This window comes from Saccoglossus kowalevskii, chromosome 2 (genome assembly GCF_978046115.1).
Source record: "Saccoglossus kowalevskii chromosome 2, keSacKowa6.1, whole genome shotgun sequence".
Taxonomy (NCBI): domain Eukaryota; kingdom Metazoa; phylum Hemichordata; class Enteropneusta; family Harrimaniidae; genus Saccoglossus; species Saccoglossus kowalevskii.
In genome coordinates, this window is record NC_140642.1 from 343,942 (window position 1) to 488,120 (window position 144,179).

General features: G+C 36.2%; 1 protein-coding gene across 3 annotated transcripts; it reads right to left on the bottom strand.

Annotated features, from left to right (window-relative positions):
• Positions 1 to 21,969: 21,969 nt before the first annotated feature.
• On the bottom strand, positions 21,970 to 80,593 carry LOC102805817 (uncharacterized). 3 transcript variants are annotated; one of them, XM_085507683.1, is made up of 13 exons: positions 80,382 to 80,593; positions 57,383 to 57,620; positions 57,144 to 57,251; positions 55,300 to 55,398; positions 51,896 to 52,110; positions 47,149 to 47,278; positions 46,449 to 46,625; positions 39,272 to 39,468; positions 38,907 to 39,033; positions 38,331 to 38,619; positions 37,979 to 38,100; positions 33,645 to 33,776; positions 21,970 to 23,262 (listed from the first exon to the last, which is right to left on the bottom strand). In XM_085507683.1, exons 1-13 carry the CDS (start codon positions 80,450 to 80,452, stop codon positions 23,239 to 23,241), a joined length of 1,929 nt encoding a protein of 642 aa, XP_085363809.1. In that variant the 5' UTR covers positions 80,453 to 80,593; the 3' UTR covers positions 21,970 to 23,238. The 3 variants fall into 3 exon arrangements, with proteins under 3 accessions (XP_085363809.1, XP_085363806.1, XP_085363812.1); XM_085507680.1 differs by having other exon boundaries at positions 33,619 to 33,776; XM_085507686.1 differs by lacking the exon at positions 33,645 to 33,776.
• Between the last annotated feature and the right edge of the window lie 63,586 nt (positions 80,594 to 144,179).

Sequence of the window (144,179 nt, forward strand, 5' to 3'; positions counted from 1 at the left end):
AGACAGGCTTGTAGAGAATGGTACTCTCACACCAGTACAGAATTCTGAGTGGGCAACACCTATTGTGGTAGTGTCAAAACCATCTGGGGGTGTTCGCATTTGTGGGGATTATAAAGTTACTATTAATCCTGTAGCTGAATCTGACACATTCCCATTACCCAAGATTGATAGCTTACTTGCAAATTTGGCTGGTGGTAAAACCTTTACAAAATTGGATTTGAGTAATGCATATCAGCAAATGCTGCTGGAAGATGACTCCAAGAAATATTGTGTCATCAACACTCATCGTGGTTTGTTCATGTATAATAGAGTTCCTTATGGAGTGAAAATGGCTCCCGGAATTTTTCAACGACATATGTATAATTTGTTAAGAGATATACCACATGTTACTGTATATATAGATGATATACTCATTACAGGTGTCTCTGATCAAGAGCACAAAGAAAACCTTGAGAAAGTTTTGAAAAGATTGCATGATAAGGGTCTTAAGATTAAGTTTGATAAATGTTATTTTTTTAAACCAAGTGTAACCTATTTGGGTCATGAGATAGACTCAACGGGTCTCCATCCTTCTAAGGATAAGGTTAGGGCTTTTGTGGATGCACCAAGACCAACTGACGTCCACACATTGAAGTCTTTCTTAGGTGGAATCAATTTTTATGGGAAATTCCTCAAGAATTTGTCCTCAGTGTTGGCGCCCTTATATAAATTACTACGTAAGGGTGTGTCATGGCATTGGTCGCAGCCACAAGAGCAATCATTTAAAAACGCTAAGAAATTACTGATTTCAAGTGGTGTTCTTGTACACTATGACCCATATAAACATATTGTATTGTCATGTGATGCTTCGGCTTATGGCATTGGTGCGGTTTTAGCACATAGAAATGATGATGGTTCTGAGCATCCTATTGCTTTTGCCTCTAGAACCTTGAATGATGCTGAGAAAAACTATGCACAGATTGATAGAGAGAGTTTAGCTATCATGTTTGGAGTTAAACATTTTCATAATTATGTTTTTGGATTACATTTTACATTGGTCACTGACCATAAGCCGCTAGAGTGCAGCGTTGGGCAATAGCTCTTGCAGCGTACGATTATAATTTGGAATTACATAGAGGCCTAGATAATGGTAATGCTGATGCATTGAGTAGGTTACCATTGCCTAATAAACCAAAATCTTTACCAGTACCTACAGATACAATTTTATTGCTAGAGCACTTGTCAGGCCAACCCATTAGCGCTGATCATATTAGAAAATGGACAGCTAGTGATCCACTTCATTCCAGAGTGCTGTCATTTGTTAAAAGGGGTTGGTCAAATGAATTTAAATCACAAGAGTTGAAACCATTTTATGTACGTAGACATGAGCTCAGTGTACAGGAAGGTTGCATATTGTGGGGTAATAGAGTGATTATTCCACCTGCTGGACAGCAGGGAATTTTAACAGAATTGCATGAGGCACACCCAGGCATCTCTGTAATGAAAGCTATAGCTAGATCATACGTTTGGTGGCCTCACATGGATCGTGATATTGAGAAAGCAGTTGAGAATTGTGAAATTTGTCAAATTCATAGAAGTAAACCTAGTAAGGCTCCATTACATTCCTGGCCTTATCCAGAAAAACCTTGGGAAAGGGTGCACATCGACTATGCAGGACCATTTTTAGGCAAAATGTTTTTGATTGTAATTGATGCATACTCAAAATGGTTGGAAGTGAAAGTCATGAATATTTCTACGTCTACAGCAACTATTGCTGAATTGAAAGAGATATTTTGCACTCACGGCCTACCAGATATATTAGTTAGCGATAATGGTAGCCAATTCACAAGTGATGAATTCCAAAAATTCATGCTGTATAATGGTATTAAGCATGTGACCTGTGCACCATTTCATCCAAGTTCTAACGGTTTAGCCGAACGAGCAGTTCAGACTTTCAAAAATGGAGTGAAAAAAATGAAACAGGGAGACATTAAAACTAGAGTATTAAGATTTTTATTTAGATATCGTAGTTCTCCACATTGTGTAACTGGTGCTACACCAGCTAAGTTGTCTATGAATAGGGAACTGCGCACCCATTTGTCACTTGTTCACCCTGATTTTAGATCAAAGGTAATATCAAAACAGGCAACACAGAAATTGTATCATGACAAACATGTAAAATCACGAGTTTTTGATATTCATGATAATGTGCTAGTACTAAACTATAGTGGTAGAGGGAATAGATGGTTGCCAGGTGTTATTGTCGAAATTACTGGTCCTGTATTATACAAAATTCAATTGGGCGATGATAGAATTGTTAGAAGACATGTAGACCGGATTAGAATTAGGAAATTTGATAGTACTGTTAGTGAGACTAGGGTAAATGAGGAGTTACCAGAGATTCCAATTGTTAGTAAACAAGTTACTCCTTCATTAAGTATTCCAGTTTCTAACGAGGACTTAAATCCCAGTGTTGTTCTTGATACAAGTCCTAGTAACATTACTGATTGTAATCCTTGCCCAGATCACTCAATTATTCAGACTCCTCCAGATACCACTCCTAAAGATACAGTTAAACCAAAGATTTCTAGCCCAGGTGTTATTACTACTAGGTCTGGACGCATTGTCCACAAACCAGATAAGTTGAACTTGTAATTTTGAGTTTATTAGTGTTTTGACTTTCCTCATTGTAAGCCATTTTAGGGGGAAGGGATGTGATAACTTTGTATCTATATTTTAGTACGCTAGATGTTCTTTTGTTAGTGGTCACATGACCACCTTTGAGTTTGTAATGGCGGCAAAGCTTGCCAAGTTGTAGTCTGCAGTTCCACAGAATAAAACTGAGTTAACGTGTTAATTGCCGTTTTTCCTGTGTGGATCTTTGCGGTGGTGGATAGGCAAACACTCGGTTACTACAGTGAGTGAGTGAGTGTTGTGTGTCGACAGAAACGTACATGATGAAAGTGTTATGTTGTCTCTTGCCCGACTACTATATACCATTGCGTTTCCCGGCAAACATCAATAATGACGTAACGAGTTCTGTGGCGCAGTACTAGTAAAAGCTAGTAAACAAACAACAAAAAGAAAGGCCGATCGGTCTTGTGTACAGCATTCATTTCATACGTCGTTCGTTCTGACTGACACACGGTTAAGAGTCACGATTATAGTAAATAAAGGTATAAACACATAGTGCGATGACAGTGAGAGAAGGTATAAACACACGGTACGCTGTATAGCAATCTGAATTCTACAGCGGTGCTACAGGAAATTGAGAGTCACATTCGAACGTAACAAGTTCTGTGGCGCTGTACTAGTAAAAGCTAATAATCAAAACAAAAAAAACGAAAGGCCGATCGGTCTTGTGTACAGCATTCATTTCATACGTCGTGCGTTCTGACTGACGCACGATCGTAGTAAGAGAAAGGTATAAACACACCGTATTTAACACTATAATATTACATCGAGCAGTAACACCGCTGTTGTTGAATCTCTGGCTGGTACGTTGTATGGCAATCTGATTTCTCCAGTGGTGCTATCAGAACTTGTATCTTGAGAATGTCATTTGGGAAATTCATTCTCCATATATGGTCGACGTAGTTCTTGTTGAGTTTCAATTGTATGGGTAGTTCATTTATATTTTGGTTATAGTACCATACACCGACGAATAACGACAATTGATTCCCGTACAGGTCACAGGCGAATTTATGTATCGTCGCATCTTCGAGTTCCTATTGACAATAAAACAAACGAAACTAATGTCTCAGTCCTGGACCACGGAAAATAATAATAATACTAATAATAATAACCAAGTAGTTGCTAACCGTGAGCAATTGTTTCAGATTGCCTTTCTCTTTTATATCCAGTTCCACCACACACTGTTCATTCGTCAATGTCTTCATGATTAATGATGAGTTCACTCACTGCCTTATTTATTTATATGTACACAGTGTAAATCTTGGAAACACTTTCATTCATTAAAAAAACTCACCGATTTAATTGAAAACGTACTGTTGTAAATAAAAACACGTGTATATAATAAAACACTTATATTTTCTTTTCAAAAAATAAATAAAACAGTTGTGTTTAATAGTATTTTTTTCTTACTATGAAAAAACAAAAAAACATCATGCATTCACTCCAAATCAGTTGGAGATTGGTGAATGGGCAAACTACTTTAAAAATCTGTACAAAAGTTTAGCGATACCAACGATGATTTGCAACCACATGATAATGATAATCTAAATTTATTACTGAATGCTCCAATTTCACAAAGTGAAATCTTAAATGCTGTTTATAATCTTAAGAAAAACAAATCCGCTGGCCCTAATATGATTATTTCAGAATTTTTGAAATATTCATGTGACTTAAACGTCCCTCTAATGCATATTCTCTTCAATAATATATTTAACACTGGGCATTTTCCACAGGGGTGATCCAATTTACAAAAAGAACAACACTCGTGACCCAAACAATTACAGAGCAATCAGCCTCCTATGTGTATTTAGTAAAATATTCACTGGTATTCTAAATCAACGTCTAAAAGCTCGGGCAAATGAATATATCAAAATTCCCGAGGTACAGGCGGGTTTCAGGGAGGGGTACATCACTATTGATCACGTGTTCACACTATCAGCAATTATTGAAAGGTACCCATCACGAAGAGATGGGAGATTGTATTGCTTACATGTCGACTTTCAAAAAGCCTTTGACTCCGTTGAAAGAAATTCCCTTATGTATAGGCTGAGTTTAGACGTCATCAATGGGAAAATGTACAATATTTTGCAAAGTATATATAGCGATATTGAATCTTGTGTTAGGATTGGAGGGTCTACATCGGATTACTTTCAACTTGAGAGGGGTGTCCGACAAGGGTGTTTAATTAGTCCCATTTTATTTTCGTTTTTTTATAAATGGCTCAGGGGTATACAGTTGTTGCCAAATGACATGTTTAAACTATTTAATCTTTTGTACGCTGACGATATTGTTATAAATTTAAAACGTATTATCCAAGTTCTGCATGAATTTACCATTAAGTGGAAAATGGCCGTGAACCAGTCGAAGACAAAAATGAAATGTGATATTTCTTAAACCAACTTATTCAGACCGTGGAATCATATGAGTATTTGGGATTAATTATGTGCTGCAAGTGCTCTTGGTAAGTCACAACAAAACAATTGGCGCTAAAAGCCAAGAAAAAAATTATCTGCGTCCGAAAATGCTTCAAACATGTCGAAGCTCTGCCAGTAGATATTTATTTCAAATTATTTGATGTTATGATCTTTCCGTTAATTACATATGGGAGCGAAATTTGGGGTTTCAAGACATATGATCACCTAGAAAGTATCCACACAGAATATTGTAAAAGATATTTAGGATTAGCAAGGACCACATCTTCAAGTATGGTTTTGAGAGACTGCGGACGACTTCCATTATTTTGCTATTACTCAACACGCTGCATTAAATACTGGCTTAGGGTTACGAGATTAGGGAACGAGCGTCTGCCAAATAAAGCTTATAAAATGCTTTTAAATATGCACAATCAAGGCAAACGCAAAGGCAAATTTAACTTTGGCGGAGAAATGTACTTAAAGTTTTCAGGCAACACAAAACTTCGTAGAGCATATGCCCGTTTAAGGTGTTCAGATCACCCCCTAGCTATAGAAGTCGGTAGACACAGAGGAGTCGCCAGTGAGTATAGAATTTGCGATCTATGTTTTCTGAAATTGAAGACGAGTTCCATTTTCTTCTAAAATGCCCAAAACTCAACACATTCAGGCAAACATTTCCCCCCCCCCAGTCTCTCTAGGACCATGCAGCAAACACCTTGCAAGATGTTCACAAGATAATGGCATCAGACAACCTGAAAGTGTTGCTTTATTTTGTTTTCATGTATTTAAAATTAAAGAGAAATTGTAATTTAAGTCTTTTATACTTTATTTTCAAACCTATGTCAGAAATGTAATAATTTATTATTATTTGCGTACATGGGCCAGAAACCTAAATACGAATAAAGTTATATATATAAACAAAAACATAACATTGCTCTCTCACTATATCTAAAAAAAATACCATATACAAAACACCGCCTGTGTAAACCCCTAGGTAGAGAGAACCTTTACTTAGATTTACTTTGATTTATTTACTGTATTTTTATTACTTTTTGATTTTTTTTAGTTAGTAGACCTTTTAAATTTGTAGTTATTTTTAGTTGCATTTAGTTGCACTTAAATTTAATTTTACAGTATTTTTTACCTTACTGTATCCCCAGAAAATTACAGTAGCGTAATAAACTATTATTATTATTATTTAAAAGAGCGAGGCTGACATTAAGATAAAAGTGATTAATTCACCGATATATATATATATATATATATATATATATATATATATATATATATATATATATATATATATATATATATATATACTGTATCACATTCAAACGATCCGTTGGAGTAACACTAAACCAAACGCTAATAAAATTAGACCACATTCGTTTTAGTAAAGTTATAGTACACACATTAACAATTATTAACGACGACATTCATGTTTCTCTTAATATTTTTTTCTTTCATCTTTGATGATACGGACAAAATAAAAATGTAAAAGTTACAAAAAACCTAAGGCGCCTAAAATGCCAAACGTGCAAGCCGTTCTCAACCCAAAGTCATGTTTCAAAACTGCCAAACATGCATTTCAAACATGGAACAGTTTTAAAAATGCCCAACGTGCCACGAATTCACACCACCCCAACCCTTAACCTCAGCCCCAATTGAATTGTACATGCCCCATCTAGATAACTATAGGCGTGATATTTCAAATGAATCACAGGTAAAATAGCATTACTTCATGATTTTGTTTATAAAAAGCTGCCACTACAACCTTGCTATCATACCCATAAACTGCAATTCTTTGGTAGAACTTACAAACACAAGGTGGCAGTGATCAGCAACAAAGTGGTACTCCTGCCAATCAGCCTGTTCATTCTAAGATTGATTAGTTTTTGGTCGTACATGGTGTTAATCATTTCAATGTTGTTGTTCAATAATTTGCAATTCCGCAAATTTAATCAAGTATTTTTTATATTTGTAAACTGCAGAGAAATGTTTTTATTGTAAATTAGATACTAGTTTTTGGCTCGTTTACTGGCAAAGTAGGCTTTTTTGTTCCAAACGGTACCCGTTCACTATGGGAGGACTGCTTTTCTAAAGTAGATTATTCTCGCGTAACGCACAATGTTTTCAAATACGAGCGATGGGAATGCATGGTCACTCTACTGGCATAATTTATGTAACAAGATGTTATGTTGAACTATGACCCGTGCTCATGAATATTAAGAAACTAGACTACTGCACATGTGTATGCTCTTGTGAGTCAGTAGGTCTTCTGGACACAACATGGTCGTTATTTGTTTACACACTATACACGTACTATACAGCTCTTTACTAATTGTGGTTTCAGATTTACAGGTTTTTGAACTGAGTCAAGTGTGAAATGGAGCCAGTTAAGTGTCGGACAGTCATCCGATGTTGAAAGGTCGCACACCAAAAGAGACTTTTGATGAAATGAAAGAAATTTATGGTGATGATTCCCCATCATATGACCTTGTAAAATGCTGGCATCGTGAATTCAAACATGGACGGAGTCTGTGGAAACAGCTCCCAGACCTGGTCGTCCCTCTTCTTTCATTTATAGGGGGATCTGTCCATCAAGTTGAGGCAGCCATTTTGGAAGATCGATGCATTACTGTTCGCCAAATAGCCCAAGAGGTCAAGATTAGTACAGGATCTGGGGAAACTATCATTCATGATCATTTGCATATGCATAAGGTGTCTTCCAGATTGATTCCCATGTTGCTCACACCTTTCCAGAAGTAAGAACGCGTTGAGTGCTCTAGGATGAATTTGGAGATGTGCCAAGAAGTTTTTCAAAAGACTGATTACACAGGATGAAACTTGCGTCCATCACTGTGATCCAAAGACCAAAGCCCAGTCAATGCAGTGGAAGCACTTGGACTCACCCCCTCCAAAAAAGGCAAGGGCACAGCCCTCCGCTGGCAAGGTCATGCTCACTGTCTTCTGGGACCAAGGACAGAGTAGTGATGACAGATTTCCTGGCAAAGTGTACCACAATTACAGCAGCCTATTACGCTTCACTTTTTTATGAAAGCACAGGCATGTGGCTATAAAATCTCCCCCATTCCTTTAACCCTCCTGACCTTGCACCCGCTGACTTTTATCTTTTCCCAGCCATGAAAGGAAAGCGTTTCCCAGATGATGCAGCCTTGATTTCTGAAGTTACGACGTGGTTGGAGGACCAATCTGGGGTGTTCTTCAAAAACGGTGTCCAGAGCTGCATCAAACGATGGGAGAAATGCATAACTCTGGGTGGTTCCTATGTAGAGAAAGACTAATAACTGTGCCAAGTTTCATTAATCTCCTGCTATGGGAAATGGGTCAGGGGCATTACTTATTGAACGCCCCTCGTAGCAACGTCTTTGAAAAAGATCGTGTTTGAAAGAAGTACGATGGCCCAAGAGAGCAAGATACAGATTCAAATTTTGCAAATTTCTACTACATTGTTATTATGATACACAACATAAAGAACATCAAAGTATTGGCGTGGAAGAAGTGGAAAGAAGTGTTAACAGAAACACACACAAACAAAAACAGAAATGCAAATTCTTTCTATATCTCATCAGGAAGGAAGAGAGATATACGAAACAATGACATTTGAGAAAAAAGAGAAAGATCTCAAGTTGGAAGACTTAATCTAATCTTTTGCTGATCACTGCAACCCGAAGAAAAGTGAAACAGGAGAGAGGGAAAACATTTTTCACTAGAAATCAAGAACCACATGAAGCACTTGACAAGTACATAACAAACTTAAAGGTTCTTGCAGGAACATGTAATTCAGTATATTACATGATAAAAACAAGTGTCCTGCATACAGAAAGCAGTGCCATAACTGCAAAAGAATGAATCACTTTGCCTCAAAGTGCATGCAGAATAGGCACAAACAGGGAGCAGCGTATAATATAGCAGAAAGCAGGGACAATGAGTGTGAAGTCCTGGTGATGTACAACAAGGCAACGATGAAGCCTAAGGGACAGACCAAAGACAAAATGGTCAACATAGACAAGACAAAGTTATTGGAGAATTGCCAGTCGATGACATACTAATATTTGGTGAAGGAGAATCTGTGAGTGAAGCCACAATAGACATAGAGACATAAAGATGTGTGCACTGATGAATTGATGCAGAGAGCGCAATCTGAAACTGAACAAAGACAATATCAAATTGAGGTTAAGTAAAGTTCCATTCATTGGACACCTCACAACTGATGAAAGTGTAAAGCCAGATCCAGCAAAAGTGAGAGCTGTGAGTGAGATGCCAAAGCCAAAGGATGAAGCTGGAATTAAGATAATCCTCGGATTTGTCAACTACCAAAACTTAGTGAAATCTGTGAGCACACACAAAGATAGTGAGTGGTGTTAGTTGAACAATAGATTAAGTGTAATGGCTAGGCACTTCCTATCCAGTACTGCAATACTATGACATGGATAAAGAATTAACCTTGCAGACAGACCATCACAAACCGATTTAGATGCTGCTCTAACCCAGAATGGTCAGCCAATAACTTTCACAAGAAGAGGGTTAACTGAAGCTTGGACGAAATATGGTCAAAGATATATGGAGATATGCAGAAAGAGTCAGTCATCTTTGGATTAGAAAGATTTCACCAGTATACCTACGACAGAAAGGTCAATGTACAGTCTGATCATAAACCGTTGGAGATGATCCTGAAGAAGCCTCTTCATAGTACTCCAAAGAGACTGCAGAGAATGCTGCTAAGATTACAACAGTATGAGGCAAACCTGCTATATCATCCAGGAAAGCAAATGTACTTACCATATACAACAGTATGAGGCAAACCTGCTATATCATCCAGGAAAGCAAATGTACTTACCATATACAACAGTATGAGGTAAACCTGCTATATCATCCAGGAAAGCAAATGTACTTACCATATACAACAGTATGAGGTAAACCTGCTATATCATCCAGGAAAGCAAATGTACTTACCATATACAACAGTATGGGGTAAACCTGCTATATCATCCAGGAAAGCAAATGTACTTACCATATACAACAGTATGAGGTAAACCTGCTATATCATCTGGGAAAGCAACTGTACTTACCATATACAACAGTATGAGGTAAACCTGCTATATCATCCAGGAAAGCAAATGTACTTACCATATACAACAGTATGAGGTAAACCTGCTATATCATCCAGGAAAGCAAATGTACTTACCATATACAACAGTATGAGGTAAACCTGCTATATCATCCAGGAAAGCAAATGTACTTACCATATACAACAGTATGAGGTAAACCTGCTATATCATCCAGGAAAGCAAATGTACTTACCATATACAACAGTATGAGGTAAACCTGCTATATCATCCAGGAAAGCAAATGTACTTACCATATACAACAGTATGAGGTAAACCTGCTATATCATCCAGGAAAGCAAATGCACTTACCATATACAACAGTATGAGGTAAACCTGCTATATCATCTGGGAAAGCAAATGTACTTACCATATACAACAGTATGAGGTAAACCTGCTATATCATCCAGGAAAGCAAATGTACTTACCATATACAACAGTATGAGGTAAACCTGCTATATCATCCAGGAAAGCAAATGTACTTACCATATACAACAGTATGAGGTAAACCTGCTATATCATCCAGGAAAGCAAATGTACTTACCATATACAACAGTATGAGGTAAACCTGCTATATCATCCAGGAAAGCAAATGTACTTACCATATACAACAGCGAAAACAGTAATAGGTAAGCTCAAAGCCCAATCTGCTCGACTTGGGATACCAGACACATGTATCTCAGGTAACGGCCCACAGGAAGCGTCAGATGCATTTAAGAAATTCAGCAATGATTGGGGATTTGAACATATTACTTCTTCTACACGATACCCCCAGAGCAATGGTAAAGTTGAGAACGCAGTGAAGACAGCAATGGACATCATGAGAAAAGCACGACTAGCTGGCTTAGACCCTTACTTTGCTATTCAAGACTTCAGAAACATTCCAACTCAAAAAATTAACAGCAGCCCAGTGAAGAGACTCATGAATAGAGAACAAAAACTACCCTACCTACAACCGTGAAACTTTTCTAACAATCAGTAGTGAGGAATGTAGAAAAGCAGATAAAGAAAAACAAGGCTAAGCAAGCAAGGAGGTAGTAAGAAATATGCCAACTGCAATATCAGACGAAGAGCGGAAAAAGGCTGAAGTCAACAAACAAGTGAACATTAGGTCATATGAAGTAACAACTGAGGATGGACGAACTCTATATAGTAACACCTGGGGAAAGCCTGTGAGAAATACATTCCACATGAAACAGCTTACACAGTTGGAACTCCTGTAAATCTAGCAGCAAGAACAGAAACCAAGGAGCAGGAACACTAGATCATATCTCCAGATGTCTCCATAGCAAAGCAAGATGACAAGACATACAAGAGTACACAACACACTGTAGACAATTCGGTAAGAATGACTAGATCAGGAAGCTGCAATATTTAACAGAACTGTTAGGTTAGATATGTTAGAAACTATTTAGTTAGAAATCTGTTAGTTATAGACTGATAGATGATGAACTGTTAACCGAGAACTTTTGAAATATGTTTTACGCGATAGAATCATTGATTTAAATTTTGTCTTTTTTAAAAATAAAGCATGTAACAAGATGTTATGTTGAACTATGACCCACCCTCATGAATATTAAGTAGCTAGACTACTGGGCATGTGTATTCTTTTGCGAATTCAGTGATGGATGCAGCATGGCCAAGATGGCCACCGTAATTAGTATGCTAATCCGAACCAAGTCGCTCAATCAATCTTTGAAAATAGGAAATTTATAGTGACCCTTAAGATGATGTGTGATATTCTACCGCACCTTGCTGCATTGTAAAGAGTCTTTCAGGTAAAATGTGTGTTTTTTTTATTATTATAGGTTTTTACAGTTCTTACTCGTAATGTTTGTTTTTATAACATTTATACTTAATTTATTCTTTGCAGAAATCTTCCATAGACTTCTCAGGCATTAGTGACAACATCACAACACTTGCAATATTGGATGCCAGATTGATGGGACCTGGAACTAATTTCAGAAGTACAATAGACTACATAGAAACTCTGAATAGTAATGGTGCTGAAATCAAATGATCCACTGCTAGTGACAATGACATGGCTGTTATATCTTATTGCTTTGTATTTACATTAACAGATGAAACTGGCTGTTTAATCAAATACTTTATTTTTTAATAGCAGTTTGTGAGAATATCAAAAACAAATTTCTCCATGTGGACATATTGGAGGCATTCACACTATTTGACCCCCAAAAAATTCCAACTATGGATCTATGCGAGGTGTTTGACACTCATGAATAATATGAACTAGAGGTGAGAAATTACTTTTTTATTCTAAGTTCTAGGATATCCTTGTAAGGCAGTTATTTATTGGAATATCACACAACATTGCTGATATTTTGTTTGAAAAATTACATTATCCAGATAAAACTGGATATAACCTACAAATACAGTTGTAAACAAAATACATGTATACGAGAATAAAAAAATGAAATGTATATATGTGTTATTTGTAAGTTAATTGTGGCAAGCAGAATGGTATATATTGCATGTAAAAAAGGTTATTTCCTCTCCAGCCACTAAACATGCACAGAGCATATACCTGAATATGTTCATTTTATGCAAATTAATGTACATTTTATGCAAATTAGGCCGCCCAGTAGCGATTTTGAATTGTGGAGAACACTGTCAGTGGTGATGAATAAGCTGTTAACACACTTCTCAAGATAAACTTATACAAGTAGATGTAAACCCACAAAAAAGAGATATGCATGTGGAGAAGAAGATGAACATGATAAAATTATTGTCAATCCAGAATGACAAACATGCAACCTCCCTAAGCCTTTAAATGTAGCAGTCAACAGAAATGTCAATATTGAGATATGTTCAGCAGCAACACTTCCCGAGTGAAATTGAAGTGCTATAGAGTTATCATTCTGATAAAAGAAAATAACAAGCAGCCTGTCGGCTGAGATAGCTCTGCTGTTAGCAATGCAATTTCAATTAAAGAACAGAAGATATCATTAGAAAATGAACAATATGTAGACTTGCTGTTTTCAACAAGAATTCAAAAATATCACTTTTCACCAAAAATGACAAAAATATTTATCAAAATTAGATAATTGAAGATATCACCACGAAATTAACAAATCTGAGAGAGGTCCACATGTAGTACCTATATATGTAATATAAAAGTAATCGGACTTGTGTTTTTTAACAAGAAGTCGAAAATATCACTTTTACCAAAAATGACAAAAATATTTATCAAAATTAGAGAATTAAAGATATCATCACGAAATGAACAAATCTGAGAGAGGTCCACATGACAAGTACATAACAAACTTAAAGGTTCTTGCAGGAACATGTAATTCAGTATATTACATGATAAAAACAAGTGTCCTGCATACAGAAAGCAGTGCCATAACTGCAAAAGAATGAATCACTTTGCCTCAAAGTGCATGCAGAATAGGCACAAACAGGGAGCAGCGTATAATATAGCAGAAAGCAGGGACAATGAGTGTGAAGTCCTGGTGATGTACAACAAGGCAACGATGAAGCCTAAGGGACAGACCAAAGACAAAATGGTCAACATAGACAAGACAAAGTTATTGGAGAATTGCCAGTCGATGACATACTAATATTTGGTGAAGGAGAATCTGTGAGTGAAGCCACAATAGACATAAAGATGTGTGCACTGATGAATTGATGCAGAGAGCGCAATCTGAAACTGAACAAAGACAATATCAAATTGAGGTTAAGTAAAGTTCCATTCATTGGACACCTCACAACTGATGAAAGTGTAAAGCCAGATCCAGCAAAAGTGAGAGCTGTGAGTGAGATGCCAAAGCCAAAGGATGAAGCTGGAATTAAGATAATCCTCGGATTTGTCAACTACCAAAACTTAGTGAAATCTGTGAGCACACACAAAGATAGTGAGTGGTGTTAGTTGAACAATAGATTAAGTGTAATGGCTAGGCACTTCCTATCCAGTACTGCAATACTATGACATGGATAAAGAATTAACCTTGCAGACAGACCATCACAAACCGATTTAGATGCTGCTCTAACCCAGAATGGTCAGCCAATAACTTTCACAAGAAGAGGGTTAACTGAAGCTTGGACGAAATATGGTCAAAGATATATGGAGATATGCAGAAAGAGTCAGTCATCTTTGGATTAGAAAGATTTCACCAGTATACCTACGACAGAAAGGTCAATGTACAGTCTGATCATAAACCGTTGGAGATGATCCTGAAGAAGCCTCTTCATAGTACTCCAAAGAGACTGCAGAGAATGCTGCTAAGATTACAACAGTATGAGGCAAACCTGCTATATCATCCAGGAAAGCAAATGTACTTACCATATACAACAGTATGAGGCAAACCTGCTATATCATCCAGGAAAGCAAATGTACTTACCATATACAACAGTATGAGGTAAACCTGCTATATCATCCAGGAAAGCAAATGTACTTACCATATACAACAGTATGAGGTAAACCTGCTATATCATCCAGGAAAGCAAATGTACTTACCATATACAACAGTATGGGGTAAACCTGCTATATCATCCAGGAAAGCAAATGTACTTACCATATACAACAGTATGAGGTAAACCTGCTATATCATCTGGGAAAGCAACTGTACTTACCATATACAACAGTATGAGGTAAACCTGCTATATCATCCAGGAAAGCAAATGTACTTACCATATACAACAGTATGAGGTAAACCTGCTATATCATCCAGGAAAGCAAATGTACTTACCATATACAACAGTATGAGGTAAACCTGCTATATCATCCAGGAAAGCAAATGTACTTACCATATACAACAGTATGAGGTAAACCTGCTATATCATCCAGGAAAGCAAATGTACTTACCATATACAACAGTATGAGGTAAACCTGCTATATCATCCAGGAAAGCAAATGTACTTACCATATACAACAGTATGAGGTAAACCTGCTATATCATCCAGGAAAGCAAATGCACTTACCATATACAACAGTATGAGGTAAACCTGCTATATCATCTGGGAAAGCAAATGTACTTACCATATACAACAGTATGAGGTAAACCTGCTATATCATCCAGGAAAGCAAATGTACTTACCATATACAACAGTATGAGGTAAACCTGCTATATCATCCAGGAAAGCAAATGTACTTACCATATACAACAGTATGAGGTAAACCTGCTATATCATCCAGGAAAGCAAATGTACTTACCATATACAACAGTATGAGGTAAACCTGCTATATCATCCAGGAAAGCAAATGTACTTACCATATACAACAGCGAAAACAGTAATAGGTAAGCTCAAAGCCCAATCTGCTCGACTTGGGATACCAGACACATGTATCTCAGGTAACGGCCCACAGGAAGCGTCAGATGCATTTAAGAAATTCAGCAATGATTGGGGATTTGAACATATTACTTCTTCTACACGATACCCCCAGAGCAATGGTAAAGTTGAGAACGCAGTGAAGACAGCAATGGACATCATGAGAAAAGCACGACTAGCTGGCTTAGACCCTTACTTTGCTATTCAAGACTTCAGAAACATTCCAACTCAAAAAATTAACAGCAGCCCAGTGAAGAGACTCATGAATAGAGAACAAAAACTACCCTACCTACAACCGTGAAACTTTTCTAACAATCAGTAGTGAGGAATGTAGAAAAGCAGATAAAGAAAAACAAGGCTAAGCAAGCAAGGAGGTAGTAAGAAATATGCCAACTGCAATATCAGACGAAGAGCGGAAAAAGGCTGAAGTCAACAAACAAGTGAACATTAGGTCATATGAAGTAACAACTGAGGATGGACGAACTCTATATAGTAACACCTGGGGAAAGCCTGTGAGAAATACATTCCACATGAAACAGCTTACACAGTTGGAACTCCTGTAAATCTAGCAGCAAGAACAGAAACCAAGGAGCAGGAACACTAGATCATATCTCCAGATGTCTCCATAGCAAAGCAAGATGACAAGACATACAAGAGTACACAACACACTGTAGACAATTCGGTAAGAATGACTAGATCAGGAAGCTGCAATATTTAACAGAACTGTTAGGTTAGATATGTTAGAAACTATTTAGTTAGAAATCTGTTAGTTATAGACTGATAGATGATGAACTGTTAACCGAGAACTTTTGAAATATGTTTTACGCGATAGAATCATTGATTTAAATTTTGTCTTTTTTAAAAATAAAGCATGTAACAAGATGTTATGTTGAACTATGACCCACCCTCATGAATATTAAGTAGCTAGACTACTGGGCATGTGTATTCTTTTGCGAATTCAGTGATGGATGCAGCATGGCCAAGATGGCCACCGTAATTAGTATGCTAATCCGAACCAAGTCGCTCAATCAATCTTTGAAAATAGGAAATTTATAGTGACCCTTAAGATGATGTGTGATATTCTACCGCACCTTGCTGCATTGTAAAGAGTCTTTCAGGTAAAATGTGTGGTTTTTTTTATTATTATAGGTTTTTACAGTTCTTACTCGTAATGTTTGTTTTTATAACATTTATACTTAATTTATTCTTTGCAGAAATCTTCCATAGACTTCTCAGGCATTAGTGACAACATCACAACACTTGCAATATTGGATGCCAGATTGATGGGACCTGGAACTAATTTCAGAAGTACAATAGACTACATAGAAACTCTGAATAGTAATGGTGCTGAAATCAAATGATCCACTGCTAGTGACAATGACATGGCTGTTATATCTTATTGCTTTGTATTTACATTAACAGATGAAACTGGCTGTTTAATCAAATACTTTATTTTTTAATAGCAGTTTGTGAGAATATCAAAAACAAATTTCTCCATGTGGACATATTGGAGGCATTCACACTATTTGACCCCCAAAAAATTCCAACTATGGATCTATGCGAGGTGTTTGACACTCATGAATAATATGAACTAGAGGTGAGAAATTACTTTTTTATTCTAAGTTCTAGGATATCCTTGTAAGGCAGTTATTTATTGGAATATCACACAACATTGCTGATATTTTGTTTGAAAAATTACATTATCCAGATAAAACTGGATATAACCTACAAATACAGTTGTAAACAAAATACATGTATACGAGAATAAAAAAATGAAATGTATATATGTGTTATTTGTAAGTTAATTGTGGCAAGCAGAATGGTATATATTGCATGTAAAAAAGGTTATTTCCTCTCCAGCCACTAAACATGCACAGAGCATATACCTGAATATGTTCATTTTATGCAAATTAATGTACATTTTATGCAAATTAGGCCGCCCAGTAGCGATTTTGAATTGTGGAGAACACTGTCAGTGGTGATGAATAAGCTGTTAACACACTTCTCAAGATAAACTTATACAAGTAGATGTAAACCCACAAAAAAGAGATATGCATGTGGAGAAGAAGATGAACATGATAAAATTATTGTCAATCCAGAATGACAAACATGCAACCTCCCTAAGCCTTTAAATGTAGCAGTCAACAGAAATGTCAATATTGAGATATGTTCAGCAGCAACACTTCCCGAGTGAAATTGAAGTGCTATAGAGTTATCATTCTGATAAAAGAAAATAACAAGCAGCCTGTCGGCTGAGATAGCTCTGCTGTTAGCAATGCAATTTCAATTAAAGAACAGAAGATATCATTAGAAAATGAACAATATGTAGACTTGCTGTTTTCAACAAGAATTCAAAAATATCACTTTTCACCAAAAATGACAAAAATATTTATCAAAATTAGATAATTGAAGATATCACCACGAAATTAACAAATCTGAGAGAGGTCCACATGTAGTACCTATATATGTAATATAAAAGTAATCGGACTTGTGTTTTTTAACAAGAAGTCGAAAATATCACTTTTACCAAAAATGACAAAAATATTTATCAAAATTAGAGAATTAAAGATATCATCACGAAATGAACAAATCTGAGAGAGGTCCACATGTAGTACCTATATATGTAATATCAAAGTAATCGGACTTGTGTTTTTTAACAAGAAGTCGAAAATATCACTTTTACCAAAAATGACAAAAATATTTATCAAAATTAGAGAATTAAAGATATCATCACGAAATGAACAAATCTGAGAGAGGTCCACATGTAGTACCTATATATGTAATATCAAAGTAATCGGACTTGTGTTTTTTAACAAGAAGTCGAAAATATCACTTTTTACCAAAAATGACAAAAATATTCATCAAAATTAGAGAATTAAAGATATCATCACGAAATGAACAAATCTGAGAGAGGTCCATATGTAGTACCTATATATGTGATATCAAAGCAATCGAACTTGAGGTTTTTAACAAGAAGTCGAAAATATCACTTTTTACCAAAAATGACAAAAATATTCATCAAAATTAGAGAATTGAAGATATTATTACGAAATAAACAAATCTGAGAGAGGTCCACATATAGTACCTATATATGTAATATCAAAGTAATCGAACTTTCGTTTTTTTTACAAGAAGTCGAAAACATCACTTTTCACCAAAAATATTCATCAAAGTTAGATAATTGAAGATCATGACGAAATGAATGACAAAATGAACAAATCTGAGGTCCACATATAGTACATATATATGTAATATCAAAGTAATCGAACTTGCGTTTTTTTTTACAAGAAGTAGAAAATATCACTGTTTACCAAAAATATTCACCAAAAATAGAGAATTTGAGATTTTGACATGAAATGAACAAATCTGAGAAAGAACCATCCAAGGTACTTGCATATCAAATTTGAAAACATTCTGACCTGCGGCGATGACAGACAATCAGTAATATGACAGCAGAGCTATAAAGAGAACCAACTTACTGTATAAATTAGATCCAATCCTGGAAGATGGTCTACTACGAATTGGTGGGTGCCTTGAGCGTTCATCACTGTCAATCTCAATGAAGCACCCAATAGTCCTGCCCAAGGACTCATTTGTATCTAAATTAATCTCAGAAGATGTTCACAGGGCCGTTGGACATTTAGGTAGGGGTACAATGCTGTCCAAAGTAAAGAGTAAATACTGGATACTACGAGTGAATGCAGCCATAAGACACATTATAAATAATTGTGTAACATGTCGTCATTATCACTCACAAGTTGGAGAACAGAAGATGGCTAGTCTTACACCAGAGAAACCACCCTTCACTAATACCGGCATAGACTATTTTGGCCCCTTAGGAGTTAAACATGGACGTACTACAGTTGAGTTATGGTGTAATCTTCACGTGCCTTGCTACCCGTGCCATACATTTAGAGATGTCAAATTCACTTGACACTGATTCTTTCATTAACAGTTGTAGATTCATAGCAAGGCGAGGTCAGGTAAAAGTAATCAGATTTGATAATGGCACAAATTTCATAGAAGCTCAACGAGAACTACGTCAAGAATTAGAAAGATGGAATCAGAACAATAAAAAATAATCTGGAAGTTAAACTCACCAGCAGCAGAGTGTGGGAGCGACAAATCCGTACAAGAGTCTGATGATGTAAACGATTCAGGAGCTCTCACTCCTAATCACTTGTTGTTGCTGCAGCTGAGACACAATTGCCACCTGGCCTTTTTAGGAAGAGTGATGTCTATGCTGGCAAATGTTAGCGTCAAGTACAGTACTTAGCTGACATATTGTGAAGCGTTGGACAAAAAAAATATCGACTTACTTTACAGGAAAGACACAGGTGGATTCAACCAAGAAGAAACCTGACTATTGGAGACATAGTACTCATAATTGATAGTTCTGCAACAAGAGGATCTTGGCCCATGGGAAAGGTCATCGAGATTATGAAAGACAGCAGAGGATTTGTTTGTTTTGTTAAAGTAAATGCAAAAGTGAACATTTTAACATGCCCAGTGGACAAGCTGTGCCTGATACTCACAACCAATTTAGATAGCAGAGCACAGTGAACTCTTATTACCATCTTTGGTTAATCAGATATCTGTAGGTTGTTTGACCTTCACATGTATAATTTATTTGTAATAGTTCAAAAGAAGTTTACTCTCCATTAGAGGGCCGAAATGGCCAAAAACAAACATTACAGCTTGTTGGCTATAGCGCCAACTATTGACAGGTTTTGGGTAGTTTTTTTTTTGGTCTTGCAGACAAAAAATGGCGGCTGCTGCAGAGTTTTAGGGACCCGAAGCTAACTAAAAAGTGAATCATAAAATTATCAGACAGACTGATACGAATTCAGAGTGATCCATTTCGAAAAGAATTAAAAAGTGTATAGCCAACAGTTGGAATAAATGTATTGTGATGGAAGTTGCTACTAAAACTATTTTTATTTGTATCTTTTGTGGAGATAATTAAAGTTTGATGTCTTTGAAATGTGTTTTAAATTACTATTATAGAAGCTCTATAATTGTGTTATCATAGCTGAGTCAAATTCCTGTGAATTTTGATTTTCGAAAGGTATTATCTTATAAAAAACCATTCGATTGTCGCACAAACTGTATGTCAAATACAGCATATGTTTTTTGAGTGCCCATTTTCTGCCAATATGTAGATGAAACATTTTGCCTGTTATGTATTTTTGTTGTGATAACTTTGGACTAAACAGATATAATTTTCTACGGGCTTCAGAAGGTACTCAAAGGGTTATTCATAGGAGTGCTCATTGCCAGAAATAGACAATAGAATCTGGTCAAGAAGAGATTTCCTGTCTATCCCATTGCAGTGACTATAATCACATGCAAATTTATTTGAGACAATGGATGATGTCATAGACTTTAAAGGTCTATTGTTTAGTCTAATTGAGAGTATATTGTTATGTTAAGTAGTTCACAGCTTGGGGTTGGAAACAATAGTAAGTGAGGTAATCTTTTGTTTCATTTGTTCTGTGCCCACTTGTATTTGTCAGCTGATCATATGAAGCCATGTAATAAATGGTTGTGGTTACCAGAAGACAATATACCCTTATATACTTAATACAAAAATATGTGGACAGACTAATCTTGTAAATATCATTGTGGTCGTCAATTCAACGGCGATTGGTATGCAAATTACGTTTGTCTGAAGCATTACAAAACAAAAGTCTAGACTGTCGTGGAATAATGCACAACTCACAGACAGACAGTATGATGAAACCCCTTCTTTATAAAGAGGAAAAACGGCCGATACAATATATTGATCTTGTGGTCTGACCTGCAGCATCAAAAGCAGTATGGCGATAGTGGTTCGCGTTCGAAAAATGGGATAATTTTTAACATGGAATAACGGACATAAAATAAATCTTGATTCAGGTTACTTCCTGTTGTTAATTGGATTAAAACAGTTATATTTGCTAACAACTGGATCGTACATCTGTGTAAAAAATGCATGAATTTTAACTCTAATTTGGGCAGCGAATACTGCGTCTACAACTGCGTCAGCTGCGTCGGCGTGTTCATTGAACCAGAGAGTATCCAGAACGAAGCAAACAAACTTGAACAGTCAGCTGCATTACTGCATTTTATTATTTTTAAAAATAGAGTCTGGCACACAAATACACATCGCCCATTGGTAATACACTGGGCTAGTATAGGATTTATCATCAGGTTTTGCGGCAAGTTGGGCATTTAATGGTGGAGTTTTAATGAAAACATCTGTAACATATCGAAAGCTTGGAACATCACCTGTCTATTACAAAGCACACAAAAGTGAAAAAATGAAAAATATAAACTCAAAATTAAATTTTGTTTTCATATATGTTTATGCAATGCATTCTCTATGGCACATCCTGTGATGTTCATTTGACTGGGGAACACTGGCCAGGGCGGAAGTCGCGGCCATCTTGTCCACTCATTTCTCATATTGATTAACATACATGTTTTTGTTAAGATAGTTTATGTACTTTATTGGTATGTTGGCAAATGTTTATTAGAAATTACTTCTTAAAGGGCGGTGGTCATCGCACCGAGCATGTGCGACAATTGTGTTGCTATACATTGATCTACATCTAGTGCATGCATGGTGCAACAACAGTTCATCCACAAGTTGACATTGAAACCTAGTCTAGTATTTCCATGGGATTTGGAAGGCACATTACCAATGATATTGATTACAAGATAAATTATTTGCAACACAGAACACATACAACAATGCATATTCCCTGTGGGACCAACAATGTGATCAGTCAAGTAAAAACAATTGATCAGTCAAGTATCCAATTTAGACTACGACTTTCAAAATTTTTAAAGTTTGATCTTTTAGAGATGATAATTAGTTGCTATGTACACATTAACAACAACAACAACGATGAAAAAACATTTTCCCCAAATATTCCTTTTCCCTTTCATCTTCAATGATACAGGTAATAAAAATGGAGCACATACTACATTGTATGTCAAAATCCCTGATTTTAGTGTTTTTTTACAAGTAAAATGACCCCCTATGGCAGTCTTTGCGAACCTGTGCATGATAGTCTTAGGAAAAGCTACATTTGACTTCAGTTAAATTCAATGATTTGATTGGGTGTGCCAAGAAGCTGGATCTATCAATCAGCATTACTGTTACAAAAAGATGCATTAACTTCAAATATAAACCAATAGCTTTTGTTGTCTTATATAACATTACAGCTCAATTAACTGACAAAAATATGCAACCTTATGTGCAAGCGCTCAATTTCCCATGGACACACATCACAACATATGATTTGTGTTAAATTTCCCATGGACACACATCACAACATATGATTTGTGTTCAATTTCCCATGGCACCAAAGTATGCAACCAAAATATATCATGGGAAATGACAACATTTCATTTTATCTTTGAATTGTGTTCTTTAGAGAGATGTTATTACCATTTTTTCATGAGTAATAAAAACTGTCTCAGTCTCATTTAATTACCAATGTAATAATATGTTTTTATCAGTCAGTGGCAATTTCTTTCCCATAATGCATTGTCATGATTTCAGAAAAAGGGTCAGCAGTGCAAAACTTCATTCAGCTCAAACTCCCTTCTGTTGCAAGTGATCAACAATTTATTTTTTCTTGGTTTGCTGTGACATCGGCAACAAATGAACTGTAGGATAGCCATGTAGCAATAATAAGAGACAAGTCATGGTCACAAATGGGAAGAGTAGCAACCACTGGACATCATTTTGAATTTCCATGTTTAAACTAGAAATAAAAGTGAATAAAAAAAAGACAAATGTTTAATAATTAACAACACAATATTTCAAAAGTGATTTTAAAATATATGTATTTACAATCACAAAGCAGATGATCATTTGGACACTTCTTTCACTATAACTACATTGTACAAGTTGAAAAATATGAACAAGAACATGTATAAAAATTCATCTTTATTGTGTAATAAAAATCTTATTCAAATGTGAGTTTTCCCATACTTCTAAGTCATAAGTGATATGTGGTTGGATTAATGAATTGTACAGTAGTTAGTTAGGAGAATATTTAGGGGTAACATTTTTTTTGTTTACTTGATTAAACCATGTAAGATTCAAAAATGTCAACTTTCTATATAAATTATAGAATACTTATAGTCTTATAACCCTACATGTCAACTAAAAAAACAAGCCATGCATGGAACAGTCCTTATTCGTCCCCGTTTCAGGTGCAGTATAGTTTCTTATTTCAGACTGTGACGTTTATAACATTTTCTCAGAAATTCTGCAGCAGGTATCGATGAAACTTGGCAGGTTGGTGAATAAGTCTCTGTTGAATATGCACATATAGATCTGAAAACTCTAAGTGGGTCTTTTTCATGATTTTCATCCAAAATTACCTCTCCCAACACCACTGAGAGAATAACTGGGCATGCTCAGAATAAATAATTAGCTTAGATTGTAATGCTAGGGTTTTTAGTGATGTCATGACCTGGTCATGACCTTGATTTGAATCAGTGACAGATGGGTCGTACCATTACTAATCTGTGAAAACAGTAGAGGGGTATCAGGGCTACATTTTGATGGGAATTATAGTGGTGATACTGAAACAAACCCAGTTCCTGATAATATACAAAGACCTGAATTAACAAAGAAGTCAAGTTGTTATTAAAGGTACATCAAGGTTTACTCAGATTTGTGAATGCAATTTCTTGAGCATGTATGAGACATAGTTTTGTTGCACTTGTGTACTCTGAGATTTTGGACTCAGGTCAATGGAAGTTTTCTGTTATCAATACAATACTAGATTAAGGGAAATCACTCCATGATGAGTTGTACCCACATAGAGAACATATTAATTCAACTGTTTGCAGATGTTCCATGTATTATTTTAACATGAGTATTTTATAATTAAATGACTGTGACATTTATGTCTTGTTAGTTATCATATTTAAGAAATATAGTTTTGTTTATAGTAATATACAGTGTAGTTTGAACATAAACATGTCAGAGATATGAATCCAGAGGCTGATGCTTGATTATAATGATTTTTTAACATTAAAATGACTGACATTCAGTCATCTTGTATTTGATCATCAAAAAAATACATGTCCATAGTGAGAGATATTGCTCTGGAACAAAATTAATTAAAGCAAAATGGCCATCAGTCAGACATTTTGAATACATCTGTATGATGTACAATGAATATATAATCGGCTATTTGAAATCCTATCTGGAAAAATGAATGAAATCCATCTGTAAACAGTCGAGATCTTCAATTATCTTAATTATCTCAGGTCATGAAACAAATTGATGTTCATATGTATGATAGTATGTATGCATAAAGTTTGAATGTAATCGGTCCAGGCATGTCAAATATATAGGTCCTAATAGAGCACGGACACAAGAACGCATACACAATCCATAATTGCCCATTGAGAATTATAATCAGCAGCCTGTTTGTTGATATAGTCCTGCTGTTTGTGAGGTGCATAATTAGAAAATAAAATAAAATTTTATATAGCCACAAAACTGACCAATAGGGGAGTATGCACAACACCATGCCCACACAGTCATCAACATATCTCATCCTGCATCATTCCACCAACCAATAAACACACACAAGCAGCCATTTCTCGCAAAACCAAACAGCAGGGCCTTGCAGTCCTTTCTGCCAAATGATAATATAAACCAATGCGATACATACCATGTTTCCAACAACACTGCTTAACCTCAAACACTTTAATTTGCTAAGGAACTGCATCACCACACAGACAAACACTTTGCCTCAGCAATTCTACTTGACATCTCTCAAAGCACAACCTTTGGCTTCACTGGTCCCATCTTCAACAATATACTCGCAGTGCAAAAAAAATGCAACATCCAGCCCATCAACTATAACCAAAGCAATCATTAAGGAAGTCAAGTTAGGACAAGCCATCGGCCCCTTTGAAGAACCACCATTCACAAATCTGGTGGTCAACTGTCAAATTCCCTAGGCATCAACACAAAAAATAATGGGGAAACACCTCTTATCATTGACTAGTCACAACGAACTGGCAATAGTGTAAACACTTTCATCAACAAAGAACATTACTCATTGTCATATATTCCACGGTAGATGACATAGTAGCACTCATCATGAAGCATGATCCCGGTTCACAAATGGGTAAGACTGACATCAAGCATGCATTTCGCTTGTACCCAGTTAGAAAAGAAGACTGGCATCTCTTCTGTTACAAGTAGCTTCTTTTTTGATGGAGTCCTGCCTTATGACCTACGATCAGCACCATACCTGTTCAACAGAAGTACAATCATCGTTAACATTAAGGCAGCCAAAAACAACCCATTTCAACATGGCCACACACTGACCATAGCCCCATCTGGCTCCTCAATTTGTGCAGTGCGAGCATACAACAATTACACTAAGTACACATACCACATTCTCCCAGCATGCATCAGCGTTACAGTTTACCAATGGCTCATATTTCACACGTCATACCATCATCGACTAAATCAGAACCCTACTTATGCAAGCAGTTTTCGCTCTGGAGCAGCCACAACAGCTGCAGAGGCCAACCTTCCTGCCTGACTAACTCATTGAGACCTTGCATGATGGCACAGTGACTCGTACAAGCTCTACATTAAGATACCAGCCACCATCCTTCATGCAGTACCAAAGATCTTCCTCGCCAACCACACTTAACTTCCGAAATAAGCCAACCAACTCACAATGATTTTTGAACTATTAAGACATTCATTTCAATGCTAGTCAGTTATTCACATTTACTTATTGCATCTAGATCTTTCGCTTCAATCCTTATTCACTCGCAACTTTCATTTGTAATTTTTTTGAATTGGAATTCTTGCATTTTAAACATTTTAACCTATTTTTTTAACATTCCACACCATGCAATGTCTTGCCACGTTATCATACCAACACCTCTTTTAATGTCTCCTGTCATGGGGTCTGCCACGATGATGCCCTATGTAGAGCAATTGTGTCAGCAGGTATTACTTGGGTATCATGCAACGCCACCTCATGTGTCTTTTCTTGGATCAACTGTCAATTAAGCAACTGGATCTATCAATCAGCATTACTATAACAAGTCACATCAAATTTAAACTAAGATTTTGCAGTTTTATATTGCATCATTACCTTAACTGACAAAAACACATGACTTAACGTGTAACAACACGTCACAATATGCGACTTCATGTTCCATGTAAATGCGCCATTGTGTTTGATTTGTTCAACATTGAAAAAAGGCTTATAGTGCCAGAGAGTTCTGTTATGGTATAATAAATGAACCTTGGTTGGTGAAGATGACAAATTGAGATCATTGGTAATCTGAAATCCATTGTAAATCCAAGCAACAATACCCAACTATAATCCAAACAATCAATGTCAAAAGGCAATATTTCCAAATCCGAGAACACACAGGGAACACACAAACAAAACAAACAACACTCTGTCAAATCGGTGAGAGAGATACATGGATAAATAGTTTAAAACAGAGAAGACGATGTTGTTGTAAAAAATCAGAATACATACTACATGTACATGCTCTGCCATAACGAATAAGCCTAGATATATAAACGCCATAAGCGGGGGAAACAGGTATATTGCTGTTAAGGTTTGGAAAATTGATGATAGTGAAATTGAAATCATTTCTTTTGTCATAAAGTCTGGTAGAAGGATGACCATTGTTCTCAAATTCGAGGTAAATGTCAAGGTTTGAGGCCGAGGAAGCTGATTCTGTAGTTTCTTTAATGTCTAGTTCTGTTGGATATATCAATGGGAGCGAATCACAAAAGTTAGGATTGTTGATAGAAAGGACATCATCAATATATCTAAATGTACAATTAAAAGATTTAGCTTTTTTAAATTTTTTGTTCCTAACAAGTTTCTGAAGAAACTCGGTCTCATACGAGAATAAAAACAAGTTGGCCAGCAAGGGAGCACAGTTGGTTCCCATTGGAATACTGATAATTTGTTGAAATATATGTCCTCCAAACTTAACAAATATATTATCTATCAAAAATTCAAGTATGAGGACAATGTCTTCTTCACTGTAAAAATTGGTGGCATTAGTTTCATTCTTGACGAAATAAGTGGAATTGTAGTTTAGAACAATATAATTATATCGCCGAGAACCATTCTTATGAAAAAAATGCTTGATGAACAATATCTATCAATCGTGATTTCAATTTACAGTGTGGTATTGTAGTATATAACGTGGAAAAGTCGAATGTTTTAATAGACTTTATTTCAGATAAAGATCTAGATCTGAGTTTTTTTCCAAAATTCTTTAAAATTGTGCAATATCCACATGTGATTTACGCCACTCCTGGAGAAGACAGTGTCACAGTACTTTTGAATTCCTTCTTTAATGGCAGACAGTATTGTAGCTAATGTTTTAGACGATTCTTTAGTTAAACAATTAGAAGAACAGGCAATGAATCTTTCCTTGTATGGTATTTTGTGTAGTTTTGGTATCCAATACAAGCAGGGCAAGTCATCATTCTCAACTCTGGCTGGTATTTTAAGAGAAACCATGAAAGACTTGATATATTTATACATTTTCCAAAATTGTATAAAGGGATAATTTTTTTTTTATTTTTTTTTTATTTATTTATTAACACTTACTCACTCCCCGGAGAGAGTGGCAATGGTTACAGATATTAGTAAAAGTATACAGTATTAATACACTAATAAGTAATAAAAAAAAAAAAACTAAAAAAACTAAAACAAAAACTAATCTACAATAACAGATTATTAATGGAGAAAAAAAAATAAATAATACAACAACTCCTTCAATTAATCCGAAATTTGTCTAATTTCAAAGCACTTATTGATACATGTATACTGTGCTACCTGGATGACAATACTATCATTATTTAACAGTGCAGTGAACTGTTCTTCAGGAGGCAGGTTGTGAAAGGAGTCAATCACATCAGCCGCTGTATCAAACAGAACACTGCGTCTATTACTGTATTTGGGACACTCCACCATAAAATGAAATTCATTTTCAATGGTATCTTGGTTACACATGTCACAAACCCTGTTACTGAGTGGAGTACAATTGTGTCTTCCAGTCTCAATCTTGAGGGCATGGTCACTCAGACGGAACTTAGCCAGACTCGTTCTCAAATCAATGTTTTTGATATTGATGAGATATGATTCCATACTGATATTGAATTTAAATGTTCTGTAAGTTCTGAGTTTGTTTTTTCCCTCAGACTTTTCACGACTATCACTATGAATTTCTTCTTTCCAATGGGATGTAAATTTATGTTTGAGGTTGGACTTGATGATATTTATGTCTGTTGAAGTTAATTTATCACTTTTATTAATTAAACATTCCTGTTTACCGGTAATATTCTTCAGCAAGTCTGTAATTTCTAAATACCACTTAGTTTTTAGGCTTTTATTAACTGAAAAAGCTTCTTTAAGGAAAACATTTTTAGAATTTTTAATACGGTTGTAATATTTTATTAATTGATTTTTAATAAATATATCCAAAGGGTATCTCCCTAACTCGCTGTAAATTCCCATAATTGTGGTTTTTTGTGAAACTTGAAGGAGATATCGACAGTATTGAACATTAATGTCCTCACCTGGTGATTTGGATGAGAACTCGTCACCCCATACATCACTACCATAAACAAGTATCGGTCGTATTAGTTTGTCAAAAAGCGATAGTGACAAGATGATGGACAAATTGTGTATTGCCCCTAATTTAGTTTTGAGTGAAAACAGTGCTTTTTGAGCTTTTCTCTTAAGGTGCTTTAGAGCTTCCTTAAATTTTCCATTTGCACTGATTATTAAGCCAAGATAATTAAATGTTTTGACTGTCACAATTTCACTGCTCCCTAGAAAGAGTCACTGTTTAGACATCTGTTTGATTTGTTGAAAACTAATACTTTTGTTTTTTCTGGGTTTACAGTTCATTGCCATTTATTAACATATTCTGACAAGTTATTCAGACAAGATTGTAGTCCATGCTTTGTTCTAGAGAGAAGGACCAGGTCATCTGCATAAAGTAGACAGTTGACAGGCGAATTTTCAAGAATTGGAGGATCACAATCAGAATTGAAACTGTTGGGAAGGTCATTCAGAAAAAGGTTAAATAGAGTTGGACTGAGATTACAGTCTTGTTTGACACAAATATTGGAGTTAAATGGTTTTGTTAGTCCTTCTTTACATTTAACTTTATACTTAATTTTACTATACATGTTTTTAATAATTTTATACATGTGGCCAGTAATACCATTATTAAGAAGTTTAAGAAGAAGGCCATTATGCCAAACACTATCAAAGGCCTTTCGAAGATCAATAAACCAGGCATACAATTTATTGCCCTTTTTATTGTTATGGTAAATATATTTGTTGATAAGCGTTTTTAAGATGAAAATGTTGTCTGTCGTCTTACATTCACGCCTAAATCCAAATTGGTTATTTGAAAGAATGTTTTTTTGTTCTAAGAAAGAAGTCAACCTATTATTCAGAATACTATTGAATAATTTTCCCAGACAGCTATTCCCCTGTAATTTGACGGGGAGCACTTAGATCCTGATTTATGTATGGGTACTAGAAGGCTCGTACTCCAAGACTGAGGGTAGGTATTTGTGTTATAGATAATATTGAAAAGCTTATGTAATGCATCTACAAAATAATGTTGGCCATATTTCAACATTTTGTTACAAATTTCATCCTCGGCAGTGGATTTATTATTTTTAAGTAAGTCAATGGCTTTCCTAATTTCATTTTTAACAATTGGTGAGTCTAACACTGTGTTGTACTCGGCTTTCTCTTCTTCTTTTTCCAGATCAGTGTTAATAAGGGATGTTGACAAATTATTATTATTATTATTTTTATTTAGTAAGTGTTTGAAGTAATCTAACCAATCTTTTGGTTGGATATCGCTATTAGAATTAATAGTGTTATCATTGTTTAATTCCCTAAGAATATTCCAGAATTTAGTTGAATCTGCCTTAGAATGTTCTAACTCATTAAGCTGGGATAATTTACTCTGTCTTTTTTTATACTTAATAAGCTTTTTATAATATTTACATGTTTTAAAGTATTTGCCACGTATATATGGATCTAAAGGATATTTCTCTAAACTTTTAGAAAGGCTGTGAAGTTCCTTTCGTGTAGACCGACAATCTTGGTCAAACCATTTTTTACTTTTATTTTTATGTTTACGTTTTTTAATTTTAGGTGTAATTTTTCTGATGCTTTTGTCAGCTATCTTTAATATAAGATTTTCAAAATCATTAACAGCAATTTCAGTATCAGTTTTACTATCATACTGTTTTTCTTTAAAACTGTCAATGTTATTTTTTAATATTTCTAGTGTTTCTTTGTATTGTTGCTTGGCCTGATTGTCCCAAATATATTTTGATGGTAAAAGGCCCAGTGTTGTGGTATTTTTGTTACTCTCCACACCCTCAAATGCATTCATACTCAGAGAAAGTGAGATTGCATAGTGATCGGATAAGTGTGATATGCTGTGAACTTTGAAATATTGAATAAAGTTGTACAAGTTTTTTGATTTAATGCCAAAATCAATTGTGCTACTCCCTCTAGGTGTGTGACATGTGTGAACCCCCATTGAGTCCCCTACAGTTCTGCCATTCAGAATAACAAGATTGCAGTCACTACAGAATTGTATCAACTTTCTACCAAACTTGTTGATACTAGACAATGAATTTACATCCATATTATTTCTACTACAAAAACTGTCATTGATATAGTTTGGTGGCAAAAGAAGATGTGTGTTATTGTTATCATCAATTACATCACTAAGGTTGCCAACTCTTGAATTAAAATCCCCTAAAAGAACATATCACCTTTGCTGGCAAATTTAATAACATCTCGTTCAAGGAGACTGAATAAATCAAAATCCTTATTTTTGTAAATGAAAGAGTTTTCGGGCGGAATATAAATACAACCAATGTATAAATCATTACTAGTAGAAGAGACTGCCTTATTAATTTTACACCAAATAAATTGATCAGTACTACCTTTCTCAAGAGTAATATACTGTTTGTATTTACTTTTATATAGTATGGCAACTCCCCCTCTTTGCTTTTTAGAATTACTTGATGAAAATTTATAACGCCATGGTCACACGTATACATGTAGCTTCACTGGTGGCAAACAAGGTGTTGAATATAAATCAGTGGATGCACGATAATGTTGGAAGCATCTATTAATAGGGGGGCAATTACCACATTTATTTTAACCTAACATCTTTAGTAGGTTTGTAACTTCAGTCATATTTGTTGGTTATGCATGTAACAGCACAAACATGTACTCAGGTGTAAAAGGATCACATTAATTTTGACCACTTTGCAATATATAGATTTGTGCAAGTTACTTCATAATATTGTATAAGGAGAAATGTAACAATAATAAGTAATTTAACAAGTAGAAAGGTTCCTGTGTTAACTAAAACAAGTCATTGAAAATGACACAGTCCCCGTAAAATTTTTGAAAGTTCTCTTTGTGCTGTCATATTAAAGCGAGGGGGGGGGGTCGCGAACGTTTACTTGAAACTTGAGTTCCAAGTGGTGTATACAACAGATTGTTTATTTACATCAAAACACATGTTCCATGTAGTAGTAATATGGCCAAAAAAAAAATAAACGTTATTCGTCCATCTTTGATCTGATATTGAAACACACTGATATGTATGATGTATGTGCTAAATACGAATGAAAATGGTACATAAATTGTAGAAATATAGTAGTAAGGACAAAAAGTCAGATTGCTGTCAATCGGCCATCCTTGACCAGATTTTGAAACAAATTGTCAAGGACATGCATCCTAACATGTATAAAGTACATGTATGTGCCAAATTTGAATGAAAACTGACAGAGCACGTCCAAGATACCGCATAAATAAATAACAAGATGCCTGTCAATCGATCATTTTTGATCCAATTGCGATTTAAATCGCCATGGACATGTATCCTAACATGTATAATCTATGTACTAAGTTTGAATGACAACTGACAAAGCATGTCCAAAATACAACATTTTCAAAAAACAAGATGGCTGCCAGTCGGCCATTTTGAATCGAATCGCTAAACCACTGCATGTGCATATGTCCCACATAAGGTACTAGGCACATGCAAAGAATGAACGGAATCGGTCCACAGGATTCTGAAATATTACTATTGACAGACTGACGCACGTACGGACGGAAAGACTCAGGAAACCACAGATGGTCGGGGACATGTATCCTAACATGTATGATCGATGTACTAAATTTGAATGAAAACTGACAAAGCATGTCCAAAATACAACATTTTCAAAAAACAAGATGGCTGCCAGTCGGCCATCTTTGATCCAATTGTGAAATAAATCGCCATGGACATGTATCCTAACATATATAATCTATGTACTAAGTTTGAATGACAACTGACAAAGCATGTCCAAAATACAACATTTTCAAAAAACAAGATGGCTGCCAGTCGGCCATTTTGAATCGAATCGCTAAACTACTGCATGTGCATATGTCCCACATAAGGTACTAGGCACATGCAAAGAATGAATGGAATCGGTCAACAGGATTCTGAAATATTACTATTGACAGACTGACGCATGAACGGACTGACGGACGGACGGACAGACTCAGGAAACCACGGATGGTCGGGGACATGTATCCTAACATGTATGATCGATGTACTAAATTTGAATGAAAACTGACAAAGCATGTCCAAAATACAACAATTTCAAAAAACAAGATGGCTGCCAGTCGGCCATCTTTGATCCAATTGTGAAATAAATCGTCATGGACATGTATCCTAACATGTATAATCTATGTACCAAATTTGAATGAAAACTGACAAAGCATGTCCAAAATACAACATTTTCAAAAAACAAGATGGCTGCCAGTTGGCCATTTTGAATCGAATCGCTAAACCACTGCATGTGCATATGCCCAGATAAAGTACTAGGCACATGCAAAGAATGAACGGAATCGGTCCAAGGGATTCTGAGATACGACTTTGGACGGACGCACAGACGCACGGACGGAGACCGAATTATAAGTCCCCGTTTTCGGACTTTGTCCGAACGGGGACTAACAAGGCCAATGATTACAGGGCTTACACACCTTACTGGAAAGGAATCTGTGAATACCTGTCCATGTTGATTTCTCATCTCCACCTGTACAGAGCTTTTCACAGGTTTATGTGGACAAGGGATGGTCACCATATACTGGCCTGGCATGGAGAAGTTCTCACTATGCAGGAATATGCTACCGATCAAAAACTGCAAAAAAACAAACAAAAAACATAAAGACACTGTTATGGCCCTGTTCTTTGGAAACGGTACAGAGGGCACATAATGTAGACAAAGTGTACAAAGAGATTACATGCTAATGCACAAGATATGCATGTCAGTCTGGAATAAATCAACAGAGAAATATCCAGAAATCTCTGAAGTATGTATATAGACTTAAATAGTGATTCATCAGAGGGTATGTGACACAGAAATTGAAAACAAGGAAACCGAATAAAGAAACACAGTTCCCAAACACTTCTAGAAACAGAAAAAATAAAACAACAACAAAGGTTGAACACATCTAAAATTCCATTTATTAATTTCAAAATCACCACACAATATCGCAACATTTAGAATTGGCTGCCACATTGAAGCAAATGTTCAAGTTATGCAATTGAACATGTACAAACAAGATTTATTGCAACATAGTGAGGAAATACAACTCAAGAACTAGCAGACCAACTAAAAGCAGTAAATAGTCTTACATGCCAAAATAAAGAAATCCAAAACATTTGTAAACTTATGGCAACAAAGTTGAAAGCTTTCAAAGCAACTAAGCACAATGTACACCAATAAGGAAGACATGGATAAGTTCACAAATAAATTAGACTAAATAAAAAAATATATATCATATATAAACAAAACAGTGCAACTTAAACATCATCAAATATGCAGAAATACAAGGATATTTTTGACAACTTATCACTGAATACTTATCAGATGAAAAAACAAGCAGCCTCGTGGCCGAGATAGCTCCGCTGTTAGCAATGCACATTTCAATTAAAGAACAGAAGACATCATCACAAAATGAATTAAAGCTGCAAGCAGCATTGGTTGGGTCCAAGCAGAATTGTCAGAAAAGTTATCTACAGATACTCATTAAAATAGGGTTTTGATACCAATAACCCTGCATAATGAAGTGTAAACATGTTAAATATTTCTTTATATTCAACATCAGCATAACCAACATCGGCATAAATGTGGGTGTATTGCTTATGTATATTTACGAGGTAACATGATCATATATGGCCGTTTCTTATGCCAGTTAAATTTTTTTTTTGATGCCTTCATTATGGCACTGGTTACATGTTTTGTTCTGCAACATTGTTACAGATATGACAGTTATGAATATTAATGAGCTCACATGACCATATACGGTCATTTGTTATTTTAATCAAATCTCTTGTTCAACATTGTCATAACACAGGATTCATCTTCCTAACTGCAACAGTGTTTGAAATATAACAGTTATGCATATTAATGCAATTAGAAGCCCCTACCCCATGGGCGCCCAGCCACAGGACCTAGCCATGTGCCATTCAATCGGAAAAACGTATCTCAAGATTAGAATGCACATACAAATTTTCACTCAAATCAAACTAATACAACACATGTACATGTAATTGCCCATGTTTTCACAAAATCCAAGATGGTAGCCAAACCACATGAAGGATCAAAATTGTTATCATTTTTTTCATATAAAGCTATGACTGGACATGTCAAATACATATTTATTTAGTTGATCTGTGGATGTACCTTTTAGAAACAAATGCCTAAACTTTTGGTCAATTTTTCCTACAATCCAAGATGGCGACCAAACCATGTGACTGATCGAAAATATATTATTTTTCTCATGTGTAGCTATGACCAGACATGTCACACATTTTCATTTAGTTGATCTGTGGATGCACCTTTGAGAAACAAATGGTTAAATTTTTGGTAAGTTTTTTGTAAAATCCAAGATGGCGGCCAAACCATGTGACTTATCGAAAATATATTATTTTTCTCATATGCAGCAATGACCAGACATGTTATATACAAAATCTCCAGCACCAATGAGAAAGTAATGCGCTAACTTTTGGTCATTTTTGTTATAATACCGGTACCGTAATACAAAATGGCGGCCAAACCACATGACCAATCAGTTTTTTGAACTCAAACATGAAAGATGGATTATGCCATATTTCATGTCAATTGGTCTGCAACTTTATGAGAAGAAGATTTTTAAAGGATTTAGCCTCGTTTTGGAAAAAACAAAATAGCGGCCAAAATCACATAACCTCTAATGTTCTTTTACTCTGTTAAGGATAGGCATGGGCTACAGATGCAACACAAGAAAAATTGGGACTTCAAGACTGCCGCAAATTCAGTTGCTCTCGTACTTTTGGATCTTTCAGCCGCTTTTGATACTGTGAATCACAGGATTCTCATCGATAGGTTGAGATCAAATTTTGGTTTAAATGGTCTCATCATCAAATGGTTTGAGTCGTATTTGAGTAACCGCATTCAAAAAGTGAAAATTGGAAATGTATTTTCTGATATGACGTCTATATTAGTAACCGGTGTTCCACAGGGCTCCGTCTTAGGGCCATTATTGTTCTCAATGTACATGCGTCCATTGGGCGAGTTATTGCGACGTCACGGCGTAAAATATCATTTTTACGCCGATGACACACAGATTTATTTATCGGTTTCTGAAGATGATCAAATTCGCGCCCGGGTGATACTTCAGACATGTATTCAAGATGTTAGCGATTGGATGTCTTGTAATTTCCTACTTTTGAATGTGTCGAAAACTGAATTTGTGTGCATGTCGTCTCGGAGATTCTCACAAGACTCGTGTCCTTTGTCTAGTATCGCAATTGGTGAAGAATTGGTTAGTGCTTCGTCAAGTGCTAGAAACTTAGGTGTCTTGTTTGATTCGCAGCTATCTATGGAAACACATATTTCTACTATTTGTAGATCTGGATATTCCCATCTAAGAAATATTAATCGTATTCGTAAATCATTATCCCAATCTGATACTGAAAAGTTGGTACATGCTTTCATATCTTCTCGCTTAGACAGCTGTAATTCATTATTGTCTGGTCTCCCTGTAACTAAGATAAAACCTCTTATTCGTGTACAAAATGCAGCAGCCCGCCTTGTCACTCGTGCTCGAAAATATGACCACATTACAGACATTTTTATTAAACTTCATTGGTTACCAGTTGTACAAAGAATCAATTTCAAATTACTTTTACTAGTGTATAAATCTTTGTATGGTTTTGCCCCAAATTATCTATGTGAATTAATCGAATTTTATGTACCGAGTCGTAGTTTAAGATCTGAATCGAAGTTTCTTTTTAAAACTCGTCAGATGTGTAGTAAAAAGTCCAAGGTGTTATACAAAGACCGTGCTTTTGAAAATTTAGGTCCTAAACTTTTTAATGAATTACCTCTGTCTGTTCGTTCTAGTCCTTCAGTAGACATTTTTAAATCCAGACTGAAAACGCACTTATTTAAATGTGCTTTTAATATTTGACTGATTGTTTATTGTATCAGCGCCTTTGATCTTCATATGTTGGAATTGTTGCGCTTAATTAAATAGAGTTATTATTATTATTATTATTATAAAGTGATCAAAATAGCCTTTTTCGGTTTTTACTCAATCCAAGATGGCGACCAAATTATTGGACCCATCACATTATTTTTTTCCAAACTAAGTAGATATAGCTTAGTGGAAGCTATATACTATTAAAGTTTCATTGTGACCGGCCATGTTGTTCAAGAGAAGAAGACTTTAAAGAAAAAAAAAATGCTTAGTCACCATTTTTTTCAAATGGACATAACAGAAAAAGTCATGTGACCGCTAAAGTTTTTATAGGCAATATTTATTGCACTTAGGCAGTACTATATACAGTAAAAAAGCCCTAGACCCTCAGAAAAAGGTGATTACCCCCCCCCCCCCTCTGGTCGAATGACCCTCTATAACGGAAATGACAAATAACCAATAACAATTTAGAAAGTTCAGTGCACATGTTCACATCACCACCAATCAGCACAGCAAGTTTGAAAACATTCTGTTCTGCCATTAACTCCAGTGATAACAAAAGGGCTCCAGCCCTGAAATCTGAGAGAGGTCCACATGTAGTACCTGGTAGTTGATTGCTCTATACTGTATCAATGATAATAATGGTAATCTACCAGTTTACATTCTGCTAACGATGTTGCTGCATTTGCTATTGACATTTAGTAAATCATAACAGAAATTAACATGGAATTTGTCAACACATGTCCTACAATTCAATTCATTATTTAGTTTATTCTCCAATATCTGATCCTTATAATATGATTGGGACCCATTATCTGTGTGTTTAGCAAGGTAAAAATAAACTTGAGCATATATTTACACATAGTTACTACTTTACCTTAATATGATAATAATTCCATGCAGTTTTAGCTTTGTGTTCATCTAATATTGTAAACTCAATAACAAATGACATACCGGTGACATGGACCAACTGCCTGGTAGACTCAGATATTTCAACACCTACCTGGGGAATATAACAAAACACTATTACTTATATAATATATAAAATAAATAATCCTGAGTGCCTTCAGTATTTTTGCCAAAATTTAAGATCTTAATCAAAATGGTTGAAACATTATGGAAAAAATAAATCAGCTTTATTTGATAAAAGGTGGCAAAGCTAGTGCTAGTACATGTATACATTATTCTTGCATGCATGATATTTACATCATGCTAGGAATTGTTAAAACCTACCTTTGAATCCCAGAATGTAAAGCTATTATGTGTGTTTGTTTCAGCCGTCCATTCATGAAGCGTACTAGTAACAGTTGCAAGATCAGTCATTGATTTATTGGTTGATGTATGTAGACACATCAATGTGCCGTCCATTGTGGAAACTAACAACTCTAATGCTGGCGTTTCTTTGTGTAAATCAGCGGCCAATAACTGCACTAATGATTGTTCACCAAGCCAAACAACATCAGAACATCTACCATCACCTGATATGACATGTAGACTGCCATCATACGTAGGTACTAACTGCAATTGAATGCAAATTATAGCACATTGTAGAACATCTAAATGCAATGTGGTAGAGAAGCATTGGTCTCTGTTTTCTAAAAAGTGTGTTCAGAGCCACATTTATGGTTGCATTCATCGTCACTCATAAATTAAAACCATGCAAACATGTAAGATTACAAGAGAACTCACTGGTAAATTTGTGAAATGCTCAAATATCACAATCAAGTAATTAAATACCAGTGAAAACTGGTATTTAATTTCTTCACACAAATATAGCATTGACTTTCAATCTGGTCTTAACTTACAATGTCCAGAGGACCCTCCTTATTTTTAATTCTTGATATTAAAACATTGCTGAGAACTTTATTTCCAAGTGTCTTGGGCCAGTTTGGCAAAACTTCTCCAGTGTCTCCTCTGAAAGCAACAACATATCTGCCATATAAAATAGAAACAAGTCAGTGACATGACACTAATTCCTGTTGTGCAAAAGTCAGTCATATTGAATCTAAACTTGATGTGTGAAGTTTGAAAGTGATTGATAAAGGCATATGTCAGAGATATCTTAAAATGAATAGCAGTATTGATATTGAATGGACATTATTTACAATTGGACCCCAGGTATATAATAATTCCATCAGAGTCATGTTCTAATCATGGACAATAATCTTACCCAATGTTTGTTGCTATGACAACATCTAGTATTTGGTCGTCATTAATGTCTGCAACCCTTGACCCAGCTGTTGACACTCCAGGCAATGAGGCATCCCACAACAAATCGCCATTACTATCCAAGCACATCACATTCACACTGCTGTCAGTTACGACTATCTCCAGCTTTCCATCATTATTCAAATCTTCCACTAAGACCTGAAAATAAAGTCAGTGTCCTTAAATTATTAAACTAGAGGAGCATCTTTTTTTTCTAATGAAAATAGTGCACCCACTGTAGCAAAAAAATTAAAATACTGTGCATATCCTAGAAGTGTATCTCTTCACTTCTAGTTTATTGGAACGAAAAACTGTGAACTGTTTTGATATAAGCAAATTAACTTCCAACAAATATGCTATTTTAATTATTAATGTTAGATTGTATTTTCTGAACAGAATCACACATTTGATTTTGGTTTCACACCACAGTAAGAATTGTATCAAGGCAAAGAATCGTAAATGCAATACCAGTGAATCAAATTTATTTTTGGGATTCTGACATCTGTTTGATTGATTTTAAAATCACTCATTTTATTTTTTGGGTTCTTATAAAATAGCATTGCTGTTCAAGTTTCTAAATTGCTGCTTACAGGGAATTTAATTATAGTGGCAGACCTGTACATTGTTGTCTATGGAGAGTTTAATTGTAGTGTAAGACCTGTACAATGTTGCTTATGGGGAGTTTAATTGTAGTGCAAGACCTGTACATTGTTGTCTATGGAGAGTGTAATTGTAGGGTGAGACCTGTACATTGTTGTTTATGGAGAGTTTAATTGTAGTGTGAGACCTGTACATTTTTGTCTATGGAGAGTTTAATTGTAGTGCAAGACCTGTACATTGTTGTCTATGGAGAGTGTAATTGTAGGGTGAGACCTGTACATTGTTGTTTATGGAGAGTTTAATTGTAGTGTGAGACCTGTACATTTTTGTCTATGGAGAGTTTAATTGTAGTGTAAGACCAGTACATTGTTGTCTATGGAGCATTTAATTGTAGTGTGAGACCTGTACATTGTTGTTTATGGAGAGTTTAATTGTAGTGTGAGACCTGTACATTGTTGTCTATGGAGAGTTTAATTTTAGTGTAAGACTAGTACATTGTTGTCTATGGAGCATTTAATTGAAGTGTGAAACCTGTACATTGTTGTCTATGGAGAGTTTAATTGTAGTGTGAGATCAGTACATTGTTGTCTACGGAGAGTTTAATTGTAGTGTGAGACCTGTACATTGTTGTCTATGGAGAGTTTAATTGTAGTGTGAGACCTGTACATTGTTGTCTATGGAGAGTTTAATTGTAGTGTGAGACCTGTACATTGTTGTCTATGGAGAGTTTAATTGTAGTGTGAGACCTGTTCAATCTTGTCTATATATGGAGAGTTTAATTGTAGTGTGAGACCTGTACATAGTTGTCTATGGAGAGTTTAATTGTAGTGTGAGACCTGTACATTGTTGTCTATGGAGAGTTTAATTGTAGTGTGAGACCTGTTCAATCTTGTCTATATATGGAGAGTTTAATTGTAGTGTGAGACCTGTACATAGTTGTCTATGGAGAGTTTAATTGTAGTGTCAGACCTGTACATTGTTGTCTATGGATAGTTTAATTGTAGTGTGAGACCTGTACATTGTTGTCTCTGGATAGTTTAATTGTAGTGTGAGACCTGTACATTGTTGTCTCTGGATAGTTTAATTGTAGTGTGAGACCTGTACATTGTTGTCTCTGGATAGTTTAATTGTAGTGTGAGACCTGTACATTGTTGTCTGTGACCTGTACATTGTTGTCTATGGAGCATTTAATTGTAGTGTGGAACCTGTACATTGTTGTCTATGGAGAGTTTAATTGTAGTGTGAGATCAGTACATTGTTGTCTATGGAGATTTTAATTGTAGTGTGAGATCAGTACGTTGTTGTCTACGGAGAGTTTAATCATGGTGTGAGACCTGTACATTGTTATCTATGGAGATTTTAATTGTAGTGTGGGACCTGTTTATTGTTGTCTATGGAGAGTGTAATTGTAATGTGAGACCTGTACATTGTTGTCTATGGAGAGTGTAATTGTAGTGTGAAACCCTGTACATTGTTGTCTATGGAGCATTTAATTGTAGTGTGAGACCTGTTCAATCTCGTCTATGGAGAGTTTAATTGTAGTGTGGGACCTGTACATTGTCTGTGGGGAATTTAATTGTAGTGTGAGACCTGTACATTGTTGTCTATGGATAGTTTAATTGTAGTGTGAGACCTGTACATTGTTGTCTGTGACCTGTACATTGTTGTCTATGGAGCATTTAATTGTAGTGTGGAACCTGTACATTGTTGTCTATGGAGAGTTTAATTGTAGTGTGAGATCAGTACATTGTTGTCTATGGAGATTTTAATTGTAGTGTGGGACCTGTTTATTGTTGTCTATGGAGAGTGTAATTGTAGTGTGAGACCTGTACATTGTTGTATATGGAGAGTTTAATTGTAGTGTGAGACCTGTACATTGTTGTCTGTGGGGAGTTTAATTGTAGTGTGAGACCTGTACATTGTTGTCTGTGGGGAGTTTAATTGTAGTGTGAGACCTGTACATTGTTGTTTATGGAGAGTTTAATTGTAGTGTGAGACCTGTACATTGTTGTCTGTGGGGAGTTTAATTGTAGTGTGAGACCTGTACATTGTTGTCTGTGGGGAGTTTAATTGTAGTGTGAGACCTGTACATTGTTGTCTATGGAGAGTTTAATTGTAGTGTGAGACCTGTACATTGTTGTCTATGGAGCATTTAATTGTAGTGTGAGACCTGTACATTGTTGTCTATGGAGAGTTTAATTGTAGTGTGAGACCTGTACATTGTTGTCTGTGGGGAGTTTAATTGTAGTGTGAGACCTGTACATTGTTGTCTATGGAGAGTTTAAGTGTAGTGTGAGACCTGTACATTGTTGTCTATGGAGCATTTAATTGTAGTGTGAGACCTGTACATTGTTGTCTATGGAGCATTTAATTGTAGTGTGAGACCTGTACATTGTTGTCTATGGAGAGTTTAATTGTAGTGTGAGACCTGTACATTGTTGTCTGTGGGGAGTTTAATTGTAGTGTGAGACCTGTACATTGTTGTCTATGGAGAGTTTAAGTGTAGTGTGAGACCTGTACATTGTTGTCTATGGAGCATTTAATTGTAGTGTGAGACCTGTACATTGTTGTCTATGGAGAGTTTAATTGTAGTGTGAGACCTGTACATAGTTGTCTATGGAGCATTTAATTGTAGTGTGGGACCTGTTTATTGTTGTCTATGGAGAGTGTAATTATAGTGTGAGACCTGTACATTGTTGTCTATGGAGAGTGTAATTGTAGTGTGAGACCTGTACATTGTTGTATATGGAGAGTTTAATTGTAGTGTGAGACCTGTTCAATCTCGTCTATGGAGAGTTTAATTGTAGTGTGGGACCTGTACATTGTCTGTGGGGAATTTAATTGTAGTGTGAGAACTGTACATTGTTGTCTATGGAGAGTTTAATTGTAGTGTGAGACCTGTACATTGTTGTCTGTGGGGAGTTTAATTGTAGTGTGAGACCTGTACATTGTTGTCTGTGGAGAGTGTAATTATAGTGTGAGACCTGTACATTGTTGTCTACTAAGAGTTTAATTGTAGTGTGAGACCTGTACATTGTTGTCTATGGAGAGTTTAATTGTAGTGTGAGATCAGTACATTGTTGTCTATGGAGATTTTAATTGTAGTGTGGGACCTGTTTATTGTTGTCTATGGAGAGTGTAATTATAGTGTGAGACCTGTACATTGTTGTCTATGGAGAGTGTAATTGTAGTGTGAGACCTGTACATTGTTGTATATGGAGAGTTTAATTGTAGTGTGAGACCTGTTCAATCTCGTCTATGGAGAGTTTAATTGTAGTGTGGGACCTGTACATTGTCTGTGGGGAATTTAATTGTAGTGTGAGAACTGTACATTGTTGTCTATGGAGAGTTTAATTGTAGTGTGAGACCTGTACATTGTTGTCTGTGGGGAGTTTAATTGTAGTGTGAGACCTGTACATTGTTGTCTGTGGGGAGTCTAATTGTAGTGTGAGACCTGTACATTGTTGTCTATGGAGAGTTTAATTGTAGTGTGAGACCTGTACATTGTTGTCTATGGAGCATTTAATTGTAGTGAGACCTGTACATTGTTGTCTATGGAGAGTTTAATTGTAGTGTGAGACCTGTACATTGTTGTCTGTGGGGAGTTTAATTGTAGTGTGAGACCTGTACATTGTTGTCTATGGAGAGTTTAAGTGTAGTGTGAGACCTGTACATTGTTGTCTATGGAGCATTTAATTGTAGTGTGAGACCTGTACATTGTTGTCTATGGAGAGTTTAATTGTAGTGTGAAACCTGTACATTGTTGTCTGTGGGGAGTTTAATTGTAGTGTGAGACCTGTACATAGTTGTCTATGGAGAGTTTAAGTGTAGTGTGAGACCTGTACATTGTTGTCTATGGAGCATTTAATTGTAGTGTGAGACCTGTACATTGTTGTCTATGGAGAGTTTAATTGTAGTGTGAGACCTGTACATTGTTGTCTATGGAGCATTTAATTGTAGTGTGAGACCTGTACATTGTTGTCTATGGAGAGTTTAATTGTAGTGTGAGACCTGTACATTGTTGTCTATGGAGAGTTTAATTGTAGTGTGAAACCTGTACATTGTTGTCTGTGGGGAGTTTAATTGTAGTGTGAGACCTGTACATAGTTGTCTATGGAGAGTTTAAGTGTAGTGTGAGACCTGTACATTGTTGTCTATGGAGCATTTAATTGTAGTGTGAGACCTGTACATTGTTGTCTATGGAGAGTTTAATTGTAGTGTGAGACCTGTACATTGTTGTCTATGGAGCATTTAATTGTAGTGTGAGACCTGTACATTGTTGTCTATGGAGAGTTTAATTGTAGTGTGAGACCTGTACATTGTTGTCTATGGAGAGTTTAATTGTAGTGTGAAACCTGTACATTGTTGTCTGTGGGGAATTTAATTGTAATGTGAGACCTGTACATTGTTGTCTATGGAGAGTTTAATTGTAGTGTGAGACCTGTACATTGTTGTCTACGGAGAGTTTAATTGTAGTGTGAGACCTGTACATTGTTGTCTATGGAGAGTTTAATTGTAGTGTGAGGCCTGTACATTGTTATCTGTGGGGAATTTAATTGTAGTGTGAGACCTGTTATTAAGTTACTGTTCACACAATCAAACATTACTATAGTTACAACAGGCATCTATACCGGTAATACTGATCTGAACAAGCCATTCATATATAAGATATATAATTTTGTTTATACTAATATAGTTGGAACATAAACATGTCAGAAGTATGGATCCAGAAGATGATGCTTGATTATATTTTTTAACATTAAAATGATTGACATCTTATATCTGATCGTCAAATTAGTGCTTGTCCATATTGAGAAATATTGCTCTTGGACAGCATTAATTAAAACAAAATGGCTACCAGTTAGCCATTTTGAATACATCTATATATCTATAAAATGATGTATAATGAATATATAAAATTTGAACATAATCAGTCAAAGCATATCAGAGATATGGCTCCAGAAGCGCATTAATTAAAACAAAATGGCTATCAGTCAGCCATTTTGAATCCGATCTAAAAATAAAATGATGTGCATCAGGAACTCATAATCTTTAATGTATGTGCCGAGTTTGAACAAAATCCATCCATAAATGCCAAGCTACAATTCGGGTATGCTAGAAATGCTTGATTTTTGATGATTTTTAGCACAAAAATGGCTGCCATTTGGCTATTTTGAATCAGATAGTGATTGGTCCAATCATTTCTAAGATACAGGTTCGGACACACGCATGCACGCACGGAAACACAGATGCACAAAGGTCAATCCATAAATCCCAGTTTTCACTAACAGGCTTAATTGACTTGTATAAATTGTAAAATATGCAAGATGTGACATTCATGTCAATCTAAAGCAAATATCTGCATCACATATTCTACAAACTTATATCTCTTTATCTGTGTTTAGTAATTTATTTGATCTTATGATAGACATGTAATCTGATCATACAGGTGACATTATAAATTTCAGCTCATGAAACTACATATAAATATTATCAATAAATAAAACAAAAGACCATGTTTAATTATAACAAGCCATGCATGGCACAGTCCCTGTTAGTTATCAAATTTAAGACATATAGTTTTGTTTATAGTAATATAGCTGGAATATAACCATGTCAGAAATATGATTTTTTAACATTAAAATGATTGACATTTGTATCTGATTGTCAAAAAAGTACTTGTCCATATTGAGAGATATTGCTCTGGAACAGCATTCAAAATCAGCCATTTTGAATACATGTATATATATAACATGATGTATAACGAATATATAAAATTTGAATATAATCAGTCAAAGCATTTTAGAGATATGGCTCTAGAAGCCCAATCATTAAAACAAAATGGCCGCCAGTTAACCATTTTGAATCCAATCTGAAAAAATAAATTATGTGCATCAGGAACCTGTAATGTCTAATATAAGTACCATGTTTGAACGAAATCCATCCATAAATGCTTGATATTTGATGATTTTTTAGCACAAAAATGGCCACCATTTGGCCATTTTAAATAGGATCGTCAAACCAATATGTCTGTCTATTTATGACATGATGTATAATGAATATTTAAAATTTGAACATAATCAGTCAAAGCAAGTCAGAGATATGGCACGAGAGCCAAGGCACATTCATTAAAACAAAATGGCCGCCATTTTTAATCTTATCTGAAAAACAAAATTATTTGCATCAAGGTCCCATAATGTCTAATGTATATACCAAGTTTGAACAAAATCCATCTTTAAACAGACGAGAAATGCTTGATTTTTAGGATTTTTAGCACAAAAATGGCCGCCATTCGGCCATCTTGAATCAGATAAAGAAATAAATTGATGTGCATATGTATAATATCATGTATGATGTATGTGTGAAGTTTGATTGTGATTGGTCCAGGCATTTCTAAGATACAGGTCCGGACGCACGCACAGACGCACACACACACGCACGGACACACGGAGGTCAAAACATAAGTCCCCGTTTTTGGACTGCGTCCAAACGGGAACTAATAAATTAGTGCAGTTACAACAAAAAACTGACATGCATACCTGTCCATGTATTGGTCCAAATACTTTAGGAAACCCCGGTCTAATACTGCCCTCATTGTTGATGACAAATAATTGACCTGACAATATACCAACAATGATCTCTAGAGGGCCTCCTTCACTATCCAGATCAACCAGTGTTGGCGAGAAGAGTGCATATGCTGCATGTTCAGATGAGGCCTACAGATGATGACAGTCAAGTTGAATGCATGACAACATCCTCCTTCAACACCGCAGTTAAGATCACCACATTACACATCAATTACAAATTTATATTTCAATTGTCTTAAATAACATGATTTTTAATTAAGTTGTTCAATTTAAGACAAACATAAACAAATGTGAAATTGTTGTCTTAAGTTGAACAATTTTTTTATTAATATCACCATTATATGACAAGGAGAGCTGAATGGAGCAATACTTTTTGTTACCATGGATACAGCCATGTTTATTTTTTTGTGAGTGAGTACAACAATCTATATACATTGTATAGTTAATGATAAGGTCAACAACAATATTTGAGTGGTTCTGATAACATGCATTTCAAAACATGTTACGTAATACAGATTTTAATTAATTTTTTTCTTCATCATACATAATACTTTGCACTAAGCTTGAATACTTGACAAAACCCATGTAATGATATTACAGTACAGTGTACATGGTTATCAAAGCCACATATTTGGATATAGTAATATCCTACCTTTGTGAGTGCTAGTGGTATCTGTTTGACCAACTGCTTTGATGTCAGATTGAAAATGACGATTCCGCTAACGATATAATAGTCAAGTTCCTCAGTTGAAAGCTGCAATTTTTCCAAGTTTTCTGGTGAACTGCACATAGTTAATAAATTGAGTGGTGAAAAAGACTTTTAAATAGTTTACTTAATAAATAAATATCTGATATCAATTCCACACTATAATTGCCTAAATCTACAAGGTTGTATACAGAAAGAAACTAAACTGGGAGACAAAAATTTATCACATGTATCATGCACTTTTCTTGTAATAACACCTGTGTGATATTTTTGGTATTACACACTTTGAAAGTGACGTCACACTTTAAATCTGTGATGTGATTGACCAATACAGCTAATTTCACCTTTGACCTAATCAGCAAAGTTAGTATTAAATTATGCAACACTTATGATGAGGCAAATTTTAATGACAAATTATGTAGAAATTATTAGATATATTATACTTATTTTTAGATGCTATACAATCTCTGATTTTATCACTGTTAAATAAACAAAATGTTGAAGATATTAATCACAGTCTCAATTCTCCGAACCCGAAAATAGTTCAGGCATGATAATGTTTCGTCTGCTGTCAATCATACAAATTTGCATCTCAAAGTAAACAAACAATCAGCTGATCAAACCTTCAAAATCATGATATATATGGGTGACTTAGTCAGTACTTTTGATATAGACGTGACAGAATTTATGAATGATGAGCAAGAAAGACCAAGTGAAGGTACGTTAACGTTTTTTCTTTCGTCAGATCTGATAAACTGAGATCATGATCACTCGGCGTATCATATGATCACATAATGCAATGAGTAAAAATACATCACAATACTGCGAGTACTAAATAAAATGATTCCACAACATGAATTTATTTTTTATATTTATAATAACAAATGTAACATTTCTTTTCATCACAGAAAATGCTTCCTTGGGTGAAGCGACAGCATAGATCATTGACAGCGACGGCACCGAGGTCAGACACTGTGCCAGACACTAATGACAATGGCAGAAGAACAATCAAAACCCAACAAAACAACAAGTCATTGTCAAGGACACGTCCCCGTTTCGTTCATATTTGAGTGACATATACATTTTGTACCTTCAAAGCAGATCATGACCGAAATCTCAGACCACTTTCAGTGGTCTGATCCGAAATGCACCTGCATATGTACAACACATTGTACTAAATCTGAACAAAATCCATCCATGCATGACTGAGATCCGGTTCCAGAATTGTGAAAATACAGGATTTTGATGCATTTTCGGCCTTAAAATGGCCATCATTCAGCTATTGTTAAGCGGATCATGAAACAAATGCAGATATCTATTTGTGACATGATGTACCATGTGTGTGTGAAGTTTGAACTTGATCAATCCAGACATGTCTCGGATACGGATCCAGAACTGAATTCTTTAAAACAAAATGGCCGCCAGTTGGCCATTTCAAACCCGATCCGTGCATCAAGGCCGCCAGTCAGCCATTTCGAACTTGATCTGGAAAAAAAATGACGTGCATCAAGGTCCTATCATGTTTAATGTATGTACCAAATTTGAACAAAATACGTCCATGCATAACTGAGATCCGGGTCCGGAATGGTGAAAATGTGCGATTTTAATGCATTTTCGGCCTTAAAGCGGCCGCCATTTGGCTATCGTTAATGAAATCATGAAACAAATGCACATACATATTTGTGACATGATGTACCTTGTGTGTGTGAAGTTTTAACTCGATCAATCCAGGCATGTCTCAGATACGGATCCAGAACTGAATTCTTTAAAACAAAATGGCCGCCAGTCGGCCATTTCAAACCCGATCCGTGCATCAAGGTCTTATTATGTTTAATGTATGTACCAAATTTGAACAAAATCCGTCCATGCATAACTGAGATCCGGGTCCAGAATGGTGAAAATGTGCGATTTTGATGCATTTTCGGCCTAAAAATGGCCGCTATTCGGCTAACGTTAATCGGATCATGAAAAAAATGGATGTGCATATGTCCCATAGAATGTGTGATGTATGAGTGAAGTTTGAACTTAATCGGTCCATGCATGTTCAAAATACAGGTGATCACGGACGCACGGACGCACACAGGGCAAAACATAAGTCCCCGTTTTCAGACTACGTCCGAACAGGGACTAAAAACACAGCCAAGCGAACGCTATATGATACAAGATTACTGGGCCAATTTTTTAAGACACCAAAAAAAAAACGAAGCTAGATAAATCCATGAAATCCCTCCAAATGAACTGGAAACAATTCTATGCAAATTCTCTGGGAATCGAGACAGTTTGGGGCCCACAGTCCTGAAGCCATAATAAATACCATGTGGTTTTATAACACAGTACATTTTGGTCTGAGGGGTAATACTGAGCACCGTAACATGTGTTGGGGAGATGTGAGCTGATAGATGTACTGATAGTAGTAGACGGAAATATCTTGAGTTCTCTGAACGGCAAACTGAAACTGGAGAAAATCCAAGTGATACCAGAAAGGTGAAGCCAACCAAAGATGTGGGATGTCCCTACGAATCCCAAAAGATGTCCAGTTGCTATTTTTAAACAAGCAGCCTGTCGGCTGAGATAGCTCCGTTGTTAGCAATGCACATTTCAATTAAAGAACAGAAGATATCATTAGAAAATGAACAATATGTATAGTATCAAGCAATGGGACAAAAATATCAATTTTTACCAAAAATTACAAAAATATTCACAAAAATTAGAGAATTAAAGATATCATTACAAAATGAACAAACCTGAGAGAGGTTCACATGTAGTACCTATATAAGTAATATCAAAGCAATTGGACTTGCTGTTTTTAACAAGAAGTCGAAAATATCACTTTTTACCAAAAATATTCACCAAAATTAGAGAATTAAAGATATCATTACAGAATGAACAAATCTGAGAGAGGTTCACATGTAGTATCTATATTAGTAATATCAAAGCAATTGGACTTGCTGTTTTTAATAAGAAGTCGAAAAAATGACAAAAGTATTCACCAAAATTGGAGAATTGAAGATATCAACATGAAATGAACAAACCTAAGAGAGGTCTACCCAAGGTACATATACACCAAGTATCTATCTATCAGGCTTGTAGTTTTCAAGAAGAAGTCGAAAAAGTAAAACATTGACACGGACGCCGGATGGCGACGGACAATCACTCATATGATAAGCTCCGTTTGACAAAGTCGACAGCAGAGCTAAAAATACCTCATTCTACGACCAGCTGGTTAGGCAAATAGTGATGACCCATACTACATCGCCACGTATTCTCGCGGGTTTCTAGACAACGAGACCCCAGACAACTGGACCCCAAGACAACTAGACCCCGGACAACCAGACCCTGGACAACTCGACCCCCTGTATATGGCAACTGCAGCAAATTTACCCTCAAACAAATTCCTCACAAATCATAGTGCCAGAAAGCATCTCATCCAGAAATTAAGTGACCAAAATATACCACCGACACAAATAATGCAGATCTCCGGTCATCGTAACATTCAGTCCGTCAATGCCTACAGCACTACATATCAGAAAACCAACACAGAGAAATTTCTGGCATCTTAAGTATTCTAGAAGCCACCCCTCACTGTAGTACATCAAACCCGTGCTAAACATCAATACAGCCATCCATACCTTCTGTTATGCAACCCCAATCGCAAAGTAACTTCCTGTCCCAGTTAACATCAACTAATATCAGCCATCATACTTCGACCTTAAGTTCACAATCAACACCGATATTTGGAGGCCCCATCTCCGGAGGAGTATACAATGTACACGCACATTACAACATTGCCAACAATGATGGTTCAACAATTTCACCGAAAAGACGTTGGATATATGTAATCGATTCTTTTCAGTCATCAGATGAGAACTAAATAATAACTTTCAATCGACACAGCATTGATTTCTACGTTTGACCTCATGGACCATGTCAATGACGTCATGGAGTGACAGGGAAACCCCTGATAAATACTTGTAGTTCCTACAGCTTTTTGACGTATTTAATAATTTTTACTGCTTTCGTTTTTCGCTTTAAGTGTTTAAGTTGAAAATAATGTAATTTGTGTATTTGTGTTCTAAGTAGTTTGGTGTTTGAACTTTTATTAAAAGTTCTTTTTGATCGCTTGAAGTTTTGTCTCTTCAATGACTCTTCACTTTTACTTGTTCGACCGAATCAATGCATCCAGGGTTTGCGTTGTCAATGTCGGCTGCTGGCGATGGTAAACATTTGGTTTTGAATTACAAAAAAAAAATACATGTGTAGCAATTTTCATATGTTTCTCGCCAGAGTTTTGGAACATATAAAAAATTACTACACTTGTTTAATAAATCCGATATTACACAGTCACTCATTGGAGATCCTCTATATAGTAAATACGATATTACACAGTCACTCATTGGAGATCCTCTATATAGTAAATAAGATATTATCAAATCTACTTGCATTCTCTTATGCAAATTTTTTTCTTTTTTTCTGGATAATTGAATCAAGTTTCATGTGGCAACAACTTAGAGTGTTGCACAAAAAAGGGGCAGCTGCTGTTCCTAACAGCAGTAAAAAATGCATCTATGTCGTCAAGCTCAAAACTCACACACTTACTTGCGGCCATAATAAACTGCAAGTAGAGCTTGATGGGTTGTTTATCAACACAAATCTGGTACATACATGGAGCAGCAACCATCGCCCTTCAACTAACCTGTAAAACTCAGTATCAAAAAAATAACTGACAGATATCACCATTTCTTCTACTGTTCCATCGTTATTCAAGTCAGCAATGACAGGTGTGGACAATATATGGGCATCAATGCTAACGTGCTGACCATTGTTTATAAGACCAGATAAACTATCACCATAGTAACGGGTCCATAATGGATCTTCTTTTGGGTTTGTTTGCCATTCTGGATACAACTCCTGTTCATAAGATATAACACAATAAATAACTGAAGTTTGAAAGTAAAACCAACAACATATATAATAATGATAATAATAAACTTGAAATTATTGATATCATATCCTTTATAGAATTTTGTGGTTCATTTGGATGACAATGGAGGCTTTCTCATGTAAATTTCTCAATATATATGTAACAATATAAATGTATTAAGCAAGTTTTATAATTGTTTTATTATCATTAATGTTCATCATTGCTATCATTTTTTTTCTTTATCTGTAGTGTTTGGCAGTAATATTTTTTACTCAGTGTTTAGCTGGCTTATTTCATTTTCATACAATTTGCAGTTAGCGGAAAATGCTTTTCATCTTCAATTTCGTCTCGGTCACACACATTTCATATTTGTCTCAGTAAATAATAAATTTTTGACAGATACCCGTACAAAATCCTTAGGCTAAAACAAGCTAAGATTTTCTGTTTTCTCGCATGTTTTAAGAATCCCTTCATGTCTAAATGCAGCATTTTTTTTTCTGAGATGAGGCATTTGTTTTTATACTAATATATCTGAATTACGTTGAATAAAACTGGAAGTTATGGCCCTTAAAATAATTTAACAAATTAGACACCAATGTTTTTGTAAGATATTTACACCAATCAAGGACTTTTGGTAGACTGCTTTTCCACTGCTGTTTCAATCCTCAAAGTTGTTTGTATTCAAAATTGATTATGACAATGCATATTCATATTTCAACAAACTATGATAGGAAATAATATTATATAACAAAGGGCAAGGTCACCAGAGTTCAACTATGTTTATTGGAATGTTATTTTCATGTTTCATTTTGAATAGTGCTTTTGTTGCTCCATGTCCACTATCTTCCTGTGCTTTGCTGAGTTTACCTGAAGAGTTTATTTTTAGTCCTGAATAGGTATATGTTTCTGATCAGGATACTTGGTAACAGGCTCTCTCTTTGAGAAAAAAAGCATTTCATTTCAGAGTATAACACTATATATTAGTAACATGTACAGATTTCCACTGAAACTTTAACAGGTCTGCACATTATCATGAAGCACCATTAAAATTAATGATTGGTTACTGAGATATTGTGGGAACTGAAATAAATGATTGAATGAATGAATGAATGAATGAATGAATGAATGAATGAATGAATGAATGAATGAATGAATGAATGAATAAATAAATAAATAAATAAATAAATAAATAAATAAATAAATAAATAAATAAATCAATCAATAAATCAATAAATAAATAAATAAATAAAATAAACTGCAACAACTCCTATTATGTGCCTTGCCTATTATCAGGTCTACCATTATTTCTCTACAACTATATACCCCGTCGCATTTAATTAGATAAGCGGCTCTTGAGATACAATATCAGTAATTTGAGTTTAAAGCCACATATACATTCATCTCAAATCTATCCAGACATCCTAAAAACGGTTTAGCGGTTATAGAGAAGAAGTTAATCACATATATCCAGACATCCTGAAAATGGTTTAGCGGTTATAGAGAAGAAGTTAATCACATCTATCCAGACATCCTGAAAACGGTTTAGTGGTTATTGAGACGAAGTTAACCACATCTATCCAGACATCCTAAAAACAGTTTAGCGGTTATAGAGAAGAAGTTAATCACATCTATCCAGACGTCCTGAAAACGGTTTAGTGGTTATTGAGAAGAAGTTAATCACATCTATCCAGACATCCTGAAAACGGTTTAGCGGTTATAGAGAAGAAGTTAATCACATCTATCCAGACATCCTGAAAACGGTTTAGTGGTTATTGAGACGAAGTTAACCACATCTATCCAGACATCCTAAAAACAGTTTAGCGGTTATAGAGAAGAAGTTAATCACATCTATCCAGACATCCTGAAAACGGTTTAGTGGTTATTGAGACGAAGTTAACCACATCTATCCAGACATCCTAAAAACAGTTTAGTGGTTATTGAGACGAAGTTACCCACATCTATTCAGACATCCTAAGAACAGTTTAGCGGTTATTGAGAAGAGGTTTCCCAAATCTAGCCAGACATCCTAAAAACATTATAGCGAATATCGTGGAGAAGTCACCCACATCTATCAAAACATCCTAAAAACAGTTTAGTGGTTATTGAGAAGAAGTTAACCACATCTATCCAGACATCCTAAAAACAGTTTAGCGGTTATTGAGAAGAAGTTAACCACATCTATCCAGACATCCTGCAAACGGTTTAGCTGTTATTGAGAAGAAGTTTCCCAAATTCAAGCCAGACATCCTAAAAACATTTAGCGAATATTGAGAAGAAGTCACCCACATCTATTAAGACATCCTAAAAACGGTTTAGCAGTTATTGAGAAGAAGTTTCCCACATCTATTCAGACATCCTAAAAACAGTTTAGCGGTTATTGAGAAGAAGTTAATCAAATCTATCCAGACATCCTAAAAACATTTTAGCGAATATCGTGGAGAAGTCACCCACATCTATCAAGACATCCTAAAAACAGTTTAGAGGTTATTGAGAAGAAGTTAATCAAATCTATCCAGACATCCTAAAAACATTTTAGCGAATATCGTGGAGAAGTCACCCACATCTATCAAGACATCCTAAAAACAGTTTAGTGGTTATTGAGAAGAAGTTAACCACATCTATCCAGACATCCTAAAAACAGTTTAGCGGTTATTGAGAAGAAGTTAACCACATCTATCCAGACATCCTGCAAACAGTTTAGCTGTTATTGAGAAGAAGTTTCCAAAATCAAGCCAGACATCCTAAAAACATTTAGCAAATATTGAGAAGAAGTCACCCACATCTATTAAGACATCCTAAAAATGGTTTAGCAGTTATTGAGAAGAAGTTTCCCACATCTATTCAGACATCCTAAAAACAGTTTAGCGGTTATTGTGAAAAAAGTCACCCACATCTATTCAGACATTCTAAAAACGGTTTAGCGGTTATTGAGAAGAAGTTTCCCACATCTATTCAGACATCCTAAGAACAGTTTAGCAGTTATTGAGAAGAAGTTTCCCACATCTATCCAGACATCCTAAAAACAGTTTAGCGGTTATTGAGAAGAAGTTTCTCACATCTATTCAGACATCATAAAAACAGTTTAGTGGTTATTGAGAAGAAGTTTCCCACATCTAACTAAATGGTTGTCAATGCGACTAAAATTATTTCCCAATCTTTGAAGGCATTTATCTCACCTGTGGAACAGTGTTCTGGAAAATAACATCACCAATGCGACGATAATCTATGGACAGGTTCTCCTTATACCAATATCTTTCCACAGCTAAATTAGGAATCTAAAAATAGATATTTAAATTGGGAGTAAAAATATCAGTGACTTACTGTGATGGATTATTAGCACAAGAAAATGAAAACTATATTTGTTTGAGAATAATTTCAAAACCTAGGCCATTCCTTTTATCAGTTTGTTTGGAATTACATTTCTATTTAATACTAATAAAAGTGAGTATGTGATAAAATTGCTTAGCGTTTGTCTCAGGTTTTTTCTATTGTTTCTGCATGAACTGAAATAAAATCAAATGTCCAATTATTTTGTTCATTTCACAAATTAATCTTTTAGTTACTGACTTTCTGTAATATGTTTGTCACGAATGTCAAACATTAAATCATGTTTATGTTGTATGTCGTGATGGTGGCGTTTTGTGTTTGTCTTACGGCGATAGATAGGCAATGTTGTTTTTGGCGATAGATAATTGTTAAATATAGAGTGGCAAGATGTTTCTTTTAGTCAGCACTAGGGAAGCGGACTTTGATAGAACCCGATCTGAACGTTCATGTGATCAAATGTGGATGTCCGATCTTGTAGGTACCACAGTAAGCCATTGAATAATATTGCATCATGGGAGTTTGTGATCTATTCTGGAGGACGTCGGTTCGCCGTTGCTGGCAGTATACCATTTTTTACGTGTCTACTAATCACGCGTTTGCAAGTAACGTTAGAACAATACACTGTGTATTGTCATACAAATTAATGTATTGTGATCTACGGAATGTGCATCATAAAGATAATTCTATTGGCCAATTCCGGCCTACTGCAGTTAACGAGTGGGGAAACTCGCCAGTGAATGACATTCCCGATTTTGGTTCTGAACTGGATGTGCCTTCTAATTTATGTTACTGGCTACGGAGGTGTACTGCGGTGCAAGGGAATCCACCCGGACCACTCTCCTTCTACAAGTTACGAATATTGGACAGATAAACTCTGTAATTGATTGGTATCGTGCTCGACTGAGTGTGCAGCGTGTATTCTACGACTACAGTGCTTCTGACTGCGTTTTGTAATTACCGTCGTCGCCACCGTTAGCAGAGACTCGCTGGAAAATACACCGTTATCACGCAAAGACCCGTTTTCATCTAGTTTGAAGAAACTGTATGTAGGTAGGGCTGTGTCCGATCGCCAGTATATTATTTGCGTCCGTTGTTTGTTATGTACGTTTGTCTCTTAGTTTTATGCATGCATGCAAGATTCTATGTTAGACAATTATTTACATTATCGATTTAGGCATTTCCCCGTAATAGTATAACGTAATCCACTACCCCTTTATAGAGGGTTTGGCATTTCTTGCCTACCCTTTTCCCGTGTGGAAATATTACAATATTATTACTGAATTATATTTCTAGTGTTATATTTTTGTGTAACAAAACAACGTGTACCCCACTACCCCTTGTAACGGGTCAGGCATTTCCTGCCCATCTTTTAGGTGTGTGGAATAAAGTACGTTGTTTAAGCCTTACTCGTGTAGCGTGTACTTGTTGTTTATGTCGCATATAAATTATACAACTGTCTTAAGTTTCGAATTATTAAAGGACCCAGTTCACAGGGGTGTTATGGGTGTCATTTGTTTGGGACAATTTGAAACCTTAGCTCAACCCAACTAGCACCCTGTGACAATGTTATAATTTCAAAATATGTAAGTTTGCATGATATTAATGGTATTGTGATCATTGCATATAACATTACCTACCTATTATGCCCAACTAATCAAAGCAAAATGATCAAGCAATGTACATGTAGAACTACCTTGATTGTTTCTCCATACATCAGTGTTCCGTCATTTTCAAAAAACACAATATCCGCGTTTGAGGTACATATACATATATCGAGTTGGCCATCTTTGTTGTAGTCATACTGTGAGCAAAGAAATCAAATTAGAGAACTGGAAAACAAAATACTGAAATACATCATGGGCAACAATTAGCAAAGAGAAACAAAAACCAGTACTTGATTACTATGGACATATGTCAAACTAGTAATCCTACCTGTAGAGGGCTGGCATGAAATGAATTATCTTGTAAACTAAATGGCCAGTTTGTAGCAGGAATGGGTTGTCCAGTTTTGCCATCCACTACAGTGATTTCTTCTGTGAATGTGGCCCCAATGATGTCTAATACTCCATCCATATTGACATCATATATTAATGGTGTGGCAGCAAATGCACTACTTCCAACTTCTTTGGTCCATATTGTATCAATGTCATAGTGACATTGTGGATCATAACTGTAATACAACATAAGACAAACATTTAATCACAGTTACTAGAAGAACGGTTAGGAAATTCTCTTGGTTTTTTTTGTTAGAATGCGCATCTCAGTAAACATTTCAAACAAAGGGGAATTAGCATACTACCGAAATTGCAAATTTTCCCGATTTATACAGCATTGTCAGGATTTGGTATGAATAATAACACTGAAAATGTTGCGAAAGGCACGTGACTGACGTAATTTGAAAACATTCTAATATTCGTTTTCTGAAAACAAGTCGTCATTACGCCATGCCCATACAGTCTGCCTGCTTAGACTTAATATTTTATTTGCCCAACTTCGGTCTGCTTAGAGCGGACAACACAATCGAAAGTTCCGATTGGGTGGTTCCCTCGTTCGAGGTCTAGGCCTCTGGTTCGGCAGTAAACAGTCTCCTATTAGTAGGACAACCAGCTAGTCTTGTCCCCAGAGAATTCTCAATGTAGGCAACAATCGCTGAAAGGACAAGACCATTTTGTCAGCCCTGGCCAGGACATTGGCAGCCCACTCAGAAAAGGCCTGAGTCAACTGCCGCTCGGTTGGGACAGCCGATCCGGATGTCCGGAAGCCCTCTGTGTTTTGACTAACATTTCTAACAGCAGTGAAAACCAGCTTGGCCTGTTGGGCGCCACCCGCATCAAAGTGCAGGTGCGCTCTACCCGGTGAATAGTGGGAGGGGAGGAAAGGCGTACAATGTACACGTCCATGCGGGTACACGTCCATGTGGGTCCACAAGGGTCGACAAAGCGTTATTAAAAAAACATATTTTGATACTAAAGAACTGAAACCCGAGTGTGAATTGCATGCCTTTGCAGACTCCAGTTTATGTGCGTACGGTGCCGTCATTTACCTGAAACATATGAATCGTGTTTCGTTGGTCACATCGAAATCCAGAGTTGCACCATTACGTGACATTACATTACCATGCCTAGAATTGATGGCTGTGCTCATTGCTACACGTTTGAGCCAATACATATTAAAAGCACTTAATACAAAATACAATATTACCCAATGTTATTAGTAGAGCGATAACCAGATCGTGTTACACTGGATTAATGGTAACAAACCACTACCTGTTTTTGTCAAAAATCAAGTTGACAAAAATAATCGATTTGATTGTATCAAGAAATATATGTCAAAACGATCATTCATACACGATTTCCGCTCGCCGTTTGCTTCTGAGTCGATTGTTATAGGATAGGGCTTCTACGTTTCTCTCCACTGCCTGTGAAATATGGACATTAATTGACAATCTCGATATTAAAGAATTCTTAGCATCTCACAGTGTGATATGGACATTCATTCCTAAGCGTGCCCATGGTTTGGTGGCTTTTGGGAAAGATTGATTGGACTCACAAAAAACGTAATCAAGAAATCATTGGGACGGTTTCTTATTACGTTTGACAAGTTAACCACAGTCACTACTGAAGTTGAATCTGTGCTCAACGACAGGCCGTTAAATTTCATTTCCACAAGTATCGATGACAAGGTCGCGCTGACCCCAAACCACCTCCTTCATGGAAGGACGATGACCAAGTTACCATATATTGCAGTAACTGATGAGGAACTTATAGACCCAACGTATTCCGATCATCAATATGTCAACACACGCTATGAACACCTCTCTCGACTACATATGCAATTCTGGAGACACTGGTTGACCGAGTACCTCACCGCTCTTCGTGAACGCCATTCGGCCAGGGGATCAAAACATGACGTGATCAAGGTTGGCGACATTGTTATAATTCATAGCAACATTCACATTCGTCAAAAGTGGTGTCTTGGAGTTGTTACTAAATTAATGGAAATGATGGCCTTGTGCAATCGGCCCAACTCGATAAAGCCCAAGTACAAAAATTGTACCCCTTGGAAAGTATTTTCGATGAAATCTCAGATGTGAACTATGTGTCACATGCGGATCATAGTCAGAATAGTGACGAAGTAGATGCAAACACAACGCAATCCCCAATGACAAGAAAAAAACATCAGCTGAGAGACATGGCCATGGAAGTGAGAATTCGTATTCAGGACCTTACATAAACAATATGAGACTACACAAAATGTATATAGTTCAAGCAGAACTCTTGAATTTCCAATATTATTGTTATGAGTTTTATTCGAGTTTCTAAATATAAAACATTGAAAGATATAATGTGATAATTTACTGATAAATGAAAGAACACACGAAGAACCTTTTGAATACACTTATTCAAAACATAATCGACCTGTTTATACTTTATTGTTAGTCGATTATTAAATAGATCATATATTTGTTTTTAGCGGAGTCACATCCATGATAAATTATCTCGATTCATCCTCCCCTTTATATCCGACAACGGATTCTGGTAGTGAAGTGAGCAGCGTATTACAAGTGTTTAACTTTGACCAATCACAGTTCGGCCTCATTTTGCCACCTACATTTGAAACTTACATGTAGTTACTTAGTTTACGTCTAAATGTGTTTCCTTTCATGTTCGCATAGAGGTTATAAATACCTATGATATCTGTCACATTTCATGTGTTACCATTTGCCTCAGTACTCTATGTCAGTTTACTTCGTATTGCAATAAACCAATACTGTGTTTTTGCTAACGTAAACTACACTCGTGTGTCTCTCTGTCATTTATAATTGCCTTTAGCATGAGCAGTAGTGTATTCACAAACTACTCTCCCACACATACTGGAGACGGAGCCATCACGAGAGGGCATCCGCTTGACTGTTCCTTGACCCTGGAAGGTGGTGTGCGGCTAGCTCCAAATTGTACCAAAGGAGAATTTGCTCTGTTAAGATTGACAACGATGGGGGATCTGGTCACCCCTCCTTGCTATAGGAAACCACCGTTGTGTTGCCCGTGCAAAGCAAGACTATGTGGTCTTGAACTATGGGTAGAAAGTGTATCAGTGCTAAGTGCACTTCTTTCAGTTTGAGCCAGTTGATATAGTGGTCCTGAACCCAATGCAGGGGCTATATTCATTGGGCTTGTTCCCCCAACCAGTGAGGGAGGCATCCATTACCAGAGTCATAGCCATGGTGAGTGGGTCCAAGGGGACCCCATGCCTAAGGTTGGCAGTTGCTGTCCAATGACCGTACCAAGCCCCCCTCCGTGTCTAACTCCATGCCCAAGAAGACCAACTGTTGTTTTGCTCGATTTACTCGGAAGCCCAACTGGCATAGTAAATCCTGTGTTAGCCTTACTGTTTGGCTAACCACCCCTTGTTTGGGTTGTGTAGCAACCAGCCATCTAGGTACAGGATGACGTGTATCGACGCCCGGCGCAGCAATAGCAACGTCTGTTTCTACACTCTGGTGAATATATATGGAGCCATGCAAAACTTGACCACTTGGCCCAACTGGGCAAATCAAGGGAGTCGCTGACTCACTGGGTGTATCGGTATGCGTGGGTAAGCTTCACTCAAATCCAGCAAGGCTAACCAGTAGAAACAGAGCACAGAAAATAATACAGTGCTTGGTGTTTCAAGGAAGTACATACTGATTTAGTCTGCTTAAGTCCAGAACGGGGCCCAGCCACCTGTAGTCTTTGGAACCACCAACATTTGCAAGTAGAAGCCCGGACTTAACGCTGGGTCCTCTATCCTGTGTATAGCACCCTTTGTAAGCAAACTGTCTACCTCCTGTCGGATTGCTTCCATTTTGCGGTGGTCCCCTGGTAGTGCCCTGAACAGGGGCTGATGCCAAGGGGGTGGAGATTGTAGCAGGATTTTGTAACTGTGTATCACCACCTGGAGGGTCCAGGGATTGGTTACGCGCTGCCTCCAAGCCGGAATATGCCGGCACAATCAGTGCGACAGAGATGTGTGAGTTCGGCAGTTCCATATCAGGGGTGATCTCTCCTTCGCCGAGGTGAGACCCTGCGAGGCCTGTAGAAGGTTCAGACTCTGCTTCCCACCGAACATATGCCCATCCCTCTTGTCGCAAGTGGAAGCATCAAACTTGCTTCCCCTGTGAGCTGGGTAGGCGTCCCCCCAAAGAAAACCAACACCTGGACCATTCTTTCTGGGGACGTGTCACAACTCCTCCCTCCCCCAGAAGAGCCTGGACACTTGCCATCTGGCTACTTCTGGCCAGTGGGTGCTGACTTTTGTTTTTATGTTTTCTCAGCTTGGGGGTCCTTTCCACTTGCCCTTGGCAGAAGCCAAACTGGTTCGTGGGTCTCACATGTACCAACTGGTCAGTGGGATCCCGAAGCACCGATACTGCTCCTTCCATCCTCAAAAAAAAAGGATGGGGGAGGTCCAGCCTGCATAACTGAGACGGTGGTGTGCCCAGTGAAAACTACCAAAACCGCATTCCACTGTACATAGGCAGCTCCTGCCACGAGCGCCAGTTGACACTGCAGGATATCCCTGCTTGCTGGTGTGCTTCTTCCGGCTTGCCAAAACAAGGGCCAACTGCAGTGGAGGCAACCTGCTCCCCCTGCATTTGGTCTACCCGATCTGCAAGGGACGCAATTTGTCCTGGCAGGTCCTCAATCAAAGACTGAGTCTCATAGGCAAACCCCCGTGCCGTGCGAGTCCACTGAGGGACCCGCAATGGGCCCCATAGGAGTAAAAAAAAACAGGGGCACAGGCTCACTGTTGCTGGCAAGATTGGGCAAACCATCGCCTGAAACAACAGACTGCGAGGATGCCCTCCGATCAGCAGGGGGGACCCAGAAAACTCAGGACCTCTACTGTCAAGCCTCTCACTCAACGCCACGATACTAGAAGCACAGGTAGATGAGTGGGAGGACTTTCCGTTCATGCTAACACACCGCTCACTCACACCAATTTTACCGGACACATGACTGCTACAAACTCGAGCGACGTGTTCAGTCTCAGCCACTTGTACGCAGCCCTGGAACGTATCCCAGTCCTCGGAACTCCAGTTGTAACAAATATTCTCTCGACAGAACCCCAAACCCTGTATACAGCCTAAACACATGCTGCACAACCGCCTTGATGTTTGAGGCGATACAACCAGTGGAGAGGAGCCTCTGGCATGTTTACCCTTTCTTCTATCCATTTCTAAAAACACATTGGTAAAAATGAACAAGACATGCATGAGGGAAGCGAGTTACAAAGAAAACCAACGTTGTAGTCAAATCTGCGTCACTGAGTTTTACTTTTTTTTCCTTTGTTGTAAATATATACCCACAAAAAGGGGTGAAAAAATCCGGAAAGGAAAAGCAAAACTGGTAAGTTGAAGTGCACCATCTTCATCAATCCACTCGAAGCGGAAAAAAAGCGGAGCGGAGTGTCAAGTAGGCGAATATGGCTGTGCCTCATGGCCTTGGTCATGTGGTTCGTGACGTGAGGAAAAATCTTGAGGTCATGGGGCTTCCTCTGACCTAGATTTATTTCTCCGTCATTGGCTGAATCGCAGATTAATGCCTACAGTTCAAAATAGTCATTTTGACTGACCAGAGTTTGGTAATTGAACGTAGTGAATTAACACATTTTCAATATTCTCAGTCGTGCATAGACAGATTTTGTTCAAACTTGGTACATACTTGGAAGATAATAGGACCTTGACACATGTTATTTAATTTCCTGATTAAGTTCAAAGTGGCTGACTGGCAGTCATTTTATTTTAAAGTAGGCAGTTCTGAATCCATATATCTGACATGCATGAACTAATTGAGTTCTATCTTCACATACATCATATCGACATATCAGAGAAAAACACATGAATTGTTGTCATCATCAAATCCAAAATGTCTGACTGGGCAAATAAAGTAACAATGATGCAATTAACACTTGGATAAAACTGGTAAATGATCCCTTACAACACCTTATCAGCCTACTCAACTCATCAATTTGATCCATGTTGTGAAAAAGGAACTAAACCTTCCAATATTTGGCAAGAAAAGCTAAATCTCAAACTTGTAAACCAAGATGTAGTCTCATCAACATATGAAGAAGTCTTGAGGTGGTGTGAGTGTTCTTGATGGACCTGGTCGCTCATATCGATCTACTGATGGATTGATGGTGCCTCTACTTGGGGTTTATTGGAGCGTTTGATTTTCAACTTTCCAGTACTGCATATGTAGTGCATTAGGCAACAAAAACAACAAACCCTGTGTAACCCGACTGGTATTATTTTATGTACTGCGCCTTCTTTTTTTCTTTGTGTGTATGCTCATAAATATTAATAAGGCCAATTGACCCCTGACCCGACATGCGCCTGAACGAAAATGAACCTGTCGCACATTAGTTTGCGCACTGCCAGAAATTCATCTTTTTTGGTGCTGTATGTATCTTTGTTAGTCCTTAGTGTGTTGTAATCATTTCAGGTTCCGGTATGTACTGATCTTGTACGTTTCAGAGATTTTGATTAATGAGTTGACACTAATGATTAATGATTATTATCGATCTGTATAATTGAGAGTTGACTCGATATTTTAGTCTGTTACAATATGTATGTATTTTGCAATGTGTAGCGAGTTTATGAAGGCTATTCCGTTACCCCATGTATTGGCACGAGTAGAAATATTTACCGTCCAGAAAATACGGTGTATAAGTGTAGTTGCGTATGTCAGTGATTAACTGACGGAATGTTATTTCAAGTTTATTTTAACCATTATTTTAGTACGTGTACTTGTACTTAAACACCAGAAAATAGTGTGTTGTAATCATTTCAGATTTCCTTGCCGTCTGCCCTTGTGTATGGCGCTTATTGTGATGGCGTATGCAGTCCTTCCATCCAGATCTAGTGAGGTTATTCTACTCTACATTGCATTGCAACAACGTATCTGAATCAACATGGGGGAAAGGAAAATTCCTGCCAAGTGTTGTGATTCAAGAAATCGAAACTGGAAAAGACTTTAGTGGGATTTGACCATCATAGATTAGACTGGAGTTGGCCACCCACATTGAACTTTATGTATGATAAACAAGTGTATTAAGTTTTCCTATCATTTATTTCCAGCAAGGGAATAAGAACACTTGCATACATGTAGATCATCATTGGATGTTAGCTAAGGTAAAATAAATTTCTTGATTTTATTGTATTATACTGCATCCAAGTAATTATTTGGAACCTAAGGATAAAACCAGGAACCCGGTATTAAGACCGGTTACACCTGTATAACAATTTATTAACTCATAACAACCTACTGAAGGAGGTTAAAGGTTAAAACAACAACAACAAATTACAGATAAAAATTAATCAAATTACAATGGCTAATTGGTTTAAAGGCAACCAAAAACAGACTAAACTGAAGTTAGTAACGGAAATACTGTAGAATACTTTATTTTCGCTTGGAATTTATTTTTGCTATTTTCACTGAAGGGATGATTCCGTGAAAATAAAATCCACATTCAATTCATCAAAAATCAGTGAAAATAAATTCCATAAAGAACGCCCAAAAAGCCTTTTCAGCGAAAATTAATTCCAGCGAAAATAAAGTATTCCAAAGTATATATGAAGTAAAATGAAGCACCAACAAAAAACTATAAAGTGAATATAAAAACAAGAACCCAATGAACACATAATAGGTATAAAAAAAAAAAGTCAATGACTAAGTAGGTGCTGCTGTCTAATAACAAAGCTGTATTTCAGATATTGTGCCAGAGGAATTGTTAAGTTATTATTTGACATTATTTTTATGAATTTATTTTCAGGTGTGAGATTAGTAAAGTCAGAAATAATCTTTTCAGCTTCATTGTATAAAATGACCCTCTCTTTACGATATACTGGGCATATTATGAGGAAGTGATGTTCATCTTCAATATCATTTTTATTACACAATTTGCAGATTCTGTCGCTACTTTTGATTCTGTTGTGTCTTCCTTTTTCAATTTCTAAACTGTGATTGCTCAGTCTGAATTTAGTTAGAGTATTTTTCAGTTCTTTATTTTTTAGCTTAAGTAGTTTTCCAAAATGAAGTTTGTTTTAAATTTTTTGTAAGTCCTCAGTTTGCTTTTTGTATTAGTGTTTTGTCTGTTATCATCATTAATTGAGTTAATCCAATGCTTTATAAATACATTTTTTATTTTATCATATATCCATGACATTTGTGATGATTTAGCTCATTATTGTCAATGTCTGATAGTGTTGTATTTGTAGATTTCATCATTATTTTGTGTACAACAAGTACAGTCAGTTTTAATGCCCATGTCACTGTCAGTTCATATGACGTGGGGAAAAACATTTTTTGGCTAAAGTTGTAGAGTCTGCTAGATTGCGGGTTATCAAAATATGACTTAGGAATAAATAAATCAAAAATGACATTTTTTTTCTACAACGGCATTTCAAAACTCATGTCAGCGATTTTTCATAGATCTATCTATACCTTAAGCATAACACTATGATGACCACAGGTATTCTTTGCTGCTGTTGCAATCATTGGTCTATGACTTTTTGGTTTGAAAATACACAAATTTAGAATGTTTTGTTAATTAAAACGATTCTTGGTGATTATCTTAGAAATTACATCAAAATCGCCAACGAGATGTGTAATATTCGCTAATAAAACAACAGACTATTAGGTCAGGTGAAACTTACAGACATGAGGTTTACTCCACTGTAACACGAACAAACATACAGAGCAAAAGTATCTGGATATATGGCCACCAGAGGGCGCTATATGTATTATCATATATTGGTTATCTCTAAACCTCCCTTTAAAGTACAGAAGGGCTGAACTGAAACTAATGTCCTGTATCAAGTGTTCTCACTATTGTTCATAACAAGTCCACGAATGTTTCTCTGAATACAACACAACATAATGTAATTCATTAACTCTAACTGCAATATATCAACTAACATAATATTCACTAATAATGAACTGCTAAACTAATTTCAATGTCTGCTTTGGTGACATTACTATAAATCTAGACGTACTGGCATCTTCACAATTCTTCCAGACCTTGTTTTTACAATGCCATTACCAGGTTTGCTTGGATGGTCATTTGCAGTGATAAATTGGGTGTTTGTTTGTTGATCAGTAGAATCTGGTGTGTATTTCACTGGAGATGAATGAGCTTTAGATTTTGGAGATTCCGGTTCATTAGTAGTGTGAACTAGTGCTCTCCTATTGCGTCTAACAATGCCTTGATTAGATTTGACAAGGTAAGATCGTGGATGTTCAGTGGTCTTTACTATATGACCATGTCGGTCTTGGTCTCGAATCCATACTTTGTCACCGGGGTGAAGTATGGGAAGTTCACGCGCTCGATGTCGCTGGTTGAACTTAATTTGTTGATTAGATCGATAGATGTCTTCACTCTCTTTCACTTTCTCAAGATCTTCATTGCGAAGTCGTGCTTGTAGAGTATTTGGGAGCATCGGTAGTTGTGTGCGTAGTAGTCTTCCCATCAGTAGCTGACTTGGCGCAAGGTTATTTTGTAGTGGTGTAGTTCTGTAGGAGAGAAGAGCGAGGTATGGATCTCCATTTTTCTTGAGCAGATCTTTGACAGTTTGTACTGCTCTTTCAGCTTCACCATTGGATTGTGGATATCTGAGTGAACTGGTTATGTGGACAAATCCATATATTACTGCAAACTGACTGAACAATTCTGAGCTAAATTGTGGTTCGTTATCAGACATTGCAATCTCAGGTATTCCATGTTCAGCGAACATCTCTTTCAGCGTAGTGATCACGCACTCGGATATTAACGTTGGTAGTTTCTATATTTCCACCCATCGAGAGTAGTAATCTACCACTATTATGTATACTCTGGATTTGTATTGAAAGAGGTCCATTCCCACTCGTTCCCATGGACGAGATGGAAATGATGATGACATCAGTGGCTCAGTAGGTTCTGGACGGTGTTTGGCACATGTAAAACATTTAGATACCAGATCTCTGATGCTTGTAGAGAGTCCAGGCCACCATACTGATGTCTGGACTCTTGCACGGCATTTAGTAATTCCCAGATGACCTTGATGAATGCAGTCAAGTATTTCAAGTCGCATGTCTCGTGGAATTACGATTCGTTCATCATACAGTAGTAAGTCATCGGTGACTGTGAGATGGCTCCTGTTTTCCCAGTACTGACGTAGTAATGGCGAGTGAGGCATGTATGCAGGCCATCCATGTAGACAATATTCTCGTATTTGCGTGCATTCCTCGTCAGCTTTCTGTGCTTCTATAATGTCGTGTATACATTTTGCAGTTGCGGAAAGTACCTGTATGTATTGTTTGGTGAAGTTTTCGACTTCCACGCTGAATGCTGTGTCAACTTGTTCTGGTATACCGATTGGTGAGCGTGATAGGGCGTCCGCAGTTGTTTGCTGTGTACCGGGTACGTAACTGACCATCGGGTTAAATCGCATCATCCTGAGACGAAAGCGTAATATGCATGGCGGCATTTTTGAAAGCTCTGTAGTATTCAGGAGTGGTACTAGGGGTTTATGATCAGTCTCTAATATGAAGTATAGTCCAAGTACATAGTCGGCGAATTTCTCGCAAGCCCATGTCGCTGCGAGAGCCTCCTTTTCAATAACTGCGTAACGTTTTTCTGTGTCGCTGAGTGATCGTGACGCATAGCAGACTGGTCGTTGTTTTCCATTGTCCTGTATTTGTAGTAAAACAGCACCGATGCCTGTTGCTGATGCGTCGGCTGCAATAATCGTAGGACGATTTGGATCATAGTGTGCGAGGACTTCAGTCGATACTAGACACTTCTTGATCTCTTGGAATGATTTTTCTTGAGATTCACCCCAAACCCAGGCATTCTCCATACGTAACAATTCGCGTAATGGCTCATTGCAATCCGCAAGTCCTGGGATGAACTTTCCTAGTTGTTTACCATTCCCATAAAACGCTGTAATTCAGTAATATTTGTTGGCACAGGAATTTTAGCCATTGCGTTGGTTTTCTGAGAATCCGTGTGTATTCCCGTTTTATCAATGATGTGTCCGAGAAACTTGATTGTGTCTTTCGAGTCCAGCTTGCTGTACACGATGTAGGACCGCTCTGACACGTTTGTCATGTTCTGTTTGGTTAGACCCATGAATTAGAATATCATCCATATGGCAAATTACCCCATCTAGTCCTTCGAGGACACCTGATAGGGTGCGTTGAAATATTTCTGGAGCCGAACTTATACCAAATGGGAGACAATTAAAGCAATATCTCCAAAACGGTGTTATGAAGGTTGTGAGAAGCTTTGAATCATCGTCTAGTGGGAGATGCCAAAACCCGCTATTAGCATCAAGTTTGGTAAATAGCTTACTCTTGGCTAGTTTAGACAGGCTCTCATCTACTGACGACATTGGATGTATTTCACGTTGAACCGATTTATTCAGTTGTGTGAGATCAACACAGATGCGAACCCTACCGTTTGATTTAGGTACGGGTACAATTCCACAGCACCATTTACAGTACAGTTCTCGCGGAAGCTTTGGCTTCACTTCAGCGTCAGCTTCGCTTCAGCATCGCATCATGATGGCATTGCTATGGCTTCAGCGTCGCTTCATTGTCGCGACATAAAAGGTTGAGGCGGTTATCGCATCGCTTCATTGTAGCCTCATTATGGCGACAATGTGGCATCAGCTTCGCTTCATCGAACAAAGAAGTAATTTACATATGTAAACAATGCTGAGAAGTATCGTAGTTAGCCGTATGTTCACACCGATACTCTTTGCTGTCTTACACGCAAGCTGTATTATCTAAATGCTCGGTTCAAGCACGGTTACTTCTTCTAGTAACCGTGGTTCAAGCTAAATCATGCATGACCCCGTCCAATTATCAAGATTGACTGTTTATGTTCGGCGACGAATTCTTTCCTTGGCGGCCATTGGAATCAAGCAGGTAGACATCAGGAAGAGATTGGAGGAGGAAGATCGAGTGTTGGTTTCTAAAAATTCGATCGGCAAATTTTTACAACGTTATAGAAAAACAGGACGAATCAAAGACTACAGAAACATACAGACAAGAACCAAACTCGGAGTGGAGCACTGGGATTTTATTGACAAAGAAATGGAAAAGGACGGCGAGTTGTCAGCAAGAGAGCTTTCTTATAAAATAACCGACGAATTTGGTCTACCGTGTCAGTGTCCACCGTCAAAAAAGTACGTCGAAAATTAGGATGGCGAAGAACCAAGACACGGTATTGCCAAATGATCAGACAGGTGAACAAACCTAAACGCATGGCATGGGCCGTAAAAATGATGAGAGATGCTGAAACTTTCGATAACGTGATTTTCTCTGACGAAAGTAAGGTCCAGATTCAAAATAGCACCAATTCACGAATGACGAAGGATGGTCAACAATATATGCACCCAATTGATTGTGACATTACAAAACAAAGGTTGGTTTGCTCATGGTTTGTGAACATCAAAAAATAAATAATTAAAATAATGGAAGTCCAAGTTTTGTTGAGACTTTTTTTTCTTCAAACTTGACACTTCTATTCACACAGAGAAAAAGAATAAAGTACATAACTAGGACAATTAAAAATTGGAAAGATTATCGCTTTGAACAAACAAAAAAAAAACGTTGCTAACATGACGTTTTGTTTTATAATACAGCCAAAACAAAGTCAGCTTGGACGTCCAGTTGCGAGACATGACAAAATAAACGCAGCCACTACACGCGCGCTGGAAATGATAGAACACGTTGCAACAAGGAGTCTCACCTGCCTCTTTTCATGCTTTTACTCGGGGAAACTCACACACACACACGTGCTATTTCGGCAACGAAAAAAACACCTGAAGGGACAAGTTTAAATCATGTTTGTATTAACGTAACATGAACGCAACGGTGAATATATGTTTATCAATCATAAAACTAAACATTCGATGTTACATGAAGCAGTCTGCGGCGGTTATGTGGCTAAGACAAAGGACATGTGACATTATTATTATGCTCGTCTACTACACGTTCGAGTAACTTTCCGATAAAAACGTGATTAGTATCAGCAAAAATTTATAGTACTGCATGGAGAATTGCGTATTATTCGTTGTCATCAGACATATACCTGTACAGGATTTTTTGAACAATGTCTAAAATTTCCGAAAGAATATTCAAATACTAGTTGGGGCATAGACCTTAGAATATGTATTTTAAGGTATATGGTTTGGGTAAATATGAATTGAATACTTAGTATCCATATGATATTTTGAAAAATCAGCTAAACAGTTCACAACCACGATTATGGTGAATTGCCGAACTCTTAACGAAGACAACGGTTCCGGTCATAGGCAGCTGTGTCATGAAGTTTACAATGTTGAACACTACTTTTCGTTCTCGACATTGTGAAATCATTTCGTTGTTTGGGAGAAAAAAACAAAAAAAAATTATTTTGACAAGAGAAATTTATATTAGGAATAATTCATGACGAAATATATTCCATACGCACCCATAAATTATTTTCATAATTACACACGAATATTACAGAAAAATAGATAATTTGCTATATTCTTGTTTGCACGTCATGTTCACAAAATCGCAGACATTTGAAATGAAAAACTTTCTCGATGTTTTAACGAGTACTCCGTGGGGTATATAGCGTGTTCTCACACTAGCATAATTTTGCTCGAGTTCACTCATCGCTTTCCCACATACACAGTGCATTTTAAAATAACATAATTATATTGCGTGAGTGGGTGGTGGTGAGACTGTGTCACAACGCGTTCTATTTATTTCCAACGCGCATGGCCGGCGCATTCGATTGCGTTTATTTTGTATTTTTATTTTCGAAATGTAGCACTCGATGCGTTTATTTTTTCATGTCTCGCAACTGAACGTCCAAGCTGACTTTGTTAATTATAACTACATGACGCGGCATGCTACAGCGTGTCGTCATGTATAAATCTAGTGACAAATCGCAAGGTTGTCAAGGTACCGCAGCCATCGAGTCGTAGTTGGAAATGTACGCACTTGTTTTGGAACTTTGTACCAAGACGACGCCGACGCACCTGGCGGCGTACGTGTGTTTTGCAGGTATTAGTGCGGGCATGGGATCGGATTCGGCTAAAACTGTAAACGAAACACGGAAAAATACCACCGAAATGACGAATCTGAACATGTTCTCTTGCCAACTAATAAAAATAACGAAAATAAGATAATCTTATAACAAGAACAGTTTCATTTCGTATATAGTAGTAAGTTGTGTTGTGTCCGAACAAAGATTGCATCGCGTGAATTTCAAATTAATTACATATCGATCTTCTGTACATTTTTTTTCTCTACTGCCTTTCTATATGCAAATAATGAGGTACGTCATACTGATGCCACAATACTTTGAAGCTGATGCCATGTTGATGCCATGAGACCGCGAAACTGGGGCCACGATGATGCCACACGAAAGCGAGGCTAACACCGCTTCAATTTTCAATGACACGAAGCTGATGCCACAATGATGCGATGCTGAGGTGACAGTGAAGCCATGCGTATGCGACAATGATGCCACAAAAGCCAAAGCTTCCGCGAGAACTGTACTGTAGTTGGCACAGTTACTGGAGAAATTACTCCCTGTTGTAGCATTGCCTCAATTTCTGTCTTCACTTTGGGCAGTAATGGGTGTGGTACTTTTCTCGGTGTATACAGACATACTGGCTCTGGGTCAGCGCAAAGTGTTATGTGATATTCAGACTTTAACTTGCCTAGACCTTTGAATAATGCTGGGAATTCTGCTCTGAAGTTGGTTGGTGTGTTTGGGTCTGATTTTCCCACTTCATCAACATGTGAGATAAGTCCTAGTTGAACGCACATATTCCTGCTGAGTAATGAACATGCCTGGTTCTTTATCACATAAACAGTCTCGGATCTCTTATTTTCACGGTACACTAGCGTAGCTCGGAATGTACCGATTACTGGAAGCTGGGTACCTGCTGGTCCGCGAAGCGATTGATGAGTTGAACTCAGTTTTGCCTCATTCAGCCATGGTAATTTGTCGCTAATGACTGACACTGTAGTACCAGTATCTAATTTGAAGTGTGTGTCATGTTTGTTTACCTTTATTTCTGCACTCCAGTAGTCATCACTTCCATATACTTCTCCGAGAAATGGAATCTATATCTCTTCAAGGTTGTGTACCTCGTTTATTTTACTGCTTTCTTGTCTTGTACTACGACAAACTTTTTTAAAGTGTCCGGATTTCTGACATTTATGACATATACGACGATCGTGACGTTGACCACCACACCATCGACAGCTATCTTGTGTTTGTGTTCTAGTACGGCTGTAACAATGTTTGTCACTTTTCTTTGGCTGTGCTTTATATTTCTGGTTACTTCTACGGGATGCAGTTGAGTGTTTTACAAAATCAACATTACTTGGCTTTATACTAGTGTCCCCACGAACTACTTCACGACTTTGTTTTCTAGCTTCGGCCTGACGACATGTTTGTACAGCGATAGCGAGAGTAAGGGTTAATTTCATTTACAGGTGGTCTGACAGTGAGTCATCTAAAACTCCTACAACGATTCTGTCCCTTATAAGGTCATCTTTCAGCACACCATAATCACAGTCTTCAGCTAAGCGATATAAATCTTGTATGAAGACATCAATGGGTTCCCTATGTGTTTGGACTCGTTTATTGAATCTTGCTCGCTCCACTATTATATTACGACAAACTTGGTAATAGTCATTCAGGGCTTTTTTCACATCCTCATATGTGGAGGTTTCCTCATCAATTCTCAGTGTTGTGAGGATATCATCTGCACAATCTCCCATAGCATATAGTAGTATACTGACCTGTTCACGTTCTGTCTTGTTTTGGAGACCTGAAGCCATTCTGTAGCGTTCAAAACGTTTCAGCCATTTTGGCCACAGTTCTGCTTGTTTTGGTCTGGTTGATCCATCAAATTTCTCAGAAATTGGTAGTTGAGTTGCCTGTTGTGGTGTTCCCGGAACTGCTGGGTTTTGATCTGCCATTTTTGTGAGTCAAAACACCGCTGCCACCATGTAATATTCGCTAATAAAACAACAGACAGATGAAACTTACAGACATGAGGTTTACTCCACTGTAACAAGAACAAACATACAGAGCAAAAGTATCTGGATATATGGCCACCAGAGGGCGCTATATGTATTATCATATATTGGTTATCTCTGCAGATGTTGTTTTTTAATATCGCGGAAAAACATGCACGCTACGCAGCCATCTTTGTTACCTCGATCGGAATCCCCCTTGTAACCAAGCATGCACTGGTCGCGATGTCACACCATGCATTACGTCACTTCAGTGGCGTTCCTCGGTAATGAGGCACTCTAGGCAATAATAATAATAACAAATTTTATTGCATCCTTGAAATAAATTTTTCATCAGTTAAAAGCAATAACAATGAAATAAATAAACAAAAAAAAAACAAAAAATGTTAAATGCTCAAAGGAAAAGGAAAGAAAAAAAAAATGATGAAAGTACATGTAAGAATTATCTCTTAATTGGATGTTCTGTTCTAATGTCAAATATATGGCATATACATATTCACCCACTTGCCTTATAATTTCAACATCATTGCAACTCATCAGGTATATAAATTTCTGATTAATGTTGTGGGCTGTGTTTGGAATTATTACATCTCTCAATAGTTTTTGTCTGTTATTGTAATATTTTGGACATTCCTCATTTTCTATTTTGTTCTCTGAACAATGTATACATAATCTGTTTTCTTTGGGTGTTTTTGGTTGAGTATGTCTACCTTTCTCTATTGCTAGTGGATGGTTGCTAATTCTAAATCTGGACATGCAATGTCTTTGTTTTAAATTAAGAGTGTCTACAGGTAAATATTTTTCATAGGTGTATGTTTGTTTTAGTTTTGCATATGTCCTGAGTTTGTCTTTTTTTTTGCTTATGGTTATTTTCCACCAATCCATGAATTTTTTTTTGATGTTGTTGGTAATTAGTTTAATATCCCTGGGTGATAAGTCTGACTGGTTATTATTCGTGATATTTTCTTTTATCAATTTTTTAACAGAATTCATTCATGGCAAGTTTAACTTCTTCTGTTCATGAAAGGCTTGTTTTGTGAGATTGTGTTCTGGAAGCTCTTTGATACGAGACCAGTATTTTATAAGATTTCTCTTAATATCAATCAACAGTGGGAATTCACCAAGTTCAGCTCTACTTGCTGCATTTGAAGAGAGCTTATTTACCCCCAATAACTTTTTGCAAAATTTTATATGTATTTGTTCAATACTTGTTTTGTCTCATTTTGAGTTTTCCAAAATGTCACCACCCCAAACGTCACAATCATATAACAGTATTAGTTTTATACATGCTTGAAATAAGTGTAGATATGTTCTACAGTTAGCTTCTTTGGGTAATGATTTTAATAACACATACATAGCTCTAGTAGCTTTATCTGATAGGTAATTTCTGGTTTCATTAAATTTACCATTAGATTGAATAAAGATACCAAGATAGATGTAGGTATTAACACAACTTACAAATGTATGTTGTGACCTTGGTAATAAAATGCATCTCTGCTCTTCATTGATCTTTTTCTGAAAATTATTACTTTTGTTTTTGTGAGATTAACATGAGATTCCATTTATAGCAGTAGTCATTTAACTTGTTTTAATAATGCGTTTTGCAATCCTGTATTTGAAATTAATACCAAATCATCTGCATAGAATAATGAACTAGTCTTATTATTATTTCATGTAACCTGGTCTACTGAAGTATCAACTTCTAATGTACTATTTAAATCATTTACATACAGATTAAAAAGTATTGGACTGATCACACACCCCTGCCTTACACCTTTACTTGTCTCAAATATAGGTGTAATTTTATTTCCGAAACGAATGCATGTTTTTGTATTGTCATACAAGTTCTTAACTAAATTGTATATTTTTCCATCAATACCATTGGTTAGTAATTTATAACACAAGCCGTTCCTCCAAACACTATCAAATGCTTTTTGGAAGTCAACAAAGCAAGTATATAGTTTCCCATTTTGTTTAAGATATTGTTTTTAAAACAAAGATTTGATCAGTGGTACGGTATCCTTTCCTAAAACCTGCTTAATTATTATTTATTATATTATTTGTTTCTGTAAATTGATATATTCTGTTATTATTTATGCTATATAGTACTTTACCTACACAACTGGAAACTGCTATCCCTCTGTAATTACTTGGATCATCTCGGTCTCTCTTTTTAAATATATGTGAAACTATACTAATGTTCCAGATCTCTGGGTAAATTCCTGTATTCAAGATTAGATTATATAACTTATGCAATGGTTTAATTAGATAATCTGAACTGTATTTTATTAGTTCTGAACAATAACCATCATAACCTGCTGACGTTTTAGTTTTGAGTTTACTAATTGCTAATTTAATTTCCTTTTCAGTTATGTGGTTGTTTAATGTGTTATATACCTGTGTTTTATTTTCTAGCTCATTGGTGGTAGAAATAATGTTTTCCAGAAAATCATTCAAATCCACTTGGACATTTAACTGTTTGTAGTATTCCATCCATTTATCAGATGAAATTGGGTTCTCTTTTTCTTTATCTGTATCTCTTAACTGTTTAATAATATGCCAAAATTGTTGAGGGTTATTTTTATATACTTATAACCGTTATATTCATTCATCTGATGGCACTCTTAGTGCAGCACATGCAATATTGGGTGGTAGCTACTAACTCTTTTCGTATCTGGGTCAATTATTCCAGTTTGATTCATAAGGCTTAGGCTTGATATAGTTAGGGTTTTTAAAATTATTATCTTGGGGGCCATTTCTGCAATCTCATTGCATCATTTTAGGGGTTTTCGCACATTTCCATGTCTTCATTCGCCCCCAAGATGTAATTTCAGTTGTAATTTTATTAACATTTTCAGTAACAACCATATTTGTAGATCACAGCTTCCGCTGTTTCTACCATATCAGGCCAGCCCCGGCTGCCTCAATGCTAACCTGTCATGTAGTTGCAGCTTCCGCTGCCTCTACCGGTAATTGAAGCTTCCGCTGCCTTTACCAGTAACACATAACATCACGCAGTTTCAGCTTCCGCTGTCTCTGCAAATAACACAACCAGTAGGTACAGCTTCCGCGGTATCCTACCCCTCAATTCGTCCTAATGACTAACCTATTAACCTGCAGCTACTGCTGCACTAACCAGTTTATCTTTTATTATTGTTTGTATTTTTTATAGTCTTTATTACAGAGTTTTACTTTACAGTGTTTCGTTACATTTGTATTTTCATTTACTCAGCCAGCAACAATTTGGTGTTGCCCAGTTTTATCATTTACAAGGTCTGTTACTTTTCCTACCAGTAGCTAGTGAAAGCTACTACTTTCACGTTTGGGAGCCCGCTGAGAAATTTGATCTAAGCTATGTATTTTGACTGAAACCAGCAGCGGGCTCCCCTGTTGTTTGCCAAATAAAGTACCTTTACCAATTTTATATGTTGTGTCATAAATTTAGGTTTAATAGTTTATCCACAATCAAGTTTTGTTCCTGCATTTTCTTTTTTCTTATTATAGTTTTATATTTCTTTTTTTTACTATAAAATACTTCTCTAAGTTTAACATCAAATGGATGTTTGCAGATCAGCTTTGCAGTTTTAGAGAGGTCATTCTTTAGCAATTTACATTCCCTGTCAAACCATTTTTTATTATGTTTTTGCCTGGCCTTTTTCTTGATATTTTTACATTTAAACTTTAATTCTGTCTTGAATTGGTTTAGAGGCCAGGTTATCCTGGTAATTAAATATTGATAATTTATCCCACAACCTTCTCTTAGGAATATTATTCAAGTTATTATTATGATTTAATCTGATATTTGTATTCAATGTAATGAATAATGAGATTTGACTATGGTCGGATATACATGTGAAATCATGTACTCTGAAATATTCAATACTATTAATTAATTCATTGGAAGCAATAGCATAATCAACAGTGCTTACGCCATTGTAGTGATAACAAGTTAAATTACCACTGCTATCTCCTGGTAATCTACCATTGAGTATTTTAATACCACTGCTTTTGCATAAATCTAAAAGAGCCTTGCCATGTGTATTGACATATTCATCTTTGTTAGTGCGAGGTATGTTTTCATCAGTACAGAGATTTGACCATGGTACAAAAACGTTAGAGTCATTGTTTACATAATCAGGAAGAGAACCTGTTCTACTATTAAAGTCCCCTAGATGATAATATTGCCATTTACAGAATAATCAGCTATGATATTTTCTAATCGTTCAAAAAAGTCTAGTTTACAATGTTTGGAGTTAAATGGTGGATGAATGAATGAGGTATTTCTAGAGGTCAGGGTTCGTTTCTTCTTCAGCCCTCTTGTCTGCAGTAATTGTTGCTTTGATTTGTTACTTAATTTCACTATTTTTTTCAATTCTTGGTAATTAGTGTCATCGGCGATGGAGTAGTAAAACCGCAATTAACCGCATTGCAGCAAATTGGGATAGATCTTCCTGACGCAATGGGCAAATTATTATTTTGCAGGCCCTTCTTGTAGACTTTCGTTTTATCACTGTTTTTGTAAGGCTAACAAAGGCAGGATTACCTTTCGATCAATACATTTTATAGTTTTAAAGATATGCAAGATGAGGCTGACACTTGTAAACAATACAACAACTTAAGCATCACGGACAGGATTTCAAAAATCACGGGTGAAACGAAAGCGACGCGGCTATTTATCTACAAAATAATAGTTACGTTATTGCTAGGATCATAAGTGTGTTTCTTTTGTTACCAACAAATAAAATTTCTGTAACACATCCCATGCAACCTATCAACAATGTAACTAATGCCATTTTTAGTTGCCTTTCATTTTAGATCATGGCTTCTAACTTGAAACAACATTACAAAACCGGACAAAACATGCTCACACAATAACTGAAAGACGCATAGATTTGAATACCACTCTTTTCATGATGCCAATCTTGCTTTAATGCACTGGTCAATTCACACAGGGCTTTGCAATGTCCACTTTTTTCAAATATTACAAATCAGTCCTATTCTGCTGGACTGTACATATTGGATTTGACATGAATAAAGTATTTCCTTACATGTATGTACATTTACATGATACGGTTGACTAAATTCAAAGTAATGTGAATATATTATTACTCTGTCATGTGTACAGGGTCATCAAAATTTCAAGGTTTAAGATGTTCCATGAACATATAACTTTTACAACAATTTATTCACATACATACATGTATGTATATTTTGCATTGTGACCAAGTCTATTTCCACAGGCCCTACTAATTAAGTGACCAGAACAGTTTAGAACATATCGCTTACATCATTAGCACCATGTTTACATAAACACACCTAAAGATTGAACAAACAGCTTGGGGTTAACATTTTGAAATTTAAGTAAAAATCAAAGTTTTCTTTTTTCTCATAAGCACAGACTGTGATTCAGGTGTAAAGCATTCCTGGTCTATAAGATATGAAAGATATTTTAAATCCAAATTAGTTTCCAAAGAGTTCAAACCACCTAGATTCAAATCTTTTTTTTCCTATCTTATAAGGGTGTTTATCAAGTGAGTACTCCACAGCTTTGCTTTTATTTACTATCTTCAGCAGCATAGATTTCCCTACTTCCTGCAGCCTTTTCTGTAGTTGATTTTTGGCTTTATGCTCCCCCTCCTCTCCTAAGGTCTATTAAATGCAAACACTAAAAATTATGTCAAAATTATGGCAAACCAGGATATTTTCACTGCACATATAATACATTTTGAAATCACGTCAGAGCTAAAACTGTTAATGTTTCATTGTTTTTTCCAGGGAGTGGGGGGGGGGGGGGTCAGGATGTTTTAAAATTCTCTGGTTTATGAAGCATACAGTCTCAGTCTCCGCTTAGAACTAGACAACTCTAGCACCTACCACTGGGTTTCTGGTTTAAAACTTGTACTTAAAGATCTAGATATAAACCATTTGTGGCAGGAAGAAAAAATGCGAACAATGTAATTATAGATAAAATAAAATTTGAAAAAAATTGTAAACAGATATTAGACAATGATAACAAAGGGAAAAATCACAAAAATAAATTGCGCACTTACAGAAAACTGAAAACAGACTTTGGCTTTGAAAACTATTACACGTAGTCAAAAATACTCATCACAGGTCATCAGTGACAAAATTGAGGATTAGTGCTCACAGACTACAAATAGAGACTGGGAGATATAACAACACAGATATATCTGACAGAAAATATCTATATTGTGAAAATAACGCCATAGAGGACGAAGAACATTTTCTTTTAACATGTGATCTCTATGCAGGAGAAAGAAAAAAACTTTATCAGCTGTTATCACCCCCACATTTAGCAAAAAATAAAGAAAAACTAAAATATATTTTAAATAATAAGATGAAAAAACAATAATACAAATAGCAAAATATATAGACAACTGTTTCAAAACAAGAGAGGAAAAACTGAAAACAATATATTCAGCTATCTCATGATAAGGTCATGTACATGCGTTAGTAATCCAAACATTTACCAACACAAATATGAAAAACAATCCAATTTACTTTTTTTTCCCTACTTTTATTTGCTTGTCAGTTTTTATTTTCCTGTTTGTATTTTTATTCTCACTTTAATTGTTTGTCTTTATTCACATCTGTATTGCATTTTAGTCAAAATCCTAATAGGAATACGAACGCAATAAAGATAATTATTATAATGATGAGGTGGGTCAACCACTTTTTTTGATATGGGTGGGTCAACTGAGATTTACATCTTGCAAAATGGAATCTGCCGACCACCACCCCCCAAAAAACCGAAGTAATTAACTGACCAATCCTTTAATAGTCACCTATTCAGGACTTCGAAACATGAAATAAAATTGAACTCACTCACTCACCTCAGCTTAGCATCAGAAATTGTCGATAATAGAATGGTGGTAAACAACGCTAATGTCCCCCTGTAAATCATGAGGTCCTATCTTAAATAATTTATCATTTTCGTCTGTGTGCATATCACACAACAACGAGATCAAATTGATCACAAAAGTTGCGCACGGCTGGTTACTTTGTGATTGCTGTATTTCCGCTACCGGCCAGCTGTAAAATGACCTGTGACACGATATGACGTCAAGATCACGTGGTTAATGCATCACAAGTTGGCTGTCAATATTTTGCGACCACATTTGTGTAGGTCTCGCGTCACAATATACACAAATTCAGAGCCATTTTACATCGGAACCGCTCGGAACGTTTCTTGGATATAATAAATGTACCGGCGATCGACTAAAATACCGACCCTACTTTAGGTCCTTTTTATTATCTAAGAAACGTTTCGAGTGCCTGTGCATATAGGATCCTCTACCGTGAAAAAATCAAGAATGGAAATTTTTAAAGAATGATTTTTATTGATCCATTTCCTCAACAATTTCATCAACTATGTTGTTTAACAGTTCTTTCACAATGACTTTCTGCTGTATTTCTGTATAAACTGTCTCTAACCATTCATTTATTATCGATGGGGTGGTGGATTGACGAACATCCCACCGACTGAGGGCTGTATTGCATTAGCTAACTAAATACGTAACAGACGTATTATTCCGTGTTAAAATATTTCAAGTGTGATCCTGATAGAAGTAAACTCGGAAACAATATTAGAATACGAAGAAAGCCTATGTCGATACAACACTCAAATTTATCCGTAATTGGATCATTCACTAGTGTGATGGTGCTGTTTCTGATTCTTTGTTGAACCCTTCATCAGTCTGAACAGTGCTTGACTGAATCGTTCGATTTATCTAGCTTTCAGAATGTTGTACGTAATTACTTTCATTATACAATTTAGTATAAAAATCGATTAATTCCAGATTGTACATTTCTGTAACGAGCTTATGGATCAAATTCGTTGTAACTATGGTATCGTTACCACTAATTTTAGTATACAGTAGTATTGCTCGTTGTTTAGTTAACGAAGGTTTTCATATATATAGTCAGTTGTATTCATGATTGCAATGCCACGACCTTTGTCGAATGATTTTATTAAAATTGTGTTATCATTTATCGCTGCTCTTTCGGCAAAATTCATGTTTTGTTTGAGTTTATTTGTAGTAATTTTGGATATCTCAACTTTGGTGGCCTCAATGCAAATTTCGAGGCTACTGTTATGCGGAGTCGGTGGGTTCCATGTTGATTTCATTTTGAAAGAATGTTGTTGAGATTGTTTATTACGCATTAGATATTTGATACACATTCTCCTAAATAGCATAGACATGTCTCTGAGCAAAGTGTGATAGGTTGGCTTAGGTGGGGTTGGTATAAATTTGAGTCCGTTGCAAATGGCAATGACTTCCGTCTGTTGGGGTTAGAATTTTACTCGAAAAATTCTGAATATACCCGGTATTTTGAAACCAACTGAGCTTGATCAGCCAACCGTTTATTTTTAGCCTGTTTTGCATTGTAATTCTTTATTCGTTTGCATCTTGCAATGTGTTTCTTACGTGAGAAGTGTCTATTGCATTTTGTGTTACTGAAGTTGTAATAATGGTAGTTCTCTTTTGGAAGGATGTGGTGGCCCTGAAAAGGGCCGTTTGGTTTGTGTGCCGAAGCACTGGTTTATTTAAGGCTAGAAGTGAGTTTCCTGCCCTTTCGGGGGTCCTGCACTCTTTTCCTCGATTGTATGATTGCCTGATGTTCTTTTCCAGCCAGGCATTTGATATCTGCAAACGCGTCCTTCTCCCACTTTACCAGAATGGTTTGGAACTTTTTCAGGTAGGTCGGTAAATAAATGTCAAGTAGTTTCATGTACTGTTTAGAAGCCCGGTTTGGAAGATCGTGGTTTGGAAGACAGAAAACATCCAGGAGGTGGACGGATAGCAAAACACTTTCATGGTGTTAAAGAGGGCCATTATACAAGTCATCTACTTTACTTAAAGTGGGGGAGTCGCCATCTGTGCATGCGTCAGATGGCCATAGCTTGTCATTGTTTACAAACAAGCGCCTGCCCATGAGCCTTTGCGTTTTTAGCATGTGTTGTTATCGTCGCATGGGACTCAACTCCCGCCCTCCGCTTTAAAATACTGAAAAAAAAATAAAGAAAAACAATTGTTGAGTGCAAAAAAAAAATGAGTCAAGGTTTGCTAAAAAAAAATTCCATATCAGATAGGGGAAAAAAGTAGGCTTCATTTCAATCTTCGTGCCCCCCAGGATATCAACTGGTCCTCCCCTAAAACGGAACAATTTTGCAGACGACTGACGTCCACTAACTGACGAGTACTGATAAGTACTGCATGAATACGCATAAAAAGGTTAGTTTACTGATTATGTTTACCCTTTTTGCTGTTATTTCCTCAGCTATGTGTTTGAGTTGGTCTGTAAAACTGGACTGGGCCTGTGATTTGGCAAATCTGGCGAGCGAAGAATCGATCGCCTGACACAAAAAAATAAACACGGCTTTTAAAACAATTATGCCGATCGTTTATGACACAAATGTTTACGGTTGTTCCCCGCTGTTTAGTCGAGCTCACTGGCGACATCATCCATAATCATAGGCAACATGACTTCCTTATATGGCCGATGCACGAATGATGGAGAAGTGAAAAGCAAAACTGCCTGCTATCCGTGTTGTATGAATCGCCCACTGTGATTGGTCGTAAGTTTCGCCCTCGGCATCACAGAACGAATCAGGTTTCATGTTAAACGGTTACATAACGGTTTGCAGACATTCCAAGTGACCTGTAATGACATTTTCGAGTGTGTTTCTGTTTACCGTGAAATTAATGTTTGGCCATATGAAATAAACACTTGTCACTGAATAATGCCATCTGGCCATGAGTTTAATACAGTATACAATGCCATGACAACTGGGTAGGTAAGTAAGGTTTTCATGTATTTTTATTTTTAATTTGTTTTTCATTGCACTCTTTGGTGATTGATAAATACAATAATCGTAATGTATAATCATGGTCGAAATTCAAATGTAAAACCCATATTGGTTTTAATGATAGATTTTTGCAAAATGACAAAGTCAATAGACAATAGACAGTAAAGGACAGTAAAATTAATTAAAAATCACAGCTCTGTTAAAATTACCATAGCTAATTTGCATAAAATAAAATAAAAACGGCTAATTTTCCTAAAATAAGTGTTTGGATTTCCTCGAAAATATGGGTAGATAGGTTTACTGACAACAAACAATTTTTTTTTCGTTTTGTCTTGTGCATTACGTATGATTGGGGGAAGGTTAGGGGGTCTTGTGCATTACGTATGATTGGGGGAAGTGTCAGGGGGTAAATCTCTTCTCTCGGGGTTCTCCAAACTTGTCAGGGGGGAAACTCGTCTCGTCTCTCTATCTCGTCCCCTTGAGGTACGGGGTCGGGAAAGTCACTTTAACTTTACAGTCAAATAAGGCACACACAACGAAATACGTTTCAGCTCTCGTCTTAGTCGGTCTGTCGAGCACTCTATAAGACACAGCGCCCTGGGGAAAAGTCCCCAAGACTCTCACAAGGCTGAACCAAGACTCGCCCAAGACTGGACTGCCTCAAGGCTCGCCCCTGGACTGGACTCTCGACTGCCCAGGACTGCACTCTCTCTCTTCGTCTATCATGCTGTCTTCTTCAAGACCAACTCAAACTCTCTTTATTCATTTTCACAACTCTAACCAATTACAAAGCAGTAAAAAGACTCTAGGGCGTAACCTTCAATCATAAAGCCAATCACACTAAGTACTGAATGCGTCATATCTTTTGATTAATCGTTCACTACATTAATAACTATGGATACCAACTGTCAGAATCGCGACGGACATCTCGTAATTAGTTCCAAATCACTGAGCCAAGTTCCGTCCAAAACTTCAAATAGACCTAAACGATGACAGACATAACACAGCAATTCAGCTAATAATCAACTAATTAAGTCGGTTAACAGATACGCGAAAACAAATTCATGACAGAAGGTTAGGGGGTCTTGTGCATTACGTATGATTGGGGGAAGGTTAGGGGGTATTTTGAGGAAAACATTGAGGTGAAAATGATGTTTTGTCTTCTTCCTTTTGAATGTACAAACTATTAAGACAACTTATTTACACATTCATGTGATGTTTTTTGATGATCTGTGGTGGTATTTTTTCAGCCACTAAATATTCATTTTAGTCAAAAAGAGCATGAAAAATATTTTTTTCCTGTTTGTTTTTTCGGAGGTGGGGTTGCATAAGGAGTGTATTAAAAGTTTCCCCATAATGGACAGGGAACTGTAACATTATATTTACATAAAATGTGTAATTTCAGGCTAAGTTTGGATGAAGAAAATAACCAAAAAAGTAGGAGTAGTAAGAAAAACGAAAAACAACAACACCACCACCACCAGCACCATCGTAGGAGTCCCAAGCACAAGCACAGCCAGGGCAGACCACAAGACATGATCCCATTTGACCAGTTTCCAATGGTTCCAAAACCACTGTCCAAAATCGACATGCAAACTATGCGTGCATTTGTGACTGCATATGGGGTGCCTGTTCGCCAGATGACTGTGGTTTATCGACCCAGAATAAACCTGGGCCAATGTCAGTTTATGTTCAAAATACTCCAAATATTGACAAACTTGACCTGTCTCAGATACTGCTACATTAGAACATTGTTGAAGCTGAGGCAGTAGATTTGGTCTTTGTTGTGCCTCCAAATGCAGTGCACAGTCTTTTCCCTTAGATTTTGAGTCCTTTCATTTTTGTGAAAACCAGGTCATCAGTGCTTAGAGATACCATCAAACTGCCGTGATTTTCGCACATGTTCTGCTGATGTTCTATTCCCAGTCAAACTGCTATCCAAATTGGTGAGTAGAGTTTCTGTGCTCAGACAGCATTTCACCACTGCTTTAATTACTGATTCTGATGACAGTGATGATGATGATGATGATGATAACAGAAACATTGTGTTCCTATTGTGCTATATATTGTCCGTCCAATAACCAGTTATTTACATTTTGTGGCCATTTGTAGATTATTTTATGAATAGATCGTTACCAAAGTTTTAAGTACTCTTTGGTGAGCTCATTTACACAAACAGTTCTTTATTTTTGGTGTTTTTTTGTCATTTGTGGCCAAAATTGATATTTTGGACCTTTGTGAGCTTGATAAGGGACAACATCAAAAATTCAATGTAGGATAAAAAAACTTAATTCCTTTAGTTCCCCCCAACCCCCCACTGAAATTTAATTGATAAATATTGATCATGGAGTCAGACTACATTCACCATTAAATACAAATTGATAATCGGACAGTAGTATGGCAGAGCGGTAGGTTGGTTGTCAGGCGGGTGTTAAAAGACTTTACAAATGCGCCAATAACAAAGAAAAACACATATTACACTCGCACCATTTTCTCGTCTTGGATGTTTGTTTTTTCATTTTCTGTTATTTTTGTCCATGATTGGATGGGAAAAAACATATACAGATACTCCAAGATTTTGTTGACTTCATTAAAAAATAAAATCGTTTTTGTAGGATGGAAACTTTTTGAGGTCAAAACCCTCCCACCCTCAAACTAAAGCAAATAAGTTTTTTATCCGACATCGATCTTTTGACGTCGTTCCTAACATGAAAGGTTTTGATGCAATTTATTTGAGAGTAATAGATCTTATAAATCCACATGATATTTAGACCTGATTAAAATTTGGGTTTTGAAATATGTATTTTTGGTGCGTTTATGAGCTTGATTACAGTAAAAGTTTGCAATGCATTTGAGTGTGATATAGCTCTTATTGAACAGCATGAGGTATGCATCTGATTATAAATTGGGCTTTTAAACATGTATATTTGGGGAATATATTGTCAAAGACATTCTCAGTTTTGGTCAACCTTGGATACAAATACATGTAATCCAAATGTAATTCCCATGGGGACACATAAATTTCAAGTGTTGAAACTTGAGTAGCTCAGTTTCAAGTTTCTTCTTCTGCAACATGACTCCTAGGTTCTAATAGTGAAGCTTGTCAGGTCACTGAATTAGTTTATTGCACTATCATATTCTTGTTTTGAAATTTATTGTGATGAATTGAAATATTATTGATTATTGGTAATATTACTTGCCAACTCAGAATATAAATAAACTACAGCATGGTGTAGTAGTTTAAAACAGAAAGTAACATGAAAAATGTTATTTATGTAACAATTATGAAGATTTTTCAAGAGATTTAAATAAATGATTCCATTGTGATAAATGTCTATTCTACTGGTAAGTATTTTTTTCTGAACTTCAAAGTTATTATTAGTCTTTTTGCAGGGAAAGGTTTTGTCATATTATGCTTCTCATTTACCAGTAATCACACAAATAAAATAGTCACATATCGGTCATTGTATATGCTGGTTTTTCAACTAATTCAAATTTGGGACTAACAGAAACAACAGTATCAGCAGTACAATCTATAGTGCTTTATTAGAATGAAGATTTGTCCTGATAACATCTGTTATGCAATAAATCATTAGTTGCGTTCACGCACAGCTCCTTAGCATGGGCTAAGAGGTCAAATTCCTTAGCCCGTGCTAAGAAAACGTGCGTGAACGCTTAGCACGGGCTAAGAAATGCTAAGTACGGGTTAAATCTGATCCGAATTTAAGACGCGGTCTAGACCCTTAGCACGGGCTAACGAAGTATGCGCGAACGCTTAGCCCACATTTGCGGCGACCCTTGGGTGTGAAAATTGTCCCATTCATTACTCCGCGCTCGCTTCCACACTGATCGGGTCGCGTAGAGCGTACAGCAGCTCCAATTGTAGACAAAATAAATTTGGTTCGCTGTCTACGACGTGCATTAATGAAACTCTGTATTCTGTTACGCCCGTTGTATACTGTTTCTGTGCATCCAAATAAGTTGGGTTCGTCTTCTCCTCGCGTTCCTGTGCACGTCGCTTCAAAATTAGAACGAAACATGCCAGCAGCAGAAATAGAACCTTGCGCGTGTCATCAGTTTTTCGTTCGTAAATAGCGGCTTACCAAAGGTCACCGACTAATGAGTATGGCACCCTCAAGATGGTCATCTTGGATAGTCAGTGATGACATTATTATGGTAAATGTAGTTAGTGTTAAAAAGTTAGTAGAAATAAATGATATGTTTAATATGTATAATTTCACATACCAGAAAAATACTATAATTATTGTTATTTAGTTTAGCAGAGTTTTATTACATGCCAAGTTTATAGTTAATTAGTTAATTTAAGTCTTAAGTACAGATATGACCTTGGTACTACTTATTAAGTGTAGACATTCAAAGTCAATATATGCAATGACAGGAAGTGGTAATTGATACCATCTGTTTTAACTGAGTAAGTAATCAGATGCTAGGCAGACTCCAGTGAACTAACATCTTTTAACAGTACTGTAAGTTTTCTTTGGAAAGTCCACGATTATTAAAGGAACCTGTTTTTGACTGAGTTGCTTTCGTGTTTTGACGCCTGATTGACACCTGCAACAATTTCTGGGGGCTCGTCCGGGATCATTTACATACTAAGTGGAGGATTTTCCAGGAAAACAAGGTCTCCATCTCTGTTGTGAACTATTAGCATCTTGCCACTGTGTGTGGGCATCAACACATTGTAACATTGAAGACCTAGCCAGGAGTGAATCATCACTGAATTTATACAGTAACTGTGAGTACATTAATTGTCATGGCAACTGAAACAGAAGTGGAACAGTCATATTTGGAAATATGTGGGGATCTATACCACCTTAATGTTACACAGTTGTCTATTGTTTTCGATAAGCTGAAAATCAGTGGGGAAACTGAGGGGAAGACCAAGTATACTCTGATTAAAGAAATAACTAGTCATTTGAATGGAAATTGGGCTGAAGATTTGGATGATGATGGTTTATCTGTGCTATTGGACTTGTCTGATTCTATTACCCAACTTCTAACTCCTATAAATGTGGAGGGAAATGGCATTCCAAATGGGGGCTCATTGGGTGATAATCACCAGAATAAAAATGACCACACCTTAGATACCAAGGATGAAGAGATAAGTGACACTGGTAGCACAGTTGCTAAACTGCTTAAAGACCTCCATCCAGCAGTCATTCAAATAACTCAAGCAGCAGATAAGGGACGTTCCAACCAAAATAAGGGGGACATACGACGGTAATTGGAAGAGATTTTAAAATCACTGGACAAATAGGAAGACCTAACCAAAAGGATAAATTATCTTTTCCAAGTCTGATTCACCAAATTGAAAGTGGAATCACTCGTGGTGTTCCTGAAAAAGAATAATTGATGCAGTTATTAGAGCAATTAATCCTCAGGAGGAAATTCGAGGCTACTTAGAAAGCAACAGTACCTTAGATTTGTCACTGCTCAGATCTCTACTCAGAACACATTATAAAATCAGCTAGACAACTTTATAGTGAACTTGATACTGCAACACAGCAACCTGGAGAAACCCCTCAAAACTTTTTGTTTAGAGTATTGGGTCTGCTACAGAAAGTACTTTTTGCCTCACAAGCAGCAGATACCACAGTCAAGTATGAACCTGATACACTAAATGAAACTGTATGTGAAGCTATTAAAACTGGACTAATTAATGATTCTATTCGCGCTGAAATAGAACCTTTTCTGAAAGGTCAAATTGAAGATGAAAAATTATTAGATAAACTCAATGTAGCAGTTAAGCGAGAAGATGAAAGACAGCAAAAACGTAGGTCTGCTGGACGTGGAACTACAGCAAAAGTGAATGCTGTAGGTGGGGAAACAGCCACACCACAAGATGGATCATCCAAGTCAGCCCAAGTCAATGACAACATAAATTCTGATGCTTTGGAAACGCGTTTTAGAATGCTTGGAGATCAAATAGCTAGTTTATCAGCAGGTTTTGCTTCCTTCAAAGATAGCATTTCTAATAATAAACCTGTATCAAATGACACAGGATCAAAGGGTACCTACACAGGACAAAGAGATAAAAAGAAGCCATTTGGGTGCAGAAACTGTGTACGTGAGAGTATAAAGGCCTGCAATCATTGCTTTCGGTGTGGGAGTGCTGAACACTTCAAGGCTGGTTGTAAGATGTTAAAGCAGCAGTCTGGAAACGCGAATGGGTTAAACCAGAGGGACAGGGATTAACCAGTAAGAACAATTTGTCCCGTAGTTGTAACAATTGTCAGAAAGAAGAAATGGAGGTTTTTCAGAGATGTTCTGCATGTCATGCTGGTACTTATTGTTCTAGAGACTGTCAACGTACCCATTGGAGGAAACACCAGGTTTACTGTAGGATGATACAGCAGGTGCAATACCAGGAGGAAACAAAGAACAGTTCTAGGGACAAAACTAAGGTGAGCTACCCATGTCATCTGACCCCAGCCAGACAAGCAAAACTGACAAAGCTAATTGGAAATTAATGCTTAGTGATGTGTCACATACAGGGAGAAATTTGCCAGGCATTGTGGGATACCGGTTCTCAAGTATGCATTATATCACAGGCATGGAAAGACAGGAATCTTCCAACTCTTGAAATAAAATCAATTGAAAACCTCCTGCAAATTGGTACAACACTTAGTGTACAAGCCATGAATGGAACTGACATTCCATATAATGGGTGGGTAGAAGTAGACTTTCGACTCATCACAGGAGAAGATTTAAATATAGTACTAAAAGTACCAATGTTAGTCTCCAGTAATGAATCACAAGGTGAAATACCAGAAACCCCAATTATTGGTTACAATGTTATTGAACAGATATGTAAAGAATATAGTTCAAGTACAAATACAATATGTGATCCACTTGTGAACGCAATAGCAACTACATTTAAACCAATGAACAATAAGGATGCAGCGGCTGTTATAAATGTGATACAGCAGAACTATAAAAACAATGATACTGTAGCAACAGTCAAGGTGGGGAGACGTGGTGTGAAGATTCCAGCAGGGCAGAGTGTGAGTGTAAAATGTTCAGTCCACACAGAACCAATCAAGGAACAGTGCCCAGTGTTGTTTGAGTCTAACGTTGAGTCTCCCTGGGATGATGGATTGGAAATTGATGAGCATTTAACAGAAATCTCCAAAGGATCATCACATAAAATTATCATTCCTGTTCACAACTCAACTAAACATGAACTCACACTGAGAAGCAGACTAGTGATAGGACATTTACATTGGGTAAAATCTTGCACACCATCTAGACCGCCTAAAGAGAGCATTAACATCAATGTAAACACTGTTAAAACCAAGTCAAGCAGTACAGGGAATTTAGGTCAACACATCTGGGAACCACCTGTAGATCTAAGTCATTTAACAGGAGAACAACAGCAAATTGCTTGTGAAATGTTGAAGGATGAATCACCTGCATTTGCAAAGAATGAAAATGACATAGGTTGTATTGATAATCTAAAACTACACATCAAACTAAATGACACTACACCAGTTCAACAAAAATATCGTTCATTACCTAAGCCCTTATACCAAGAAGTAAAACAATACCTTGAAGATTTAATCAACCAAGGTTGGGTTACCAAATCAAGGTCTTCTTATTCCTCGCCATTGGTATGTGTAAGGAAACGAGATGGCAGTCTACGGTTATGCGTTGACTATCGTGAATTAAACAAGAAAACGCTACCAGACAGGCAACCAATCCCACGGATACAAGATATTCTTGATCGCTTAGGGGGAAGTTCATGGTTTTCTGTTTTCGATCAAGGCAAAGCATACCATCAAGTATTTGTGGATAAAGAAAGTCAGCCATTGACAGCTTTTGTCAGTCCGTGGGGGCAGTATGAATGGCTGCGGATTCCATTTGGGTTAAAAACTGCGCCTACTGAATATCAAAAATATATGGAGGAATGTTTAGATGGACTAAGTCATCGTATTTGCGAACCATACCTAGATGATGTGCTTGTAAATTCGAATTCATTTGAACAGCACGTAGATCATATTAGGAGAGTTCTTCGTAGACTACAAGAACATGGTATTAAACTGAAACCAAAAAAATGTAATCTCTTCAAACACCAAGTAAGATATCTAGGAAAAATTGTGTCTGAACATGGGTATAAACCTGATCCAGAGGACACTATTGCAGTAAGGGCATTAAAAGATAAGCCACCAAACACAATAGGTGAACTAAGAAAATTACTTGGACTGCTAGGGTATTACCGTCAGTACATACAGGACTTTTCCAGAATTGCCAGGTCATTATATGCACTTCTTAATATCTCTAGTGGAAGTCAACAACAAAGTCCAAACATTAAAAGGAAAACTGGAAGGCCAAATAACAAGTCTGGAAAGGGACAACTACCATCACACATCAACCAATCCAGTGGAGTGGGAAACATCAAGAAATACTAAATAGTTTACTGGACAAACTAGTGAACTCGCCTTTATTGGGGTATCTAGACTACAATAAGCCATATGTTTTGGTCACTGATGCCTCACATGAAGGACTTGGAGCTGTTCTGTATCAACGTCAACAGGACAACCTTGTAGCTATTGGTTATGGCTCAAGAACACTCTCACCAGCTGAGAACAATTACCATATGCATTCAGGCAAATTGGAGTTCTTGGCTCTAAAATGGGCTATCACCAAAAATTCAAGGATTATCTCTACTATGCTCCATCTTTCGTGGTCTACACAGACAACAATCCTCTCACATATGTGACATCAACCGCTAAATTAAATGCCACAGGACATCGCTGGGTAGCAGAACTGGTAGATTACAACTTTACCATCAGATACAGACCAGGCAAAACTAATATTGATGCTGATGTTCTCTCACGTATGCCGATTGACATAGAACAATATGTACAGGAGTGTAAAGAAGAAGTGTCCCAAGATGTCATTGGTGCAACAATCCAGTCAATCAATGCCATTCATGAAGGAGAAACTGTCTGGGTAAATGCTGTTGTTGTAAACCAATGTCTAATAAATGAAAACCTAGACAACCAGGCACAAACCATAACACCATTAACTAGTGATGAAATAAGGACGGCACAACAAGAGGACCCAGCAATCAGCAGAGTCACAAATTACAAAAAGAGCAGATTAAGACCGACTCGAGCTCAGCGCAGAGGAGAAACGCCAGAAACTAAGGCACTGATGAGGGAATACAACACCCTGACAGTAGATAATAATGGGATATTGCATCGAACTACCTCATTAAGATCACAGCTGGTATTACCACCAATGTATAGGAAACATGTTTATAAAGAGCTGCATGAAGATATGGGTCACCTAGGGACAGAACGTGTAGTGAACATGGCTAGAGAGCGCTTTTATTGGCCTCATATGCAAAGAGACATTGAAAAATACATTACCAAACAGTGTACATGTCTCAAACAGAAACACCCAACAGTCAATACTAGAGCTCCACTAGTCAACATAACTACAACTGCACCATTTGAATTGGTATCCATCGATTTCTTACATTTAGAAAAGTGCACTGGTGGCTATGAGTACATCTTGTTAATTGTGGATCATTTCACTAGATTTGCCCAAGCATACCCCACAACAAACAAAGCTGGAAAAACTGTAGCTGAAAAAATCTTCAATGATTTTATTCCTCGATTTGGATATCCAGCCAAGATACATCATGACCAGGGTGGCGAGTTTGAAAACCAACTATTCAAACGTTTACAAATGCTGAGTGGAATGAAGTTATCAAGAACTACCCCATACCATGCCATGGGAAATGGACAGGTGGAACGAATGAACCGAACTTTGTTGTCCATGCTCCGAACCTGTTGTTTGGGAGATCCCCACGTCTACCTGTTGATCTTCTATTTGGTCTGAATAAGGAAAAACATAATGGAAGCCATCAAGATTATGTTTCCCGATGGCAAAAGAGCATGAGAGAAGCTTATGATTTGGCAGCAAAGAATTCTAACAAATTAGCAGCGAGGAGGAAGGAGTATTATGATCAGAAAGTCCATAGTACTGTCCTCCTACCTGGTGACAGGGTACTAGTTAGAAACCTGAGGGAACGTGGTGGGCCAGGAAAGCTAAGAGCATATTGGGAGAACAAAATTCATGTTGTGGTAGATCAGAAGGGAGAAAACAGTCCTGTCTATGAGGTTAAACCAGAGACTGGTGATGGCAAAACAAGAATGTTGCATAGAAATCTGTTGTTACCTTGTGACGGATTGCCTATTGAGACCCCAGTACCACTGACTAGGACTCAATTACCAATACAGAGAACAAGACGAAGGGTAAGGTTAACAAGACAACCCAGTGAAGATGATATACAGACTTCAGATAGATCAAGTGATGACGGTGACAACTATATGGTATATCATTTACCAGAGTTGCAACCATCAGACACTGATGAAGTTGAGCCAGAACCGGAACCAGTGCCTCACCAGGAAGTGACAGAAGAATCAACAACAGACGTCCTACCTCAATTGAACACATCAGCTGATGTGTTTGAACCCAGACGAACTAACACACCATCTAACATTATTGAAGTACCACTGCCACAATCAACACCTGGTAGTCAACCAGAAACAGATACAACCAACATACCTGTGTCTGTACATCCAATAGCGGAGACACCAGAAGTTCAACCAGTCATCATGGAAGAAGAACCATCAACCCACAGATATTCTACTAGAGAGAGAAGACCACCATCAGTGTTGACATATCCTTCACTAGGTCAACCATCTTATCAACAAATCCACCCAACAATTAATAATACAGAAGCCAACGTATTTAGACCAGCTGAACAAATGATGAGCAACATCCCAACACCTAGTTATCCAGCACCAGTATTGAATATGCCATATATTGCATTTCAACCACCTGGATATCCAGCAATTGCTCCATGGATGTGGACAAACCAGCAATACGTACCAAAACATTAGAACAGTGTTATATGAATATCATTACATACTGACACTATTGTTTCGTTATGGACTATCCATCTGTATGAATGATGTGAAACATTGAATGTTGAACATATAAATTAACTAAAATACAATTTAATTGTTAAACACTAAAAAAATATACTGAAGAAAAATTGAATACAAATGTGACATCAGTTGAGAAAACAGATAAAAGAACACTAGTGAACGACGCAGAAAATGGAATATACAGTGCAGTTATGGATGGGCCATAGTGGATTATTACCTGAATTGTGTTTAAACCAGGGAATCTTTGGTAATCTGTATCTGTGATGATCTATATTTCAAGGAAAAGTAATATCTACAAAAAGGAGGATATTGAATGACATTGTGTTCCAATATCAAAAGAACTGGAAAATTACTTTTACATGTAGCTCTACTGAATGTCAAAGCAATTAATTGTTAAAACTGTAAATTTGCAATAGTGTTCAAATTCACTAAAATAGCCATTTCTGAAAAAAAAGATTTTGTATCTTTTGACCATAAGTTTCCTTGTGGCCACAGGCACTTATGAGTCATGCTAGTCATGTAGAAGAGGGAACTTGCATGCAGTTAAAGGGGGAAATCCCTAAGAATGGACTTTTTATCAAATCCCAGCAACACAGTTTAACATGTACATAGGACTTGAACTATTGAACTTGTATGAATGAACATTTTGAACAGTTTATGTTATTTGAAAATTGTATTGAATTTTATTAGTTGTTTTATTTAGCTAGAATAGAACATGACTCAGATAGCAAAATTTTAAATGTCAGGTGGCATTTTATTTGGAGGGAGAGAGTATGGCACCCTCAAGATGGTCATCTTGGATAGTCAGTGATGACATGATTATTGTAAATGTAGTTAGTGTTAAAAAGTTAGTAGAAATAAATGATATGTTTAATATGTATAATTTCACATACCAGAAAAATACTATAATTATTGTTATTTAGTTTAGCAGAGTTTTATTACATGCCAAGTTTATAGTTAATTAGTTATTTAAGTCTTAAGTACAGATATGACCTTGGTACTACTTATTAAGTGTAGACATTCAAAGTCAATATATGCAATGACAGGAAGTGGTAATTGATACCATCTGTTTTAACTGAGTAAGTAATCAGATGCTAGGCAGACTCCAGTGAACTAACATCTTTTAACAGTACTGTAAGTTTTCTTTGGAAAGTCCACGATTATTAAAGGAACCTGTTTTTGACTGAGTTGCTTTCGTGTTTTGACGCCTGATTGACAACTGCAACACTGGCACCCTTTAGCCCGTGCTATCGACTGGCCTTCCCTGTGCGTGGACGCAATTGGGTCTAGCCGAAATGTAAATATGCTAGATAAGCCTCGGGATAAGCCTAAATAAACTTAAATCTTAGCCCATACTTCGTGTAACGTGAACACAACTATTGTATCTGAAATGCAAAGTTACTACTTAATATTATTAATTAGTACAAGCTATTAAGTAATAATTGAATGCTTATATAAAGTGAAGGGAAGAATATTTATGGTATATAAAACGAAGTGAATTGATTTTTTTATAAAATGTGAAGAGTGAAGCTGCAGAAATCCATAAAAAGAGAAGTGGGAATAAGCTATATTATTTTTTACCCATGTGGAGGTCCATATAGATACTAATCTCATATATATTAGATAAATCATATCTTTAATAAAATAAATTCCCTGTATTACCAAAATTGTGAGCAGGGTATGCAAAAAGACGAGAATGTCACTATCGAAATTGTGCTAAATGCAATAAACACGTACACACGTAATACACTTGGGAGAAGAGGGTATTTGCAGCCTCCGGCTTTATTAAAGAATGGTGGATGACTTTCCAATACCTTCCAAACACCAGAGAAATTACTTAGTTGAAGCCTGGTAACGTCTCAATTTGTATTCGTTGGTCAACAGTCCAAATTGCCATCTTTGTTTATACAAGACCCATATCTCGCACATGCATGGTGCGACAAGCACCGCCCTTAAACTCCATGCTTAAACTGAAAGGGGAGCAGAGGTGTGGCTTTTGACACTCTGTACATGAAATTTGACATCTATGAATGAATTCTGTCGATAAATACAACTTGTAAGTGCTGCGAAATGCCCTAAATATCAGGTATAAAACGAGCTGTGAAGCAGACGACAAATGTCCGCTTTTCCTGCTACTATGAAAGACCTTGTTAACTGACTACTTGAAAGTTGAAACATGGCGAAATGTTGTGCGTATGAATGCCATAACGATTCATGTTATGTTTCTCGAAATCCCAGATAAAAAATCACGTTGTTGGTTGCGAGAAATCGGCAGAAGAACTCACCTGAAAATGAAGACACGTACAGTGTCTAGCTATAGTAAACAGTGAGTAAATAAATATTGTTTGAGTTAAAAACTAAATTAGAAATACGCTAATATCACTTGAACTACAGAAGAGCTATGCCCCTATAAACTAGCCTAACACAAATGTGCGTCGCCAAAACAACATCTACCGTCACCTATTTATATTACGTGCAGTGGACGGTTGGGCGTTATGTTTGCTACAATATATTTGTTTATCATAAATGTCTACTCAACTAAGCTAGTACAGTAGATTATCAAAAAATCGTTCAGAAGATGAAAAAAGTATGAAAATTGTCATACTATGTCAGATTTTTATGCTCTTTCATTTAAAAGCAGGACCCACGTAATCAGAACAAAAGTATGACCGCCATCTTGGATTTCAAGATGGCCGCCGCAAATATGCAACAAATGTATTATATTTGTTCTCAGGGCACCTAGAATCATAATTTTAGATACTATTCCTATGTTTCCAAACCCCAAGAATTCAACAAGACCAAAAAATATATGATATATCAAGTGTTTATTACTCAAAAGTAATACAATACATACAATGACCATATATACTCCCTTTTTGGGGCAAATTATTCAGAAAGAAATGTTGTAATGTATTTTATTTTATTCCATTCCATTCAGTTAGGACGATAGCATGTTCCAGCACAACTGCACAGTTCAGTACATTTGAGTGATGCCATAATACATTTGCATGGAGGCCGGCATGCTTTCTTGCAACGACATTTGACAAGTTCCTTGCATGAATTGGCCACTTCAGGAAGGCATGTCCAGAAAGGAATCCATTGCTGTCCAGCATTCAATGTCCATCCCTAGTCACTGGGACTTGGTAGCTGCTGTCTTAGTACTAACGCACACCCCCAAACATTTCCTGCTTGATAGGTTGCTTGTTTTATGTGTTCTACAAGTAAAGCTCTTGTGGGTGGTATGCGCTCAATCTGCCTTCCCTTTGCAAACATTAATTTTCTTGCCTGGTTGACTTGGGTACATTCACTTGATCTGTCATAAAGTAGTACGTCAAACCTTTCAATCAGACACACTGTCTCTTCTGAGATTGATGAAGGTGTTTGTGATAGAGCCACAAATGTGTATGTAATAGCAGGACAAGCAGCCCATGTTTCCCAAGCCGTTTTCTTTCCAATGCCATTAAATGAGGAAGATGTGTCACAACCAGTAAATGCATGAACAAATACCAGTGCTTTTGCCTTTTGCTCTCCGAGATTCTGTGCAATTACATGAATTGGTAGCATCCTGTAGTGTTTCTTTACTCCAAAGGCTATCCATAATTCGTCAAGAGATAGGTCATGAAAGGTGGCTGTTGCCAGGACAACAACATCTGTGTCAACAGATCGTATTAATATTTTGCGATGCTCATTTTTTGCACAGTGTAGGACATGCAAGAATATTCTGCTATCGGCTTCCTCATGGTCACATGGAACTAGATCTGAATCTCTGCTAAGGCCATTTTGTGATACAACATCTGAATCAAGTGTAGTATAGACTTCCTTCCCTTCAACCTGCAGAGTAGAGATACTGTTGGACAGGTAGTGGTACAGCTCAGATTTGTTTGGATCTACTCGAAGGAAACTATGCCAGTTTTTTGGAATAGTAGTAGAATCTTTGACATTGATGCGGGTCCCTGATCCTCTTCTCTGTCTCTGAGAGGATTTCAAGCTGTTGTCAACATAACAGTCCCATTCAACATCAACTCGCCTTGTGTTTTCCAAGGTTTTCACCAAGTAAGGAAGAAATAGTTTTGTCTTATATTCATCAAAGTTAGTGCAGCATTTTGGGCGAAGCATGTTGACAATTACTGAGCCATCAAGGATTTTAGAATCAACAGTTGGTGTAACCAGTTCCAAAGCTGAATTCAACCTCTTCTCCAAACAGCCCACCAGATCAGTTACAAAGTCTGGATCTTGTTTTTTTAGTCTGGACTCGTATAGCCTTCCCAAATCAGAAAGCTTGAAAACTGGTAATGTTTCATCTTGACGAAATTCTTCGATATATGAAACAAGCGTGGCTAATACAAGACTAGCAGACTTACTCTTTTGATTGTCCTTTACATGTTCAGCATTGTGTTTCCGGATACGATTATTTAATGAAGTCATACAGCTCAGATGGTATCTTGCATCCAATTCATGCATATCACCTTCTGAGAGTTTACCAAGGAGTTTCCTATCCTGTAATACGTGTGCATATTCACGAACCCGAAGATCAAGTTTGGCAGTCAGAGCATTGTGAAGTTTTTCTTTTGTATCATCATCACAGAAGAAACAACGGTTTGACCTTGTCATTGAAGCACTGCTCTGTCTGGTCTTAACAGGGCTTGGTTCAAATTCTGTCATTTCTTTTGCCTTTCTTTTTTGTGCACGCTTGCGTTTGTGTGTATCAAATCTGTTTCTACATGTTTTATGCCACACAGCCTTGTTTACTTCAAGCGTAATTTTAATGCCATTGCCGTTATCTAATCTCTCAATATTGACACCCTGGGGTAAACAGTTGATTTCGTGAAAATCAAGGATATTTTGAGCAAATAGTTTATAGCCACACTGTTTGTTACTCCCTCTGTATTTCTCCAATGAAGGCACAACAAGTTTCTCAGCTGTACTCTGCTGACATATGACACACAGCTTCCAGTCTGTTTTTTTCAAAAGAAGAACCAGCTGTTGAGAATGCAGATGTATTTTGTGGATCTACAAGCTTGACTGTTTTTGACATTTCTACGCTGTTAAAATTTCTAGAGTAGCTAGCAGATGTGTATTAGCAAAGCGTTCTACAAAGCTATTGGTGTTAGAAGCAGAGAAAAGATAACTTTTCTTACTTGAACTTTTCCCTGAAAATAAAAAAAACACGCTCTGATGTGCATCACTAATATACATGTAGAAAAATATCAGTTTGACATTGATTCTTCACCACTGTTATAGTAGAATAATCTATTTTGTTGTAATGGGTGCTTTACAACCTATAGGCTATTCAACAATTTCAAATTTCTCGCAGTTTCATTCAGATGCATTTGAAGCGGAAATGGCCAATATTTCTTGGACAAATATTTATACTTTATTGGATCCGAATTTGGCATATGATTATTTTTATAATTTGTTTAGTGATATAATTACTAAACATCTACCTAAGAAAATGATTTATTCTGCATCAAAATCATCACAAAAACCATGGTTATCTAAGGGGCTTCTCATTTCAATTAAAACAAAACATAGACTTTTCTCAAAAACTAAGCGACATAGTCCCAGTTCACCAATTCACATTCAATACAAAATTTATCGTAATATTTTGTCAAAATTATTAAAAATTGCTAAGAAGTCTTACTTTTCTGGCAAGCTGGCAAATGTTATTGGAAATAGCAATAAAACATGGCAGGTTATAAACGAACTGCGGAATAATCAGTCATGTAATGATCGTTTTCCACATAAACTTAGAGTGAGTACTAACCCAGATGAATTTGTGACAGAGGGTAGGGATATTGCTGAGAAGTTTAATTCGTATTTTGTTAATGTTGGTCCAAATTATGCATCTAAAATCAATTGTAATGCCAACTTCAATGATTACCTTGATAGTAGACAATCACATTCATTATTTTTCAGCCCAGTTTGTGCTCATGATATTTTAAAAGAGATCGAAAAATTAGATCCTAATAAAGCAGTTGGCTATGACATTATGTTCCCTAAACTTATCAAGCAGGCTGCTGAACAAATTGCTGAACCATTGGCTCATATTTTTAACTGTTCTGTGTACACGGGTATATTCCCTGATAAATTAAAAATAGCCCGGGTTTCTCCATTATTTAAAAAAGGTTGTGCATTTGAAGTTGGTAATTATAGGCCGATATCAGTGTTACCCATTATTAGCAAATTGTTTGAATCTTTAGTAAATAAACAGATGTGTGCTTTTCTAGAAAAATTCCAAATTCTTGATGAAAACCAATATGGATTCCGTAAGCATCACAGCACCAAATTAGCTTTAGCTGACCTTACTGCTGAGATTTCAAAACAAATAGATGACGGTTTTATCACATTTGGTATTTTTCTAGACCTCAGAAAGGCTTTTGACACCATTAACCATACCATATTATTGTCTAAATTACATTTTATGGTATAAGAGGGTCTACTTTGAGTTGGTTTGAATCTTATTTAGAAGACCGCCAGCAATATGTTAATTTAAATAATTGTAATTCTGATTATAAAGTAATTTCTTGTGGGGTCCCACAAGGGTCCATTCTTGGACCACTTTTGTTTTTAATTTATATAAATGATATTGTAAAATCATCCAACACTTTCCAGTTTAGGCTTTTTGCTGACGACACAAATCTGTTTCACTCCGTTAAAAATGATTCTATTGATATTGGCCTACTTAATTCAGAATTGAATAAGGTTTGCACATGGTGCAAAGCAAATAAATTAACCATAAATATTGATAAAACAAATTTTATGGTTTTCAAAACAGCTCAAAAGAAGACAAATATGCAAAGTTTATTAAATATTGATAACTCTCCTATTGAACTTGCTTCCTCTGTGCTATATCTTGGTGTCACTCTCGACAGATCACTTACTTGGAGACCTCACATTAATAATATTGTTAAAAAAATTAGTAAAATGATTGGACTCATTTCATATCTGCGTCACTACCTACCCAAATCACTTATAATATTACTATATAATTCACTCATTCTTCCACACATAAGCTATTGTATTGAAATATGGGGCAACACGTTTAGTACCGTTATAGATCCAATTTTAAAATTACAGAAAAAATTTATTCGCTTAGCCACTTTTTCAAATCCCCGTACAAGTAGCTCACAACTCTTTAAAAGATTGGGCATTCTTGATGTGCATAAATTATGCAAGTTCCAAACGTGCATGTTTATTTATGACCTGAAGGGCGATCGTTATGCTCGTTCTCTGGGTCATTATGCCTCTTCAATCTCTCACTCTTATTTGACACGTTCAGTTATTTCTGACAAACTTGAAATTCCAAAAGTAAAACTAAGCTCAACTAAAAACAGTTTAACATATTCATTAGTAAAACACTGGAATGATCTTCCAATTTCCATTAAAACATTAACATCAAGAAATCGCTTCAAGCTTACCCTAAAACAATTTCTTTTAAATAATTGAACATCAATTTTATTGTTATTTCTCTATCATTCAATTTACAGTATTGTCATTTCACTATTACCACCATATTTCATATAATTTTTCTCCTTATGTATTATGTACTCTTAAACAATATATTAATATGATTTATGATTTCACTGTCCTTATCAGTTTTTTTTCTGCTATCAGTGAATATGCAAGGGCTAGAGACTAGATTAGTTCTACTAGAACTACCTCTCTTGTCCTCGCCAGATAGTTATGTATATCTCTATCTTCGTTTTGTACTTTGTAATGTAATTTATCTGGTGAAATAAAATTGTATTGTATATTGTATTGTAAAAATGATTCTAGAGTGCAAATAATAATGTATATGTATATTTGTCTGCATTTTTGAATTTGTTGGGTTCAAAAACAGAAAATGTATTAAAATTATGTTTATAGTTGTCCTGAAAGAAATAATATATTATATTACTTTTCAGGTTGTGAGTGCGACCAACTATCATAAAGAATTGTAGTTTTGCTATGTTCGTCATGTTTGAGCAAAAATACTAAAGATAGCATAGATTTGTTGGTTTTAGTGAATTCCTTGGATTCAAAAACATAGGAATAGATCTGCAAATTATAAATTGTTGACCTGAGAGCACAAATATACTTCCTTTCGCTTATTCATGGCGACCATCTTGAAAGATGGCGGCTACAGTTTTTATTGGATGACGTGGGTCTTGCTCTTAAAGGAAAGAACAATACACAAAATAGTTGTTGTGCCTAGTTGCATTCTTTTTTCACATTTTGAACAATTCTTATCAATTTCTGACCTAATCTACTGTACTAAGCAAAACATAACCGTTTACAAAGCCTGTCGCTGACACTGTGACGTGTTACGATCTGATTAATTTCACGGAATTGGGATGTTTGTTTTAAGTGTACATCACATGGAATACTATGATTGAGAGAACTTGGTGTATGTCGAGTTTTATAAACCCTGAAGGGCTCTTGGAAGACCCCCCCCCCCCCCGCAGTAAAATTAGCGATTGCCATGGAGGCGCAACCATCAACATTGAAGTACCCGGAGGTTTCTGCTGGCGGCGTTACGGTGTTACCCGGTTCCAAATAAAGATTACCAACGCCAAACATTTTAACTGGTAATCAAGATTCATTCAATCCACGGCTAACTGGCTACATCACAAGTGAAGTTGTAGCGTGCAGCTCAGTGACGACCACTGTCGACGAAAGTCATCCCGTCAGTGGAGTACCGCAGTAGCATGGCATGTTTGCCAATGCAAAATTCTGAGGAACTTTTACATGTTACTTCAACCATAAATTTGTGTCAACCTTTCACCACTGTATTCAAACGAATCACGTGGTGTCCCGTTCTCGTTCAAACTCGGCATTCAATCAATAGGGGAGTTTCAGTAAAAAAAAAACATCGAAAATCATGCACATTCAACATCTTCAAACCAGTATACTAAAACAGAAATGCTCAGCGATGTAAAAGAATCATATATATTACTTTTCAGTATACACATCTCTGTTGATACTATCCCTCACATATTCTACTCTCAATTATTCCTGCGTAAAATGGACTAGCCTCTTTGCATGTTGACATTCAGAGTAAAATCACGTGACATGCTCTTAAAATTGGCTGTTGCATACACTTTCGCCGGTCTGGAAAACGTGTTTAATTAGCTCTCATTCAAGCAACAATGCAGATTTCCCAGTGGGAGTGAAACTATTCGACTCTGCCATTAAAAAAGAGGGGTGTTTTGAGCAAAAAACGAATAACCCTGGAGTACACACGACAAATCTTGCATTATTTACAGCAGCAGAATACCACAGAAATATCAGACGAAACATGGAAACACTATATATTGTATTTTGGCCTGAACCCTCTCTATTGCAATTCCAGGAATTACCCCCGTATGTGCAACCATTTTCTACTTTGGTATCACCCAGCCCTGAAAACAAACTTTTAATACCACGCTGAAGCGTTTGGTAATAAGGTAGACCCCTCTAAGAACAATTGTAAACATATGATTTCTAAATTGCATCATACTCGCAAATAAACCTTGCACGTCCCAATGTGTTTCGTTTCTGCCAAGGGTCGAGCCAACTACATAAAAGGGGGTTTCTACTAACTAACTAAATCATAATGGATTGTTTCGAAAACTCTATACGGTTACATAGGTAAATGGCCATAGCAGGAATGTACATAACTGTCATTTATTAGGCAGTAACTGATAGGGGCCTATTCCTTGTTCTGATGTCTACATACACATCAGTGAAAGTTTTGCTGTCGCCAGCTGCCATTTTTTGAAATGATGCCATCGATCAACAGTTCATGCCACTCATCTCAACTTTAAACAATGACATGTGTTGTCATTTGTTATAAAGGTATCACAACCAATTTGGTAGTAGTCATATTGCCGAAAATATTATATCGTGTTGTCTGTATATATGCAGCAACAATAAACAAGTAGTTAACTGTTTACAACATTGTACAAGACAGTATTATAGACCCATATCATGCAAAATTACAGGGTGTCGTACAAATATACCCCCTTACTTTTAGGGTATTGTATGTTCATGCAACTGTCCATTCAGAATGAATCGAAAATAAAGTGAGTGCAAAGAGACTATATCAAATGTAATTGTACTTCATAGGAATATCATTGATGATATCAATCCCATCAGACTGATAGAACTCGTAAAAGTAATGGATTTAACGCATGGCAATGGCGATGTGCCATGTGCAAAGACATTGTTGGTTTGCATAAGACTGTCTTATATACAGACAACAAGATATAATATTTTCGGCAATATGACTACTACCAAATTGGTTGTGATACCTATCATTTTGGTCTTCCGTCAACACTTGTGTGCTTTTGCACCATGAGTCGCTTCATGCACATCATACCAGATTTAATCATGACACTCTGTTGACAACACTAATTTACCTCATTATAATGTTAATGTGCATAACCTGTGTTAATTTTCAATGAGAGGATGCTTGAATGCACGGCTTTCAGCATCCTCTCGCCAGTTATTTACAATGTGCCTCAAGATTTAATTATGGAAAGTCCAATCATTTCCAAAGCATTATCTATTTCAACAATGTTCTTCCTATTGAACATTCCTCTACTCAACACCTTACTCAAATCATTCATTACCTTTATATAATCCTCACCACTTACTTGTTTTTTTTATTTTCTTCCAGGCGAGATAATTCAACCAGCACCTGTACCTCCTACTGGTTAAACTTGACAATTATTTTTACTTTATTTTTACTCGAATGTTTTTTTTAAACTTGTTGTTTATTGTTGGTTTAAATTAAAAATAAAAACTTTATTATTTCCTTGTTCATTATTTTATTCACACTATTTTTACATGGTTGTCTTCCAACTAGTCATGCTTGTGATGTCTAATAGCAACTGGCCAAATTACAATCGAGTGGTGGGTGAGTCACAGTCAAGTACATATAAACCATTCACTGCCAAAGAACAATATAATCATTCTTTCCGATCAAGTACTTTAACCTCACTCTCTTGATTCAAATGACATAACCGGAGACTTAAGACATCACCTACTTCCTATAACACACAACACCATATTCACATAATTGTTCATACATGTATACATTATCACAGCAAAATCAATTCCATAAATTTACCAATGGCTCAAGCAAATCATTTCCCCATATTAACTATAGCCTCTTGTAAGCCATGTAATACTTGTGGCTTGTGTTTCAATTACATAACGTTAGTCCAAAAATGTCAGCTATTATTTGAACACTCAGGAAAAACAGAATCCCACTATCAAGGTCACATATATATTGCGCTGGTCCCGCTAACTCTGGATATCAGCATCGCCAGCGCAGTAAGTTACATATAGCTGTGGCTGCAGACCTGCTACGAGACAGCGGGTCCACGAGAAAGAGGTCCACCACAGCGCGATCAGTCAATCTTGCACGCATAGTTGTCTGATTGGTTGTATGATATACAACGACGCGCCCATATGGCCACATATCCTCGCGTCATAACTACGTCAAAACTCAATGAACTCTGGGAAATATAGTATTTGCCGTATGATGGCGTCGTAATGCAGCTGTCCTGACATGGCGTTACCAAAGGAAGTGAGTCTCGCTGTAAATTAATTCCATGCATAGTAACCGTCCTACATTTGTTGATAAACTGCACAGTATCTGTTGGTATTGTGCATCTGAAAAGAAGGCTTTATAATCTTCTAAACTTTGTAATTGGGTAAAACAATTTAAACAAAATCACTTGTAAACACTTGCAATGACTGTAGCCCTTTACTTTCACAATAAAACATTGAATGTATATTCCTTAGAGTCCAAATAGAGTACATGGCAATTGCAGGAAAGATATTTCATTAGCATATATTAGTGTATCCTTGCATGTATTGTATGAATTGTTATATATTAAAAGCATTAAATTCTAGGTATGATATCTGTGCATTACTTTCACATATATCGTTTAAAGGAGTTGGCCATTGGACAATTTACTCCTGGTATGTCAATCTGAACAGTTTCTAAGATGAGAATCCATTTCGTTAAAAACTGCTTTGAAAGAATTGCATATTGGATCATTTTAAATCACGACACAGTTTAGTATGAGTTTTGAGGCTAATTAGGAGCTAAATATCGACAAATGATATAACTGAGCTATAACAATATTTGTCAATAAATAATATAAACTTAGAAATATATTTAGTCTGAATAGATGTGTTTAGCTTCAGATAAATTACATTTAGTTCAGCTGGCACCTATATATATGGTTTAAATAGTGGTTTATGTTGATCAATGTGTATACAATACATTACCTTTATTACCTTGAAATAGTTTTAATTAAGGCAAATTATTAATATAATATATTTATATGGCAACGAACAGAACATTGCTTCAAACTTGAAGTGTTGAAAAAATTGCGTGAATCGGTTAAGAATTGGCAAAGATACAAACAATTTACTAGCTCTTTTTGTTTGTTTTGTGAATCCAAATCAAAGTTTAGAAAATGAATGTGGTAAAATTATTTATTTATTGTTAAATAACGATCACGTATCTTGTAACGTTTCATCATTAATGAAAAAAAAAAATGGAGGCCTTTTATCATTGCTAGCTCCCGGTTGTAGTTTCAAGCAATTGTACGCCCTGGTCTAGACTGGCGCAGTCTACTTTGTTTTTGTAGTTTGAATAAATTAAAATAAATCGCGAAATGAAAATTAAAAAAATCGCGAAATGAAGGTGTTAGCGCGAAATCGCAGTTACAGGGGATTTCGCGCTAACACCTCCATTTTGCAATTTTTGTTATTTTAGTTAAACTACAAAAACAAATTAATCGCCCGACTGTGCCAGTCTAGCCCTGGTCGTACTACTAGCTCGACTGCTCGCGTTAGTCCTGCTGTGTCGATTTTTCAGTAAAGAACGACCCGTAATTCAGTTTTTAAAACGTAGTTACAAACGCAGTGTATAAGTATTTTCCCAACAAAAACACGAGTAGATCCTTGAATTCAACACTACAGCAACGTCATGTTAAGTCAGGTGATAACCACGTGATGATCACGCCATCAATCGCTCTCGTGGACCGCGCTGTCGGAGACCCTTTCTCTTGTGGCCTGTCTGCAGCCACACCTCCCTCGTAAGTTACGCAATGAAGTACTTAAAGTTCAATTGCGTCCCAAAATGATGTCGTCTTTTGCAAAATATTATAACTAGTTTCCAAACTTTTGATGCAGCCAGATTTATTTAACTTTGTGGCAATATATGGTAGTGTATTTCGTCAATGTATTAAATATAAGTGCATTGGGAAATAGCATAATTATATTGCGTGAGTGAAAGAGGCTGGCGAGACTGTGTCACAATGCGTTCTATTTATTTTCAACGCACGTGGTCGGCGCCTCTGATTGCGTTTATTTTGTATTTTTATTTTCGAAATGTATCACCGGCTGCGTTTTTTCGTTATGTCTCGCAACTGAACGTCCAAGCTGACCTTGTTTAGGATGTATTTTTTTTACTATCAATGGGACTGATATACAGGGGTTTTAAAAATAGTGTTTCGATTAAGTACTCGGCAGTATACAGAATGAAGTACAGGCTATTGCTACATAACACCATAACTGCCTTATTTGTTGCATCATATTACAGCACTCTACATATTGCTACATTGTGACAGTACCTTGGTACCTCCATGGTACAATCAACACTTTCCGCCAAATTCACTCATATTCCGAGCACTGAACAGCACACAGCGAATATTACCCACATAACTACACAGTAGATTAAAATAATTTTATAAAGCAGGTGAAGTTAAACATAGCATATTGAAAGACAGTGTGTTTTCTGTACAATATTTGAACGAGGAAGGCATACTTATAACGTTAGTATCCGACGACATCCGAGATATGATATGTATCTGTTGACCGACTTAATTAGCTGATTATTAGCGAATTGCTGTGTTATGTCTGTCATCGTTTAGGCCTATTTGAAGTTTTGAACGGAACTCGACTCAGTGATTTGGAACTAATTACGAGATAACCGTCGCTATTCTGACTATTAATTCTGACAGTTGGTATTCATAGTTATTAATGTAGTGAACGATTAATCAAAGATATGACGTATTCAGTACTTAGTGTGATTGGCTTTATGATTGAAGGTTACGCCCTAGAGTCTTTTTACTGATTGTAATTAGTTAAGGAGTGACAAGTAATAAAGCTGTCTCGGGCGAAAGCTGGGGACAAGCGGAGAATCGTTTGAACATGAATGGAGCTTGTGTGTGTTTTTTGTGAGTCCAGCGTGGAGAACAATCCAATCCCGGTTACCTAAGTGAAAGGTTTTCAAACAACAAAAATACCTATCACAGTACCGACTACCATCGATTGAAAATAACAATAACCGAAGGATATTCTCCTGCCATGAATCCTGTTGTTAATAGTGAAGTACAACAAGAAACAAGTACAGGTAGCGAATGAAGGAATCAATGAACTCCAACTTGAAGTTCAACATGCAGAGTCCTCATTCAACGAGTTAAATAAACAATACAGTGTGTCGATAACAACCCTGCGACCCAACCAAAAAACGATGTGGATTTTGTCATCTTGTCGGTGATCACAATCGCAAAAACTGTATGACCGAGCGTTGTGTATCAGCCAAGATTTGTGGCGATATCAACCACCCTCAACACGGAGATGAACGCGCAGCATTAAATAAGTCAGCAAAGGTTCGTGAAGATTTGAAAAAAAAGCAAAAGCAAAAGTAGATGAACCGGCCGCGGTTATTGAAAACTTGCGCCCTACTGCAGGGAAGACTGCTCTCGGTACCTCGCCGGTATTCATATTACCACCACTCTCCACGATTTCCTTTATGATTATTTGAGATAAATCATCGCTGAGTGACGTTTCCTTCTGGTAGGGTCTGTTGTGACAATTATAGTTTATGGAACGCCATAACTGTCTTAAGTTATATATCAGATAGACGTCTACTATACCTTCCATTATGCCATGGGAAAAGCTCATTATGTCGTGTAGACATATCATTATGTGATATCGACATGTAACTATGTGACAACCACAAATCATTATGTGATGAAAGCATTCCATTATGCGATGTGAATATGCCATTATGTGATGCAAAGTAATAACTTTGTGATGCAAATATTTCATTATTAGATGAAAGCCTGCCATTATGTGATTGAAGTGTATCATCATGTTACTGAAACATATCATTATATGATGAAGGTCTTTAATATGTGATGTACACATGTCATTATGTGACGGAAACATAATTATTTTGTGCGAGCATGCAATTATGTGATTCAATCAATTCATGGCGTGATGCAAACATTCCTTTGTGTGGTGTAGGTATCTTATTAAGTGAGGCAAACTTGCTATTATACGATGCAGACGTGTTACTATATGGTGCAAGCATTCAGTGACGTGATGTAGGAGTGTCATTGTGTGATACCAACACGTAACTACGTGATACAGATGTAACAGTATGTGACGAATAGATAGCATTATTTCATGCAAGTGTACTATTATGTTATTCAAGGACATCACTTTGTGATGCAAATATTTCATTATGTGATATTAATATTTTAGTTTGTGATGCGAGTGCATTATTATGTGATGGGACGCATTATTAGTTGTTGCAAACATGTCACTTTGTGATGACAGTGTGTTACCCCGTGATGTAAATTCGTCGTTATACGCTGACGTCTTTTCATTACGTCATGCTCGAATGACATTCCGCTAATTCGAAATGCTTCAATGTGATATTGAATATTATAGTGAGATGTAATCACGCATTACCTGATTGAAAAATCACACTATTTGAAGCAGATATGTTTTAAGGTTATTCAAATATATTGGTATAATGTGTAATTGTTTGATTATATGATAGTGGTATGTTATTACGTGACGAAGACATACAGTTTTGTGGCACTTATTTCTCATTATCCCATTAATTATAATATTTATTGTCATGTAGACATATAAAAGTACACTTGCGTGATTGGAATATACTATTGGGTGATGTAAACATGTCATTATGCATTTTAAAGTTATCATTACGCGGTATACAAATACTGATTTGACATTCGCAGATGCGTCTTTATGCGTTGGACCTTTCTCGTTATGTAGTGGTGATAAATTAGGTGGACGTGGTGGTCCCTCGCCGCAAGCTATCGCGAGAGGGCGCAATTATGGTAAATGGTTCGTGTTTTTTTTCAAAATGGAGGCAATCTTGAAAAAGGTTAATCTTGGGACGCTTTTACATCGTTTCCGACAAGAGAGGGTAGAATGTTCGACAGTTTCGTTATTAACGGATGGTGAACTGTCTAGACTAGGCGTCACGACAATGGGAGATCGGTCACATTTGCCCAAGACGACCCACCGGGTGAATTGCACGGTGGCGATCCGGGTGCATCCAGGCCCGGCATCCAGGCCCGGCATCCAGGCCGACATCCACAGCCACGGCAGAAAGAATACGTAGTGAGCGGGCGATGTTATTCAGTCCCAGACCTGGATCTAATTCCTCCAAATCTAGGGGATTGAGGGGTAGATGAAATGATTCCGCTAAGAAAAGCAAGAGAACTTGGACAGGCCACTTTGTCTGTTTAGCTGATCGTACCGCCTCGAAAGTACCCACATCTGAAGTTAAGCAAATTCTCCTCAAGGCTGGATTAGGTCTGAAAAGAATTTCACTAAACTGGGACTCTGATACTAAAGAATTGATGGAAACTATCACGTCTGATAAATATGCGCACGATGAAGACGGAAAAGAAACGCATGTGGGGTTTCCTCAGTTACGTGATTGCGGAGGAGTCGAGTTGCTGCAGTGTATACTGTATATCGAATACAAAAAAATTAAAGGTGATTGAGTGCAATTGGTGTGTAGCTGATCTGAAAGCAACTATGGGAGCACAGTGTAAAATATACATACGACCAATACAAAAAGACCTGTCAACCGAGCCAATCAACCAAACTGAATCCGAGTCGGTGAAACAAATGTGCCTAGGTTGTGATATGGAATTTGATGTCCGTAAACTACGTGATAATTTGTGGACCTGTACAGCTGGATTCGATTCTGAGACAGAAGATTCGCTACCAGAAAGCGGCACTTCTCCTACAGCAGTGAGTGCAGTTGAAGCCCAGGTGATTGATCAGGATCAGATAGACAATTATGGGTGAGTATATATGTTCACATTAGTCCACTTTATTTCAGCTGTTTTTATGAAAATCTTAATTTGCCAGGTATGATCGGTTTCTTCAAATTAACCATTAAAGGGGCACAGTCGCTATCTTTTATACAAATTTGGTTTTGGGTGTAACCTGGACTACATTCTTCCATTTGGTAAATAACACACAATCATTAACATGTGTCACACAATCAATGATATGACGTATTCAGTACTTAGTGTGATTGGCTTTATGATTGAAGGTTACGCCCTAGAGTCTTTTTACTGATTGTAATTGGTTAAGGAGTGACAAGTAATAAAGAGTGATTTAAAGCTGTCTCGGGCGAAAGCTGGGGACAAGCGGAGAATCGTTTGAACATGAATGGAGCTTGTGTGTGTTTTTTGTGAGTCCAGCGTGGAGAACAATCCAATCCCGGTTACCTAAGTGAAAGGTTTTCAAACAACAAAAATACCTATCACAGTACCGACTACCATCGATTGAAAATAACAATAACCGAAGGATATTCTCCTGCCATGAATCCTGTTGTTAATAGTGAAGTACAACAAGAAACAAGTACAGGTAGCGAATGAAGGAATCAATGAACTCCAACTTGAAGTTCAACATGCAGAGTCCTCATTCAACGAGTTAAATAAACAATACAGTGTGTCGATAACAACCCTGCGACCCAACCAAAAAACGATGTGGATTTTGTCATCTTGTCGGTGATCACAATCGCAAAAACTGTATGACCGAGCGTTGTGTATCAGCCAAGATTTGTGGCGATATCAACCACCCTCAACACGGAGATGAACGCGCAGCATTAAATAAGTCAGCAAAGGTTCGTGAAGATTTGAAAAAAAAGCAAAAGCAAAAGTAGATGAACCGGCCGCGGTTATTGAAAACTTGCGCCCTACTGCAGGGAAGACTGCTCTCGGTACCTCGCCGGTATTCATATTACCACCACTCTCCACGATTTCCTTTATGATTATTTGAGATAAATCATCGCTGAGTGACGTTCCCTTCTGGTAGGGTCTGTTGTGACAATTATAGTTTATGGAACGCCATAACTGTCTTAAGTCATATATCAGATAGACGTCTACTATACCTTCCATTATGCCATGGGAAAAGCTCATTATGTCGTGTAGACATATCATTATGTGATATCGACATGTAACTATGTGACAACCACAAATCATTATGTGATGAAAGCATTCCATTATGCGATGTGAATATGCCATTATGTGATGCAAAGTAATAACTTTGTGATGCAAATATTTCATTATTAGATGAAAGCCTGCCATTATGTGATTGAAGTGTATCATCATGTTACTGAAACATATCATTATATGATGAAGGTCTTTAATATGTGATGTACACATGTCATTATGTGACGGAAACATAATTATTTTGTGCGAGCATGCAATTATGTGATTCAATCAATTCATGGCGTGATGCAAACATTCCTTTGTGTGGTGTAGGTATCTTATTAAGTGAGGCAAACTTGCTATTATACGATGCAGACGTGTTACTATATGGTGCAAGCATTCAGTGACGTGATGTAGGCGTGTCATTGTGTGATACCAACACGTAACTACGTGATACAGATGTAACAGTATGTGACGAATAGATAGCATTATTTCATGCAAGTGTACTATTATGTTATTCAAGGACATCACTTTGTGATGCAAATATTTCATTATGTGATATTAATATTTTAGTTTGTGATGCGAGTGCATTATTATGTGATGGGACGCATTATTAGTTGTTGCAAACATGTCACTTTGTGATGACAGTGTGTTACCCCGTGATGTAAATTCGTCGTTATACGCTGACGTCTTTTCATTACGTCATGCTCGAATGACATTCCGCTAATTCGAAATGCTTCAATGTGATATTGAATATTATAGTGAGATGTAATCACGCATTACCTGATTGAAAAATCACACTATTTGAAGCAGATATGTTTTAAGGTTATTCAAATATATTGGTATAATGTGTAATTGTTTGATTATATGATAGTGGTATGTTATTACGTGACGAAGACATACAGTTTTGTGGCACTTATTTCTCATTATCCCATTAATTATAATATTTATTGTCATGTAGACATATAAAAGTACACTTGCGTGATTGGAATATACTATTGGGTGATGTAAACATGTCATTATGCATTTTAAAGTTATCATTACGCGGTATACAAATACTGATTTGACATTCGCAGATGCGTCTTTATGCGTTGGACCTTTCTCGTTATGTAGTGGTGATAAATTAGGTGGACGTGGTGGTCCCTCGCCGCAAGCTATCGCGAGAGGGCGCAATTATTTTAAATGGTTCGTGTTTTTTTTCAAAATGGAGGCAATCTTGAAAAAGGTTAATCTTGGGACGCTTTTACATCGTTTCCGACAAGAGAGGGTAGAATGTTCGACAGTTTTGTTATTAACGGATGGTGAACTGTCTAGACTAGGCGTCACGACAATGGGAGATCGGTCACATTTGCCCAAGACGACCCACCGGGTGAATTGCACGGTGGCGATCCGGGTGCATCCAGGCCCGGCATCCAGGCCGACATCCACAGCCACGGCAGAAAGAATACGTAGTGAGCGGGCGATGTTATTCAGTCCCAGACCTGGATCTAATTCCTCCAGATCTAGGGGATTGAGGGGTAGACGAAATGATTCCGTTAAGAAAAGCAAGAGAACTTGGACAGGCCACTTTGTCTGTTTAGCTGATCGTACCGCCTCGAAAGTACCCACATCTGAAGTTAAGCAAATTCTCCTCAAGGCTGGATTAGGTCTGAAAAGAATTTCACTAAACTGGGACTCTGATACTAAAGAATTGATGGAAACTATCACGTCTGATAAATATGCGCACGATGAAGACGGAAAAGAAACGCATGTGGGGTTTCCTCAGTTACGTGATTGCGGAGGAGTCGAGTTGCTGCAGTGTATACTGTATATCGAATACAAAAAAATTAAAGGTGATTGAGCGCAATTGGTGTGTAGCTGATCTGAAAGCAACTATGGGAGCACAGTGTAAAATATACATACGACCAATACAAAAAGACCTGTCAACCGAGCCAATCAACCAAACTGAATCCGAGTCGGTGAAACAAATGTGCCTAGGTTGTGATATGGAATTTGATGTCCGTAAACTACGTGATAATTTGTGGACCTGTACAGCTGGATTCGATTCTGAGACAGAAGATTCGCTACCAGAAAGCGGCACTTCTCCTACAGCAGTGAGTGCAGTTGAAGCCCAGGTGATTGATCAGGATCAGATAGACAATTATGGGTGAGTATATATGTTCACATTAGTCCACTTTATTTCAGCTGTTTTTATGAAAATCTTAATTTGCCAGGTATGATCGGTTTCTTCAAATTAACCATTAAAGGGGCACAGTCGCTATCTTTTATACAAATTTGGTTTTGGGTGTAACCTGGACTACATTCTTCCATTTGGTAAATAACACACAATCATTAACATGTGTCTGATTCATGTATGCGTTATGTTAGTAGTTACCATGTACACTGTGAAATAATTTAGGGGATGGACCTAAAATTCAGAATGACATGTTGGATGCAGTCTTGTCAAACTGGGCCACTACCATGTATTCAGCAGCATGATACATGATCCGTACTCTGACTGACCCAATAATAAGCACGACTGTGTCATTGTGGAAGAATTTTGGATAATCAAAGTGAATGAATGTATTGAAGACCATTATTAACCTAAAGATAGCGACTGTGCCCCTTTAGATAGACTTGAGAAAGGGAATTATTAGTAATAAAAATAATAAGCTGAAAGCTTTTTTGTTAGGCATTGATCACAGCAAAATGTCTAAATTTATCCCGAAAATGATCAATAGGAATGCAACAATGACTGGCATTGAAATAGATACATGTAGCCAATCAGTGCCTAGCGGTAAAGCCAGCTGATAATAGCCGAAGTGAATACATAATTTTTTTTGTCTGAAAATAATGGGCTTCTTGGGTTTTTATATGTACCACTTCTAAAGTGACGTGACTTTGCTAAATTTAATAGTTGATCCAGCTTTTGCTGTCATGCACACAGCAAATGTGTTTGCCATGTTCGCCACCGCTGTACACATGTACGTACACACGATGTCAAACCCGGAAGTGACAATACTGACAGTGCTAAAAGAACATGCAAAAGCTGTCTGTTTGTTTGTGATGTAAGCGGATGAGAGTGTTAATATAAAATGTCACATTTTGTAAATTCAATAAAATTTTGTGCATTTCATGTATTAATCAAAAAAAGCTTAGGAAGAATTCCCGTGTGCTGTCAGTATTGAAGACACATTAAAAATTAATAAAAAATTACTTGTACATGAGATATTGATGGAAAAGCTGAAAACTAATTAATATGTAAATCAGGTAACTAATTTGAACAGAACAGAACAGAACAAAAAAATTATGAATTATTATGCTAACTGGAGAATTAATATGAACAAATTTTAACCCAAAATTAATCAGGCCTGTCTATTGTTCTAGAGCATTTATGTACCAAATTTTATTCAAATGTGATGATCAGTAATTGAGATATCAGTGTTAATTAATTATGTTAATTAGGTGATTAATAAGCATAAACATTTACCAATAACTAATTGGGTCTCTGCATAGTTCTAAATTCATTGAAATGTGATGATGAGTACTCTTTAAAAGTGTCATTAAAATCCATTTCGTGGTTCTTTATATATCAGTGGAACATTCATGGAACAAATTAACTAATTATGCAAATTAGATAATTAATATCCACAATTATTTACCCTAAAACTAATCAGGTCTCTGCATAGTCCTTTAGTGACTATGTACCAAGTATCATTAAATTGTGATGATTATTACTTGAGATATCAGGCAAAAAGCTGAAAATTAACTAATTATGCTAATAAGGTAATTAATATGCACAAATATTTACCCAAAAACTAATCAGGGTCTGCACAGTCCTTTAGTAACTATGTACCAAGTTTCATTGAAATGTGATGATTACTACTTGAAATATCAAAAGCTGAAAATTAATTCATTATGTAAATTAGGTAATTAATATCTACTTATATTACCCTGAAAACTATCAGGTTTGTGCAGTGTCCTATGACATCTATGTACCAAGTTTTATTGAAATGTGATGATTACTACTTGAAATATCAAAAGCTAAAAATTAATTAATTATGCAAATTAGGTAATTAATATCTACTGATATTACCCAGAAAACTATCAGGTCTGTGCAGTGTCCTATGATATCTATGTACCAAGTTTCATTGAAATGTGATGATTACTACTTGAAATATCAAAAGCTGAAAATTAATTAATTATGTACCAAGTTTTATTGAAATGTGATGATTAGTACTTGAGATATCAGCGGAAAAGCCGAAAATTGATTAATCATTATGCAAATTAGGTAATTAATATTGCACAGATTTTTACCTAAAACTAATCAAATCTGTGCATTAGTTTGGAGCATCTATGTGCTAAGTTTCATCAAAATCCAATGAGTGGTTCTTTAAATATTAGTGGATCAGTAATGGAACAGCTAAAAATCAGCTAATTATCATGCAAATTAGGTAATTAATATGCATGGATTTTTACCAAAACCTAATCAAATCTGCGCATTGGCCCAGAGCATCTCTGCACCAAGTTTCATCAAAAATCCATGTATGGTTCTTGAGATATCAGTGGAACAGACAGACACACATACACACATACATTACATACACACACACACAGACAAACTAACTGCAAAGACTCCCATTGTGTGCTTTGCACACGGGAGTCAAAAATTATATTTACTACAACAAACGTATTGTTTTTGATTCAAAATAATGTTTTTATTTAATTAAGAAAATACTTGGTGCAGCGATATTTTTAATATTGTGCACCAACTATCCGTTGAATCGCGAATGTCAAAAAGGCTTGAAATGCAAAAAACGTGTTTGCTCTTCAGACTTCATAGTATTCGGAACATGTCAGAGAAACTGAATACAGATCATCCCAAGGTTCAAAGTCGCCAAGTATCCCCTGGGGATCAAACAATGGTTTGGGATCATTAATTTTTAGAGGAAACACTTTTTTATTGTTTAAAATGGTGAGTTTTTAATATTTGGGCCTAACAAAAAAACGCGACCCGATATTTCATATTTTTCGGTCGGTCGCTGAGGGCAACAAAACAATTTTTTTTTTTTGGCCTAATTATGTATAACCATATACGGCAAGTTTATAATTAGTTGTTTTCTGTTTTTACATTTATTCTGGCAGTAAATTTATGCTACTATGTGTGACTTTGAATTATCTTACTATGAACTTCAGTGGTAATCATAGAAGTTATTTGAATGTTGTTATTTTGTTATTTTTGCACATTTTTTTTTACTTTTTCAGTTTGGAACAAATACCAGCTAGTATCACTAATGGTGTACCCAATGTTAACAATCCTGCCGAAGATCTTATAAGCAATGTAAGTTTTAGTGTTTTTTATTTACATGTATTTTATTCGCCGAATGTGAAATCTGGACAACTGATTTGCAAATTAGCTAGCAAATTTATTTTTCACTGTGAAATCATACATGTACATTCATCATGTCAGACTGTTAAGAGTGCACCATTCACTTAAACTTTTCTGCACAGTTTTAGAGCAATATTTGTTCATTTTGTGTCCGTGTCACTGATTTTCTCTTTTTAGTTCCTGTTGAAACCAGTAGCTACTGTCGTGGTGATGTCTGTTTGTCTGTGCGACAAATTTGTTCCAATGATAACTCAAGAACTGGTGATCAGATTTAGATGACAGGCACTTTAGTGTGGGACAAATGCAAGACCTGATTAGGTTTTGATGCAAATCTGTGCATAAATAGTTAGACAAATTTGCATAATGATGAATTCTTCTGATGCCTATATCTCAAGAGCCAGTCATCAGATTCAGATGAAACTCGGCAATCAGATAGTATGAGACAATTGCAAATCTGATTGGGAGTTAGTACTAATCTGTGCATAATTTATTAGCTTGATTTGCATATTAGTTACTAAATTGATGATGTCTCAAGAACCAATGATTGAAACTTGACAGATGCTGACATGTATATGGATTTTCTGATTTTCAGTCTCCATTGAATTTGGATGAATCAGAGTCTGCAGCACACAGTGAACAGACAGTGGATGAATCAGAGTCTGCAGCACACAGTGAACAGACAGTGGATGAATCAGAGTCTGCAGCACACAGTGAACAGACAGTTGATGAATCAGTCTGCAGCACACAGTGAACAGACAGTGGATGAATCAGAGTCTGCAGCACACAGTGAACAGACAGTGGATGAATCAGTCTGCAGCACACAGTGAACAGACAGTGGATGAATCAGAGTCTGCAGCACACAGTGAACAGACAGTGGATGAATCAGAGTCTGCAGCACACAGTGAACAGACAGTGGATGAATCAGAGTCTGCAGCACACAGTGAACAGACAGTGGATGAATCAGAGTCTGCAGCACACAGTGAACAGACAGTGGATGAATCAGAGTCTGCAGCACACAGTGAACAGACAGTGGATGAATCAGAGTCTGCAGCACACAGTGAACAGACAGTGGATGAATCAGAGTCTGCAGCACACAGTGAACAGACAGTGGATGAATCAGAGTCTGCAGCACACAGTGAACAGACAGTGGATGAATCAGAGTCTGCAGCACACAGTGAACAGACAGTGGATGAATCAGAGTCTGCAGCACACAGTGAACAGACAGTGGATGAATCAGAGTCTGCAGCACACAGTGAACAGACAGTGGATGAATCAGAGTCTGCAGCACACAGTGAACAGACAGTGGATGAATCAGAGTCTGCAGCACACAGTGAACAGACAGTGGATGAATCAGAGTCTGCAGCACACAGTGAACAGACAGTTGATGAATCAGTCTGCAGCACACAGTGAACAGACAGTGGATGAATCAGAGTCTGCAGCACACAGTGAACAGACAGTGGATGAATCAGAGTCTGCAGCACACAGTGAACAGACAGTGGATGAATCAGAGTCTGCAGCACACAGTGAACAGACAGTGGATGAATCAGAGTCTGCAGCACACAGTGAACAGACAGTTGATGAATCAGAGTCTGCAGCACACAGTGAACAGACAGTGGATGAAATTGTGAGTGATGCTGTGCAGTACTGTAACGCCAATTCCTTTAGCAACAATCCTGTGGCGATGTTACGGTATTTTCAAAAGATTATGGTTACTGGCCGAGCTTTGGATATTGAGGATGAGACTGAATCACTTGAAGGAGAAACAAATTTCATCCTGGTAAACAGGGAAGATATAATCACTTCAGCATTTGTTGAAATCAAAGATATTGATGACCTGCGCAGAACGCTTGAAGTCCAATTTTATGATGAAGTGAGTTACAGAAGTCATGGTTATTATACTATACTGCATGTGTTCTATTATATAATTTCGGTAACTATAAGCCGGAAAGTATGCAAATAATAGTCCATATTTTGTACATGCCATGCCATTAACAGTGTTAATCAGTAGAACAGTTTTCTTAATTTGTTTTAGTCTACTGACAATGGTTGCCTAGCAAGGTAGAAAAGAATGATATTTAGTTCAACGGACTATTGTCTTATTATTGTTTCAAATTGTGCTTTCATTTATCAGTTATTTATCACTACATTTCATTTAGTAAAGAAATTGGGTCATAGACTAGACTAGTTCGAATGAACTATTTTCTACGACCCTCACCAGATATTTACTGTTACATATATTTTGTTGTAATTTTGTTCTTTATTTTCTTCTGATGAAAATAAATTCATTCATTCATCATTCATTCACTAATTTGATAATTTGCATAATAATTTTTCATTTTTAGCTCCGCTGTCGACTTTGTCGAGCGGAGCTTATCATATGAGTGATTGTCCGTCGTCGTCGTCCGTGTCAATGTTTTACTTTTTCGACTTCTTCTTGAAAACTACAAGCCTGAATGCTTTGATACTTGGTGTATATGTACCTTGGGTAGACCTCTCTTAGGTTTGTTCATTTCATGTTGATATCTTCAATTCTCTAATTTTGGTGAATATTTTTGTCATTTTTGGTAAAAAGTGATATTTTCGACTTCTTGTTAAAAACCGCAAGTGCAATTACTTTGATATTACATATATAGGTACTACATGTGGATCTCTCTCAGATTTGTTCATTTTGTAATGATATCTTTAACTCTCTAATTTTGGTGAATATTTTTGTCATTTTTGGTAAAAAGTGATATTTTCGACTTCTTGTTAAAAACCGCAAGTCCAATTGCTTTGATACTACATATATAGGTACTACATGTGGACCTCTCTCAGATTTGTTCATTTCGTGATGATATCTTCAATTCTCTAATTTTGGTGAATATTTTTGTCATTTTTGGTAAAAAGTGATATTTTCGACTTCTTGTTAAAAACCGCAAGTCCGATTGCTTTGATATTACATATATAGGTACTACATGTGGACCTTTCTCAGATTTGTTCATTTTGTGATGATATCTTCAATTCTCTAATTTTGGTGAATATTTTTGTAATTTTTGGTAAAAAGTGATATTTTCGACTTCTTGTTAAAAATCAATAGTTCAATTGCTTTGATATTACATATATAGATACTACATATAGACCTTTCTCAGATTTGTTCATTTTGTGATGATATCTTCAGTTCTCTAATTTTGGTGAATATTTTTGCCATTTTTGGTAAAAAGTGATATTTTCGACTTCTTGTTGAAAACTGTAAGTCGGATTGCTTTGATATTACATATATAGGTACTACATGTGGAACTCTCTCAGATTTGTTAATTTTGTGATGATATCTTCAATTCTCTAATTAATTTATTTTGGTGAATATTTTTGTAATTTTTGGTAAAAAGTGATATTTTCGACTTCTTGTTAAAAACTGTAAGTCCGATTGCTTTGATACTATTCATATTGTTCATTTTCTAATGATGTCTTCAGTTCTTTAATTGAAATGTGCATTGCTAACAGCGAAGCTATCTCAGCCGATAGGCTGCTTGTTTTAAACATATTTGCCAGTATATTAAACATTGGTTGTCAAATCTTATTGAAACTAGATAAGTAGATGCAATATTGCACTGGGAGACATTATGATACCTAACCATGAATATTAATTAGCTAATTTGCTTAATAAAGCCCAATTTGTTGATGATTTTGCCAATGTCTTCCACATTGATGACCTCATAAATACTGAGTGCATGCCATGAATATTAATTCCCTAGTTTGCATATTCATTTTCTGTTTTACATTTCTGGTCATATCTGATATCAAACACAGAATAATGATGCAAATCCATGATTAATAATTACATAATTTGTATAATAATCATATTTCTTTGGTAAAATGTTGTTAAGCAACGTTCCTTGGCCTATTTTTGTGGAATAAAATGATGATATACAAGTGCATTTAACCTTCTAATTTACATGGTCTGTACATATGTAATATAATATCTAGTGTATTCTTATCAGTATTTGTTGATTTTATTTTTTCAGAGAGCAGCAGATTTTGGTGGCCCTAGAAAAGAATTTTTTGTTCTTGTGTTGAGAGAAATAAAAGCCAAATACTGGACTGAAAGAACATATTTCACAAGACTACTTTTATATAGGAATTATAATGGGTGAGTGCAAGGTATAATAAATTTATCATTGTATGCTTCTTGCCTTTATTTAATCTTTTTGTTTGTACACATCCCTCCTCCAACACACACACATTCTGAACCCGGTCAGAAAGCGGAACAACTATTACCAGGGTATGTTGAGTCAGAGCATGCCATGTGATCTTAACTGATGATCCCTTACTGAACAATACAGTTGATGGTTCTTGTTTTTTAGCTCCGCTGTCGACTTTGTCGAGCGGAGCTTATCATATGAGTACTAGTGTTTGCCTGTTGTCCGTGTCAACTTTTTAGTTTTTCAACTTCTTTTTGAAAACTACAAGCCTGATGCTTTGATACTTGATGTTTATGTACCTTGGGTAGACCTCTCTTAGATTTGTTCATTTCATGATGATGTCTTTGATTCTCCAATTTTGATTAATATTTTTGTTATTTTTGGTGAAAAGTGATATTTTCGACTTCTTGTTGAAAACAGCAAGTCTGATTGCTTTGATATTATACATTGTACATATAGGTACTACATGTGATGATATCTTTGATTCTCTAATTTTGAATATTTTGGTCATTTTTGATAAAAAAAAATTTCAAATTCAGATTGATTTAATACTACGTACACGTATGTGTGTACACATATTGTTCATTTTCTAATGATATCTTCAGTTCTTTAATGAAATGTACATTGCTAACAGTGGCGCTATCTCAGCCAACAGGTTGCTTGTTATATTTTACCATACATATTAATTGTTAGTAATTGTTAATTTCTCTGTAACAAGTATTTCCAAAAACAGTCAAAATTATAATACAATTGTACCTAATTTGCGTAAGTTGTTTCTTATAACAAATCTTTGGTATTATTCAGATGACTTGAAGCAGATGTATATGGCCAGACCCATTAAATAATTTCTAAGTAAAAGTTCATAGGCGACGAGCACATTTTTTTTCTTTTTTTAGCTCTGCTGTTAAATTTGCTTCTGTATGTGTTGAAATTTATTCATGTTTTCTTGTCAACAGGACTAAGCATTCTCCAGAATGGTAAATTGCCACAATTCATGGATACTGCACTGCTAGATGAGTTATTTATCAGTAGTGAACCTTCAGAATGTGTGTTGCATCTACGGAAGGGTCTAGCCAAACAGGGAATATACCAGGTAATTTCATAATGATATGTTACAGTTGAGCTGTCATCATATACATTTACTGAAACCTGTTCGAATTAAATCTAGAGAGTAGATTAGAGCAGTCTTTGTATTGTTTATAAAATATATTTTGACATTATCACTTGGAAACATGCATGACTTATTTGTGTACATTTATGTATTGTTATGGATTGCATCAAAACCTAACAGTTGGATATTGAAACAGGTGTATTGAACAACCACAATTGACCTTGACTCTATCCCATGTTTATCAAATTAGTTGTTCTGTTCTCATTATTGTAAATACTTGTATGTTCTTTACAGCTCTGCTGTCAAATACCTACATTTAGACATCTTTTGCAACCTAGACAAATGAAAGGACTGTTGAAACCTAACTATACAGGAGAAGAAGGTTCAAATGTAAGAATGTATGAGAACTCAATATATGCTGTGTTCTTGGACTATATTAGAGAAATAGCAAGTAAGTTGTACAATAGATATAAGTGTAGAAAAATATTGTGTTTCTGGTCCTTGTGTACATCAATCAATACATTGTCAGTGCTGTTTGTTTCTAAAAAAATAACATAACAGGCTAAAAAGTAAAGTGTTGTAAAAAAAAACTATGAAAATCATTGTGTTTCTAAGAAAAAAAAATTGAAGCCGCAAGCGGCGTCACAGGGCCCAAGCTATCAGACAAAATCTATAATTAATTTAGTCACTAATTTGTCATTAGGGTAGTTTGAATGATTTGTACCATAAGGTTGAAGTGCTGTTGGTTCCTTCTATTTGTCTGGTTTGGTTATAAGGAGCCATGTACTTATGCATATTAATGAGGTTACAATGTCATATGTGGTATTCTTTTATGTTAGTTACATCTTTTGTTTGATTACTTCATTATGGCTCTGGTTGCATGTCCTGTTCTTCAATAGTGTTTCAGATATGACAGGTATTCATATTAATGAGCTCATATGACCATATATGGTCATCTGTTATTTTAATCAAATCTCTTGTTCACTGATGTCATAATAACACAAAATTCATCTTCCTAATTGCAAAAGTGTTTGAGATATATTGGTTAAGCATATTAATGAGGTTAGAAGCCCCAACACATGGGCACCCAGTCACATGACCTAGCAATTCGAGTAAAATAATGTATCTTAAGAATAGTAAGCACATATAAAATTTGACCCCAATCGGACCAATATAACACATGTAATCACACAATTTTCGTTTTCACAAAATCCAAGATGGTGACCAAACCACATGACTGATTAAACTTATAACATTTTTCTTGCAACAACTTATGGCTATTCATGTTATATACAAAATCAGCAGTTAATTGCTTGAATCACCAATGAGAAACAAATGCGCCAACTTTTGATCATTTTAATATCCAATATTTTTCGCATATGAAACAAATGCCCAAGCTTTTGGACAATTTTGCATAAAATCCAAGATGGTGGCCAAACCACGTGTCTGAGCAAGTTTACAACAACACAGTCTGAATATACTAATTTCATCACTATCCTTGTTCTTGTGTCCAGTTTTCACAAAGCAATTCACAATAATATTTATGGCACTTCTATCACCTTTCAAAATACACCACAAACTGACAAAGCTGTGCCCAATCGAAATGGCATTCCATAACAGGATATATAAACTTGCACGCATTCCATAAAACGTTCATTTACACACATTCATAACAACATTCTATAACATGTTGTATGCATCTGTAACAACATTCCATAACTTACGCGCATACGTAACAAATGGATAATATAAACTACAATCACAATAATAACATATAACAATATACAGAAAATTCATGACATAGTTATTATTTTGGTTGTAGTATATACAGAGGGGAGTGGAAAGAATGTAACAACTAGTCATGTGACTTTATTCATAGGCATATTAAGTATTACATTTAATGATCATAATCTATTCATTAATTTAAACACAGGAGCTCTTTTTAAGCTTTTTTGATTTTACTGGGAACTGCAAGCCCGGTGTGTTCTTAGTTCTTTCCTGCGACACAGGTGAAGCCATTTTAATGATGTTGATTCGCCTGTATAAGTGACAGATATTACTGTTTAAGGTCTTGACATCAAGATTTGTCTCTGATTCTATGATGTTTTTCAGTGTCACACAAGGTCGTTCTACTCTCCTTGCATCTGGTTGCCAGAGAACAGTCATCCGGTAGGGTCAGTGTACATGCAGATGTGTTGATGATGTGAATTAGGGAATAAAGGGCGACGCACTGCCCAATATTGTGTGATAACAGGAAAAATGGAGATATGCGCAATTATTTCAGCGAACAATGTATTTGAGAGTGATAGATCTTATTGAGTGGCACAAGGTATCAATCTGATTATGAATTTGGTGAATGTCTCAACCAAAATATTCTTCTTAGTGGTTTCCCAGATACAATATATAGGATAAAATACATATGACTGGAATGCAATTCACAAGGGATATTATTAATATAATAGATCAGTATCAAATTTCTTCAATGGTGTAACATGACTGCAAGGAGATTTCAAGATGGTTCTGGTCAATTACAATTGTGGTGGTTTGTTTTTAAACAAATCTGGTTGTCAGCTCAATTGGAATACCAAGTTTGTTTCTTTTCACAAATGATTGGGATCCCTATAATGTTTATTGGTGCACTGTCATATTCTTTTTTGAGTTTTGAAATTTATTGTGATGAATTTAAATATTATTTAATTGTTTAAAATAATAGTACTTGCCAACTCAGAATATAAATCAACCTATGTTTTCATTTGTTTACATGTACATTGTATTTCCAGGTGGTAGAAGACAACTTTCATTGTCTCACATCTTGCAGTTTGTTACTGGAGCAGATGAAGAACCTGTGTTAGGTTTTATTATTCATCCAAAGATCACATTTCAAGAAACCCAGTCATCTTTTATTCCTTCAGCCAACACATGTGTGAACACTCTTCATTTACCAAGGCCAACCAATACATGGAAGATTCCACTTAAGGAAAAGCTTTTTGAATTGTATGATCTTGCATATTCTCAGGAGTTTTTTGGACATGTGTGATATACTGGTAGTGCAGACTTGCAATTAAGGGTTATCCTGTTGAACACTTCCCCATACCCGTGTGATCTCCATGTATAGTTGTAATTCTAATTTGTCAATGATTGGAATTTTAAATTTAAAGTGACAGAAAAAGATTAGATGTCTTGATCTAATGTATGATAGAAATTTAAACCATTTTATTAGACAGTAGTTTAACTGTCCAAGCTTTTTCCATTTTTCCCCAGTTTGCTGCACTCTGTATTTTGATTTCTTGCTTCTGTTATCAATATATACATTTGTGTATTTTTGGTAGAAATTAATTATCTGATTGAGAAATTAACAAAAAACACATTTGCACTAGTCAACAGGTTTCCACAGTTCCTGCTATAGATGAATTAAAGGTTAACCACAAACACCGACTTTTATGATATTTGTTCACTATAACACAATTGTTTTTGACACCTTTGATGAGATTCACATGATTGATAATAAGCCTTAATTTAACCTGTCACCCACCCTTCCCACCCAAATTTATATGCACTTGTTTCTCAGTTTTGGAGCAAGCAGTCAAAATATTTGGCATCTTTGTCCCAATTTTACACAAGAAATACAGTAACTATAAAGAGGACTGTTTTGAGAATGGTCATAAAACAGTAAGTGGGTTGTGAAAGGGTAGCATATTTTGGTGTATTATTAAACTGAAACTCTTTGGTAATTGTGCTCAAAGTGGTTGATACACTGCATGCCTATTGCATCATGATAGAATTCTCATTGATGATCATGGTGACTGTGCTTTTTAAATACTGGTACTATGTTCTGTATTGAATTTATATTCTCTGTAATTTCACCAATAATACAGTGTGTTGAATACAACCAGAAATAAAATCTCTCCAGATAAATACAGTTATCAAAGATGACAGAGTGCAGCTCTTGATATTACTGATTGTTCATTGGTGTCTTTCAAAAACTGCATATTTGACATATGTTCACAATTGTACTGTTATCTTCTTCTTAAACAAATACTGCAGTTGTGCCTTTATATATCTTTGTTTATATTTTGTGGCAGAATTTCTTGATCAAAATTGCTGTTTTGGACTTCTTTCTTAGAAACAAAGATCAGATTATGTTGATGTTTGTATGCAGGAACCTTAAAGGTGATTTTCCTGGTGTATATTGTTTCAAAAAGTGACAGCTAGGTCCAGATATGCAGTCCATTTTAGCCCATGAGAGACACAAAATAGTGGCTATATGTTTTAACCCTATATACTACTTATGTGTCTGTGCATGTGAACTAAACTTTGTTTCATTAGTTTTTAGTTAATATGCTTCAAGTTTTTAGTATAAATGTGTCCATGACCATGAAGAAGCAATTTATCACACATTTAAACTTAGGATGGCCATACTAAAGTCATTACCATCTTTAATTAGATATATGGTCTTGTTTAAACTAAGTATAATTTAAGCTGTGTATAAACATATCCAAGTGTAACCATATAGTGCTGGTTCTCAAGACAGACTGCAAGTATTTGTTGTAATTGACCAAATTTACTGTAAGCTATTGCTGTAAACATAAAGATCATAAACAATCTGATAACCTTGAGACAGATGTGTTGTGTTATTTACTGCACACAGACATGATATGCAACAACACTGGTAGAACTGTTTTTACTCTGATGAGACTCTAGAACTCTGAATACATATATAGTTTCCCTTACAAAGTATACTACAGGATTCCAATAGGATTTTCAACAGTCGTATAGGACAAGTGTAGTCCTTTGGGATTTAAGATCCATTATAAGTCCAGAATTGCAAATCCACCAAAACTGCAGTTCTTGTAGAACTATGATAGTGAATATATATATAATTATTAGAGTGGCCATTTGTTAGGATGTCGCCAATATTGTTTTGGACATAGTCCAATCCTGTTGCAGATATCATATACAATTTGGATATAACTTCCTGTAGGACTTTCAATGGGATACCATATGCAATAGCATCCCCTGATCTAATTCAAAATATTAAATATTTCAAGGTACATGACTTTACATGTACATCTGATCACTGCCAAATATCTTGTCTAATTACAGTGAATGATATTATTCGAACAGAGACAAGTGACAATAATTATTTAAACAATGAACCCAGAAGCTGGATATGGGACAAACTATCAGTATTTGAATATCAAGATAGATTAGCATCTAAAACAAGTCAGGAACAGATCAAATGCTTCTTAAATAATAGTTATGCTATGGATAAAAATGGAATAAATGAGGCAGTGAATGATTTTAACAAATTAATTGACAATTCCGCTAGTCAGGTTTTCAAAAGAAAAAGAAGCATTAATAAAAGGAAAACTGAACTAAAATATAGGAGGAAATGGTATGATAGAGAATGTGTAATTCTTAAAAAGGACCTCTCCAACACAGCACGCTTACTCAGTAAGTACCCATTTGATGCTAAAGTTAGAGAAATATTTTATGCCAAGAAAAAAAAATATAAGAAATTAGTTAGGAAAAAGAGATTACAAGAACAAAATTCATTAGTTACAAAATTGGCAAACTTAAAAAATGCAAATTCTCAACAGTTTTGGAAATTGATCAACCAACTTAGGGATTCAAACAAAAATAGGTCAAACCCAATTTCACCAGAAGAATGGATCAAATATTATAAAATTATAAAATAAAACAATTAAATAACGACAATTTAAACACAAATTTACCAAATGACTTGACATCTACAATTAAATCAACAGAAAATATAGAACACATAAATAATTCATGCATACTGAACAAAGAAATAACAGATAAGGAAATAAAAATAGCAAATAGTAAACTTAAACCCAGAAAGGCAGCAGGATATGATGGGTATTGCCCTGAATTATTGAAAGACAGCTCAGATTATTTAATTAAACCTCTGAAAAAATTATTTAATAATATATTACATTCTGCTATTTACCCAGATATATGGAATATCAGTATAGTTTCTCATATTTATAAAAAAGGAGACAGATCTGAACCAGATAATTACAGGGGAGTCGCAGTTTCAAGTTGTATAGGCAAAACATTTTGCACAATAATAAATATTAGGCTATGCCAATTCATAGAAAGCAAGAATATCATAAACAACAATCAGGCAGGATTCAGAAAAAGGTACCGGACAACTGATCACATTTTTGTCTTAAAAACAATAGTTCATAAATATCTGAAACAAAACAAAAAAATTTATACTTGCTTCATCGATTATAAAAAAGTGTTTGACAAAGTGTGGAGAGAAGGATTATTCTATAAACTGCTAAATAATGGTATTACTGGAAATATCTACAAATTAATTCAAAATATGTACCAGAATACAAAGGCATGCATTCGTTTCGGTGATAAGATATCTCCGATATTTGAAACTATCACAGGTGTAAGACAGGGATGTGTTATGAGTCCAATGCTTTTCAATCTATACGTCAATGACTTAAATAGTCCAATACAAAACAATGACATAGATCAAGTTCAACTTAATAACATCAAAATTAGCTCACTGTTTTATGCAGATGATCTAGTTTTAATATCAGAAACAAATAAAGGTCTACAGAGATCAATCAATAATTTGGAGAAATATTGCCAAAATTGGAAACTCCAAGTGAATATGTCAAAAAGTAAAATTGTAATATTTAAAAGAGGATACTTGAGAAATACTGAAAAATTTACATATCAAGGTCAAAATATTAGTTGTGTATTTTCATACAACTACCTTGGGGTATCATTACAGTCGAATGGTAAATTCAGCGACACAAGAAATAATTTGGCAGACAAAGCCACAAGAGCTTTATATGCAATGATGACTTCTGTGCCAAAAGAAACTGACTGCAAAACAATGTTACACCTATTCAAAACATGTATAAGACCAATACTATTATATGGATCAGATGTATGGGGCTTCGAAATTCAAGAAAATAATAAATGGGACATTACACCAATCGAGAAAACCCATCTGAAATTTAGTAAAAGAATGCTTGGATTGAATAAATTTTCATCAAATCTAGCTTGTAGAGCAGAAATAGGTGAACTACCATTACTAGTAGACATCAAAATAAATCTTATAAAGTATTTGGCACGGATCAAAGAACTTCCAGAATGTAATTTAACAAAACAGGCATACCATGAACAGATAAACTGCAAACTCCCATGGATTATGTCAATTTACAGAGAGTTAAATAAGGAAGATAACACATTAGATATAAAGAATATCAATGACAAATTGAATGCAACAAAACAAAATATAAAGAGAATAGGAAACAATATTAAACAAAAATATATTGAATTCTGGAAGGAGACCATTATGGATAAACCTAAGTTGAGAACATATACTCAATTCAAAACAAACTACAACTTTGAAAGTTACTTAATTATACTGAATCTAAAACATAGAATTTCTGTCTCTAGATTCCGAACAAGTAATCACAGCCTAGCAATAGAAAAGGGTAGACATACCCAACCTAAAATTTCTTTGGAAAACAGGATTTGTAAACAATGTACTTTAGCAGACATAGAAGATGAAATGCATCTCCTCATCAAATGCCCAAAATATAACACAATGCGAATGGATATAATCTCAAATATACAGTTTCCTGATGAAACAAAAACTGACCAACAGAAATTTACATACTTAATGAAAAATTCTAACACAAATGTAATCAAACTTGTTGGAGAATTTATACACAGCTCGTTCTTAATGAGAAACGAGAAAGATACTTAACAAAACACTAAAATCTATCATTTATTATTTGCTATAGTTATTTTGTTATTTTTTTTTTTAATATCTTACTTTTGTTGCTATAAACTGATGGAAACACTGTATTTCTAAGGATGCAATAAATTATCTTTATTATTATTATTATTTATTATTATTATGACTTGGTCCTACAGAATATCGGCAAAATCCTCTAAGATCTGGTCCTGTGGATTTGTCAAAAAACTCAATAGTATTTTGACACAAAATCCTATCAGACTTTTAGGTATGACAAAATACTATAGGACTTCCTATAGCATTTCGTCCTATAGGATATCATGAATGTCCTATAGGACTATATCATATGGAATCCTATTAAAATCCTATATTTTTTGTGTCAAACTGTTATTGGATTTTTGCAATAGGATTTTATATGACTATATATAATAAAGGGATATAGTACAGAGATTATACCAAATTGAGCTTGAATCGGTGAAACATGCTCTCGTGACCACAGACCACCTGCCTCTAGTGACCACTCCTAAACAATCCCAAGTAATATAACATTTAAGTAACCTTTGTATAAAGACCACCTTTTGTTGCCACCCTTTCAACATTGATTTTGCTGATTATCCCCTGGCACGTTGTTGGGTTGGTTGGGGTTGGGTTGTATGATGGCAACAAGCATCTGTACATAATGTTTGTACACCTGCAAATTGTACAGAGTCCTATCTCTGGCATTTCTATGTTGATCTTCTCTACACTTGGTATTGTTAGTGTATTTATGAGTCCAGTTCTGACAACATACAAGTGTGCTAATTAGAATATATTAATGCCTGCTTGCATATATTAATAATTAATGTTGGTCACTCTAAGCTTTTTTAAAATTTGATATATTTCATGCTGTACTGCTATGGATGCAATGTAAATTGCTCTCTCATTTGAATATATTAATACTGGTTTTCATTTACTGATAAATCACAAATGAATGATCAGATTTGAATTGCGAATTTACACTAGAATACTATAGGACAGTTGCCAGACCTCTTAAATTTTTGGTGAAATTTGTGCATATTATTTATGATTAATTAGGTTCTTAATTGTTTCATTTGTTTTGGATGAACTGAAATGAACATATTTTTGTCACAATAGTGAAATATATTTGTGCTTGATAATATATCAAATTACGAGTGACTCCGGAGGTGGCTAGCTCAATCATAATAAAAAAAAAATAAACCAACTTCCATATAAAGACCCCCAGTCTATAATAGTCTGTTTGATCACTGTACACTGCCTTGACTGTATACAATATTTAGTGGTGATGGCATTCAAATTGTTTGGCATATCCGTGTAGTATATCTAGTGGATATGTCACAGTGAAAACATACAAAAACATTGATACCACTGTATGATCTATAAATACAAACTTGATTACATTGTGTTTATGTAAGCACTACTATTAATAGAGTAAATAATGTGAATGTTAACAACCATGTTTTACGTATAGAAAATTTGACTGAAATTATGGTACATACGTAATCTCAACATGGCTTATTGTGTTAAATCAGATTCGATCACTAGTGAGTTGACTCTTGTATCACATGCATTTGTGTTTCACCTGACAATTGCTTGAATAATAAAATTATTGAAGGTTCATTATGAATGACAGTGTGAATTACATAAGAGAGATAATGTTTAGAGCTGATTTCCATTTACTATTGTACATGTTGTATATATACAACATGTACCGTATTTACTCTATTAGTAATGCAAGCACTTACTTAGTGTATATAACTTTATTCGTATTTAGGCCTCCGGCCTATGTACGCAAATAATAATAAATCATTACATTTCTGTCATAGATTTGAAAATAAAGTATAAAAGATTTGGATTACATTTTCTCTTTAATTTTAAATACATGAAAACAAAATAAAGCAACACTTTCAATATCAGTTGTGAAAATCCTGCAAGGTGTTTGCTGCATGGTCCTGGAGAGACTGGGGGAGAAATGTTTGCCTGAATGTGTTGAGTTTTGGGCATTTTAGAAGAAAGTGGAACTCGTCTTCAATTTCAGACAAACATAGATCGCAAATTCTATACTCTCTGGCGATTCCTCTGTGTCTACCGACTTCTATAGCTAGGGGGTGATCTGAACACCTTAAACGGGCATATGCTCTACGAAGTTTTGTGTTGACTGAAAGCTTTAAGTACATTTCTCTGCCAAAGTTAAATTTAAATTGTCGATAATGATTTGTTTTCTCCGCCGTACATATATCAGAGTACCAAATTATTTTGCCTTCATTTTGCGCACGGCTTTTGAATTCAAGTAGAAAATTTTCACTGTTTTCAACGCCTTGATTTTCCCAGACTGTGCCAAAGCCTAAATTGTCTAATAGGAGCATTATTTCAGTAGCCCAAGTGCGTTTGCCTTGATTGTGCATATTTAAAAGCATTTTATAAGCTTTATTTGGCAGACGCTCGTCCCCTAATCTGGTAACCCTAAGCCAGTATTTAATGCAGCGTGTTGAGTAATAGCAAAATAATGGAAGTCGTCTGCAGTCTCCCAAAACCATACTTGAAGATGTGGTCCTTGCTAATCCTAAATATCTTTTACAATATTCTGTGTGGATACTTTCTAGGTGATCATATGTCTTGAAACCCCAAATTTCACTGTCATATGTAATTAACTGAATGATCATAACATCAAATAATTTGAAATAAATATCTACTGGCAGAGCTTTGACATGTTTGAAACATTTTCGGACGCAGATTTTTTTTTCTTGGCTTTTAGCGCCAATTGTTTTGTTGTGACTTGCCAAGAGCCCTTGCAGGACATAATTAATCCCAAATATTCATATGATCCCACGGTCTGAATAAGTTGGTGTCCAAAATAGCACATTTTATTTTTGCTTAAATGCCCACCATTTCGGTGAACCACTATTTTTGTTTTCGACAGGTTCACGGTCATTTTCCACTTAATGGTAAATTCATGCAGAACATTGATAATACGTTTTAAATTTATAACAGTATTTGCCATAAAAACAATATCGTCAGCGTACAAACGATTAAACAGTTCAAACATGTCATTTGGCAACAACTGTATACCCCTGAGCCCCGAATCACATAAGCTTTATTCTATTTCATTTATAAACAAACAGCCTATCGGCTGAGATAGCTCCGCTGTTAGCAATGCACATTTCAATTAAAGAACTGAAGACATCATTAGAAAATGAACAATATGAATAGTATCAAAGCAATCGGACTTACAGTTTTTAACAAGAAGTCGAAAATATCACTTTTTACCAAAAATTACAAAAATATTAACCAAAATAAAGAGAGAATTGAAGATATCATCACAAAACAAACAAATCTGAGAGAGGTCCACATGTAGTACCTATATATGTAATATCAAAGCAATCGGACTTACAGTTTTCAACAAGAAGTCGAAAATATCACTTTTTACCAAAAATTACAAAAATATTCACCAAAATTAGAGAACTGAAGATATCATCACAAAATGAACAAATCTGAAAAAGGTCTACATGTAGTATCTATATATGTAATATCAAAGCAATTGAACTTTTGGTTTTTAACAAGAAGTCGAAAATATCACTTTTTACCAAAAATTACAAAAATATTCACCAAAATTAGAGAATTGAAGATATCATCACGAAATGAACAAATCTGAGAGAGGTCCGCATGTAGTACCTATATATGTAATATCAAAGCAATTGGACTTGCGGTTTTTAACAAGAAGTCGAAAATATCACTTTTTACCAAAAATATTCACCAAAATTAGAGAATTAAAGATATCATTACAAAATGAACAAATCTGAGAGAGGTCCACATGTAGTACCTATATATGTAATATCAAAGCAATTGCACTTGCGGTTTTTAACAAGAAGTCGAAAATATCACTTTTTACCAAAAATGACAAAAATATTCACTAAAATTAGAGAATTGAAGATATCAACATGAAATGAACAAACCTAAGAGAGGTCTACCCAAGGTACATATACACCAAGTATCAAAGCATTCAGGCTTGTAGTTTTCAAGAAGAAGTCGAAAAAGTAAAACATTGACACGGACGACGGACGACGACGACGGACGACGACGGACAATCACTCATATGATGAGCTCCGCTCGACAAAGTCGACAGCGGAGCTAAAAAACGAAAATAATATGGGACTAATTAGACACCATTGTCGGACACCCCTCTGAAGTTGAAAGTAATCCGATGTAGACCCTCCAATCCTAACACAGGATTTAACATCGCTATATATACTTTGCAAAATATTGTACATTTTCCCATTGATACCGTCTAAACTCAGCCTATACATAAGGCAATTTCTTTCAACGGAGTCAAAGGCTTTTTGAAAGTCGACATATAAGCAATACAACCTCCCACCTCTTCGTGATAGGTACCTTTGAATAATTGCTGATAGAGTGAACACGTGATCAATAGTGCTGTATCCCTCCCTGAAACCCGCCTGTACCTCGGGAATTTTGTTATATTCATTTGCCCGAGCTTTTAGACGTTGATTTAGAATACCAGTGAATATTTTACTAAATACACTTAGGAGGCTGATTGCTCTGTAATTGTTTGGGTCACGAGTGTTGTTCTTTTTGTAAATTGGAACTATAACACCTCTGGACCACCCCTGTGGAAAATGCCCAGTGTTAAATATACTATTGAAGAGAATTTGGATTAGAGGGACGGTTAAGTCACATTAATATTTCAAAAATTCTGGAATAATCATATCAGGGCCAGCGGATTTGTTTTTCTTAAGATTATAAACAGCATTTAAGATTTCACTTTGTGAAATTGGAGCATTCAGTAATAAATTTAGATTATCATTATCATGTGGTTGCAAATCATCATCATCATCAATCATTTGATGAGATTCTCATAATCTCGTTTTGTATCCTTGTACAATGCCAAATCATGATTTGTACCACTTTCTCGAAAGCGCCGGGGGCTAATCAATTTGCATTTTTTTGCATTACGACATTCCTGGTCAAACCAGGGTTTATTGCTGCGTTTTTGGTTGTGTATTTGATTTATTGTAGTAGAGTGGAGCATATCCTCCCCGGCCGAATTCAAAATTTCAGTAAAACTCTGTACAATTTTATTCATGTTGTCAATGCCAATTTCTTGGTTGGTTAGATTTCTTATGTCATCAGCTCTACCCCAAATTTTTGCGCGGAAAGTTTGAAACCTATCGTCACTCCAAATATACTTATTAATAATTATCTTTTTATTGTTAAACGATTCCTTGCTTTTTAATGGTACCGCATTTACTTCTACGGTGTAGCACAATGGAAAATGATCAGATTCTACCCGAACGGGGATTTCCAAATTATTCACCATTTCAAATAGATCTAGCGAGACAATGACATAATCAACCACACTTCTACCGTCGTTTGCAACACATGTAAAATCACCAACAGGCACATCTGTTCTGCCATTAATAGTGACTAGAGATAACACTTTACACATTGATAATAGTGACTAGAGATAACACTTTACACATTGATAATAGTGACTAGAGATAAAACTTTACACATTGATAATAGTGACTAGAGATAAAACTTTACACATTGATAATAGTGACTAGAGATAACACTTTACACATTGATAATAGTGACTAGAGATAACACTTTACACATTGATAATAGTGACTAGAGATAACACTTTACACATTGATAATAGTGACTAGAGATAACACTTTACACATTGATAATAGTGACTAGAGATAACACTTTACACATTGATAATAGTGACTAGAGATAACACTTTACACATTGATAATAGTGACTAGAGATAAAACTTTACACATTGATAATAGTGACTAGAGATAAAACTTTACACATTGATAATAGTGACTAGAGATAACACTTTACACATTGATAATAGTGACTATAGATAACACTTTACACATTGATAATAGTGACTAGAGATAACACTTTACACATTGATAATAGTGACTATAGATAACACTTTACACATTGATAATAGTGACTAGAGATAACACTTTACACATTGATAATAGTGACTAGAGATAACACTTTACACATTGATAATAGTGACTAGAGATAACACTTTACACATTGATAATAGTGACTAGAGATAACACTTTACACATTGATAATAGTGACTAGAGATAACACTTTACACATTGATAATAGTGACTAGAGATAACACTTTACACATTGATAATAGTGACTAGAGATAACACTTTACACATTGATAATAGTGACTAGAGATAACACTTTACACATTGATAATAGTGACTAGAGATAACAATTTACACATTAATAATAGTGACTAGAGATAACACTTTACACATTGATAATAGTGACTAGAGATAACACTTTACACATTGATAATAGTGACTAGAGATAACACTTTACACATTGATAATAGTGACTAGAGATAACACTTTACACATTGATAATAGTGACTAGAGATAACACTTTACACATTGATAATAGTGACTAGAGATAACACTTTACACATTGATAATAGTGACTAGAGATAACACTTTACACATTGATAATAGTGACTAGAGATAACACTTTACACATTGATAATAGTGACTAGAGATAACACTTTACACATTGACTAGAGATAACACTTTACACATTGACTAGAGATAACACTTTACACATTGATAATAGTGACTAGAGATAACACTTTACACATTGATAATAGTGACTAGAGATAACACTTTACACATTGATAATAGTGACTAGAGATAACACTTTACACATTGATAATAGTGACTAGAGATAACACTTTACACATTGATAATAGTGACTAGAGATAACACTTTACACATTGATAATAGTGACTAGAGATAACACTTTACACATTGATAATAGTGCCAAGCCAAAATTGTTAATTTTAGTGTCACGAGAAACACGTGGTATATCAAAATTTCCTTCAGTATATGCTATATCGAGGCCCACGCCATGACGTGTGTCATCGTATTCCAGGTAATCTGAGTCAGATGCAGTTCTAGCATTCAAGTCTCCGCTAATTATAATGTTAATTTCTTCCTCATTGTGTCTCACATGTGTCTCGAGGGACACAATGCCATTTGATTCGTCACTATGGTTATAGTATGACGCGCCCCCTGGCGGAATGTAAACAACGAAAAGTAGAATATTTTTGACTAAATTAAAGAATTGTTTATCAAGGAATAGGCACACGCTGCCTCTAACGTGATTTGCTAGTCTTGTAACACCTTTCGAGTGTTCCTTTTTTACATAAACAGCAATTCCCCCACTTGCCCTTCCTCGATTGTTCCTTTTCTTCGCAGGACAATCGTGCACATCATAGTCAGGCCGGCCATATGTCAAGCGTGGACCTATTCATCTTTGTACACCAGGTTTCTAACAAGCCAAATATATCATAGCCAGAACAAAATGAGATAAAGTCACCTGAATTAATTTTCGTCTCCAGTCCGTGTACATTCCATGCCATGAGTTAGATAGTAGAACAGTGAATATTTGCGGATGAGCTTTGACCGGAGTCCCGGACCTTTATTTCGCTTGGCATTCTCGCACTTGATTAGTTATTTCGTCGTATTCGTATCTGCATCTCTTACCATCTGGATATTTAACAGCCAGTTTGTCATAATTTACATATGCCTTAATTGCACTGTCTTCCTGTCTCCTGTCGTAATGATTTCCTAAAGGCGAATAGTTGCTTTCTTTTGAATCGAATATGGCGCGAGAAATCTTCATCTATAAAAATGTCCGTTCCCTGCAATCGCGATGCATTTTTGAGGATTTTTTCTTTATCCTTATAGTTGCTTAACGTTGCGATTATGTGACTGGAACCATTAACTGTTGGACCGTTTCCGATACGATGGGCTCGTTCAAAAGAAATATTTTCCGCGATGTCTAGTTTCTCTTTAATTAAGGCCTTTATAATGGCTTCCGTTTCTTCCCACGACTCAGATTGGGAGTGTTGGGCGACTCCTTTGAACACAAGGTTGTTTCTTCGTAACCGATTTTCATGATCGTCATTTTCGTTTCGTAGCATTTTCATCTCTACTCTCAGCTCCCTTATTTCCCGTGCCATATCGTCCCCTATAGATGGCCGGTCATTTTTGGCCGAACTAGCTCTATTTATTTCGGTTTTAAAATCGTCAAATTCCTCCCTCAACGTCATCCTCCAAGTTATTCATTCGTTGTTCAACCTTGTTAAACCTACTGTTAAGTGATCGAGTTTCCGACAAAAGAAGCTGGAGCTGCTCGGTAATCGATTTGTTCATTTCTCTGATGTCGTCCTTTGTTGCAAATTCAGAACTAAGTTTAGTAGTATCCTTACCATCCTTCGTAGACGATGAACGAGTTTCAAGTCCAGGGATTCTCTCCACGTTCCCGATTACAAGTAGCTTGAACAAACAGATTTTCACGGCTAGTGAGGTCTGGCCCGACTTTGTTAGATATGCAAATAAGGGCCCATTTGTAGCGAACGCCACGTCATCTTCATTGCAGGAGTCATGTCGACTCGAAAAACGCCCTATTTTCTCTCTATATGCATCTTAGGAGACACCCATAGTATCAGAAAAGTGAAGATTCTGACTGATTGCACTCACATACAAGCTTGGATGAATACAACGGTAACAGTTTCAGGAGCGTATCGAAAGCGATGTATCTTCTCCGCTGACCTATGACACCAGTGGTGTACTGTTAACTATTTTTTTTCACGCATTTTTTTCTCCGAAGGCATTATAAAACTGACTAATTATACATTTTTCGTTTCGCTGAACAATCACCGTACTAATATAGCATTGCGATGCAATGGATAAACACCATTGCTGTGCTGTCACCGATAACTAACTTTTCAGTGACAAAATACACAAACGTAAAATGCTCGGTTAATTAAAAATAAAAAGTACCCCGGAAATTACAGAAACATCGGCAACGAGATGCTGTTTTCTAAACACCACGGAAAAATCAAGCACTCTGCGATACCATCTTGGTTACCTTAATCGGGAAACCCCCTTGTCAGCTAGCATGCATCTGTAGCGATGTCGCAAAGTACGTTGTACGGCCGTGCTCGGCGACCTCTGGTACTAAGACACTCTATGAATGAGGTATTTCCAGAGGTCAGGGTTCGTTTTAATTTGTGTCGACCCGTCTCGTCTGCTCGTAGTTGAATGAAACCTGTTTCGATTTACAATAGTTGTCTTCCATTTCGACTTTTTCTCACCGGCGATTGAGTACAAAAACTGCGAATAGCCGTTGTGTAGCAAAATATTACGGCCCGTTTCAACCTGGCCGTCTAACTTCGCACGGTCCATTTCAGGAGATCGTGAAAAACTGCGTCATACAGAGTATATTTTTAAAGGTTTGAGGAAAAGTAAATTTAGACTCAACCCACCCAATGGCGATCGCTATGTTTATATAACTGTATGAATATCTCATCGACTTTACGTAATCCATTGTGCCCCTCCCTAAGTGGAAATGATAACACGACGCCATGACAGTTTTCACGCAAGGTTTTGACACCGCGGACGATTTTACGTCCGTTTCCCTGGTATAGTAAATATTTTTATTTTATTTTTTCATCTGACGATTGAACATCAGCAAGCGTCGGTGTATGATTGATTTTGGCATGTCGTCGTGATGCAATAATCATTTTTGTGGACGATTAACCTCGCTTTCATTAAACGGGCATTATCTCCGTTCGTGTTTTCTGGTTGGTTAGAGAGATTGAAAATTAATTAGCTCCCACAGTTTTTGTCAGTTTGTCTTGATATTTTCACACTATTTTGACAACGTCTCTACGAACAAAAGGACGTCTGGGCTTATTTTTAAAGCTTTGCATTCTCGGACAATGACATTCGAAGTGTGAATTAATGACCGGGATTGAATATACGGCACGCATCCTGCTTGACAACTTTGTAATATGAAAACAAAACACATTACATATACGCCTGGACGTCCTTTTGTTAATAAACAACTGATAAACGTTGTGTGAAAGTTTCACTCAAAATAAACAAAAACTGTGCGAGCTATTTAGATTTGAACTTACATGCTAAACTGAAAAACACAAATAGAGATAATGGCTAATTTGCATAACCATTCACTCAGTAAGAAGTTTGCTAATGCTCACAATAAAAATGGCTGTAACAGTTCCAAATTTAAACCTATTATCTTTTTGTAAAAAGTTAACTATAGTGCACAACATGGAGATCCCATCATTACTTTTTTTCTCACCATGTTTCTCTTTTATTATTTATGTACAGCCTTGCTAAATCTTGCTAAGCATTCAAAAGAGAGAATGTTTGTATCTGTTTTCTATATTTTAAAATCGTCTTTTGTGTAAATCCACTATTCATAATGCTGCGAAATGTTAACAGTCTATAGCTAAAACTGTTTGGGTAATAACAAGCAAAAAAAAAGAAAATTCACTCTCAAGTGCCAACGAACCTGCATCTATACCTTAAATGTAAAGAAGGGTTAACAAAAAAATGTCATTCCAATATTGGTGTTAAACAGGGATGATCCTCCTTATTTAAAAAACGTACATGTCAGTTGTCTGCTGATGACATTGTGATACTCTCTAAAACTAAACAGGGGTTAAAAAACATGGAAGCTTTCTATCAACACTGACAAAACCAAAATCTTAATTTTCAATAAATCAAACAGACATCTAAATAATGATACATTTTTTTCTTGGAAGTAACGAACTTGATACAGTTAAATCTTTCACCTATCTGGGATTGGTCATTGGTGCCAATGGTAGGTTTAAGCACAGTCCCTCTATATAGTGGTGGCCTAAAAAAACATGGATTGCACCAAGTGCTCATGGGTAATTAACTCCGCCTCTGTCTACTAAGTAAATGGATGCTTATCTTCCCCCCTGTCCCGCTAATCCCGCAAAACAACAACTGATATAAACATTCTTTGAAAAGATTACAATTTGCTTGTTGAAATACAGCATAGCAATTGACTTTCAAACCATGGACGTCTTTTTTTACCTCCATGTTCAAACCAAGTACACGTTATTCTGTTGGGTCTGACTCATTTGCGTCAAACACAGCTCCATATGCCATGATTTGAAACATCGCGCGCTCCGTAATAAGCACATCGTCGGACAAAAATGAAGCCCACAAGAAAATGCAGCACCGGATACTGAACACAAAACTGGATTGCTGCTAAACAGTTGCGAAGTAAATCCGCCGACTTGTCCGTTTCCGTTGCGTCGGTCTATTGACGGTATTGATCTCATATACATTACGTATACACACTACTTTTCCAGACATCTAATATAACATGTGGGAAAACACCTTTGGCCAATGATTTCGGTTGTATGTGCAAGGGTGGTATTGGATTGTATCTCGTGTATGATTCAAGTTCTTGTGGTCTAGCGGGTGAACGTGGGATTGACTTTATAGTCAAAATCAATTTAGTGACGAAACATCTACAGGGATATAATTATTACAAAATCGACGTTGTTTCAATATAAGGCGCCATATGAAACACGACTACTGGTTATAATAATAATAATAATAATAACTTTATTTAATTAAGCGCAACAATTCCAACATATGAAGATCAAAGGCGCTGATACAATAAACAATCAGTCAAATATTAAAAGCACATTTAAATAAGTGCGTTTTCAGTCTGGATTTAAAAATGTCTACTGAAGGACTAGAACGAACAGACAGAGGTAATTCATTAAAAAGTTTAGGACCTAAATTTTCAAAAGCACGGTCTTTGTATAACACCTTGGACTTTTTACTACACACCTGACGAGTTTTAATAAGAAACTTTGATTCAGATCTTAAACTACGACTAGGTACATAAAATTCGATTAATTCACATAGATAATTTGGGGCAAAACCATACAAAGATTTATACACTAGTAAAAGTAATTTGAAATTGATTCTTTGTACAACTGGTAACCAATGAAGTTTAATAAAAATGTCTGTAATGTGGTCATATTTTCGAGCACGAGTGACAAGGCGGGCTGCTGCATTTTGTACACGAATAAGAGGTTTTATCTTAGTTACAGGGAGACCAGACAATAATGAATTACAGCTGTCTAAGCGAGAAGATATGAATGCATGTACCAACTTTTCAGTATCAGATTGGGATAATGATTTACGAATACGATTAATATTTCTTAGATGGGAATATCCAGATCTACAAATAGTAGAAATGTGTGTTTCCATAGATAATGCTAGTGAAAACAAATGGGCATATGTTGTTGAGTCGTTTGCAAACTTGTTTTGATAGAACGCTTTTATGATTGTACACATGAGTTGACAAACTATCACTAGCTTTCTTTACGTGAACTTAAAAAAACTAAACAGATGTTATTTCCTTTCGGGCTCTCGGCGTGTTGTTTTATAATCATTGCACATTATACATGTATGTATAACTTATTCAAATGCATTGCTATTTTAGGTAGGTATACTTGTAGTTGAGTTACGAGTCTGGCCCAAACACACTGACTGGTTTTAAACAACACTGTATTACATCGTCATGCCCCAATGTTTGATTTCAAATACTAGTACCCCAGGAAAGTGTTCTAGGTTCTTGGTGTAATTAGGTGTTCGTATGCAAGGGATTTTTCCACACAAAAATGCCGAATTCGACTGAATTTTGTTATCGGTTGGTTTAATATAACCCTAACGAATAATATTTTTGTGAAAGATTGGCATTTTTGTCGACATTTGTAGGAATCTGAAAAACGCGTTTCACAATTTGTTTTATGCTGCTGAAACCAGGGTAATTTACTGTTTCTTTAAATCTATGTAGTTTTCTTTATATTCCTTGTTACTACGGGCCCATGCGTTATTTATTATGGTAACCCGTATTTGTGACGTCATGGAAAAGTTTTGGCCACATGATTGACACTCGTTGAGACTCGCTACGGTGATTGGTGCGTCTAACTACGTCACACCACTCCGCGCGCAAGAGAAGAAGGTGCAGGACAGAGAAAACGATGGCAGGAGCTGAAAGCGGAATCGTGTTGGAAATGTGAACACGAACGTGTTCTGGAAAGCATCAGGTCAGCGTACGAAAAGCTGGGAAAGAACTGAGTTCAGGGTGTTGCAGCCCACGAACAAGTTTATGTTGTGACTGTCGAACTTGCGTTGTACCAAATTTGTGGACGTACAGCTTTGGACTGTGTCTGTGAAGGAGCAACTAA

Bases quoted from the DNA above. Each gene is read 5' to 3' on its own strand.
- LOC102805817 (XM_085507680.1), bottom strand. From the start codon at position 80,452: ATGATTTACAGGGGGACATTAGCGTTGTTTACCACCATTCTATTATCG. The intron at 57,252-57,382 runs GTAGGATTACTA...CTTTGCTCACAG, and splicing joins TTCATGCCAGCCCTCTACAG to TATGACTACAACAAAGATGG. The intron at 39,034-39,271 runs GTAAGATTATTG...TTTATATGGCAG, and splicing joins GTCATAGCAACAAACATTGG to ATATGTTGTTGCTTTCAGAG.